General features: G+C 42.2%; 13 protein-coding genes and 1 long non-coding RNA gene across 28 annotated transcripts in view; 3 read left to right on the top strand and 11 right to left on the bottom strand.

Moving 5' to 3' along the window:
* tent5ba (terminal nucleotidyltransferase 5ba) overlaps positions 1-3,753 on the bottom strand; it is a 5,910-nt gene extending 2,157 nt beyond the window's left edge. The window contains exon 1 of the mRNA XM_028981835.1: positions 3,405-3,753. Coding sequence (XP_028837668.1) covers positions 3,405-3,560 — 156 coding nt within the window. The 5' untranslated portion in view covers positions 3,561-3,753. The remainder of the gene's footprint in view (positions 1-3,404) is intronic.
* Positions 3,754-20,549: 16,796 nt separating this feature from the next.
* zdhhc18a (zDHHC palmitoyltransferase 18a) lies at positions 20,550-28,147 on the bottom strand. 4 transcript variants are annotated; one of them, XM_028982158.1, is made up of 11 exons: positions 27,842-28,147; positions 27,469-27,714; positions 27,214-27,374; positions 26,975-27,124; positions 26,752-26,889; positions 25,540-25,591; positions 24,840-24,942; positions 24,638-24,750; positions 22,612-22,714; positions 21,950-22,021; positions 21,419-21,560 (listed from the first exon to the last, which is right to left on the bottom strand). In XM_028982158.1, the coding sequence occupies exons 2-10, from the start codon at positions 27,702-27,704 to the stop codon at positions 21,980-21,982; spliced, it is 1,098 nt and encodes a 365-aa protein (XP_028837991.1). In that variant the 5' UTR covers positions 27,705-27,714; positions 27,842-28,147; the 3' UTR covers positions 21,419-21,560; positions 21,950-21,979. The 4 variants fall into 4 exon arrangements, with proteins under 4 accessions (XP_028837989.1, XP_028837990.1, XP_028837991.1 ...); XM_028982159.1 differs by having other exon boundaries at positions 21,420-21,560; positions 21,934-22,021; XM_028982156.1 differs by lacking the exon at positions 21,950-22,021 and having other exon boundaries at positions 20,550-21,560.
* A 129-nt stretch (positions 28,148-28,276) lies between these two features.
* pigv (phosphatidylinositol glycan anchor biosynthesis, class V) lies at positions 28,277-30,593 on the bottom strand. The gene is made up of 3 exons (XM_028982155.1): positions 30,356-30,593; positions 29,015-30,166; positions 28,277-28,919 (listed from the first exon to the last, which is right to left on the bottom strand). The coding sequence occupies exons 1-3, from the start codon at positions 30,458-30,460 to the stop codon at positions 28,623-28,625; spliced, it is 1,554 nt and encodes a 517-aa protein (XP_028837988.1). The 5' UTR covers positions 30,461-30,593; the 3' UTR covers positions 28,277-28,622.
* Positions 30,594-31,047: 454 nt separating this feature from the next.
* On the bottom strand, positions 31,048-60,082 carry arid1aa (AT-rich interaction domain 1Aa). 2 transcript variants are annotated; one of them, XM_028982153.1, is made up of 20 exons: positions 59,228-60,082; positions 48,123-48,320; positions 47,458-48,036; positions 47,252-47,371; positions 42,295-42,535; positions 42,120-42,209; positions 41,849-42,016; positions 39,634-39,952; positions 38,652-38,794; positions 38,477-38,583; positions 38,077-38,286; positions 37,791-37,995; positions 37,394-37,529; positions 37,104-37,276; positions 36,587-36,728; positions 36,004-36,132; positions 35,831-35,927; positions 34,782-35,667; positions 34,367-34,497; positions 31,048-34,263 (listed from the first exon to the last, which is right to left on the bottom strand). In XM_028982153.1, the coding sequence occupies exons 1-20, from the start codon at positions 60,080-60,082 to the stop codon at positions 32,416-32,418; spliced, it is 6,777 nt and encodes a 2,258-aa protein (XP_028837986.1). In that variant the 3' UTR covers positions 31,048-32,415. The 2 variants fall into 2 exon arrangements, with proteins under 2 accessions (XP_028837986.1, XP_028837987.1); XM_028982154.1 differs by having other exon boundaries at positions 32,416-34,263; positions 37,104-37,270.
* A 2,024-nt stretch (positions 60,083-62,106) lies between these two features.
* On the bottom strand, positions 62,107-66,505 carry LOC114790199 (uncharacterized). The gene is made up of 4 exons (XR_003749778.1): positions 66,390-66,505; positions 64,947-65,042; positions 62,329-62,456; positions 62,107-62,214 (listed from the first exon to the last, which is right to left on the bottom strand). It is a non-coding gene; the product is annotated as an uncharacterized LOC114790199 (long non-coding RNA).
* Positions 65,993-69,682, top strand: LOC114790198 (T-box transcription factor T-A-like). Its single transcript, XM_028980024.1, has 8 exons — positions 65,993-67,950; positions 68,114-68,378; positions 68,463-68,597; positions 68,683-68,744; positions 68,815-68,876; positions 68,953-69,132; positions 69,211-69,313; positions 69,439-69,682. Exons 1-8 carry the CDS (start codon positions 67,769-67,771, stop codon positions 69,662-69,664), a joined length of 1,215 nt encoding a protein of 404 aa, XP_028835857.1. The 5' UTR covers positions 65,993-67,768; the 3' UTR covers positions 69,665-69,682.
* Positions 69,683-70,729: 1,047 nt separating this feature from the next.
* Positions 70,730-72,940, bottom strand: gpn2 (GPN-loop GTPase 2). Of its 3 annotated transcripts, none has more exons than XM_028981038.1 (7): positions 72,921-72,940; positions 72,698-72,818; positions 72,063-72,511; positions 71,834-71,990; positions 71,474-71,634; positions 71,257-71,387; positions 70,730-71,140 (listed from the first exon to the last, which is right to left on the bottom strand). In XM_028981038.1, exons 3-7 carry the CDS (start codon positions 72,471-72,473, stop codon positions 71,068-71,070), a joined length of 933 nt encoding a protein of 310 aa, XP_028836871.1. In that variant the 5' UTR covers positions 72,474-72,511; positions 72,698-72,818; positions 72,921-72,940; the 3' UTR covers positions 70,730-71,067. The 3 variants fall into 3 exon arrangements, with proteins under 3 accessions (XP_028836871.1, XP_028836870.1, XP_028836869.1); XM_028981037.1 differs by having other exon boundaries at positions 72,896-72,930; XM_028981036.1 differs by having other exon boundaries at positions 72,698-72,934.
* A 1,806-nt stretch (positions 72,941-74,746) lies between these two features.
* On the bottom strand, positions 74,747-78,723 carry gpatch3 (G patch domain containing 3). Its single transcript, XM_028981200.1, has 7 exons — positions 78,347-78,723; positions 76,835-77,277; positions 76,375-76,549; positions 75,938-75,997; positions 75,687-75,808; positions 75,463-75,590; positions 74,747-75,081 (listed from the first exon to the last, which is right to left on the bottom strand). Exons 1-7 carry the CDS (start codon positions 78,708-78,710, stop codon positions 74,907-74,909), a joined length of 1,467 nt encoding a protein of 488 aa, XP_028837033.1. The 5' UTR covers positions 78,711-78,723; the 3' UTR covers positions 74,747-74,906.
* Positions 78,724-85,921: 7,198 nt separating this feature from the next.
* On the top strand, positions 85,922-86,755 carry nr0b2a (nuclear receptor subfamily 0, group B, member 2a). Its single transcript, XM_028981410.1, has 2 exons — positions 85,922-86,429; positions 86,514-86,755. The coding sequence occupies exons 1-2, from the start codon at positions 85,922-85,924 to the stop codon at positions 86,753-86,755; spliced, it is 750 nt and encodes a 249-aa protein (XP_028837243.1).
* Positions 86,756-88,886: 2,131 nt separating this feature from the next.
* kdf1a (keratinocyte differentiation factor 1a) lies at positions 88,887-95,165 on the bottom strand. Its single transcript, XM_028980866.1, has 4 exons — positions 94,936-95,165; positions 92,296-93,347; positions 90,449-90,526; positions 88,887-89,526 (listed from the first exon to the last, which is right to left on the bottom strand). The coding sequence occupies exons 2-4, from the start codon at positions 93,326-93,328 to the stop codon at positions 89,444-89,446; spliced, it is 1,194 nt and encodes a 397-aa protein (XP_028836699.1). The 5' UTR covers positions 93,329-93,347; positions 94,936-95,165; the 3' UTR covers positions 88,887-89,443.
* Positions 95,166-96,364: 1,199 nt separating this feature from the next.
* Positions 96,365-97,708, bottom strand: tpbg1a (trophoblast glycoprotein 1a). The gene is made up of 2 exons (XM_028979236.1): positions 97,443-97,708; positions 96,365-97,318 (listed from the first exon to the last, which is right to left on the bottom strand). Exons 1-2 carry the CDS (start codon positions 97,706-97,708, stop codon positions 96,382-96,384), a joined length of 1,203 nt encoding a protein of 400 aa, XP_028835069.1. The 3' UTR covers positions 96,365-96,381.
* Positions 97,709-98,060: 352 nt separating this feature from the next.
* tmem222a (transmembrane protein 222a) lies at positions 98,061-100,914 on the bottom strand. Its single transcript, XM_028980717.1, has 6 exons — positions 100,729-100,914; positions 100,043-100,127; positions 99,877-99,908; positions 99,684-99,780; positions 99,266-99,396; positions 98,061-98,697 (listed from the first exon to the last, which is right to left on the bottom strand). The coding sequence occupies exons 1-6, from the start codon at positions 100,845-100,847 to the stop codon at positions 98,610-98,612; spliced, it is 552 nt and encodes a 183-aa protein (XP_028836550.1). The 5' UTR covers positions 100,848-100,914; the 3' UTR covers positions 98,061-98,609.
* A 3,147-nt stretch (positions 100,915-104,061) lies between these two features.
* wdtc1 (WD and tetratricopeptide repeats 1) lies at positions 104,062-119,232 on the bottom strand. Of its 9 annotated transcripts, none has more exons than XM_028981698.1 (16): positions 118,549-118,803; positions 117,887-117,984; positions 117,266-117,349; positions 117,139-117,185; positions 116,921-117,032; positions 115,143-115,330; positions 114,861-115,043; positions 114,223-114,314; positions 113,887-114,002; positions 112,734-112,809; positions 112,540-112,633; positions 112,237-112,410; positions 110,619-110,854; positions 109,061-109,229; positions 106,205-106,397; positions 104,062-105,546 (listed from the first exon to the last, which is right to left on the bottom strand). In XM_028981698.1, the coding sequence occupies exons 2-16, from the start codon at positions 117,932-117,934 to the stop codon at positions 105,349-105,351; spliced, it is 2,010 nt and encodes a 669-aa protein (XP_028837531.1). In that variant the 5' UTR covers positions 117,935-117,984; positions 118,549-118,803; the 3' UTR covers positions 104,062-105,348. The 9 variants fall into 9 exon arrangements, 7 of the variants coding, with proteins under 7 accessions (XP_028837531.1, XP_028837529.1, XP_028837530.1 ...); XM_028981696.1 differs by lacking the exon at positions 118,549-118,803 and adding an exon at positions 119,153-119,232 and having other exon boundaries at positions 105,349-105,546; XM_028981697.1 differs by lacking the exon at positions 118,549-118,803 and adding an exon at positions 118,898-118,995 and having other exon boundaries at positions 105,349-105,546.
* Positions 119,233-119,266: 34 nt separating this feature from the next.
* On the top strand, positions 119,267-122,152 carry LOC114790822 (tRNA selenocysteine 1-associated protein 1-like). The gene is made up of 7 exons (XM_028981199.1): positions 119,267-119,424; positions 119,873-119,970; positions 120,088-120,187; positions 120,301-120,353; positions 120,792-120,957; positions 121,040-121,076; positions 121,430-122,152. The coding sequence occupies exons 1-7, from the start codon at positions 119,401-119,403 to the stop codon at positions 121,585-121,587; spliced, it is 636 nt and encodes a 211-aa protein (XP_028837032.1). The 5' UTR covers positions 119,267-119,400; the 3' UTR covers positions 121,588-122,152.
* The last annotated feature ends 17,900 nt before the right edge of the window (positions 122,153-140,052 follow it).

Raw genomic sequence — 140,052 nt, 5'->3', positions numbered from 1 at the left:
TGCACGTCTGCTAGTATTTCACAACCGAAGGTGCATGAACCTTTATAAAGATGAGAGGAAAAAAAAAAAAAAAAAAAATCAATATTTGACTGGTTTGGTTTATTCTGTACATTAGAAAACTTGCGTGATCAGTCAGCAGAATGAGGCAGAGACAGAAATGCTTCAGAACTCAACTGAACTCCTGAAAACCTATAGACCATTCAAAGCAGAAAAACTCCCGTTCGATTCGAGCAAGCAGGTTTTGTGACGGGAAACAACTTGTAGACGAGGTTCAGAGTGCAGGCAAGAAGAACCAAAGAGGCTGCCCTTCATCAGACTCAATCAGCACAGAGGATCTCAAAAGCCAAGTCAAAAGTCAATGAGGTTGGCTATCCTTTCTCCATGAAACTTGGCCAACAGTCTAATAATCTAATCCACTGTGGGAAAAAATCTGTATCTCTGAATTTACCATATTTTTTTGTATTAGCGGTGTAAAGGCAGTACATACAAGAGACTGATGTAGGCATAGTCTGCATTGGAATAAAATTCTAAAGTTCTGACAAAACAAGTGCCTTCACACTCAGGCAGCGCAGTAAAAATGACAAGTTGTGATGTCATTATTTACTGCATACCTAATTACTTAGACCTGATGCTAGCTGAACAATCAGTCATGATAATAGTATGGAAAAAGGGGGGAGAGAAAAAGCACCTCAACTTTTTTTGACCACAAATAAAATATAAAAAATGTTTCAATCTGGTTTTAGACAGAACCTGCCTTACATAAAGTATTAAATGACCTTCTTATTTCTTCTGACCAGGACCGTATCTCTGTGCTAGTGCTCTTGGACCTTTCTAATAATCCGGCGTGAAAATACGTGGGACAGCCATCTCCTGGTTCGAAACGTACTTATCGGATCGCTTTCAATTTGTTGGCTTGGGCGGTGATTATTCTGCAAAAACCAGAGTGAAATACGGGGTTCTGGGTACTGGGCCCTTTTCATTGTACATGCTGCCACTCAGGCAGTTAAGACGTAGACATGAGGTACATTTTTTTATGCAAACATCCTAAAATGGAAAATTATCTGAAGGACATCAGAGACAGGATGACAATTTCTCAAATGCTCCACACTGATAAGAGACACATCTCACTGCCATCATAAGGGTGGATTGACAGAATATAGATTAGTGTGTGCTGATTTTTCAACTGTAAAGATTTTAGGAAGTTTCTCTCCACCTCTGCTGCAAAGAAATTAGTTTGTGCATGCATACCATCTAGACTGGATTACTGTAATTCTCTGTTTTCTGATTGCTCTGCTGCTTAGTTGAATCTTAACAGAAACACTGCAAGCATCTTACAGGCACTAAAAGGTATGAACACATTACGCCTGTATTTTCTTCTTCCAGTTAAATTTCTGCTTATCACCTATAAAGCTCTGCACGGTCTTGCACCAGTTTATCTTAGTAACCTACTAGTCCCTCATAACGCGCCCTTCGTTCTCTGGTAGAAGGCTTACTAACTGTCCCCCATGCCCCACATCTTCTGAGAAATGTACAGGATTCAGACAAAGCATCCGTATTTAAATTCAGGCTAACCCAGCTTCAGCCTTAAATCCTGCATGGAGAGTTTCCTGGTTCGGAGTAAGCACGTGACATGGCCGACCTCCATGGACTGTCCTACTTGGCGCACTGCTGACCCCATCTGATAAGTCACCTGCTGGGACTCTAACACACTACCTGGATGCTAAGTGGACGACAATAACCTTTATATGCCAGAAACTTGAGACTTGGTTCCTCTCAAGTTTTTCCATGCCACCTCTGGCTTGCTCACCTGGGGCTTTGAGAACTGCTCTATTTGTTAGGCGCTTTGTGACAAATGTACACTGTAAAATGCTCCATATGAAAAAAGATTGATTGAGAGGCAAATATATATATATATATCCCAATTTGTGTTAATGAAAATAAATCATAATACACATGAGAGAGCAGGGTCCCATCTGCAGGACTGGAACGCCTACAGTGAAGTGCAGGGCCGGGGTTATGCTCAGCAGTGCATGGTATGCACAAAACTGCTCCCCTTGGAATGAAATGTTGGCCCTAAGGCACAGGAGACCATTGCAACACACACATACAGTGCAGTGAGAACAGTTCCAGGTAAAGATAAGTGGAAGTGGAGCATGGCATCTTCCGCCAGTGGCCGTGATCCTGAAGCTGAACTGTGACGTCAAAGCTATTAAATGGTGACTCGTATGTTTGTGCTACTCATGCCTCAGATTAAAAGATCTTCTCCCCCACCCCGGTCTGTCAGATTAGCATCAACCCAATAATCAGAAATCCTTACTCATGCCAATCAGATCATAGGCTGCCTATTTTTATCAACTGGGTCAACAGACTGAAGCGTAAGACGCAACACGCTGGAACAAGCAAGAAAAGTTCCAGTCGTGTATTGTGGGTGAATGGATGGAAGTTTACGATCACACTCTCCATCCAGGTCCTTCCCTCAGCCAGTCAACCAGCTCCTCTGCAGTGCAATTTCCCCTAAAACCAGCGAAATGAGGATGTGTGCAGAGAAACGATAGACTTCAGGTCAAAGGTTACACATGTCTGTCATGGGGCGGGAAACAGAGTGCACCCCCACTGGCTGAGTTTGAACAGGGCCGAACTGTCAAAGCTGATCCACAGAGGCAGGAAACGGTTCAAGTCGGGGCGGTCAATTGCAGTACATGTTAACCGGTCAGAAAAGTACATTTAAAATACCGCATACCCTGAAATTAAAAATATTTCCAAGTACAATTTTACAGGTCGTTTCCCCTCGGGAGAGTGGTGGGAGGTTTATGGGTGTTGAAAACGTCTCCACGATCAAATCTAGAAAAGATGATGGGACCGTGATTATGAACATTCTCCAGACATGTTTGTTTCGGTTTATGTAATGTGCATCCGGACCTTACAAGCTCACTGGTGTTCTCTTACATAATCCTGAATAGAAGGAAGAATAATAGGCTGCAGGACAGGTAGATTTCAGTCTTGAGTAGTAGGTCAGGTCTGTTTTTATTTTATCAGCTAATCCAGAAAACAGCAATATTACAATGTGGAGTGTAGGAGCAGGTGATTCTGGATATTTTCTGGGAAAATGTGAAGTCATTCCAGCGCAGATCGGCTCACTGACTGATTTAAATGCGGAATGGCGACGTCAGCAGAAGTAAAACGAGGAATAAAAGTAAGACGCCTGGAGAGACAGGATCAGCCACGCGTAATGGAAACTTTATTTCGGAAATTAATACGAAAGCTCGCTAAAATGTCCTTAATACAACCCGTTTTCAGGAATCCAGGTTCATTTAACGTACTATCTGCAATAAATAACTTCACGCGCGGGAATAACCATGTAAACTTTATACAGTGTCCAGCTGGAGAGTTCGGTGTTCGGATACCTGTACGATCTGTCGGGGCTGGACGGACAGCGTGGGGAAGTTTCCACGTCCGTGGATCGGCACCGTCTCCCCCAGAATGGAGTCCAGACGCCGCACCTGTTCCCAGGAGAGCACACAGAAGCGCCGACTCTGCTCCGACGCATCACCGGAGGACATGGCGAGGTGACAAGAGGCCAGCGGTCCTTCTTCAGCCCGAGCGTTGGACACCTCCCGTCAGATCCCGCGGCTGCCGCCGGACTTCCGAATTATCAAACGGAGGGATGGAAACCGACGCCCCGAAATTCTGCCTGAAAAGAGCAAAAGGCGCGTAAACGTATGACACCGACACAGCCGTCGTCCGACCCGCAGAACGGAATCTGGACCGCATGCCGGCCCAGTCGGAGCTTTTTACATGGTGCTCATTTGCATACGCCCTACGATTGGCCCGCGATTGCTCATGTATTATGTCCGCGCCTCGGTTCACGCCCACCTCGAGGCGCGGACGCTGCTGGACCAGGAAAAACGAAACTTTCAACAGTTAGATCCAAATTCCCAGGTTCAAAATGTTTTATTGGTCAGGCATTAATGTAATATATGTACGGAAGGTGCGATTTATCCTGCTAATAAATATAAATAGAAACTAGCGCACACTAAATAAGGCAATCAGTTCACCAATGGCCAATCGATTATTCAATCAATTAAGCAAATAAGAAATATTTTTTAGTTGTTCGGAGCTCATATGTATAAGTGTCACATGAATGTGATTCTAAAAAGTATTCTTAAAGAATCAAATCCCACATGAACTCACAGTTCTAAAATCTGGCCTGTACTGCACAGAATTTATTCTTGTGAAATCATTATCAGTAAAAGTGTTAAGTACATCCTTTCATTGTAGTTCAACACACTGCCCTTGTGTTGCTTGTGTTGCACAGCCTTGGTCAGCAGTTTTTGTCTGAAAGTTTGGTGCTTTGGCTGATAAGGGAGAGTTTGCATGATGTCTTGAAATCTCACCACACATGCAAGGTTATTCATTACTGGTCAGTACAGGTGATCCCAGCCAACTTGGCCTGTGTTGCAATTCGATAACCCCTGGGTGGAAAGTCATCCTTCAACATATGTGCACTGGGCTGCTTTTCCACAGCCCCTGATACACTATCACAGACATATTTCCACTCACCGCTGCTTTATTTTGTTTGTGCACTGCTGCAGTTTATCTAAGGACACTGGCCGACTTCCACATGGAGAAAATAAAGCTCTGAACCACTCAAAGCACATTTTAAAAATGTGATGTGATGTCTCCTATCATACAGATCAGTACCTAACCCCCGTACATTTCCTTCTTCCACTTCGTCTTCCTGGCATTTGCAGGTACAGTGGGGCAAAAAAGTATTTAGTCAGCCACCAATTGTGCAAGTTCTCCCACTTAAAAAGATGAGAGAGGCCTGTAATTTTCATCGTAGATATACCTCAACTATGCAAGACAAAATGAGAAAAAAATCCAGTGATTTTTAAATAATGTACTTGCAAATGATGGTGGAAAATTAGTATTTGGTTACTAACAAAACTTCATCTCAATACTTTCTTATATAGCCTTTGTTGGCAATGACGGAGGTCAAACATTTTCTGTAAGTCTTCACAAGGTTTTCACATGCTGTTGCTGGTATTTTGGCCCATTCTTCCATGCAGATCTCCTATAGAGTAGTGATGTTTTGGGGCTGTTGCTGGGTAACACGGACTTTCAACTCCCTCCAAAGATTTTCTATGGGGTTGAGATCTGGAGACTGGCTAGGCCACTCCAGAACCTTGAAATGCTTCTTACGAAGCCACTCCTTTGTTGTCCGGGTGGTGTGTTTGGGATCATTGTCATGCTGAAAGCCACGTCTCATATTCAATGCCCATGCTGATGGAAGGAGGTTTTCACTCAAAATCTCATGATACATGGCCCCATTCATTCTTTCCTTTACACGGATCAGTCGTCCAGGTCCCTTTGCAGAAAAACACCCCCAAAGCATGATGTTTCCAACCCCATACTTTACAGTAGGAATGGTGTTCTTTGGATGCAACTCAGCATTCTTTCTCCTCCAAACATGACAAGTAGAGTTTTTAACAAAAAGTTCAATTTTGGTTTCATCGGACCATGTGACATTCACCCAATCCTCTTCTGGATCATCCAGATGCTCTGTAGCAAACTTCAGACGGGCCCGGACATGTACTGGCTTAAGCAGGGGAACGTGTCTGGCACTGCAGGATTTGAGTCCCTGGCGTAGTGTGTTACTGATGGTTGCCTTTGTTACTTTGGTCACAGCTCTCTGCAGGTCATTCACTAGGCCCCCCCCCCCATGTGGTTCTGGGATTTTGATCACCGTTCTTGTAATCATTTTGACCCCATGGGGTGAGATCTTGAGTGGAGCTCCAGATTAAGGGAGATTAACAGTGGTCTTCTAATAATTGCTCCCACAGTTGATTTCTTCACACCAAGCTGCTTACCTATTGCAGATTCAGTCTTCCCAGCGTTGTGCAGGTCTATAATTTTGTTTCTGGTGTCCTTACACAGCTCTTTGGTCTTGGCCATTGTGGAGTTTGGAGTGTGACTGTGAGGTTGTGGACAGGTGTCTTTTATACTGATAATGAGTTCAAACAGGTGCCATTGATACAGGTAATAAGTGCAGGACAGAGGAGCCTTTTACAGAAGAAGTTATAGGTCTGTGAGAGTCAGAAATCTTGCTTGTTTGTTAGTGACCAAATACTAATTTTCCACCATGATTTGCAAATATATTCTTTAAAAATCAGCGATAAATGTATTACTGAGGCTGCATCTCTGGACACGTCTACACCTTGAGTGAAACTGGAGAGGTGATTTTCCATGCACTGTCTCTAATTCTTTACCATGGTGATGTTGGAGAAGATATGACTGATTTGTCATAAATTCCTGTCCTTCCCTTCACTTCTAGCCACTTCTAAGATGGAAGGGCACCGATTGCCCCACCACTGTGCAGGGGCCGAAAGATGTGATTTCCTGCTTCAGCCTTGAAACGGGGATGTGATGTAGCATGTTGTTCAAAAACATAACTGGATGGAGCTTTTTATTAAACCTCTAACTGGAACCAATATTTCTTACTATGGAAAATTCCCAGAATAGCATTTAAACCCAGTTGGCAGCTGCTTTTCAATTTTTACGCTTTTCTTTTACTGGTGCAAGCTAACCTGTAAGACTGAAACTAACCCCATAAATCATCTTCAGTCCACAACAGATGCATCTATTCTCCCGATTCCCCCACCCACTACACCCCTGCACAGACATAAGCATCCATGCTTTACAAGACCTTTTCTTAAAGCTTCTGCTCATTTATACTAAGCCATTTTAAATGGGACTAGTTTGCATGTTGCTACAGACAACACTCGAATGTTTTAATAGTATTTTGATCACACACCCTTGAAAATGGACATGGCTGTCCATCACCAATGAATGCAGGTTAGAGATGTGATTCTGCTTCGCAGGGCATTTAAATCGCTGCAAATACTACAGGAGAAGATGAGCAAGTGGCAGTGATGGATGACAATAATAAAAAAGAAACACATTCTTTTAACAATGTTTTGTCACCCACAGGGTGCTGTTTTGGCAGTGCAGCTGCACACACTGCTGGAAACTTGGCAAGGGAGCTGATCAGCTTCACAACTGCACAAATTCCCAAACAAAAACCCTGGTAAGAACACTCACTGAACAATAATTGATCATAATTGTTTTTTTTAGAAACATATTAATTTTTTCAGATTAGCTAAAAGGCTCCACTTGTTTACACCATTAATTGCATTTATTGAACATGACGTGAAGATGATATTCCCTAGTGGCTCCCAGAGGGATTTCTAAAAAAAGTGTCCTTTATGCTGCTTTGTACAGTATTACAGTACTTTAAAATCACTTTTTCTGCAATTGTGAGAATTTCTGAAGAACAGAATTAACTTCAGTTCTTTAACCCCTATAACCACATCTTTAACCTCTGACCTGACCTTAAAATAATAAAAGGAAACAATGAGTATGGGTGAAGCCATACAACGCATCTGGAAAGTATTCACAGCGCATCACCTTTTCAGCATTTTGTTATGTTACAGCCGTATTCCAAAACTGATTATATGCCTTTTCCCTCAGAATTTTACATAAAACACCCCATAATGACAGCATGAAAAAAGTTTGCTTGAGGTTTTGGCAAATGTATTAAAAATAGAAAAACCAAGAAATCACATGTACATTCACAGCCTTTGCTCAGTACTTTGTCAATGCACCTTTAGCAGAATTTACAATCTCAAGTCTATTTGAATATGATCCCTGAAGCCACATATATTGGCTGTGTCCTTAGGGTTCTTGCCCTGTTGAAAGATGAACAGTCATGTCAGTCTGAGTGCTCTGGAGCAGGTTTTCATCCAGGATGTACATTGCTGCAGTCATCTTTCCCTCTAACTGAAAAAAATCCCATGCTTCACTGTAGGGATGGTATTGGCCAGGTGATGAGCGGTGCCAGGTATCATCAGACCAGAGAGTTTAATTTCTCATGGTCCTTCAGGTGCCATTTGGCAAACTCCAGTTTGGCTGCCATGAACCTTTTACTAAGGAGTGGCTTCTGTCTGGCCACTCTGGCCTGATTGGCTGATTGCTCAGTTTAGGTGGCCAACCAGCTCAAGTCCTGATGGTTTTGAACTTCATCCTCTTACAGATGATGGAGGCCACTGTGCTCATTGGGACCTTCAAAGCAGCAGAAATTTGCTAAAATCCTTATGAAGTGTTTTGTGTAAAGCTGTACAATAAAAAATTCAAATGTGTTTAGTTCAGTCCAACCACCAGAACCCTTCACAGACTGTGATGTCAACATCTTTCTGTTTTCCCTAGCAACCCAACCCCCTGGTAGATCAGCATCTTCAGCGTGCTGGACGATGCTAGTGGTCCTGTAACAGGTGGCCATGTGGCCCTGCATCATGTACTCATAAATATCCCTGGTGAGGGGAGAGGGGTATCATAGGTGGTGACCCAGGGTTGCTTCGAAAACAGACAGGAAAAACAGGACCAATACTTGACTTTCCCAGGGGAGCAGATGGCCTCATGTTTGCACTTACATTGGATGACGAGTCAAACATGACATTGGCGCACCAAAGGTTCACTCAAGCCAGCCAGGTACAGGCACTTAGGCATGAAAACAAAAGGCAAAAAATGTCACTGAGCTTTTAAAAGGGCTTGAGCTGCTGCCGGTGACGTCTGAAAGGGTGTGTGGCCTGGACTATTTACACTCAGAGCTCAAATCTAAATGCACTGCCTTTAAAAGGGTTTCTTTTAGTCATTATCCCCCAAAAGGATTTGTTTTGAAACTGGTTTTGAAAGGGTGTCAGGTCACCATGGTCTGCTCATAAAAAACATTTTCATTTCTATTTAGCACTCAACACAGGAGCACAGAAAATGAAACACAGGTCATTCTATTGAGCGTCACTCAGCTGTGTAGAATGTCATATGACTGTCGTCATGGTGTGTTAAAAAAAAAACTGTATATACATTACGTAACAGAGCTCTTCCCACTGTGACTCACAAGGTTTAAAGAAGTAACCACATCATTGTTCAGAACTTGACTGTGAAGCATTAAGCATTAATTTCCCTGCCTACCCGTCACACCTTACATGTACGTTACTTACAAAGTAACATGAATACAGGACTCAAGGTTTCCCAACAGAACATTGCTCAAAGCACTTTATTATATGCCTGTCAAGCCATGATATTGAAAACTTTTTGCCATCTTCAATGGTCCAGTTCTGATGCTCATTTTACAGTTGTAAGAGTTTTTTCTGTGGCTGACACAGGTCCATAAGGGCACCCTGACCAGTCACCAAACTATGTGTTCTGACACCTTTCTATAAGAACCAGCATGAACTCTAACAGCAATTTGAGCCACAGTAGCTTAGTTATTTGACAACATAGGCCAGCCTGCACTTCTTATGTGCAGCAGTGAACAGTAGTCTTCACTGCTGCAGACCAGGAAATTCCTACAAGATCTGGTCTTTTGTCAAAGTTGGTCCTGGTCACTTGTTTCCAATGCATCCAATGCCTAATATATCCACTGCTAGGTAACATTTACAGAGATAATGAATGTTCTTTCTTTCACCTGTCATTGGCCATGATGTTCTGAAAGATTGGTGTATTAGTTTTTATATAAACAGAATTTTGTTCAGTGTTGTGAGTCAGGATAAAAGGACAAGATTCGCTTGTCAGTCAACTGTGCATTTTTTAAATATCATTATTACAGGAATAATGCTAATAATATACACTGCATTGAGTCCCCTAACAGGGTGTCATTGCTCAAGCTTCTGTTTGTCAAGTGTTGCGTTTAACAAGTACTTGCAGAAAGGCATACAGGAGTTCCCACCAAACCCAGGGTGTGGCTAGTTTACCTTGTAGCTATGGACGTTGAAACCATGTAACCCCAGAGCCCTGCCACAACAGGAAGTAGTGTAAAGCTTTCGTTTGGTCTCATCCTGATTCCATTGGCTAATCCTCTCCCATGACACCTAAACAGTCAACATACTGCTCTTGCATTTGGTTTCAGTCCTCAAACTGTCCTTTTTGCCTCAGTTCACAGTTAACACCACCCAGGCCCCTAAAGTCCAGTCCCTCCATCCCCCAGAATAACCAGCCGCACAGTGTTTATTGTAGGCAGGATATTGTCCTCTAGGGGATGGAACAGGGTTACTAATATTTATCAGCATTGACCTAGTGCAGCCTGGGTATCCCAGGATCTGCTTCAGAGAGAAGGTGCAATATAACCCATTAGGGCCCTTATCAACTGTCTGGTCGATCTACGCATCATGGGTACGTAAGAAGAGGCATGGGAGTGACGTCTGGGTGAGACTACACTATCGGGAATCACTGAACACAGGAGAAGAGGGAAGCTCTTTGCGTGGAAAAAGCAAACACACAGTGTGACGTAGCTCTCCAACATGTGCTGCAGCTCAAAATTACCCCTCTATAAAGCACAGATATAAAATGCCTCAACAATGTCATTTACGTGCAAATTTATGCCCATATGTATGGATTATCACCATTTTATATGTGTTTAAGATGACTTTAATAGCTCTAAATACATAACATGAGGTGACAATATTTTAGCCTGTGACAATATTTTAGATGTTCACAGAAAAATGGCAGCCAACCAATTAACTTATCAAACTGAAGCAAGGTCCTCAGCCTTTGACGTATGCGCAAACAGAACGTCCCAACCCGTTCCGAAAACATTGTAGGCCATTGACAGGTCTGAAATGGTAATTATCCTCAGAATAATTACCTGCTCCGGCCTGTTTATATTAGGACCTGCGTCATCACCGTCAGGGACGTACCACACTAATTCACAGCCTTTCCGTTATTGTTCACATTCTGCACTGAGCTCAGTCAGAGAAGAGCATAGAGCATAATAAGACAAATTGAAACAGCTCAATTTCTGAAAAATAATTTCTGCAATTTCAAACCTTTTATGAAAATGTAAAATATATTTCTTAGAATGTTCTTAATTTTACTGCTGTTTCATCTTTCATGGTCAATACTACTGGTCCTGATAAACTCTGAGTGTTCTGTAGCTACACAGCAAAATAAGCAGCAAGGGTTTGTTTGCATGTCTGCCTTAAGGTTATCTCACCAATACAGCAGCAGGGTTGGAGGGAGGGGCATCACTGCTGATCAAAGTATGGAGGTCAACTCCAGAGTAGCTTGTGGCATATTTTGTTCTGTATGTGTAAATGGTGGAAGGAAAATAGTTCCCCTAGACACTAATTCAAGCAGCTGAGGTTGATGGTGAGAGATGAGATGATCTGTTTCAATAAGAAAAGCAAACAGAGCTGTGAAAACTTAAAGAATAGACAGGTCGAAAATCAACAGACTTAAATTCATTTTAAATTAACTTGTGCCCTCAATCTATATTGACCTAACTCAAATGTTTGACCTCACCCACCTGGCCCCCATTTACTCCTCCTTTATTGTAATATTATAATGATTAGATTCAATACCTGTTGGGAATGCTGGTGAACAGCCATGTGTGGGGCATCTCAGCACCAATGATGAGCCCAAGCCTTAATAGGAACCTTCCCATTGCTGTTATGTAATGGCCCGTCCCCTTCCATACCACTCATGCAACCCAAAACCATACAGACCCGCCACCCGCCAGTCCTCATCAACTTTCCTATTCACAAACAACCTTTTAGCCTCCTGCTAACTGGATAGACAACCTGCTATCATTTTATTAAGTGGGTAAATATATAAAAAGAAGGAAGATGAAAGGTCAACTTTTGCCAAAAGTGAAATCATCTACAGACCACCAGCATGGGAGCCGTTTCAGGCCTTGCAGCTTCCAGGCTTTTCTGAGCAGGAAGCTACATGTCAGTGAGGCGATAAAATCCTGCCGATCAGCAGACATTGCACCCTGCTATACAGAAACAGGAGCTGAGCCCCTCTCTCCTTCCAGTCTTCTTCTGGTCTCTTCCAGTCCAGTCGGCCAGTTCCCGTTGCTGTTAATGAGTCGGGCACATTTCAGCAGAACCCCCAGATGTCCTTCCCAGAAATCACCCCTGCGGGCTGTCCAAGAAACAGAGGCTGCCATGGAGAACGGTCTGCTGGGAGTCAGCTCTGGATTTGCTGTATTTGGCCAGTGTTAGCATTAGCAGTAAATGCCTGAAAATGTATGAAAGACGAGGTGGAAAACATGAGGTGGCCCCACCAGCATGTAGCATCTTTTGATGCAGTAAACATGAAGTAATCTGCACCTCCAGTACAACACATTCACTTGTCCTTTAAATTTAAGAAAATGAAATCACCAAAATCACTTCTTTCAGGTTTCTGGTTGTGAAGTTGCAGATATTACACATCAACTGGGGCTTATGCATGTATTGTTTTCCATTATTTTATTTCCTATATCACTCTCCAAGTGATAATTAGTTTAGAAGAATCAAACGATGATTTGTCATGCTTTGCAATACGACTCACTGATTAAATGTGAGTAAATGTCAGCAGACGTGCGCCTGCTGACATTGTGCACAGGAGATTATAAGGGGTGGCACTTGCCTAGTGGGTAACACACCCACCAGAAGTCCACAAAGTGCCAGGCTCAAACCCCACTTACTACCACTGTGTCCCTGAGCAAGACCCTTAACCCCCGAGTGTCTCCAGGGGAAGACTGTCCCCGTAACTACTAATTGTAAGATGCTCTGGACAAGGGCGTCTGGTAAACGCTGTAAATGTAAATTATAATGTTATATCAATTATTCAAGCTGGTTGTGAAAGCAAGATGCTCATCAACAGGGAGATTGTGGGTCTCCTGAGTCTTTTAATGGGGATTTTGCCCCGCAGATCAGCTTTATGTTCTGACAGAGTTCTTCTCAAAGCTGGCATGAATGAATTGATTTTCTATGTGCCAGAGCAGAGGCCCTAGTGGAACTCCATGGAAACCTTTGGGCTTGCGCTGCTGCTGACATTGTATGATCACAACGCCAAGATCTTCCATAATGCAAACAAAATTAGTCTTTTATCAAAAAAGTAGTGGGGATGGACAACCTTTTATATAACTTCACAGTAATCACCTCCATCGTGGCAAAAATTAACAATTTGGATTAAAGACTAAATGAATCTGGTATTACCAAGGAAGAATTATTTTAAAGTTCACCCACCAGTATTTATACTGCATACCATCCATAGCCAGTCCATACCATGACACCTTAATATAGCCCTATGTGCTGCACATGGCGGCGTATGACCAGGTCTTGAACCAACGCGAAATGTCGAAGTATTTATGGGTGTGTTTAGGACAGCCCCTGTGAGCTTTTACTGACAGAAGCTGCCCCAATCTGTTTGCAATTTGTGCCTGGGGGAGCCTGCGCATGACAAACAGGCCACATTTCACAGTGACTCAGCGAGAATGACATTTAGTGACAGCTGCGGCCCAGCAGGACAAGCACCAGAGTCTTTTATGATGGGCAGCTTATCAGCGATAGCTTTATTGTTCAGTGCAACTCTGACACACAACTGCGCTTACTGCTTCATAAATCTCTCTGGTGTTTTCTCTGTCTGCTTGGTGTTGTCCTAGAAGTGAAGGAGATCATTGCCACACAATCCGACCTGGCACTGTATCATAGCCAAGCTGTACATTTCTGTTGTTTGCACTCGCTGGTGGCCCTGTTTAACTCAGATCTCTGGCATTTCCTACCATCATTTAGTCTGGTTTTAATGGTGCTGTCTTTTATCTCTCATTAATATTCCAGAAAAAAATATATTCAACACAGGAGGCTCCTTCATGTACTGTAAATTAATCTAATGCTGCATTTTCATGCCCTGCACAGCGCTCAAAAAATTTATAAGCTGAGAGGGCTGGAAAAATAAGAGCGGAGGTGTGTTGTGTTTAACAGTCCATTAGGTAGGGAGTCGGGCAAACACTTAAGTTTGTATCAGGAAAACACAACGATTACTGATAAGCACTGGCCTCACAATGAACCTGGACTTTTCCATGGCATACAGTCAGGTTTCCAAGGGAGACACTTTCTAAATTGGGACAAACAACTTTCCCACCTCCATTATGCTGCCCTTGTCCCAGTAAATTAGCTCTTATTTCCTCGAGCTGCTGTGCTGATGGCATTGTCATGACGTGGCCACCTGACCCTTCAGGTGAACAGCCAGAAGAGTTTAAATTGGACTTTAACATGCCAGAGCAGAACAAACCCACTTTAATCGCACAGAACTATGTTGGCTTCAGTCTACTGAGAACAAGGTCAGCTGCTTTGGCCTTTAGTCTTCACATCAGTTGTAGAGACATGAATGTTTTTCTGCCCCTGATTCTGAACAGACATGCAACATGGAAACATTGCCATTTCAGTTTCATCTTTCTTCGGAGACAGAACAATTTGAACCTAATTGCTTTTTCAGGCAATGTCTTCTTTAATTGCAGAGAACTTCATTTCTTTGAGGAACTGGCATGTGCTTCCCCAAATCTGCTCTGTTGGTGGCACAAGAGCTTAGCAGGTGACTCAGACTGACCTTGGCAGAGAGCAAATACCAAAATTCAACAACAAAGGCAGTACGATGGAAAAGCAAAAGGCTTAAGGATGGGTCAGAAGATTTGGTGATGCTGCAAAATTGTGTAAAACATCAGTAACTATACCCCATTAGCATATTCTAACCTTTCTAACCTTTCTTCAAACTTCAATTAAGGTAATGCCAATAAACACAGTCAGAATCTGCTCCATACAGACTGTCTAATCTGTTCTGCACATACTCAAAGAAAGCAGAATGTACAGGAAAAGGAAAACCATTCATCATCCAGTAATAAACACTTACAAGTGTGAAAAGAACAGGGCCTGATATTTAAATATTTACAATTTATACATTTTGTGTCTTCTGAAGTAAATCACATTAGGAAAGTGTTTAGAAACTGAAGTGGTTCTTCATTCCTTATGCACAAAACGCATTACTTCAATGAGTGGGTGAAACCGATAGATCCACAAATCTGCATTATATTAGGAGTGTGGTTGTCCCAACCCACTTTTATGTTTTAACTGGCACACCATGACATCAAATTCATAACAAATGCATGCAAGAACATTAGCATGCTGACAAAATCCCTACATGCTAATATGAACACACTGTAAACATTTCAATTTGAAGTGAAGCAGTTCTTATGGAAACAGATGCAGGTTAAGGTAACTCTTCCATCCACTCAGCTCGTTATTAAACTGGAGCATTCAGGCAAAGCAGAACAAGCAGTGCACAGTTACCTAAGGCTCCACATAATCCTTTTCCTACCAGGCGGCTGATCCAATTACAAATGAACAGCAACTTAATGGAAAGCTGTGAGCCTCACTCACTCGCATCCACCCGGAGCTGGAGCTTAGCACTGGCCCACATCCGCTCCCATTCACTGGCCCAACCAGATGTTCCCCAGGCCCCAGGGCTCAGCTCCTTTCCTACAGTGGAGCAGTGCGGAAGCTTTTATCCCTGAATATAAATCTGGGGACCGAAAAGAGAAAGATTCCGCCTGGGATCAAATCGATGTCTCGCTGAGTTCATTTTGGACATTTATGTTTATGAGCACACTTTCAGAAAGAATAAATATTGTTAATATTGTATTGATGTTCTTGTCTTTTTCTGAACATTGGAATGAACTTTTATTCCTTTTTCACATGGCACCTTCCACACTGACAGATATTGCTTTTCATTACATTCTATGGCTGTGGATGCAAAAAAACGACCCGGTTATAAAATGGAAGGAAATACCATTGCTTCACTCAGCGTTTATCTCTTTCGCATGTTTGAGGGACGTCCTTTTTTTCACATGGCAGCATTATGGAATGATATGTCTGGTCGAGATGTTAATTTTTGTTATTTCACTTGTAGCATTTTCAAGGACTGCACAGCACAGGCGAGACACTGGGAGTAACATTAAAAGTTTATTACGAGCGACATTAAAAGCTGATTATGTGGACCGCCACTCTCAAGGTTCCTGGCACAAACAAGAAGTGGCCCAGATTTATCACAGAACTAAGCCTCGGCATAACCACCACCAATTTGTGTAAGTCAGAGAGCGAAACTGACATCCGGGCATGTTCCCAACAAACAAATTCTTCAAGAATCATGATACTTTGAGGTTACACAATGACACCTAGGATCATATGACAAAATGCAAAGAAATATGGATATTATCAGTGGAAGCAACAAACATTATTGAAGTATACCGGTGACTATACCGGTGACAGATGAGTTTGGTTTAAATCATTTTGCAGAAACCCAAATACAGTTTTGCAATGGGGTCCAAGAGGCATGACAGCAGAACCGTGACTCCCAGCCACCCTCAAAGTAGTGAGGAAGGTGTGAGCGGCTATAAACGCTGCTCTAAAAATGCATGACCTGTGTCCAAATCAATCTGTTCCCCTCATAGGTTCGCCCACCAGTGCTCCAGCAGCAGCAGAAGCCTTTGAAGCTTCACCCCCACCCTGCAGGTAGCTCTTCAGGTTGGTGCTGAGCTCCATCTGAGAGCCATTATGAGCTGGTGCACCCTATCACTGAATCTGACATCTGCTTGTAAAGGGTCTCCTCCTGTTCCCTCTAATCCTGATCATACTGTATCTGCATCATATCTTCTGTAGACTGTAGTGTCTGGTGCTTGGTGTCTGGCATGGTTAACCAAAGAGATCCAGAACTAAAGAAAGCAAAAGTTCCCACCAGTAGAGAGCTGACTGGGACCGGTTTACGTGAATGTATGTCACCTGCCAAAGACTGACACAAATGAACATATAACCTGGAGTTAATGATTGTCACACCATTAGTCAGGCCACCGTTTTCACTTTATGAGCAGCATTGCTCTGCACTGGCGTGTCACGCAGTCCTGTCAAGATTGGAGCCAGATGCCAGAGGCGTGACCACATCTTTTCGTGAAGCTCCGAGATCAGCCAGTGACGGCCTCGGCTTTTGAAGTCCAGGTAAGAAATATGCATTGTAATGTTTATGAACTGCCGCCAGTGGGGCTTTTGAAGTGCAGCATAATAAAACATAAAATATTTACAAGGGAGGCCATTAATCTCAGATTTCCAACTCTGGCTTACTGCACTTAAACCTCAGACGCTGCTCAGCATAGAGATCTGTCTTTTCAGGATACATTTTCACAAAGGTATTTTACATTTAGTTTTTACACCAAGCATACAATACATTTTAATCCATTATGCAATGCATGCAATGTATACTATACATTATGCAATATTACATCATTACGTAATATATACAAAGGAAAAATAAACTCAGTTATCTGTAAATTTAAAAAGATAACATAGCAGGTTTAGCCATAAATAATCATGGATATAAATAGTTACAGCAAAGATACTTTTGATCTGAGTAAAATCGGTTCTTTTATGTAATGTGTAAAGTAAAACCGCTGATGACAACTCACCATTATTTATTAACAACCTATCCAAACCATAGATATTCATAAATTATGTGTAATACAGAGGGGGAGTATTCTACACAGGATGAAAGGAAGGTGCAAAAAGAGATGGAAATTATCCTGGCTGAAAATAATCAACAATTTGAATGTTAATCAATAATTAATCATTACCAAATAGTCACATAATAATTATTTCTTGATGGATAAACCCAAAAAGCGTTTTCAGGACATTTGTAATATTATAGTTGCAATAAATGTAAGTGAAGTGATTGTCATTGTGAAACACTGCAGCACAGCCCACAGTGCCACAACAAAATGTGTCCTCTGCTTTTAACTCATCACCCTTAGTGAGCAGAGGGCAGCCATGACAGGCGCCCAGGGAGCAGTGTGTGGGGACGGTGTTTTGCTCAGTGGCACCTCAGTGGCACCTTGGCGGCTCTGGATTCTGATTACGGGGCTGCTTCCTTAACCGCTAGGCCACCACTGGCCCTCTGATGTCATTAGTTACAGAAGAATTTCTAAACAACTGGAGGTTCCACTGTGTTGGGGCCACAATCTGTAAGGTTCCAGGCCCTCCTCACAAGACTTCAGACAGAGGAGTGAAAAGAAATATCAGACAAGTTGTCCACGGGCAAAGGACCACTTGTGGAGAGCTTCACAAAGACCTGGAAAACGAGTACTGCACTTAACCACCATGGCCTGTATCCGTACTCACCACACAGGACTCCATTGTTGAAGTAATCACACAGTAAAATACTGGAAGAATTTAGTCTGGTTAGATGAGACCAAAATGGATTTGTTTGGATGCCAATTTACACACAATGCTTTGGAGGTCAAAGGGCACTCCCAAAACACCATACCCACAGTGAAGTTGGTATGGAGGTGTGAACATCATGGTTTGGGGCTGTTTTTTAGCACTGCCACGCTTTATATAATTGATACATGGATTAATGTAAAATGTAAAGAGACATTTTTGATAAAAAAATCTGCTTCCATCTACCAGGATGAAGAAGGTTGAATGATGGTGGATCAATGATCCCATGAAAGACAATGATCCCAAACTCAGAGCCAAGGAAGTTAGTCTCAGAGAAAATAAAGAAAATAAAGCTGCTCAATTTTCTTGAACCACATGTGTGGTTTAGTTTGGTGGGAATTTCATCAATAGCACCTTAAGAAAAACATTTAGAAAAATATTAAATACTTATTTAACTAGCTGTAATTTGCATCTTTTTGTTTTGTAGTATACATTTACATTTTACGTTTACAGCATTTATCAGGCTCTTATCCAGAGCGACTTACAATCAGTAGTTACAGGGATAGTCCCCCTGTGTCTTTCTCAGGGACACAATGCTAGAAAGTGGGGTTTGAATCTGAAGTATGACACTGTAACAATGTATATACTGCTCCACAAATGCACTTAGCTTACAACAATCTGGTATCACTGCAACAAAAAAGTATGCAACAGTAACTTTCAGGTCTGCAGTTAAACTGCGGCCATCCAAGATTCTTCATGAACCGTTCGGTAGAACTGTTTATGTGCTTTGGATCATTTTCATGCTGCATTTCCCAGCCATGATGGAATTTAGATACTGAGCAGAACTTCTTCCTTCAGTGATCAGCCAGCCCGTGATTCTGCCAAGAATTCCAGCAAGAATTCATACCACCTCCAAGCTGATGGACCACCGGTATTGGGTAATGGTCCTCTTCACCAGGACAGAATCATATGGCCCATCATAAAGCAATTTATTCATCCAGAATATGCTTGCAGAATCAGGTTTGGTAATCACTTCTCTATTCTCTGTATAAATGATGATTCTGGACCTGACCCTGCTTGTTGTCATGCATATGCAGCAGCATCTCTGATTTGACTAGTTTGAAGTTACCATGTTACATGAAAAGACATGAATTGGGTAATTTTCAATATTTATTACAAATGTTACATATTCATGCTCATTATTATCTTTGAACACCAAAATAAAGCTTTTTTATATGAACACCAAAATAAAGCTTTTCATCTTTGCCTCTCAGTATATGATGAAGTTTAATCTAAAAACCATGCACAGAATGTAGGTTATGCGAGACCAGGATGATATTCCTTCATGGAAAAGTATCTATCCCTTCTCTGATCCCAAAGCTTTGCACACATGGCCACCAGACTCTGTCATTATTTCCATATGCAAGCTGTCCCATGGGTAAACATAATTTACAACAGTGTGGCAAGAAAAGCTATCTGGGAAAGTCTGCCACTACCTATTTAAAAAGACGACTTGTCAATTAAAATCTGACGGATTGAGAGCACATCAGTTATTTAAGCAAGCACATTGAAAGCAGGATACTGGCCAGTGACCCCTGGACACAAGTGATACAAAGGTTGAATTGTATCTAGGGTTTCCAGAGTATTTTCCCCACAGCACATGTACATTCTACTTTTAAAACAATGCATATAGATTTAAATACATATATCATTGTATTTTCTTCTGTGAGTGATACTGAAATATTGCATATTTTTGGAACCAAACAAACTTGTCAACTAAGCAAGACCATGATAAATCAAGACCACAACAGCTCGTGATGATTCAACAGAAAAGCAGCCTCAAGAAGAATGATTAACTACTTAAAACTATCATCTCATTAAATGTTGATTACAAATAATATTTCAAAAACAGTTCAGGCAAAAAGTTTTTTATATTCAGTGAAAATGTTCATTGTTCTTTGAACTCCTGATAACAAATATCAGGTCATGAAGCCTGTAAGGGTCTCAGTGGTCACCCTGAGCTAGAAGCAGCTCAGCTGGCATCTTTTTCAAAAACCAGTCCAGACGCAACAGAGGCATGTGCCCCCTGGTGGCTCAACGTAGTTCTGGTCACTCAGCTGTCACTTAACAAGGCATTTTAGACGATGGTCCCTCCAGGAGGTGTGGGATTTCTTGGCACAGCCAAAGGTCACTTAAAAAGAAATCTGACAAGCTCTGCCAGGGCAGCTGTTCGTCTTGCATTTCCAGAACATTTGTGAAAGATAAGGTGATCGGGTTCCGAAGCGCCATTACTGGATGAGCCCATTTTATCCTTATTTGAGATGCTCACAACTGATAATTTTATGTAAAACTGCTGTGAGTTGCAGGAGGTGTAAATGCTAGAATGCAGCATGTGACACGAATAAACGTCAGTTCAACCAACAGCAGCAACATTTCTGAAGAAAAAAAAAAAAAAACAGAAGTGGACATGGAGACTTTACGTTCGTCTTTTTAATTAAAAATGCAACCTTGACATAGGAAACTGCAGTGCACAATAAGAACCTTAACAATTTAAAGTATAACAAAACACGCCACCTTTATAAACATCAAACGAATGCTGCAGTTACCTTGTCAATGAAAAAAAAAATATATATATATATATACCATAATACTTGACAATCTGAGATTAACTTGACAAAAATAAGCAACTAATACCGTTGCGTGGAGTACAGTAGTTCCCAAAAAAAAAAAAAAGCAGCATAAAAACACAGTAAGTCCATGATGAACACAGGAAAAAAACAACTGGAATTCCTCAGTGACAATGTCCTGACCCTGTGGCAGTCCAAGGTCCAACATGGGCTGATCTGGTGCACAACATGTGAAGATTGGATGGGTCAGCCATTGAAATGGCAATGTGAGGTGCAAGGACAGGTTTTTGGAAGAGGTGGCGGCAGTGCTGAAGCAGTTGTAGGAGCATGACTGGACTCTTTAAGTCCACCTCTAGGTCTAAACATGAAAGAATTGTGCTTGAAGTGTCATGAGTGGTCAAAGTACTCAACAATTACATCCAAAACATGAAAATCTGATATTTATTGATATGGCATATATGTAGATCCTGAGTGGTTTATACGTTCCATGTCTTTAAATAGTCCTGCAGCATGTGTCTGCGTTACCAGTTGTCCAGCTTTTGAATCAGTGAAGTGGGATGTAGCTCGGCTCCGGTGCATCGCCGAGGGCAGACAGGTAGGTAGACCCGTCCAGCCTGAAGGCAGTGTTAGAGGCGCGCAGTGTCCCACGCTGGGGGCAGGGGGTGGCTGCAGGGTGGTGAGCCTGGCCCCCTGAACAGGTAGAGGAGGGCGGCGGCCTACGAGCAGGGCTCAGGAGAGTGGACACAGTCAGGTCTGGAGTCGCTGGGGCCGTTTTCAGGGCTCCTGGAGAGCACTGGCTCTGGAACAGAGGCGACTGATCCACATTCTCAAACAGCTCCTTAGTGCCCTCTGAGCACTGGGTGGGACAGGGTTAGGAAAACAAAAAAAGCAAAGCCATTTAACAAGAGCAATAGAACATATGTAGTAAACAGAAGTGGTGAGACTGGCAAGTTTTGGGAGGATTCCCTACGAAAAACAGCATCTGATTTCTCTGCAGCCATGAAAGATGAAAGCAATGCCACATATCAGTAAGGTTATGTTACAATGATCACACGGTGCTAGGAGGAAAAAAGATTAGTAAAGCTGGGGTGGTAAAATGAATTTCATAAACCAAATATAATTTTTGTAATTAAAGATGATTAATATTGGTGCTAATATGACAAGGAGCGTAATGGCAGGAGAATGGCAGAGCGGCATGCAGATCTGGAACGAGGGCGCACAATACCCACATCATTCACGTCTTACCATCCTAAACCCCGGGCCAGCATTTTCCCATTAGCCAGTGCAGGACACTGCAAAGTCCTGACAGGTCTCCTCCTATAGTGTTACACAACAAATACTATGAGCACAGGTCTTAAAACCGGAACAGCGTTGAAGCAGAGAAACACACAAACCACAGGACCATACTCCAGAGATTCACTGGGATTGAAAACTTGAACAAAACTATATTTATTTAAAACTGCTTTAAAATGCTTGGCAAAAATATTGTGAGATGGAAAAATAAAACTGCAAGTTGTCCACCAGAAGACTCCACAATGAGCAAGAATTAAGGTGCAGATATAAAAGTATACAACAGAACACAAATCCACCCTTGTGCTGTGCAAATTCAACAGACAATAAACTACCCCAACAGTGTGCAGATTTAAAACACTAGAAAAAGGTACACATATGAACACAGAGACATCACATTTAATGTTTAGACCGGATATGCTGAATATGGCACAAGCTAAAAATTAATCTCAAACTGCTCATTCTAAAGTGGCTCTGTGTACACGACATCCAGTACATTAATATTACAGGAAATGCACCAAAGACCCAGGAGGGGAAATTTTAGTCAAGTATAAATGGCAAGTCTCGGTTGTGGGTCAGTGACTGTTCTTCCTGTAAGCACTAGGGAGCGCTCCTACCATGTTCCCATCATTTTTATCCATGAAAGGAGGCAGCGCTGTCTCAGTGCTGGCAGTTGGTGGCACGTCCTCTGGTGGCAGGAAACCCCTCCTGTCAATCAAACTGGGAAAACCAGGAGAAGATGCAGATTAATTAATCCAAGCAGTCTAAGGTGGAGGGTTGTTACAGCCTAAAATGCCTGGTTTTGTTGCAGTTTTCATGCGTTTTTTTTGTGAAATCTGCTCCCTTCAGAATAACACTATTACAATCAAAATACATTGTACATATACTTTTTATGTGTAATCTTTATCAAATTAGGCTTTTTTAGGTAAAAATGTAGCAAAAAGGAATAAAAATGAACTGTTGCTTCCACTAACATGCGATCACGTCTGTGTGCAAACAGCATAGCAATTCACGCTGTCAGCAGAATTCTGGTAAAAGCAGCAGCCACAGACAAGACGTTCCTGTAGCTTTACATCTAAGAAGACAGAATTCACAGGGACGGACTGAAAAGGGAACATTTATGGAATCAGATTTGTGCCAGTTTTGAAACAACTTTCCTAATATCAAACGAAAATACGACGTTGAAATGTAAAATAAGAGGTTGGAATTTTGAGAGCAGACTCTTGTGGCATCAGTAGCCTCATATTTTAGCCTTACCTGTCATATGAATGCTTTGTGTTGAGGCTCTCTGAGAAGAGCAGAGATTCCCATCACTAGTTCGGAGGAAGGGAGTGGTCACTGAAATACTGGCCGTTTTCATGGGAAGCGCAGCTAGATTCACCCACCGAAGGCGCCCGGGGAGCAGTGTGTGGTAATCCCTATAACTGCTAGATACGCGCACACAGCAGTAACAGCCATTTGCGATCATATATAGAATGACATTTGTGCACACAATCAACTCCACCATTAACCAATAGGAAGTACTGATTAAATACGCTGATTATGATGTGATCCATATATATCCATATATAGCGGAGGCTACTTTGTGTGTTCTTGAAGACCATATTCTGGTAGACCTGGTAGAGTTCTGGGGAACGGAGCAGTCACTCAAATACCTGCTGGCCAATGAGGCAAAGCCCTGACCACACGTGAACACTGTGCCAAAAGTCCAACCTAGACTCAGGCACTGTAACTGTAAAACAGGCCGGAGCAACTGAAAAGACAGCAATGAAACTGTAAAAACGAGCAGCTAACTGAAGTCGCACAAGCAAAAATGAAAAAGAGTGAGACGTAAACAAAAATGTACAGTACAGGCCAAAAGTTTGGACACACCTTCTCATTCAATGTGTTTTCTTTATTTTCATGACCATTTACATTGGTAGATTCTTACTGAAGGCATCAAAACTATGAATGAACACATGGAGTTATGTACTTAACAAAAAGTGGAGACCTGGTCTCCACAGTCACCAGACCTGAACCCAATCAAGATGGTTTGGGACCTCTGGACCGCAGAGTGAAGGCAAAGGGGCCAACAAGTGCTAAACACCTCTGGGAACTCCTTCAAGAGTGTTGGAAAACCATTTCAGGTGAAATCTTGAAGCTCATTGAGAGAATGCCAAGAGTGTGCAAACCAGTAATCAGAGCAAAGAAACTAGAATATAAAATGTTTTCAGTTATTTCACCTTTTTTTGTTAAGTACATAACTCCACGTGTTCATTCATAGTTTTGATGCCTTCAGTGAGAATCTACCAATGTAAATGGTCATGAAAATAAAGAAAACACATTGAATGAGAAGGTGTGTCCAAACTTTTGGCCTGTACTGTAGTCAAAATTCCAACCTCTTATTTTCGTTTGATCTTAGGAAAGTTTTGTTTAAACCTAAGCCTTGAACTGAGTTTTGTAGAACTGAGGGTGGTAGTAGCCTAGTGGTTAACACTCTCCTATGAACCAGAAGACCCAGGTTCAAATCCCACTTGGTACCATTGTGTCCCTGAGCAAAACACTTAACCAAGTTGCTCCAGGGGGGGACTGTTGTCCCTGTAACTACTAGTTGTAAGTCAGATAAGGGCATCTGAAAAATGCTGTAAATGTAAGTGCACCAACCTTGGAGGCATAGGCCCACACAGTACCACGCAACAATTAGTAACAATGCTGTTATAGCTGTAGGGATTTCCAGAATCCTCCGCTCCTCTTTTACCAGACCAAGAACCCTTTATCTGCAGAAGAAAATCATACTCATATCAAAACACCTAAAAACAAGCATGCTGAATATTCTGCTACAGACTAGCAGACATTTAACACTCACATCTTCATTAGTGGTAAGGTTGGACGCAACCAAATAAGTATGGAACCCTGAAAGGCCCAAAATTGACCAAATAGAAAAGAAGCAGACGACCAGCTCCACAACAGTGCAAGAGGAAAAGTTAAGAATTGAACACGTATATTGCACAATATTACCACAAACATGTACAGACAAACACAGGCGAAACTTGTGCAGTAACTACGTATGCCAACTCATGTCAAGTTTTAATCACTGCTCTAAATTCATAACATGCCGGACCCGGGGAATCCTATTTCAGGAAGACCAAGCTACATAATCAAGAAGGCGTGTTAGAGAGGATCCAGTGTGTTGCTACGGTGTGTGTTAAATCCATGTAACACGCTTAGTCAAAAGTGATGCAGCCTGTTAAACAATGAAAACCTGCACAACATTGTCCACATGCTTTAAACTGATTCTAAGAAAGCTAGAACAAAAAGCTGCTCGTCTCTCCTTTCAACTTATCAGTGAAGCACCTTCAGGGTGCAGTTGCTCTGCTATAGACCAGAAGCATACAACCAATGATCAGCCTCCGAACATCATTGGGACCAACAAAAACATACATAAATATTTATCTATTTAGGTGTGTGTCTATAGGGTGAATGGATCCAGACAAAAAAAAAAAAAAAAGAAATAATCATTAGTGACGAAGCGGGTGTGAGAGGAACGGAAACAGTTGAAAGGATATCTGGCAGGACTTTGTTGAAGGGCTGAAACCAGGCCTTTTCCTCCTTGAGCTCCTGTAATAAAAGGGGATGAAAATGCTTTGATCAGTGATGAAATGTTATAAAATGCACTTAATATACATAAATTCAAGACAAGCTAATGAAAGTAAGTTTCTGTGCTGTCCATCTACTCTTTCTGACATGAACATCACAAAGATGACAGCACTGACTGACACCAAAACCATTCCGGTGTGCTGCTTCAAACAAAAGACCAAAAAAACAAGTCTTGCAGCAAAAGAAAAAGCAATGGAAAACAATTAACAAATTGTGTCGATTGTGCACTAATTTTGCAGTTAACAGTTCAAGAAGCCCATACTCCTCCAGCACTGCCTCCTTCTATAGAACGTCATGGAAACCACAATCATTATTTACTTTATTTAGCAGACGCTTTTATCCAAAGCGACTTACAAGAGGCAGACACTAGCAATTCTCATTCGACTTCTATAGAATTTTGAGTTTACAAAACTAAGAGCCTTGATAAAACCAGTTAATGGCACAGACAGATTAGACGGATATCTGTATAAAATAAAACAGAGGTCCACCCAATCATATATTCAATTTACTAAATCCAGATACACGCACGCATGACACTGCTCCATCAATATTGCTATTTAAACAAGCTTTAATCCAAACCCCACCATCTGGCCAGCATCTGCCACAGTTTCCCAATAAGCCAGTTCCCTCAATCAGGATTAAGTCATTAACACATCCAGTTCTGTGCAAATGACTTTTAAAACAGTATTTATTCCTCATTAAAATTCATTACATAACGTGTCGTGTACAGGCACGCTGCCATACGTCATTCGCCTAGCTTCCTTTTAAAATTACAATTAACCTTATAGGGGAGTCACCGCATGGCAGGATGCTGCAGCTGGTTTGAAAAAGTATGAATCTATAATTCGTAGTCAGTGCTAGTCCTGTCTCAATTATTACATAAGTGGTTCTCAATTGGCTATAATTTTCTTGTCCAGAATTGTTGGAATGTTTTCTATTTAACTGATAAAGATAGAGAGAAATTCAATGTAATTGTTTTTGCGTAGTTAGAGAAGGAAGTGTTTGCCTTGTATTATAAAATTACCGAGTTTCCATTTGAGAATATGAACCAAGAGAAGAGCTTAGAAAACGGATTTCATCACCGTAGGCAGGTTTCAGACCATGAGTCGGAGGGAACGTACGCAACGTGAGGTGGGTGATGACGCAGCCAAAAATGAAGGAAGTCAAGAACGAGAGAGACACGATGAAGGTGTAGAAGAAGCGGTAGTTGCGTTTGCCCACACAGTTTCCAACCCAGGGGCAGTGGTGGTCGAATCTCTCTGGAGGAAAGAGACAAGAGAGTCGAATACACTACGGAATGGAATGACTCTCCGGAAGCGCTAGAGAAATGGTCTGGCGTCCTACCCACACAGTTGTCACACAGGCTGCAGTGCGAGGTGCGCGGCGGCCGGAACATCTTGCAGGTGAAGCAGTACTTGAGCTTGACCACCTGATCGTTGATCACAATCTCCTTCGTGCGAGGAGGAGGACGGTAGGTGTGGGAACCACAACTGTCTGTAGGGGGGAGAAGCAGCGAAGCCACACATTCATACCAACAAATAGAACCGCACACACGTACACGGCGGCCAGGGAGCGGATCTTACCGATCTGCCTCTCCACGTCCGCGGCTTCATCAGGAAAAGCCCGGGGCAGGATGCCGGGGTCAGTGAAGCTGGTGTGGAGCAGGGAGAGAACCACGAAGAAAAAGAGCAGGCCAGCGATGACAGGGATGCAGACGGTGAGGTGGGTCACCAAGAACGGGCAGCTGCGGGAGGGGAGGAGAAGAGGAGAAGAGACAAGTCAAGTTCCAGGCGCGGCGCGGCGCTGGACGGTACCGACCGCCGGACACCGACACTTACTCGAACATGAAGAACAGTCCGCTGGTGAGCAGTATGAGGCCGAGTGTGAGGGGCAGAACTCCGCACTGGCGGGCCACGATGATACGTCCATCGCAGTAGAAGCGGTTCTTTCCGGGAAACACTTCCCACTTTCTCCGCGACCCCGGCGCCGGTTCCCCCGCGAACCGCAGCGTGGACGTCGGCGTCGGCGCACTGAGCGCCCGCGGGTCGATTTGTTGGTATTCGCAGCTTTTCATGGTCTGAAAGCTAGAAGGGCGAATTCGTGTAAAAACGTGCTAACAAGCGGGGAAGTTAGGCCATCGGGTCAGAAGCGGAGCGTTAGCATTTCATCCTGAAACAACTAGCACACCGCCGCTCATTAGCAGCTACTTACCGACTTTTTTACCGGCAGCGAGGAACGGCGCCATGCTAACAAGCTAACCCGGTCCCGGTCCGGCGCTGGGGGGAGAACATCTGATAGTTTCAGGCTTCGGAACGATCTGAGCCGGTTCGCTGTTCAGAGTTCTCGTGTTCCAACTCCGAGCACAGCAGGTCCTGGAACCGGAGGAGGAGGAAGATGACGACGATGACGTCGAATCCCGGTTACCTCTCACGTGCCGGTCGAGAACTTCATTTCTGCACAAAGCTTCATGTATTATCTGCACGGAGATCTAAAAAAACTCTTTCATTATGTTACCTCTCAATTTTGAGTTTCATAAAAATTCGGCTCTCATTAATGGACCTGAATCTTTGTAAAATTGTGGAGACTTATTTTTTTAGTTAATTAGTTTGAATGAATCTGACAGAAAAGTGTAGTGAGTCTTGCAGGGAAGTGAATAGTCCTTATTTCTTTTAATAAAAAAAAAAAAACATCTATCAGGAGTTTTCCTGCTTAGTCATGCACATTTCAGCAGTTCATGGTCTCTTTTGAGGAGCTTTCTGATGTGCCACAGTGTCTCAACACAAAACTCATTCATAGATTTGGGGGGAAAAAAAACAGATGTACAATTATTGCATAGGAGCAGAAACTGCACAACATACATATAGATAATATCACTCATTTATATGAGATAAATATATTACATATATTTCTGAAAATATGCTGTAAGAAACAGGATAATGCTGCTTTAACCATCACGCTCATGAATACATTGACAATTATTCGAGTTTCCAGGTTAAGTCCATGGAAGGAAGTTACAGTGTAATGCCAGGCCCAGCAACCAATAGGAAAGGAAATATCCCAGAATGCAGCGGGTGAGAATTGAGGTTGCCCACCACTGGTTTAGTAATTCTGAGACAGGGTTGTGCTGGAAGGGTCCCCAGCTTGGACCCGGGAGGTCTCTGTGGGACTTCAGTTCTCTGTTGTGAGACTCTGGTTGGTCCACCTGTAGCAAAGGCTCATGTGATAAAAGTAAATGAGCGCTGATCCAGAAAAGCACGGGTGAGGAGGAGGCCAGAAATCTGGTGAGAACCTGAAAGAAAAAGGTTTACTGTACATAAAATGCATTAGAACTGGCCGAAATGCATTAGAACTGAAACAGGCCGATCATGCAGATACGCTGCTTACCTGAACATGCATGCAAAAAGTGCCGAAGACGAGTAATGCAGCAGCGTGCACCACGTACACAAAAAGTTTTGGGCTGTAGAATCCCACTGGTTGCTTTTCCCGTTTCTTCTGCCAGAGACCAAGCCACAGGCACAGGCCAGGGTCCGCCGTGAAGAACGTGCAGGCGGCAATGCCCCCGAGAATTACTACTGGCGATGCTAGCAGGAAATTGGGCAGCTGCTTGAGCTGGAAATATCGCAGGAATCCCACATCCCAGTACACATCTTGAATGTAGGAGTACAACAAGGGGATTGGTTTCAGGCACCAAACCGGTACGGAAGCATTTTCATCGGGCAGTCTATACTTCTTCATCACGGCCAACTTGTAGAGCGGAGGAGACACCTGGTCCACAGTTCCAGATGGATTACAGAAGGTCTGATAGCCATAGTACTGAAATATAACAAATGGCAAGAAGGTAACACAAGCCCCTGCCGTGGTGGTGAATATAAAGCGAGCAGCAATCCATGCATACTGAAGAACGCGCGCTTGCTTTCCCACAATGCTGAGGGCCCTGGACTTCTGAAGAGCTCTCTGGAGGGCCAGGTAAAGCAGAAAGCCCGCATTGACCAGTCCATTAGCCCGGGCACCAGTGGCCAGGCCAAACAGCAGGCAAGCTCTGCACGTGAAGCCCATCTCCAGAAGCAACAGACCCCCGAAGGTGAGAGAACAAAAGAGGCTTTCCGAGTAGCCGGCCATCATGAAGACGTGTGCGGGGCTCACACAGTACAGCAGGGCGGAGGAAAAGGCCAAGCGGCGTTCCTGCAGCACCAACCGGCCCAGTCTATACAACAGCAGCGCACCGACCACAAAAAAGCCACTGTTCAACACGGACGCTGCCACCAAGAGCCGCCCTCGCAGCGAGAGCCAGCCGCTCGCTGGCCACAGCACGACAGCTGCAAACGACCGCAGAGCGAGTGGGAAGAGAGGAAAGAATGCAAAGTTGTGTTCGAACACATAGCCGCGCTCTGCTATGAACAGGAAGTGCTCCGCATCCCAGCGCCCCAGTCCGCCCAACAGAAGATCGACAGCGGGGTCCAGGAGCAGCGGTTCCTCGGCCCGGGGAGGACTGAAGGCATCTGCGCCATGGTCCGGGATCACGGCATTCAACACCGCCTTGGTAGGAAGGAGAACGAGTTTATAGAAGTGACCACAAGGTGGCGCGCCTGTCACATGAGGGCATCAACAAGCATCATTTAGACCAAATTAAGCACGTAGCGTAAAGATAATACCCACCATACACCGGAAAAGTACTTAGACTACACTACATTACACGGAAATAATTTCCGACTTAAAACGTCGTACCTGCAGAATTAAAGACAGCAGCCTGGTTGCGGCGGCGAAGCCCACAACTCGCGCCTCGTCCATGCCGTTACCGTCGCCATCGGAGCATGCAAATAAACTCCTCATTCATTCTACGCCTGACCTGCTCACTGCTGCTATTCTGGGTCAAACAAGAATTAGCTTAATATAATTTTTTACAATACATCGGTAACGCGCGGAAAACGCGAACATGACGTGTTTGTTCCATATAATTTCCGGTTCATACCTGTACGGTTGCCTTTCTGCTGAAATCATTTCCGTGTTCAACACATCGAACTGGTTGTCAAAATAAAAGACCCTCCATCTACCGTTCTAGCATTAAACTACACGTGACTACGAAGTAAACTACGTAAAGCGATTTGTATGTACATTTAAGTTTTGAACACCCTGTATATTGTACCCCTGTTAGTATTTATTGTCTCATTTTCCTTTATCAATAAAGGATGACAAAAAGACCACAACACACTCTATAAATTACCAAACGGTAATAAAACTCAGAATATTAAACCAACATGAGAGTTGTGACGTGCGAAAAAGTAGACTTTTTCAGATTTTAACTGGCACTTAATGTCTTGAACTTGGACACCATTTTAGCAACCATGTGTCCCAAGAACAAAGCGATACAATTTACCAAGAAATATGCAGATGTCCAAATAAAAACAATCACAAACATCTTACGAAGATTTAATGTACATTTATTCTTACCACATGGAACATATAGTATAAAGATTTCATACTGAATAAATGATATTCATTGAGCCAAAAGGGGGGAAAAAAATAAGAGGAATTTACATTAAGATTTTAGCTACATAGTTTGAAATACAAATATGCAGAATCCATTTCACTGGAGAGAAAGAGAGAGAGAGAGCGAGAGAGAGAAATTTTGAGTTGTGTTTCTTCATCTAGAGTTTATTTTGTACCACAAGATGAAATTAAAATATTTCAGCTGCGTATGCTGTATTAAAGAGGAGCAGTTGTGAGTGGCCAGAGGAGGGTCTGCTAACATACCTATACAGTTTATGATGCAATGAACCCAACTCAAGCATGGACTTCCATTCTTCATAAATTTCAAATAAAATAAAAAATAAAAATAAAAAAGTGAGAAGCATCTTAAGAAGAGGTGACTAAGAGGGGGATAGAGAGGAGAGAAGAGAAAGTGTAAATGTACAACATCTTATATACACCACAGCCGATGCTGCATCTTAAGTTGAAAATCAGTCCAAAGAGGTGATTTCATTTCATAAGGGTGGATTCATACAATCAAGGGTTTAAGAGAGGAGGTAAGGGTGTTGTAGGTTCTCAATACTTTGGGGAGAAAGCCTTTTAACATCTTCACTGTTGAACTAAAAACATCTTCCTGTTTTTTTTAAAAACTATTCTGGAGCGTCAGCTTTGAAACCTCTATGCAAAACAGTGTTATAGTACAGGTTCAGCTGTTCAAAGTACTGTACAGAAAACGACTACAATCTTCCCGCAGGGCGTCCGACCGTCTCTTGGGGTCTGTCCACAACCAGAGCTTTGTTCTCAAAGGGCGCACGCTTACCCCCCAAACTCACTGTAAACGAGACAGCAACTTTGGTTACAGTTTTTCCCAACTATTTATCTGATTTATTTATTATATATTAAAAAGACAGTACATCCCCCACCAACCCTTGGGCAGCACAGAAAACCAGGGGTCCCAGTCACTGTTCTTTTGTCGGCATCAAAAGTTTGTCAGTTAAATTAGCAGAAGCCTCTGGTTCAGCATCAACAGCTACTTCATGACATCCCTTCCCGTGTACGATGAAGCGATGCAGCGAAAAGGTAAAAGGTCGAATTGCAGAATGGCTGCGGGCAGAAGATTTGCATAAATTAAAAAGTTATTTTCCTCCTTACTTTTTATCTTTTTTTTTTTTTCTTTTTTTTTTTTCTTTTTTTCTTTTTTTACACAGCACCAGTGCACCTTGGGAAGAGGAGGGATTGGGAATTTAGGAGAGGGAGCGAGAAAAAAAAAAACGGAAAAAGAAAACAGAAGAGGTGGAGCTTGCTGCTCTCCCCAGCTGTCATGACTGGCCAATCAGAAAAAGTACATCACAGATGACATGTGACACCACTGAGTTCATGAGTGGTGACACAGACAGGTCCAGCAGCCGTGACTCGTACAGTGTGAACTCTGAGTGGTTCTCCTCCACCTTGGCCATGGCATGCAGCGCCCGAGCCGCCCGCCGCATCATGTCCACGCTAGTGGGCTCGAAGGGCGTCCCCTGCATGTGCAGCAGCGAGCCCTGGTTCTGGTGAAACTGTGTGGCAGCAAGGCTGTCCTCCAGGAAGCCCAACAGGTTACCCACGCTGCCTTTCTGCACCGCGATTGCGCGAGCCGCCAGACTGTCTCCCTGTGCCAGGTTGGCCAACAGGACCACAGCCATCTCGCGACAGACAGGCACCTTGCGCTCGCCAACCAGCCGCACCAAGTTCCCAAAGAGCTTTTCCAGCCGGGTGAAGGGGGGCGTCGCCAGGATGAGGTCCACGTTATTATCCTGTATGCTGAGCTTGCTCAGGGTCTCTAGGACCAGTCTCTGGGGGGACAGAGTTCCATTAAGGCCCAGTGTGGGGAAGGGGTCCTGGGCCTCGGCAGAAGGACACACTGCCCAGTGGAGCAGACCGTCCAGCAGTGGCAAGCAGATGCTCTCAGTGTAGATGGACAGGTCCAGCTGGCCAGAGATGTTGGCCAGGGTGACCAGGCAGTTTTCCCGCAGCAGTTCCAGACAGTCCCACCACCACTCGTCCCGGTTCTGGCCCAGTCTCTCATCCACCTCTTCCTCCTTCTCGTAAGTGAGGGGGGCCTGCTTGCGTTCAGGGTGCTTGTGATGAAGAAGCACTAGACGTCCGAGCAGAAGCAGCAGTCCTGGATGCTTGGACATCTCCAGGTCATTACCAGGCACGAACGACAGGCTGCGAATGATGTTGGACACGCAGATGCAGCGGCGGGCGAGCGAGTCCTGCCAGTCAGAGAGCGTAACCAGCGGTGCTTCATCTTTGCTGTGAGGTTCATCTTCCAGGACATTAAAGGTACGTTGAGAAACGCTTGCAAGCTGAAGCAAACCTTCGCTGGTGGAGCTGCAGCTGTTCTCCTGGCCGTTCGTTAGCCACTCCGTCCCTTCCGAAATTCGCTCCAAGAGCATGTCAGAAGATGTAGAAATGACCTCACTGGAGATGGAACTTGATGACAATTGTTGGGAAGGTTTCTGGTCCACCTCTTTCTCTTCAACACTATTGGGACTGGAAAGCGACTCCTGTTTGACCTGGTCTCGCTCTCTCTGGACTGTTTTCCTCCTGCTGGAGGTCAAGTTGAGGGGCAGTCGTTGGCGAGATGGCAACAGCTCCATCTTGCTCTCAAAGTGGGTCTGGATGTGTTCTGTAGTATCTCCTCCACCCACGCTCCAGTGTATCAGGCCACTGTCAAACTCAGTCACCCGGCCCAGTTTACTGGAGCAGTCCACCACAAATGGATCCTTCCTGCGCACCACCTTCACGGGCAGCTTATCAAATTTGCTGGCCTGTTTGGGCTTCTCCTGGACATATTCAGAAGATACAGACACTTCCTGGGAAGAAGCTCCAGTCTCTTCATCCTTGGCATCTCCAGCTTCACCAGACTTGACCGATACACGCTTCTCTGTCTGTGATCTGGGTGGCTGCTGTGGATCCTCCTCGTCATCGTCATCTTCCTCCTCCACCTCCATCTCTTCCATGAGATGCTCCTCCTCCAGGGTATTCTCTTCTTTGCTGAGTGTGTTGGGATCCAGCAGCGTCCGCTGACCCGGGTCCCCCACTTCATACTCCTTCAGAATTCCAAAGATCTCGATGAGACAACGTCGGAAAAACTCGACGATTAGCTCCAAGAATCCAGGGAGCTGCAGAGGAAACGGAGGAGGAAAACAATCAAATAAACCACCAGAGCATTAGGGAGACGGACTATTGTAACTCTTCAGTCTCTGTACAAAACAATTTACTCACCTGGCAAAGGTTAAAGGTGGAAATACTGTTGTCATCATACAGCAAGATATTGATTGTGTCTAAAGCCCAGGTACTCTCAGCCAGCAAACCTGACTTGAGGGACATCATGACTCTCCAGGCCTCAGGGGTGCCTGTGAAGAAACACATAGGTCAGGTCTGTATTACACATAAAATAAATAATTGTGCTTAAATATTATCAGATTTAATTTGTGACACTTTTAGCAGAGTTCTTACACTGTAGCTCTCAAATCAAAGCTTAAAAATTCATTTGAAATTTTGTATTCAATACATCATGATTTATGTTAATAATCTCTATTGCATTTTTCATGTAGATGACGTCAGGAAATGCTGAGGAAGAAGTCTCATGACAGGGCTTTTACATCAAGTTATGAACCACTCGTCCAGTTCCACATACCGATATCTTTCATGGTGAGCCGCCGCCGTGGTTTGAGGAGGGGCTGTGTGGCCTCCACAGATCCAGAAGGGAAAGGAAGATCCCTCCGCATAAGCGGCGGCTGCACAGGAGGTGGAACGATGTGTGATGCCGGCACGGGAGGTCCAGCTTTCTGCATCTTGATGTTGCTGTGCATATAGGGTGACTTGCTGGGGGACGTCCTGCTCTCCATGGGCCGTGGCATAGGCGTAGGGCTTGACACTTGTGGAATGTGGTTCTGCATGGATTGTGGTGACTGATAGCTTGATTGTAGGGGTCTGTTCATGGGCGGCCCAGACACCGCAGGTCCATATGGGGGCTGCCTTGGCCCCATCTGGCCTGGCCACTGACCATCGTGGGTCATACGCTGCTCAGAGGACATCATTTCATCAGGCCGGTTCATCCCGTGGTACCCAGGTCCTTGTGCGGGCCCTCCAGGAGGGCCTGGCCGGTTTGGATAGCCTGGGTAACCCATTTCTCTGCCTTGCCACATCCCAGACTGAGGGCCCTCAGGACCTGACTGCATGGGGCTACCCATCATCTGTGGAGGCATGGAGGCCTGAGAGTTGGGGCCCGAGCCAGGCTGCATGCGGTCACGGTTGTAGGGAAAGGGGAATTGGCCCTGGGGTCCAGGACCTGGAGGTCGCCGCTCAGGACCAGGGTAACCTCCACTGTACTGGTTGTACATGTCCTGCTGGGATGGGGTGGGACCTGAGGCAGCTGGCGGCTGCTGGGAAGGCGGTGGCTGTTGCTGGGGCACGGCTGGCTGCTGTGGCTGCTGCTGCTGAGAAGTAAAGGGGCCACTGTACATCTCCCCTTCATGGCGCTTTGCTGGAGGATAACCCCCTTCTACAGGTCGTTTATAGTTCTGCAAAATACAGAAGAAAGTATGAATTAACGGCTAAATGGAATTTGATGAAAAAATAAAATAAAAGTACATTACGTGGGGAAAAAAACAAAGAATATAGATTTCACACAAGCAATTGTAGACACACCTTGTGAAAGTATAATAGCATAAATAAATCTTTGACCTGTTGCTGCTGATTGTACATTCCAGGTTGTTGATTCGGGTACGGGCCACCAGGGGGCGCACCTTGTCCAGGATACTGATTACCATAGGAATCATGCCTATGGAAAGAAACAAATTTCAGCATTTCTAGAACTTAACCAATGAAATGGTCTCCTGAAAATCTATTGAATCTACCGTGACTGTTGCGGAGGGTAGCGGCTTGGTGAATACATCCCATCAGTGTTGGAAGGCATCATGTTTGCTTGTGGTGCTCCTGGACCACCTGGACCTATACTGCCTTCAGGGCCCATTCCAGCCTCAGGTCTACGGAGCAGAAGAGGGATATCTGCATATCCAGCTAAATTCCTTTCACGGCTTTATAAAAGTGAAAGTGACTAGCACGTGACACCACAGCACACAACACAGTATCAAAACTGATAGAGCTCATCAATACTGAAAATCAATTTGATTATCTTTCCACAGTATGGTGGAAATTATGTGAATACGACTTTTTATTTGTACCATACCCACCACCCACTACAGTGCTGCTTAGGAATAAACATTTCCGCATATCCATAGGATCACCTGAGTGCAGATGTCATTATTGCAGGAAAAATGTCACTGCAGTCCAAACCTCTACCGGTATATATTTATAGCCCTCCCGACGGTTTACTCCACCATTCTGAGTAAACCGGTTAACTCACCATTATTCTATTAACATAATTAACACACCATTGATTACAAGTCTGGCTGAGGACACCTTAGGTCACCTTCTTACCTCCTCTCGTAACCTGGACCATACGGATACTGCTGCCTCTGGCCCATCTGCATGTTGCCCATTGGTCCTTGTGGAGCGCGGTTGTACTGCTCACCCATGCCACTGCTGGGACCTTGGCCAGTGGGTATGAACTGTTCTCCAACTGCAGCAGAAGAGATAAACAAGGTTAGGGTTGGTCATGTATACCAGGCATAGACTGACTTCATTTCCAAGTAATGGCAACTATACACAATACTGTGTGTACTGAAGTTGGTGGGCAAATGACAAAATGGCAGCCATTTTCTGTTGTAAGACCACTCTTCACCAATATAGTAAATCAAATAGCAAATAGAGTGTGAGGGCAAGAACACAACTTTCATGACATGACTGCAACTGATATTTCTGGATTAAATCAAATCCGGAGATGGTCACAAAAGCAATGAAGATCCTGCTTCCAAAGCTAATTTCCAATCTTTGCAAAGTGACTAACCAACACAAAATTACAGAGCAACACACACGCTGCATTCTAGTTTCTTACCCTTTCTCATGCCACCAAACGGGTCTTTGTTAGGCTCATATGGGCCCATGCGGCCAGCCATCTCCGGAGTGCCCATCCCAGACTGGTAGGCAGAGTTCGGGGTCATGGCGTTTCTTCTGGAGAAAGCAGGATCACTGCCCTCTGCAAATGGGTCCTGTAGGCTTACACTGCTCCTATGAGACAGAGGAGTAAGGCACCGCCGGAGGCAAAAGAGACACTCACAAAACCTACTCAATCAGACATTAGTCTGTAAATGTGGGCTCCAAAAAGATCAAGCAGGTCAGACTCACCTGTTACCAGGTGGCATCGGTGGCATCTGGCTATGAGGGGTGGAGGCAGGAGTCGGGGGCTTTAGGTCCCCACCCTCAGCCATGGAGCTGCTGGTAGACTGGGGTGTCTGTGGACCCTGCAGGGAACCAGATCCAGCTACAAAAGAAACAAAGAAAGACCAAATGAGTGAAGGTCTGTAAAACGACACTTAATAAATACAAAAATTATACATTTACAGCATTTATCAGACGCCCTTATCCAGAGTGACTTAAGTGTCTTGCTCAGGTGGTAGTAAGTGGGATTTGAACCTGGGTTTTCTGGTTCATAAGCGAGTGTGTTACCCACTAGGCTACTACCACCCTGGGACAGAGAAAGGGACAGAGAAAACATGTTTGCCCTTCTTGCTAAGAGCCTCACCCGGTGAAGGCGGCTGGATCTTGGGCTGGCTCTTCTTGTTATCAGTAGTGAAGAAGTCCGGTGGTGGATCCTCGCCCCGCTCGATTTTGCACTCGAAAGCATAGAGACACTGGATGTACTGCTTCTTGAGAGAGCTGGCAGCACTGCTGGACGTGCCCACGTTCAGGCTGGTGGCCAGCTCGCGCCACTTCTTATTCTTATTCACCTGTGACCACACAGACAGATGTGAATCCATGCATGCAGATTTAATAGCGATTATAGGGGCGAGCGAACCTACGCTACGAACCTGCGTGAGACCTCCTATCTCCTTAACAGACATATACAAGCGAAAGAGATCAAGAGGCTTGCGGCCAACAGCGGGAAGGTTGTTCATGCCCATGGCTTTCTCCTCGATGAATGCCAGATACCGGTCCACCCACATCTTCCTCTCTGGCTCAGGGCCCAACTCATACAGACGAGTGATTTTCTCATTGGTCGTCGTTGAGGAGCTTGACTTCTGAGACGAGTGCCATTCGGCCAAAAAAAAAACAACAGAAGTTCAGAGAGACATAAATAATGCCACCCAAACAGCAAGATACTCTTAGGGTACTAAAGACAGATCAGCATATAAAATGGAAAATGTTTACTGAAACAAAGGAGGTAAAAATGATAGTGGTATGATTTCCCCAAAAGTGCCCAAAACACACCTTGGATTTTGACTCCGTTTTTGGGGTTCCTTCCACCTTGTTGTTAATTTTCTGGGCCTGGTTCATTTGTTTCCCATCAAGGCCAAACTCAGGACTTGGGGCCATTCCTAAGAATAATAGCAAATGATGAAGTTCTGAAATCTGGGCTGTAAGAGCAATTACAAACAACACCCACCACCAGAACTGTTAGCCATGCCCCCACCCATGGGGTACGGAGGGCCTTGGGTGTTCATCATGCCTGGCATGTTGTTCATGGAGGGTCCATAAGGTGGGCCAGATCCGATCATACCTGGCGACATGTTTGGGTAACCTGGCATCCTGATTTAGAAAATAAGAACATCATCATCAGATTATGTCACAGATTAAAGCCACAGACTGAAGAAAGAAAAAAAGGGTGCACAGTAAAACTGAGGCCCTACACACATGAGAACGGGTTTTTGGGTTAAAAAAAAACTGCATCCGATGGTGAAATGTTTTCCACACGGACACACAGAGAAGGGCCTGAACACTGTAACTCTCCGCTGTCACCCAAAGTGCTCTCCTTGTTGTGTTGATCTCCAGTCTTGTCTTTTCATTAGAAATGCACAAGAGAGAGGATTTCTTCTGGTTGCAGTACAACCACAAACGTGTTATCCACCATTGTTGTATGTAGCTTTGCTGTCCACAAGGATACGTGGAAAAGAGAAATTCACTCTGAACCCGTTTTAGAAAATGGATCGTTCTGGGCCCCTGAAATGGCATGTCTATGTGGACAGAGCCTGAATTTTTCATTACAGTCTGTGTTCCCATAAAGTATGATAAACTGTGTGTTTGCTTGGTTATTTTTCCATCCAAATAAAATATGTTATCCTTTTCTGAAGCAAAAAAAGATTCAGGTGAACAAAAGTTTCCGCATGGATTCACTTTCAAACCCTGGACCTACAGACTGAAAGAGCTATTAAGAGTCCTCCTGAACATGCCTTGCCTCTACTGTCTTAAATGCAACAGCTGAGAGACAGAAAGAGGATGGGGTGTCATTTATTAAAAACACAGGATGGGTGATCTGCTGCACACACATGTGCATCTGCAGGGTGGCATGTAACTAAATAATTAATCAGATCTAAATTGTGCAGAAGTGTGAGCTGTGGTTCTAATAGAGAAGTTCTAGGTGGGCTTACCTGTTGTGTATGGAATTGGAAGCAACATGTTGCATGGACGCTGCTGCCTCTGGGGGCTTCCTGTTGAGAATGGGAGGCGGGCACATTCCGGAGCCCACTTGAGTAGGCATGCTGCCCATGTTCGGTCCCATGTTGGGGCCCATATTGGGGCCATATGGGGGTCGGACCCCCATCTGCCCTGGTGGCATCCTCCCAGTGGGCATGCCTGCATATGGCGGCCCCCCTCCTTGTCCAGGCATGGGGTTGATAGACCCACCCATGCCAGGCCCAGGGTAGTTTGCATTCGGCATGCCACTGTATCCAGGTTGACGTGGGTAACCTGAGAGGAGGAAGAGCAGAAACTCCTTAACCTGTTGCTGGCACAGCGGCCACTCATGCATAAGATAAAAGCTCCAATCAGTGTGAGTAGACACTACCATAAAAGTGACAACACTGCCACACCACCTTCAAAAGGTGAAACCATGAAACGATTTAATGCCCTTGACTTATAAAATCAGATTTATGGAAGCAACTGTTTCAGGTCATCAGAAATGATGTTGAACTGGGCTCATCTTCTCATGAACTAGGCATTCAGGGCAGGCCAGTTCATTCGCCAAACAAGAACAATACATGGCATATTATTAATTTTAAAATGTATTTCACACACCACCTCATCATGTTAATGATTTAATTAAGGTCAGTTCTGAAAAGAGGGTATGGCTTAGAGAGAGGCGATGAATGGGAACTGTGCACAGGGTCCAAAAATATATATCGTTTCATCTGGTGAATGGCTGGTAAAGTGTATCTGTCACAATCTTCAGGAAGTCAGCACATTTATAAGATAAATGTAGATACTATATTAAAAACCCAACGCAAATTTCAAACAATGCAGTCCGCATTCAGAATATATACATGATGTGAGGGACGCTACATAAGCACTGAACAAAAAAATTAATGAAATCATTATTTACAGACTGCAATGAGCCCAAAACCTGAATTCTGAGCCAATTTATCCAACACAACATCACTGGAAGTGGACGAACATTCTCCTCCCTGGCAGAGGCTAGCACTGCTAGCGCAGCCAGTCACACTGGCAGGCAAGCTGACGTGAGCGGCGCTACCGCCCTCCACCAAAACTAAAAATAGTCCGACTCTCAGAGGGAGAAAGCAGGAAGAGCTGTCATGCGCTCAAAACAAAGACACTTATGCTCAATTTTATTCACATTCAAATTATGTAAGGAAAAACGAAGCTGCTCAGGAATGTCAGATTCAGTTCTTCACCAATCAAAATTCTTTAATAAAAGTTCTGATAATCTATCTGTATGTTTGGTTTGGTAGTGGCACTGAGCAATCAAATTCTTCTTCATGTGTATAGGCGTGGTAGTAAAATAATTCCATCTTACTTACCGGTATATTAAGCTTACTAAAATATACTAGCTTTAATGACTATGTTCAGACATGAAACAAAATAGTCACGGTTCTGTTGAAAAGGGAAAGTAAAATACAAGCAGAGCTCATTAAAATCCGCCCAGTCCCAGTGCAGCGTATAAAAAGTAAAGTTAATCACACAGTGCAGGTTGATAACATAAGGTGCAGTTCACATCTACATTTACAGCATTTACCTTATCCAGAGCCACTTACAGGGTAGTGACAGGGACAGTCCCCCTGTAGACACTCAGGGTTAAGTGTCTTGCTCAGGGACATGATGGTAGTAAGTGGGGTTTGAACCTGTGACTGTGACGAGTGTCTTACCCACTAGGCTACTATCACATATCTTTTGTAGGAAAACTAACAAAAACAGTGGCCAAAAAACTGAGGAACAGACTTTACCGTACCGTACTGCGGGATGCACCCGTGGCACCCCTAGTTTCCATAAATCCTACACAATCTGCTAAGAAAAAAGAACATTAAATGATCTCATCTGTAGATGTTGGTCTCTTGGTGTAACTTTGCTGATATTTTAGAAGCCCAAAGTAACAGCAGAAAATATAATCACAGCGGGAACCGTATGAACTGGGAAACAGTCAATGGTAAAAGCGCTCTGTCACAAACATCCCAGTAAGTGAGAAATGTACTATATACAGTTGTGTAAAAGACACCTGGTAAAACCTGAATATGCACCAGCAGCAAAACGAGCAAACAATTACTTCCTTAGATCCTACCACCAACCTAAAAAGAACCACAACTGAAACCACATGGTACACCAACAGCAGTACTTCCAAAATGCAGTTCCCACCTTGAGTTCCATACTGTCCACTCTGTGAACCATAATTCCCCATGGAGTTATTCTGCTGGTAGGGACCCATCCCAGCATGCATCTGACCTCCAGAGGACTGGCGGGGTGATAAGGCAGAGCCTGGCTGAGGCGAGCCATATGGCATCTGAGGGTTCCGCTGCATGAAGCCTAGGTTACATAAACACAGTATGAAATATTTAGCAAATAAAGACAGATCATATACAATTGAACAGTCCCAAAGGGCATTTTGATGCAGTTTAAGTGAGTTCACCTCGTTCCTGGCCTATCCCAGACTGGTTCATGGAGGGGTGCAAGATCCCATCCGACTGCACACTGGGGGGGCGAGGGGGCATCTGGGTGCCTAAAAAGCCCAAAAGTCAGCGGCCTGTTTGTGGAGAAATGTTCTAGACAAAGTCCATTTCAATGCTGCCTATAAATCCACTCACCTGGCATGGTGGCAGGGGACAGGGGTCCAGATCGAGATGGGGTGGCGCTGGCAGGTGAGCCCACTGGTGAAGGAGAGGGCCCACGGATGCCTGGCAGGTGCGGGGAGGTATGGGGAGAGAAGGGCGACTGTGCTGGATTACTTTGTTCACCCTGGCTGCTGGACACGCCTGAAGTGCTGACTCCGGGGCTCAGGGCACTCTCTGTACCAGTGGGCAAGTCGTCAATGGACCCGGACAGATCCTACAAGCATTAGAGAAAACAGATGCATACTTTCCCATATCAAACAATTTGATTTCTATCACAAAATTTTCTGATATTGCCAGACCAGTGATAAATTATTTAAGATTTATTCAAGTCCACTATCGCTGCTGCCTTCTGCTCAGTTTCCAGCATTTTTGCTCTTTAATAGCTTTACACAGGTAATTGTGTGTTAACTTTGGCATTGGAGAAGTTAAATAAAAGGCTGTGATTCCCAAAGCTGAGCAGAGATCAAGCTAAACTTTACATCGTGATCATCAGTCACGATCATATAAATTGCCACACCCTTAAATAATCTGGGATGAAAGGAAAATCTTTCCTGACACACTCATGTCATTCAACAGAAATCAAACACTCTTCAAAACCTTTACCCACCAGGGCTGCAGACATTCTTATAAATCAGATGTACACTCACAAAGCAAAAACCTACTTCCTGCAGAATAATACAGTTCAAATAATGCTCACAAGGGTACGATAGTAGTGTGTTCCAGCAGACAGAGGTGGTTGTACGGAAATCAAGAGAAGTTGGGACACGTGTAGGAAGTGGCAGGCTTGGCAGATTTAAATTGTTAACCCACTTCTTGCTCCCTGGAAACAGGCCTTTTTGCATAATTATAATTTATTTTACATAGGCTGTTCACAACTTTCCCATCAAGTAGAAACTCCCAATCTCGCTGTAATAGCCATTGTTTGGATATAGGCTATGTGATACTAGTACTTAAATGAATAAACTGTATTACACTGGGGTTACATTTAAGGTGTTGTTTTAACTGGTCAGAGTATGTGTGTATATTATATGTATCACCTCGTGGTCTTTGGCATAATGGTTCTGTCCATACTTACATTAAGTGTGTTATATAACTCAATAGATTGGATATCAATAACCATTTTTTGATCAGTGAAACCAATCCAGTTATTTTTGAACAATATGAAACAGTCAAATCTCTTCAATAAAAAAAAAAAATCTTCAAGTTGCATATTTTGGAACATGGCAGTGAGCTGAAGGAAATGTTTGTATATTTTTTACATGCTGCAGGTCATGTGGTGCACAAATTGATAGAAATAAATAAATCGTCCAAGAGAAGAAACATGTGTTAGTGAACAGCCACAAAATTCTCCACAGACATGAATAGAAACAGTTCACAATATTATACAAGGGCCTTAATAGTGAAAGAAAAGAATCAGAGTATCTCCCCGACAAACAGCACATGCTCACAGCAGGGGACAGACACTGGAACCTCCCCACAATGTCACAAGCCCCCAGGCACCAAACATGCAAAGTGCAGCATGTAGCCAGCATTTACTACAGAGAAACAATAAATAAATAAACAAACAAATAAATAATCATTAAAATCAGTACTATACTTATCAGCTGAAATGAAAGTTTCACCGAAATTGATTCACTACTTGACAAATAAATAACTCAGCTCTCTCCACTTCCTGTTGGGCTGTATACACACACACACACACACACACGCACGCGCACACACACACACACACACACCCCCAGAGGTTCCTGTTCCTATTTATCTCATTCAACAGGGAGGGGGGAGCACAAGCCAAACATGTTGCCATGGTTACAGTGGCCGAGCTGCACGTGTGCTGATTCAGCAGTCGAGACTCCCCATCTGTCTCGCTCTGACTCACAGGTCACACACACACACACACACACACACACACACACACAGAGCCATGTAAAAATAACACAGCACTGCAATATTTTATTATATATATATATAAAACAATTCCTTGATTGGTGCAGTCAGCCCAGAAGACAGGATACAAGGATACTTTCCAATAGCAAATTTACCTAAAATACCTCCTACATGAGCCATTTTGTATTGTTTTTAAATTAAATTAGTAGGGATGATAATCACAAAGAATGCAATGGCTCGATAAAGCATTGATATGTCCATGGGACATGGGTGGCCCAGCAGCTAAGAAAGCGGAAGCGTAATCAGAAGGAGGTGCCCCTGATGGCTGCCCACTGCTCCCTCAAGGGACAGGTTAAAAGCAGAAGACTCATTTCACTGTGTGCACCAGGTGCTGTGCTGGGTCAAATTGCATTCAATTTTGCAATACTTAATTAATTTTGACAGTCTACAAATGGGTATCTGTACATTATTCTGTACTTTTTGGAGGGGAAAAAAAAATCTTAAAAATAGAATGAACATGTATATAATAAAAGCAAGTCAACAGCAGCAACCTGCTTCAAATCGGTAAGATAAACGCAAATGGACCTTGTGTGTTTTTATGGATCTTCTTGCAGACATTCAATACTACTACAGGTCCAGGTTATCATCTTTGTACCTTAACAACAAAAATAGTTATTTTTAAAAATATTACTCAACTTACAAAGCAGAACATGATTGCTGAAAAATCTGAAAATAAAACCAAAATCAACTGCCTTCAGACACTCTTTTTGTCACATCCCCCCCTTTTAAATGAAATGTATTTGAAGCCAAACAATACAATTTGCATTTACCAGACGCCCTTATTCAGAGCGACTTACAATCAGTAGTTCCAGGGACAGTCCCCACCTGGAGACACTCCGGGTTCAGTGTCTTGCTCAGGTACACAATGGTAGTAGTAAGTGTGGTTTGAACCTGGGTCTTCTGGTTCATAGGCGAGTGTGTTACCCACTAGGCTACTACCACCCTATTTAATAATTCATTCAACACAATATTTGAAAGAACACAACTCTGACCACACAGATGTTGTAATGCTGAGTGCAACATTCAGGTGCAATAAGAGCGCTTTAGTATAGAGATACATTTGTGTCAATAGTTGTTGTGAGTACATCTTAGTGCTTAGGCTTTTTTCACGAGTGCGATCTTTGTTTGGGAAATTCTAATTTTACTTTTTTTCCATATTACAATTACATTTACTGTTTATGCATTTACGGTTCCAGTTCTGGATTTACGAATCATAGGTCATATGGAAGTTTGACACAGGAATTGCAGCATTGGTCAAGTTAAATTAAGTGTCCAGCTAATGTAGAGCTCCAGAGAGGTAAATGAATCATGCAGAAGTTTATCGTTAAACTGCTTCAGACCAGGCGTCTTAATTTTCTTGAGCGGATTTCTGGGGTCAACTGTATTAATCTATACAACCTGAGAGATTCTAAATAAAATGTTATTTATGATGTTATTTTATGATTACTTCAACCCACTCCAATTATTTGCAATTGTAATTATTACAAATAAATACATATATACAGTTTTTTCATAAACATGTAATGAAGAATGTGGACACGTTAACGCTTATAAATAAATGTAAATATGGCTCTCAAATGAAATTGTGGTAGCATAGCAGCATTTTAATGTGTTTCCTAGTGAGCTGAAGAACCTAATTAATGTAGTAATATAACATAAATCTTTCACAATCACCCCTATCTCAAAACAGGCAGTGGTCCAATATCTCATCCATTGTCACTGAACCCCTCTTCAGGGATCGTAAAGACTAAGGTGCTGTGGTCCTTGCAGAATATTTACATCAAAAGATCTAGGACCACAACTGCCAGGATCATTAAGGATTTCTGCAACCTGGCAAGAGACTGAGAAGAATCATGGCACCAGAACTGAGAGACCAATCAATCAATGTCTAATTATTGCACAGAGCAATATATTTTTATATAAATCTGAACTGAGGAAATTCTGTGAGTTTTTTTTTAACAGTATATATTGTTGCCACTTGGACCATATGTATTTCCCAATGCCTTCATTGTTTGGCCTAGCGAAGAAAGCAGACCCGTAATCTGAAGGTTGTGGGTTGGAATCCCGAACAGGCAAGGTGCCACTGAGATCTCCTTGTTCAGGGTACCGTCCCAACACACTGCTCCCCAGGAGCCTTTCACAATGGCAGTGCATCACAATGACAATCACTTTCATTGAAATGTGGATGCAATTTCTTCCCCTAACCACACACTACAAATTAAAGGAACTCTTTGAAAACTAAGTTCTCAACGGGAAAAAACATGCTGGAGTAGGATGATATAGAATGGGAAATGAGTTAGGAAAAAAGGAAATAATCAACCTGCAGAAGTCTGAATCCAAAGATACCCCAAAAACTGGTGAGACTAGTCAATTTTTCATTGTTTTACTCATAAAATGAAAACCTGTAAACCTACACTGTGGGACATGTATGCATAACTTAAATATTTTATTAGTTATTGTTACAAAATATTGTACAAATCACATTTAGGATTTTTTTATTACACACTTACTTTTGACACAAATATATCTCCATACTTTAGAGGCTAGTCAGGCTAGTAAGCATTATAATGATTATTTAGAGCGAGTGGGAAAGTCAGAGACTGCATATGGCAGAATACTGACTGCCTTAGTTAGGGGTTAGGGGCAGTGGTGGCCTAGCGGAAGGAAGGAAGCGGCCCCATAATCAGAAGGTTGTCGGTTTGAATCCCGATTCACTAAGGTGCCACTGAGGTGCCACTGAGCAAAGCTCCGTCCCCACACACTGCTCCCCGGGCACCTGTCATGGCTGCAATTGCTCACTCAGGGTGATGGGTTAAATGCAGAGGACAAAAATTTACTGTGTGCACCGTGTGCTGTGCATCACATGTGACAATCACTTCACTTCACTTCTGTATAATGCATGATACTCAACAATACATGATTGTGAATGATACGGATTAACTAATCCCATGGGCCTTTGGACAGTCTGGACCAAAAGACTCACAGGAAGGCTGGAGGGTCGTCCCTGCATGCTGGAGTCCTCAGAGGTGCTTTTGCTGGAACTCAGAGGTTGGCTGGAGGGAGGCGCACTGGACTGGGAACTAAATGGCTCCTGAGCAAGCTCCTGCAGGAGGTTACCAAACTAACATTAGACTCACACACAGACCATTTCGATGTGGCATTAACAAACAGGGAGGTGGCCACTTGTACCTGGGGAGGAGGCTGGAACCTTTGATAGGGTGACTGCTGCTGCGGAGTGGGGGCGTTCTGGGAGTATGGTGTTGAGGGCCCGTGACCAGAAGCCTGTTGGGATGTTGGCGTGGAGCTCTGGCTGGATGGCTGCTGTGAGGGGGCCTGTTGAGGACCCTGTTGGGGTGGATAGGTGGGCTGTGTCTGTGAGACTGGAGGAGCCTGGGAGCTCGCTGGAGGTGGAGGCTGGCTGGGTGGCCTCTGCTGTGGGTATGGGGACTGGCTGGCCTGGGGAGGGGGTGGGCCTTGTTGAGAGTATGGTGGCTGCGGCTGCGACGGGCCTTGGGTAGGGCCAGGCATTGGACCCTGGGATTGTGGAGGCATGTGAGGCTGCTGGTACGAGGGTCCACCTGGGCCATGAGAGGAGGGGGTCTGTGTCGGATGTGGTTGCTGGGGGTAGGGTGTCTGTCCACCTGGTTGGGATGGAGGATAGGGAGATGGCTGCGGTCCCGTATGAGCTGACTGGCCCTGCTGACCATAGTAGGGTTGCGGACCCTGGCCTCCAAAACCGGCTGGTCCCTGCTGTCCATAAGAAGCCATCTACAGACAGACGATTATGAATTCAACACGCATGACGCATCATGACGCATGAAGCACAGCTTAAATATCAGACGACTACTACTAACCTGCTGTCCATACTGCATGCGCACCTGCATGCCCATGGGGTACCGCTGTGGCCCTGGGGGTCCAAACCCCTGGCCTGGATATGGGGTGCCCTGTTGGGGGCCAGGTGGGGGACCCTGGTGGGGCTGCTGGGAGTAAGGGCTGCCTCCTCCATATGGCTGGCCACGCATCTTACCCATCTGATCCATGGAACCGGACGTCTGCACAGGGAAATGGGAAGTCAGAAGCTCGGTGAAACTAGCCATTTCACATCTCCAATAACAGCACAGAACACCACATTACAGAGAGAAATGTACACGAAATGCAACGTATCTGGTGATATGAACCAAGTGGATCTTCATTGAAGATCAGGGGGAGCAAGGAAGTGGGGGATAAAAATCAAGTCAAAAGCCTGACTAGAGAAAAATGAGTCCGCACAAGAGACACGAGGATGGGGGAGGGGAAGAAAGGAGGGGGGAAAAAATCTCTTCTTTTTCCCACGCTCATAACCTGAATGTTACCTCACGCAAGCTTAGTTAAGGAAGTCCACTGAGCTATAAATAACTCAGCTGAAATACAGAGCAGCCTGCCGAAGGTTTAACACGTCTCCAGTTTGAACCCATGCCAGGCCAGCTTTCTCTTTTTAAAAATAAAGAAATATATATATATAAAAGTGCAATCTTGGCAGGGAATGAATGAATGATACTGGCCACAGAGGGATTAGAGACCCTGCGATAAGAAGACAACATGCTGCTCCCACCCTCACTTTTTACACGTTGCTCCCAGGTTCAAGCACCTCGGCAGTCGTCCGCCTCAATTTACAATAAGAGCACCCAAAAATAATGTGCAATAAAAAGGTGATTCTGCCCGAAAAACTCGGTCATCACAGGTAAACAAAACATCTGCATTGTGTTTATTAATCATCAATTATCAATGAACAACTTTGCATATTTAAGTAAACTGCTATCGACATGAGGAGATTCATTTTATGCTCCAACAATAATAACTACAGAAGGAACAATACAGACATACTAGTTGTGTGTGATGTGCAGTGTTTACAATAATATTGTAATTGCTGTAATATTTATATAATACAAGATTAAATTAGTTCTATTTCATTTGAGTTGTACAGAAACAAACCAGAAAACACACACTGGGTTCGTTCACTAATGCAACAGTATAATCCTCGCCAGACAGTCTAAATCATTTACCAAATCACAAACAGCCAGGATGGGAAAGAAGAATGCAGTAATGCACGTCCCGACCTCCCCGCTCCGGCCAATGGCCAGTTGCACCAAAACTCTTTCTAGTTGAAACCTGAAGCGTTAACTACCGCTCTGAACACAAACAGACTCACTCGAATGCAATTTACAGCTAAAACACCGAAGATAGGACTTTTTTTGTAATTGCTTTGTTGTTCTGCTGCTTATTGCTGTTTGTTTGTGTGCATGGTGTTGGAATAGTGTTTTGTGTGGAAATGCAACATGTATAGATCTGTTAAGCAGGGGATTAAATCACTTAAAACAAGCTGTTTCAGAGGGTTTGGGATCAAGAGGATGCAATATAATGTGGACTTATTGTTCTCGTCTAAAATTTTATGTTGTAAAGGTCACACTTGATTCATCCACACTGGCTCGAACATGTGCATCTTTCCATGTCTTCTTACCCTAATTCCCCAGTGATCCCGTCCCATATCACATAGGTCCCTATGTCCCTCAGTCTCATACATCCAACATGCTTAAGTTGCAAAACAGCACATATCTGAATTAAAAGCCTGCCTGGTTTCCCAGTTACACAGAGGAAAAAATCTGAATAACAACCAGAGGTGTGATTATAACTGATAAATGTAAAAGAGACATATAAAATAAACACTGTATGTGTGTTAATTCAGAAAAACAGATTTTTCCTTTAGTGAATAATTAAACGTTGGACATATAAATCATATCTAGTTTAAATTATAATTGTAATTTAGAAATGTCCTTTTTGATAATAAAATAGTTTGGTGCATTAAAAAATATATATCCAATGGGTCAAAGCTGGTAAATGCAGGAAATGGCTACATACATGTAGAGAGGAATTTTACACATGTTCATTAATTATTATGCTTAATTTTCTATGAACATTTGAACGGATTAAGAAAAATAAAAAAAAATAAAATGGTATACATACTATCTAGTACAACAGAAGATTTGGGTTCGACTATTTTATTCAAACGTATTTTATGTTGATCTGCCATGGAATAATATAGCCAATTCTAAATTACCCAAATCTTTTGAACCGTAGTGTATGTAGACCAACCAATAAGATAAAAAGGTAAAATGACAGAATGACCCTGAAGGAGTACAATTACTATGCAATTAACCAACAGAAAGGAGCTTTAATAACATCCAAATGGAACCCCAAACTCAATGGAAAAGGAAACTCCACTCAAATCTGTTTACTCTAATGCCCAGACACCGTTTTCACAGCAATTATGAAACTGGGTTAGTTTGACTGATATATAAGAACAGCCTTTGCAACATGGGAAAAAGATCACAGTAATTTCAGGGTGCAGAAAATGCAAGTGCATCACACTTCCAGACAGATAACTGACTACCTCATTGAAAAAGTGTCCTCATAATCTCCCTCTTCAACAATTTCAGCATTTTGAAAACAGAGGGGGAAAAAAATTATGAATCCATAGTTAGGCAAATTCAGAGGAGCTGGACCAACATGAGGATCTACTACAATCTGAGAAAAAAAAAAAAAAAGCAGTCATTAACAAAAAATATTAAAATATACAAAATGCCTGAATATTCACACAGGACACATTTTCATTTGGAGATTCGTGTTACATGCAAGGATTCCAACATTCCCCAGACCTAATAAAGCATACAAGCAACAAGGTCCAACTATAGATCCCTGCAGAGCAAGGATTGGGTCAGGTTCAGAGTCTGGCTTCTATGTTTCTACATGGGTTCGGCCTTTAAATGAGCAGTCAGATTATGGCATTTCGACTATTGCAACAACGATGCGAAAATGGGGTGGTAGTAGCCTAGTGGGTAACACACTCGCCTATGAACCAGAAGACCCGGGTTCAAATCCCACTTACTACCATTGTGTCCCTGAGCAAGACACTTAACCCTAAATTGCTCCAGGGAGACTGTCCCTGTAACTACTGATTGTAAGTCGCTCTGGATAAGGGCGTCTGATAAATGCTGTAAATGTAAATGTAAATGTAAAATGGAGGTGACTGAGGCGAGACTCACCAGCAATTTTTGCACCAGCAATGAACACAAAGACCAAGGTTATTATTTATTTTATTTTTTTTTACCATTACAAAATGAAAATGTTTAATATCTCACTCTTGATGAAAAGCAAAAGATCTGTCCGTGCACACATTTGAATAATGCGGCAAATAAACGGGGAGGAAAAAAATCCACGGACCTCAGCAGGGGTTGAGAATAAACTGACTGCAGACATGATGGACAATTTTTTTCTTGTGGATGTTTTCCCTGAATAGACATTTTATTTGAATAATATTATGGATTCTTTATATTTATACATTTCATTTTGTGTCATTGTGATTTCTGAAAGCCTAACAGTTTTGCTACAATAAAGCACTTTATTTAAAATCTTCAGCCAATAAGCACAAAGTTGTGTTGTTACTGAGGAGGTCCCCTATTTGTGCAGCCAGGCAAGAACACAACACAAACACTGTCTAATGTAGTCTTTGTGCACCATGTGATACGGTGAAGTGTGATCACAGGTTCAAACCTCACTTACTACCAAGACACTTAACCCTGAGTGTCTCCTGGGGGGCTGTCCATGTAACTACTGATTGCAAGTCGCTCTGGCCATCTGATAAATGCTGTAAGTGTATATGTAGAAAAGTGAAGTGATACACAGCAGCGCAGCACTGCACACAATGCACACAGTGAAATTTGTCCTCTGCATTTAACCCATCACCCTGAGTGAGCAGTGGGCACCACTACACCACAGAAATGATGATGACTGGATCATGAGGGTGGTGCACAGAGATGGCGTTAACTAGGGCTGCACGATTTGGGGAAAAAGACATATTGCAATTATTGAGATCAATATTGCGAGATGCGATATGATAAAGGGCACTTGCTTGTATATCAATGAAAAGTCACATACAAATTAATAATAGTGAAATGTGAAATTTAATTTCAAAGTGAAACATACAAACTACTTATAACAACTTGAAATGCCCAGTGCTTTCAAAATACAATACAATACTAAATTAAATAATCACTTTACTTTAAAAAACATTACTGTCGAACGACAAACCCTGGTAAGGCTAAACAACTGTTTTGATTATATTTGGCCTTTATAAAATCCCATATTATAGTTCTTACGTTTAACCAAAAAGTTGTTTGGAGGCTGACTTGAACACAGGGATGCATAACTTTGCTAGCTTAGCTGAGGTTAAGATTTGTAAACTGAGGTGAATTTTTTTTTAGGAATCCTTCAAAGTTTGAAAAAAGTTAACTAAACAGCTAAGAACAGTCTAAATCATTAATGAGTACGTTTAGCCAAAACGTTGTTTGGAGGCTGACTTGAACACAGGAATGCATAGCTTCGCTAGCCTAGCTTAGCTAAGGTTAAGACTAATAAAACGGGATTTTATAATGGCCAAATATATTCAAAACAATTGTCCAGCCTTACCTATGAAATGTAATCCCCGGGATCTGGTTTGGAGCATACAGCGGTTTGTACAGCCCAAGAGTGAGGCATTTTTATGCACTTCTCTCCATAGACATGTATTTGCTTCACACCACAGCACAGCCTATCGCAATATGGCGGCGACGTTGACGTACGTGTACCCATATGTCTATGTGAGTCACGAATCTGAGGTCTCCATTGAACCGAATCGAAAGTCATGTGACCAAACATGTCACATTTAAATCGCAGCATTTTGCATGTAATCGCAAAGACTGACATTGCGATTACGATTAGATTAATTGTGCAGCACTAGCGTTAACCATGCCCCACATCAGAAGAATCAAAATCAGCTTTATTGCCAGATATGTTTACACATACAAACCCTAGTTTTAGTGACAGAACTCTACAGTGTAACAGAATGACAGTGACAAGACAAGACACAGGTAATAAAAAGTTCTACACAGACATACAAAAATAAAGACTGGCACTTTTACTTTTACCCCAATACCATTGAGTTCGTCACGTTTGACATTTTAATGTAATGCAACACATTTTATATTTAGTATATAATCAATAGTATAAGAACAGTAGACAGACAGATAATGTGAGTGAATTTTTTATTTTCTGCAAAGTCTGTTCAGAATTCACTATTCTATTTGTATTAAAAACTGTAGCATAACTGAAATATTGAATTATGAACTGCACTGTAAGCAACAAACCACGCGTTGAGGGTCCTTGCTCATGCTTAAGTGGGCATGGCTTTAACCCCCACATAACACAAATCTCAACATGCAACTTTCAACTATTTACATCCAACCCGCTCGTTTCCTATCCCTCTTAGTGCTGGTAGTGCTGGCAAAGCAAAGCCTGCATCGCCACAATAATGTCTGGCCTTAAAGGCCCCCTATAATGATACGAGTTCCCCTAGCCGCTCTATGGTCCTGCAGTGGCTAGAAATGGCAGCTCAGTGGGACGGAAGTGAAGCGAAAGAAAGTGAAGTGATTGTCATTGTGATACACAGCACATGGTACCCACAACCAAATGTGTCCTCTGCTTGGTTACCATGAAAGGCGCCCGGGGAGCAGTGTGTGGGGACAGTTCTTTTCTCAGTGCCACCTTGGCGGTTCGGGATTCGAACCAGTAACCTTCAGAGTATGGGCCCGCTTATCTAACCGCTGGCCACTTACTGCCCTGAATTTTTTCCTCTTATAACATGTATTTTTAGTTCAGTCACGCGAGGCTCAGAAGGACCTGTGGGTTAATATTATAATTTCTAGAAAAATGTTGACACTACTGCTCCAAACATTGTGGTTGGTGAATGGTGTTTGTCACATCACATTCACCAAGACTGAATTTTGGAAAGAGACTTCAGATTCAGTATTTGGGGACCAACAAGACTGATATAAAAGCAAAAACAAATTCATGTCAGAGGACCTTTAAAAAGGTAGGCCTGAATACAGCTCTAATAAGGCTGGTAGTAGGGCTGCTTGATTTTTGGGGAAAATGGCATATTGTCATTACTGAGAAAACAACTGGATTTAATAAATGGCACCTAGCAATAAAAAAAAAAAAAAAATTTTAAAAAAATTACTAAATCTTTACATCACTGCAAATGTTTCCCCCCCCCAATACTGCAGCTTTATACAATGTATACTAAATGAAATAAGAATTTCTCTCAAAAACAGGTAAATTTTAAGAAACATGTACTACACATAGTGGTACATATTCATGGGATGTTTTAGGTACGAACGTCATGTTGCACAGTCATCGATTCCATGTCCATTCCCACCTGGGCTGTCGATGTGATGTCACACTACTTGTAAAATGTGCGTGTTGCTTTAAGAGAGCAGTGCTGTTGTACGGGGTGGGTGTGGCTTTGAACGGTGAACAAAGAGGGAGCTGAGGTGTGGTGTTCAGATAAAACCCTGTGAAAAGTAATAAGCCTCTATTTATTTGGCTCTCCAACTGCAGGAGTTTTATACGTGCTGTATACGCGGTGTTTCGGACAGTGGTCTTCGGCCTTGGAGCAGCAAGTCTCCCCTGCATTAGAGCCTGGCTTTCTTTGCGTGTGATACAAGTGCTAGACTAAGAGGGAAAGGATTTTCGCATCGGTCTCGGGATAATTTGGTCACTTGACCACACTGGCCGTGATATGCTAATCAAATTAACATGCTATTTAAAATTACAATTTAATACATCTAATTTACTACTCTCAACACACTTCACCAGTCACTGCAACAAATTTTACAAGCAGCAAACTAGAAGAATTGAATAGGTACTATAGACCGGAAGTTAAATGTTTGCGGACCGATCGTTCACTGCACAAGTTAACATACTGAAGTGAGACTGAGCAGTGGGTCTCTCTTTAGTCAGTTGGGAAACACTCAAGTGAATGAAACATAATAAATTCTTGCTTCAGTCCAGGTACTCATAATAGGGGTGTGTATTGGCAAGGACCTCACGATACGATACGCATTACGATATAATTATACTGAATACTGAAAATGTAAAACATTGCTGATATACAAGATGCTGTGTACGATCTGTGTGGATCAATTAGATTAATAATTCAGCCAGAACATAACACACAACTGTATTTTGGACAAAAATTTGTATACAAAAATATCAATGTCCGCCTATCGATACAATATCACCACGTAAAATAATATATAGCTGTATCAATATTTTCTAACACCCCTAACACTTAATATAAATCCCACAATCTGACATCACAATTGCTAATGTTGATTAGATTTATTGTGCAGCCATAGCTGGTGATATCATGAAAAATAACCATTACTAACATTCTAAGTCCGTAAAACTCGATAGATGGAATAGACCAGGTTCATGAGCAAACTAAAAATAAAATAAAATAAAAGGATCAAACTGGTGACATTCAATAGGCCTTCTGTTCTCAGTGGCTTTGAAAGATGATCTGAGAAGATAAGCACACCGGATGCAGTGCAACCAGCAGGTCTAGAATTAGCAGACTTAATGATAATTTTACATTTTTTAAAAAGCAACAAAAGGAAAAAATGCCAAGCAAAACATGCTCAGCGCTGAGCGATAGTCCAGCCTCACAGAGACGATGGAAACATGAGGCCACAGGAAAGGCCTTCTGTGGCATTTGGCAACTTCCAAATAATGAAATCAGTAAGAGCAGTCACATGGCTAATCTGCATAAGATAAAGTGAAGGCACTCTTGGCAGCAGAGAAGCTGCTGGTCATGCTCTCTGATTGGACACTGAGGGGCGGAGAGGAGAAGGGGAGGAGGGGTGAAAATATGAAGCGAGTTGAGATGATTCCTCAGGATCTCAGACACACAAATGCACTATAATAATAAACATTGGATACATGTCTACCATAATCTAAATATATTCTAGATTTATATTTTTAAAAATTACTGACCTAATGGAAAGCCACCACTGTAATTCTAAGGGTTAATCAATTAGAATTAATCAATGACTGAAAACCTCATTTTTCATAGTTTTTCCACAGAGCGTATAAAACAGTCATACAGCAACTTTCTACCTCCAGCATTATGAACATTTAAATTTTGCATAATATATAAATGCTGGAAAGAGGTGAACATCTCGGAAAACTGAATAGAAAACTAGCAGCACAGGGAACACTGAGGTTGTCATAAAATACTGAGAAACCCATTTAAGACCACCAGTAACTGTAAATACATTTGAGAAATTGTGACATGTTATACAGGCAATAATATTCTAATTAAATAAAGCAAAAATTTAATATAATCATTTCTGATTAACAATTAAACTCTTTCTGGAGTGTTTTGCAGCCATCGCATACAAACAGGACTCCTGCCCACTAGGGGTCCCTGTTTGTTCCCTACAGCAAAATATGCTAAACTTTTTTTTTTTAAATCAAGATTTGCAACAGTGTCTCCACATCTGATCAATGTCAGCACTTCCTGAGCCGGTATAAAAATCAAGCAAATTAATCCCATTTATTCAATGCCCATTTAAAAAAGTACTTGTGTTAAATAAAAAAATGAGGCTTACTAACTCTTCCAATAAAATAATTCATTTAGATTTGCCACATAGAGCATGTTAAACACTGTGCTGTTTAAATATAGCATACGCCAAACTAAAATTAGTCAAAACATCCTCTATTCTTTTATTCCCAGCTCTAGAAATGTGACCCTCAGTCATCTTAAGCAATCAGCCGCAATATCTTCTAGTTGATAAATGGCACATTGTCCCCCGAGCTGCTTAAAAAGATGCTAGTGTTGCATATCCATTATATAATGATCCTGTATTAATTGCCTATTTAATTCTGAAGATGGGGTGGGAGTCCTCTGGCTGCTGACCATTAGCTGCTGATGTCAGACTCATTAGAAGTTTTTTTAAAAGGATGGAATTACATTTACATCATTTACATTTACAGCATTTATCAGACGCCCTTATCCAGAGCGACTTACAATCAGTAGTTACAGGGACAGTCCCCCTGGAGCAACTTAGGGTTAAGTGTCTTGCTCAGGGACACAATGGTAGTAAGTGGGATTTTAACCTGGTTCTTAGGCGAGTGTGTTACCCACTAGGCTACTACCACCCTACACCTGTAGACACGTCTCACCAGGAAACAGGGGTTTATGAAAAGATCGCAGGAAACTACCTTTTATTTCAGATAAACTGGACGAAATGGAAAAGAATTATGGGAATTAGAGACAAGATGTTGGCACTGAATGCCCCAAGTGTAGTAAAATTAGGTGGGACTGAGAGGTCTTTGGATTAGTGTGTGTGTTGTGTAGTCATGGGTGGTGTGGATATGTTTGTAGGCATGTTTGAAGGAGTATTCACTGGAAGTGTGCGTGTGTGTGCAGACTTGCAGGGAGATGGGAAGTCAGGACTACAGGTGGCATGTCTGGCAGATAAATCTCTCTGGTAATAAGCAGTTAAGACAATCACACCGTCCAAACAGTCACATACCTGCAACCCACCTTCCTCTACCAGAGACCAATCACACACACTCTCTCACACACACACACACACACACACACACACAGAGCCCAGAGCACATTCCTAATGAAGTCAACAAAAGTTAGAATTATTAGGATTAGGATATGACCAACAAACTTCACTTTTAATGGACCAGACATGCTTTCCTTTATTCATGGTTAGAAGATGTAAATATATTTTTTTAAATATGTAAATATGTTTAAAAAGTGCATTAAGTTATCAGTCTGTTTAGAAAACATTTAAAGTCTCTAAACTCTCTGAATAAGAAAATGTCAAGAAGTCAAAAGAGCAAGAAAACTAAAACAATACAAAAAATGTTGTGTATTAGTGTCACTGTAATTCTGTAACTAACTTGTTATTCAGCAATGAATTTCAGTCAGAATCAATCATGACACCAAAAGTGTCAGTCAGCTTCAAAATCAAAGAACAAGGGTCATTATACTATATAAGTGTTTAAAAAAAACTGTAATTCCTACAGAGCAGTGCATATGATTTAATAAATAAGAACAATAAAGATTTCCTTACATTTCAGAGACCTCAAGCCCTTTCAATAACTGCATCAAGTGATAAGCTATCAAAAAAATAGGGATGCCACCTAAGCCCCTCTGGTGACATTCAAATTATTCAGCACATCATACGAATCCTTGTATTTACATTGTAATAATAAAATAAATATTTCAACTTCGGAAGCTGCAGCAGGCATTCGTCATAAAAAGTTCCCATGGCATGTATTCCACGTCTGGGTCCATCAGCGACATTACGCTTCATTTTAATCGCAATCATTATAAAAAGCACACTCCACCTGCTGCACCACCCTCACTACCGTACCAGCACCCCCACACACACACACTAAAACGTTATACTGATGGAGATCTTACCATGTAGTTATAAAAATAAAATACATGGTGTGTATGGATGCAGGAAAACTGGGCGTGATGAAGCAGGGTGCGCTCTCTCTCTCTCTCTCCCTGTGTGTGTGTGTGTGTGTGTGTGTGTGTGAGCTGCATTATATCGCCTGTAATTATAAATGGCCAGGCGCGCTACGCGGAGAGCCAATCAGATCACAGGCAGCCTGTCAAGCCGAGACCAACTGTCTCCTGCCTCTGACAGAAGCATTTTACCTCCACAATTCAAATCCCTCAGCAGGCCGATCTGCACTTCCACCCGGCCGCGGTTTACATCTCCGCTGCTCGCTCCTCCGATTCCGCACAAGTTAAAGTAAACTCGCCGCGCTGCCGGGTGGAAATCGGCGCCCTTATCGGTCACTTCGCGTCATTTTACACCAGTTTCGCAGCTCGACTCGACGCCAACTTCCCAGTTCGGCCCCGCGGCCGCATTATTCCCAGAACCGCAGACTAAAACCCGCTCGCCGCTGCGATAATTTTACGGAAAAACCCCCCAGAAGGAGGCAGGCAGCCATTTTAGAGCGAGTGTTAGACAATGGCTGTCCCGAGACGCGTGGAACGGCGGCGCGGTACCTGGTTCCTGGCCAGCGGTTGCCCCGTGCTGCCCGGGCTCATCCTCTGCTGCCAGCCCGGGTACTCGGACGGCCCCTTACTCCCGCCGTCCTGGCTGCTGTAGTCGCCGGGCGGGTAGCCGGGGTATCCCCGCGCCGAGCTGGGTGAGGTGAGCAGCTGGTTGAGGGTCGGCGTGGCCGTGGGCTGCTGGCTGCCCATGTTGTACCGCGGTGTGTTGTAGGCCGCGGATCCTCCCGGGGGCGGCTGCTGCTGCTTGGCCGGCTGCCCCCCTGCCGCCTGGGCCGGCGCGCTCCGCGTGGAGTTCATGCCGTAGCCCGGGGCCGGGTAGGGCGTTCGGCTGGGGAACGGGCCGTAGTTGTTGAACTGGTGGTTGGGGAAGCTGTGGTCGTGTGAGTTGGGCTGGTACGGGTCCATCATGGTGCTCGGCGGCGCGGCTGGCCCCGCTGCAGCTGCCATGCCAGGGCTTTGTTGTCCGCCATGTTGATGAAAAGGGGCCCGGCCGTAGTGCTGGCTGTAGCCGTAGGAAGGTGGCGGAAAGGCGGACGCGTGGTGGTGGACCATGCCGGGGTGGCTGTTCCCGTCGGCTCCAGCGGAATCGTTCTGGTTATTATTGACCCGAGACGGGTTCCCGTTCCCGTTCTTCATCTCCGACTCTCCTCCTCCCCCTGCATTTCCAATGTCGGCCCCGTCCTGCAGTTCCCCCCTGCCCGGAGATCCGCTCTCTAATCCCGGCTCCTTATTTTCCTGCTGCTTCTCTCCCGGTACCGACTCCTCCTTTGGGTCCCGGTCCGGCTTTTTCAGTTCGGAAGGCGGGTTGGTGTTGAGCGCGGCGGCGCTGGCGACCTGAGCGGCCATGATACCCCTCTCCCTCTCGGCGACTCGGTCACAATCAAACGCGAAACATTGAATATAAATACGCGCACTTTTTACCACAATTCGCCCGCGTCCCGACTCATTCCTGCCCCATGCGCCGGACCCGATCCGGGCGCCGCTCCCGACTCCGCTTCGACCGCAATCGTCCAGGCACTTTCCCAGTTCCAGAAAAGATTTTACCGACACGAAATTAGTGGGGGTTCTATTACAGGACCAGACTCCAGCCGAGGAACGGATCAGACCAACACGAGGCTCAGCCAGATACAGCCATTTTACCGAGGCGCGGCGGCGCGGAAAACGCGGCGCGGAGCCGATTTCGGAGCGGAGCGGATTCACTTGGGGGGACTTCGCGTTGCATAACGAAGCGGGGGGAGTGCATGGGGGGTTTTATAACGTTGTAACGTCAATTTCTCAAAAATACATATATATATTCCATGTTTGACCAGTGAAGAGTCCCCAGAAACTGTTATTATATGAATTTTCTTCATGTTTCTATAAACTGGCCAGTCTACTGATGTGAAATGTATAATAATGATAATAACAAATCTTCTATTCTGCCAAATAAAATTGGCAGCGTTCGGTGGTGAAGTGGGTCTAGCTGCACTTTAAAAGTAAATGGACGGAGGCTCATTTGTGTAAGTGCACAGTGACATTAGTAATGTGGGCTCTGGCTCAGAGGCCACCAGCAGCAGTGAGACTGGTGTGAGAGGGCAGGCATAGAACAGAAGAACCAAGACAGAGAGAGAGAGAGAAGGGAGGCTGAAGGGCTGAGTCGGAACAAGCAGGAAGTGAAAATGAAAAAAATAAAAAGAAACATAGAGAGGAAAATCAGATAAACCACAGCGAGCAGCTACACAGCAGAATACATTATCCTCTCCAAAACAATCCACTTTAGCTGCCTCTAGCGGGTGAAAAGTCGAACTAATGCCGCCTCAAAACAGAGCAGAATGATTTGGCTGTTGAGAAATAAGGCACCTTCAGCGCCCTCCCTTCTCTCTCTGGCTTGCTGCGAGTGTCTCCCCACCCCCAGCTCTGTCTGTCTCTCCCTGCCTGCCTGCCTGCCTCGCTCTGGTTGCAAGAGCAGCACAACTCCAGTTTCTGTGTGTGGGGGATGGGCAGACAGCGCAGCAGCTACAGCCCTAATGCAATGCAGAGCAGATCTGAGCCGAGTCGAGCTGAGAGCAGCAGGCCAACCCTGACCTTGCGCCGAGCAGTGGGGAGATTCCCCTGTAATATTAAACATTTGCTTTGCCTTGTATTTATAGGCCGCTCTGTTTCATCTTGTGGTTTTAATGCTTTATGCCGATATGCCTTTAAAACAGTTCTGATTACAATGGTGGTGGTGTTTTTTTTTCCCCCTCACAAATAGAAATTCAAATGAGACTTTATTGTAGTGGAAAGGTAGTAAAACACCAACAGCAGGGGAGAACACCTTTCTTTAGAATATTTACAATGTAACATTTGTGTTTTCTTAGGAGAAACAATCTTTTAATAATGCTCTGCAAAAAAATCCACTTTGAGGAATAAATAAAAGGGATCTGCATGCCTGTATGTATTTTTTACAGACCTTAAATCTGGATCATGTCACATATACAAATATATAATTTCTGACAATCCATCCAGAAATGGATTAACTTGTTACTGTGGTGTCTTCGGAATTCTAAATGCAAAATCAATATTACAGAATAATTATTTAACTCTTATTATATAACATATTAAACTAATAAAAGCATATGAATAACTATGAATAACTAACCCTAACTATGGAAACTGAATAAGAATAGTTGGTGTCTTCTCCTTGTAAGTGACTTTGGATAAAAGCGTCTGCCAAGTAAAGTAAATCACCATATTATATGTTTTAGGTATTAAAAGGTTTATAAGCTGATATTTTCAATTTGTGCATACACAGCATTCTATTATCATTTTCTAACAATTAAGTCAATTTACTGAAAAAATGAAAAAAGTTGTTCTTTAATTCTAATTTTAATTTATGTCTTTTTTAATTTCCATATCTTTTGTTCGTTCATCACACCCTTTGGGAGAAGTTTGGAGCTGTGCTGACTTTAGCTCAAGTAATAATTTCCACACTTTTAAATGCAAGCATTCAGTGGATACTGTGAACAAAGAAAAAAAACAAGTAGATATATTAAGACATTCTTCTGCTGCATTTTATGCTTTCCCCCATGTGCATTCAGACCTTCACTGGGTTTGATGGTCCAGACACACACCTTTCATCACACCTCCACACAGTTCCTCTTTCAAGACCCACCCCACGCAGGTGAAATGTACAATGGCCATAAGGCAAGGTAATTGGGCATCCTCTGGCTGGCCACACGTGAAGTCCATGCTCCGGAGCCTGGCGAGGAAGGAGACTATATTGAAGCATAGATTGTAGGCAGACAGATATACAAGCATTTTATACAGGGGTAGACATAGACCCATACATGCACCCATGCACAGTGATGCACAGAAATGCTGTTCCACTCTGGAATGAGGCTCTGTTGAAAGATGCAACACTTGCAATAAACAGAATGCACCTCTTATTTAAATGTCTGAAAACATCAAGTGCAACGGTAACTGGCTAGCAAGATGATATTTTCCTAGAACATTTTCATAAAACATTTAAATAACATTTTTTGCATATTTTGTAAAAAAATGCAATGAATTTACTGTGGATAAAACAGAGAGAAGGTGGATAGAGCAGACATCTGTTGCTGAGCGCAGGTTACACGGACATGTCACATTCAAAGGGAAAATCTGATAGACAACACACAGTGGCTCCACTTCTCTGGTTTGAACAAGGCCTTTGAAAAGTCCTTCAATTTGATTCTGAGCACACAAGGAGAAAAAAAAAGCTTCTCTTTAGTGTCTCTTTACTGAAGGGGAAAATGAAGGAAGGAGTGGAAAAAGAAGGGCTACACGAATGTTCTTGAGAGAAGCGGGGAGAAAGTGGAAGGCAGCGCAGGAGAAGGGAGGGAGCTGCACATAAGGCCGCTTATGCAGAAACAGATTTAACATTGCATGCTCCCCTCTCCCTGCCAGACTCCTGTTTTTATCCCATAGGCTATGTACAAAATCTGGGATGGATCACGGATCAGGCGCTGGATCCCAGCTCAGTTCCTAGTTAAGTGGACTGATTAATGATCTACCACATGATTTAAATCTGAAATCTAGATGAGGCACGGCTTTATAAAACTTAATTACATTATTACATAATTTAGTTGTTGCCCCATGCAGCATGCTGTATTTATATTTATAAAAAACAAAGGACAGAATGCAGACTGTACTTTCACATGGTGCCAGTAATGTCTAGTGCATTCTGTAAGCTGATTCTGTCACATCAGTCTCACAAAGGCCATAAAGGACTGAATATAAAATGATCATCAAGTAAAGCGACTCGGGTTATCTTAAACAACGATACCGTGATGTGATTGTCACTTGTGATACACAGCAGCACAGTACACAAAGTGAAATTTGTCCTCTGCATTTAACCCATCACCCTTGGTAAGCAGTGGCCAGCCATGACAGGCACCCAGTGAGCAGTGTGTGGGGACGGTGCTTTGCTCAGTGGCACCTCAATGGCACCTTGGTGGATTGCAATTCGAACCGGCAACCTTCTGATTACATAGCCGCTTCCTTAACCGCTAGGCCACCACTACTGAATACCATGACATCTACATTACCAGTGAAGAATGGAGTATCTGTGAAGCACAATGATGTTCCATGACGAATACACAATAAACATGTAATTTTCTCCTCCTGTACAAATAGAACGCACAGTCTGTACAGTTAAACACACATTTGTCATATTTCAAAACACATTTACCGCATAACTGAAAAAAGAGTGATTGTTGCATTGATGTAAAGGTTCTACCTCTTTACAGTTATATAATGGAAGCATCTGTTATGAGTGAAGAAAAAAAACTCTTAACAAATATAATTGCAGAAATGTAATACAATCCTTAATGAATCTGTAAAATTGCTCGTTATAACTTGGTGTTAAGTAGAAGAATTGCTTGGTAAACAGCTTGGTGTAGAACAGGCAGAAATATCCATTCCGTGTATCCGCTCCGTGTTTTAGGCTCCGTCGTGCAGAGTGCGCTAAGAAGCGAAGCGCACACAGTCAACGTTACAGATCGTTCCGCGTTTCACATAAGTGTGTGAAGGTGATTATAGTTCCCCAAAACTCTCCTATTTCACACATGCAGGCAGATAAATTAATATTTAATGTCAGCAAGGACATGAAGTGATTTTCACATTTTATTCCCTTTCTTACGGCTCCGAAACAGGTATGTTGTGCCAAAAGGTTTGGGACTATATCGCATAGCTGTCATCTCTCTCTCACACGTACAATGCATTCCTGTGTTAATCCGCCTGTGATGGGGCCGCTGCTGTTCCTGCCAACTCCCTTCTATGATGTAGGCTTCAGCCTGGGATGAGATGAGAAGGTGCTTTTAAAGTTTAACCTCTCATACAATGCGTATTTTAATATTTCACCCAGGCATCATTATTTATAATGTGCTAAACATCTACAGAGTATTAAAGAAAATACTACACATCCACAGACCTATAAAATAAAAACATTCAAAGAACATACAGAAGGCCGTTCAGACCATTTTAATTATGCAGTTGTATAATAGAATATTTTACATATAAATACTACTGAATCAGTGTTGAATATGCTTCTAAGGATCCAGAGTACATTCAACATGCATATTTCTGGTATTCATCTGTATTAGTATAAAATTATATAAAATGTAGCCATTAATGCAAGTGAAAGTGTAAGTATTCATAAATGTAAGTGAATTCTGGGAAAAATGATTGCAATATTGGAAAATATCTCTACCTGTAGGGGGAGTCCACATTTCACATTTTGTTAAATCACCAGCAGGAACTTGTCTCGACGCTGAAAAGCAGAGTTGATCCTTACACCAATCTGCATCTATGTACACACACACACACACACACACACACACACACACACATATATCGATATTGAAAAATGTAAATTCTGATTTCTTCAAAGCTGTGTGTCCTGTTGTTTTGAAGTCATTTGGTGGTTTATTTCTCATGCTGGGCCAGAAAAATGAGCTAAATTGCGCCATCTGTAGATTATCTGTAGAATCTCTGGTATGGATTTGTAAAACATATTTGAAACTTCCCAGGAATAAATGTGATATATTTCCAGCCGCTGTTGGCAAATATTAATGCCTGTATTTGCACGACGTGTGAAACCGTATGGACAGATGTGAGTCTCTGTGCTTTGCATTAGAGACTACCGGAGGAATGCATGCTGGCATCTGTTAGACTAAAAGGGTGACAAAATATCAGACTATGTTTGCAAACAGTATTAAAAAGTGTCTTCTTTCACATTAAAATATGACAGTCACACATAGAGCAGTCACACATGCATCCTGATACATATTGCAGTCAGTATTTTATAAACAGGAAACAGAAGCAATGATGATGGGAAGGAGAGACAGGGAGAAATAAAGATGAAGGGAAATGCAGGGGGGGTACGGAGTGGAAATGGTAATGAAGTGAGAGAGAAGGCAGAAGACAATGGCCACACAGGCAGAAGGTGCGTCACCGTGTAAACTGTTTCCTGTGAGACAACGTTAGACCTCTTACTTTTACTGGCGTTCACCACCTGAGGATTCTCTTTTTGTGGGGGGTATGTGGCTGCATGGCGGAGGAAGGCTCGTTCAACCAGGAGTCACCACTGGCCTTTTTCACGCCACCATGTTTTCTGACCTCATCCACATCCATCTTAAAGGAAAAAACCCTGCATGCCACTGAATGTAGTATCAGCTCGTCTATTAAAAGTTATCTCACAAAAACAATCATTTGTGTGCTAATGATTCGCAGATTCAGTCCATTTTTTCTGTTCTATCAACAAAGTTAGTTTTAATAAACTAGCATCATGGAATAATGCAATTCCTTTCAGAAATAAAATTCCGAAATGAAAGTGAAGCGCTCTGAGCTCTTTTTCAGTAAAACTAATGCTCCCTGAGCGTGAAGTAGAAAATAGAAATAGTGTGAAAGATGCATGTGTTTTAAATATACATGTGTGAGGAAACAGGAAGGAGGAAAGGAGGAGGGTGAGACATGAATGTGTGTGCGTGTGTGTGTGTGTGGATACATCAACAAGTGTTGCTGTTGACAACTCATCCTCTGGCTGCTTTTTAACCCTGGCACCATTCATATTCATGTGTACTCCTGCAAGTTGAGTAGTTTAGCATTAGGCAACAGCAGAGGTTTATGCCTAAAAAGAACAAAACTTGCTTACCTCTCTCATGCCGCCTTAAGTCACGACGGTGCTGAGAAGCAATGTCTGATCTCTGCTGCCATGTCGCGGCTCTGATCTGATCCCTTTCCATCAGCCCAGGTCTCGCTGACCCGTCTCTCTTCTGGGAAATATGTAACATCTCAGAACTGTGGCTCTTTGTGAGATGCCACACCTCTGTCATATTTCACACCTGGGTGACTGTATGCCGGTGGCTGCACATCGTGCTGGACTGGCCAGATGAAGCATACATTTCAGAAGTGAGCCTTCAAGAGGAAATTCAATCTGTTTGTCTGTTGAGGATAAGCAAGGCCCTGCTGAGGCCTGTGGACCCTGCTTATTCTTTCAAATAAAATGACAGCAAAATGTATTATAGTCATAGAATTCAACAACAGAAAACATCCATCGGAACTGGTACAGCACGTCCTGTTAACCACAAAAAGAAAGAGTTTTCTTGCCATTTCATACATGTGATACATGTTGGGGCCGGACCAGTGGGGACCACTTTTATGAAAGAGTTCCTAATATTAATGAATTTCACATTGTGTTTAGTAGGGGTATGTATTGGCAATTATATCATGATGCGATACGTAATACATGGGACACGATACGATTATATCATGACATATCGTGATACTGAAAATATTGCAATTTACAACAGTTCACTGAAAATGTAAAAACAAAGCGATCTGTGTGGATCACATTACATTAATAATTCAGCCAGAACAACATAACTCAGAACTGAATTTTGGAATAAATTTGTATACAAAAATATCGATACACTATCACCATACAAAAACCCACAATATATTGCTATATTGAAATTTTCTAACACCCTTAGTGTTGAGGGACATACCCAAATGTTATATTTGCAATACAATTTTCAGAAAATGCAAAAAAAAAAACAAAAAAACGAACTTCTGCCCAATTTAAATCTTGAAGGTCCTTGAGGAGATCACTTCCCACTCCACAGAGAGATTTCATTGTCATAAAAGGAATCTCAGCTTTATATATAAACAGCAATAATTCATTTAATTTAGTCCAATTAAAAAATAAAGTTTTCGATGTAAAATTATGAATGTTGTGAAGACTTCTCTGTCATACTTTATACGGTGGTTTTCTCCTTATTGTCCTGTGACCGAACCAGTATGGGCATACATGGCTGTAAAAAAGCCACCTCATCTGCAGGAAGACACTGATGAAAGTTCTGCGCATATCAACTAACATTACGATAACTGTAATATTTAACAGCAAGAAGAATGATTGGACTGCAATATTGGGGGAATTATTTAGATGAAGTTGGGTGTAGCCGACGGGGCCGATGACGTCACCGCGCCGCGCCTTTTTAAGGGTCCGAGCCGGGGTCCGGGCACACCGCGAAGATGAGCTGCAGCCCGGAGCGGCGCCTGGATCACCTGCTGAGCGCCGTGGAGAGCGAGCTCCAGAAGGGCAGCGAGAAAGGAGATGTCACCGAGAGGGACGTCCGGGTGGCCCTGGAGGACGCAGAGCTGTGGATGAACTTTAAAGAGCTCACCAACGAAATGATCGTCACCAAAACTGGGAGGTCAGGATTCATTTAAAAAAATCATTCATATTCAACTGGCTAAAAGAAAATACGAAACAAATGAAATGAATCCCATTTTTAATACAAATACAGACAAGCCCGATTTTGAGATATGAGTTATTTTATTGGTATTGATTCGAACCGTTATTGATTGATGATGCAGACGGATGTTCCCAGTCCTCCGGGTGAGTGTCTCTGGTTTGGACCCGAATGCCATGTACTCCGTCCTCCTGGACTTCGTGGCTGCGGACAGTAACCGCTGGAAGTACGTTAACGGCGAGTGGCTCCCAGGGGGCAAGCCGGAGCCCCAGAGTCCCAGCTGTGTCTACATTCACGCCGACTCGCCCAACTTCGGGGCGCACTGGATGAAGGCGCCCGTGTCCTTCAGCAAAGTCAAGCTGTCCAATAAAGTCAGTGGGGGAGGCCAGGTACTCACACCTACACGCCACGGCATTTACCGTGTCCTGGAATAATCTCAGCATCACTCGACTGACCACACAATGCTTTTCCAGATCATGCTGAACTCGTTACACAAATACGAACCTCGCATCCACATTGTGAAAGTGGGCGGAGTTCAGAAGATGATCAGCAGTCAGTCCTTCCCGGAGACTCAGTTCATTGCGGTGACCGCTTACCAGAATGAGGAGGTGGGGACGATTAAGTACTCACCGTGTACTGTGACTGACAGGACGTCTCTGTTGGACAAAGATTTCTTCCTTTCTTCTGTTTCAGGTCACGGCATTAAAGATCAAACACAACCCCTTTGCTAAAGCCTTCCTTGATGCCAAAGAGAGGTACGTCAACACACTGAGCACAATACGTAAAGCCTTTTTCTTTCAGCTGATTTGGGTTTTCGTTGTGCAGGAGTGACCACAAAGACATTGTGGAACATTCTGGAGGAAACCAGCAGACTGGTTATGCACAGAGTAAGATGTTTGGTTCTGCCTGGCCAATCAGTCCACCAGGCCATACAATGCGAATTTCACTTCCCTTTTTTTGCAGTTGGCAGCTGGATTTTGGCCAACAACAGCCCTGTGTGTTCCAGCAGCAGCAGCAGCTCACCTCAGTTTGGCGGGGGCTACAGCCACGTTCCCGACTCCTACTGCGACAGATACTCCTCCCCGAGAAGCCACCGGGCTACCCCCTACTCCACACACTACCAACACCACACCCCGAGCACCAGTAGGCCACGCTCACCTTTCACGCTTTCTTTCTCATCGATGCAGTAGAAATGTTGGCCTTTCATCACTCTTTCATCAGGCAGCTACATGGATTCACATGAGAGCTGGTCCAGTCTACAGATCCCCAGTCCTGGTAACATGGGGTCCGTCCCACACACGCCCAGCCACGCCACCAGCCACAGGTACACACACACACTAAACCCAACAATAAATGGGACTGATTTGAAAGTTTCTGATTTGGAATTGTGATTTGGATCGTACGATGCTGATGAATGTCAGACTTGACACCACACTTGTCCTCTTTCAGCCAATATCCGGGTCTATGGTCAGTCACAGGCTCCACCCTCTCCACCACAGCTCCTCCGGCCGGGTCACTGGGAGGTGGTGGGCTGACGTCCCATGTGTCCTACACCAGCCTGAGCTCCTCATCCTCAGCTTACGACGCAGGGCTGCCTGAGGGCGACTCGCAGCTTGAATGCTCCATATCCCGCCTCACTGCCTCCTGGACGACCCCCATGGCCCAGAGCTACTGACCATCCAGCTTCCACTACTCACTCTATACCTCTGTTCTGCTGAGAATTCCTACATCCTAAGCTGCATGTAATTTACTTATTTACAGCCCAATAGTCTTTCTATAACTCAAATATAGGCTACTGAAAGGTAGGGATTTGAGTTTTTATCTCAGCATGTCTGGGTTAAACCCGGAAATTGTTTCAGTTTGCTGCATTTATGATTAAAAACACTTTATTCTATATTTGTGCCTTGGAAACTGACATTGTAAATATGGATTGTTTTTCTCTTCACAACTGACTTTGTGACATTAATTTATGTTATTTTTTAAATAAATGTAGCATCTTTCATAAATATGTATTGAAATACTTTTCATTTCTCAGGAACCACAACAGAATTGTAGGTATTTATTATGATAGAAAGATGCATTTCCATCTGGGCACAATAAAAAGAAAACACCTAGAGAACTAAAGAAGAGTGGTGCCTGAGCCAACAAATGCTGGAATCACAAAACATTATTAAAGGCGGAGTCTGGAACAAACGAGAGATTAAAGCAACATTTAACAACTGAATCATTTAAGAATATGTAGGCGTGGTAGCTGTTGGAGGGTGCAGTCACCATATTGCTTTTACTGGCAAAATAAAGCAAATGATTTACCAAACAGAGCTCATTTCACCAATTCTCTAAACTTTTCAAATATAGAAATATATGAGGCTTCCTGGAAGGACCAAGAACTTAATGCGCATTGGGTTCATTAAATTGCTTTTATCCAGACTCACACTGCCAACGTTCTGTAGTAAATCTGGCCCACTAGGGGACCATTATTATCATCAGAAGGGCCGTTCATCTAATCATTCATCTGATATCAAGATATGACCTCTTCATGAAGTGCCATACTGATATACGTGCAGAGATTGGAATCTCACTGTGACTTCAAAATTGGTGGCCAAAGAGTTTCGGAAAAATACAAGGAGCGTTTAAATGCAGCATATGAAGTTCAACTTCTTCAAATTATTGTGAGAATGGGGGTATTATTCAGTATGTCAGAAGATACAAGAGGACTGAAAGGAGTTGTGCAAACATCATATAACTTCAAAGATGTGGTATTTTATTTGATTTTACATTCTGAAACAGAGAAGAGAGGACATCAGTCGTGTTTGTAGAGCAATCATCCCCCTCTATACCCAATCCTGTCACCTCTGATGTCTGGCAGCTTCATTTTCAGACCCTGGTGTGAGATGACCAACCCCCTCTCTCCCAAAGACAGACAAATGATATCAGGGAAAGAAATCCCTACTTTTAAAAATGTGTTTTTTTGTGTTTTGGTATAAGGGAGCATCCTGGATCTTTTTGTTTTCCATTCCAGCAACTAGGGCCTTCGACAGAAAGTCCTTCTGGTGGAGCAAGATCATCTACAACACAGGCCTAAAGGTCCATGACCTCCTCCTCAACCGTGCCCTTGTTTGGCTCTGTGTACTTTTCCTGTATCCCCATCGTGCTGGAATGGACAGTTAAGGATGAAAATTGATATGTCAGATTTTGTTCTTAAAACTATTAAATCATATAATAAAAATATTATAAAATACAAAAGGATTAACAAAAAAACAAGGATACAAGTCAAAGTGGAAGTCAGCTCCTGTTGCTGCTGACATCATGGCCTGCAGATTCCTCTCCTCAAGGTCACCGAAGCAGTAGCCATTGGCTCTGTCCACTGTCCTCAGAACCTGCGCCATACTCTCTCTGTCCTGCAGCCGAATGGTGGTTTGCTCATGTGAAGAACTGCATCAGATGGTCAAACCCTGCACTGTGTGTGTAGACTGAGAGGTGATACCTGCACATTGAGAGGAACAAAGGACACCAGGCTGTAGTCCTGGATAACCTCTGCCAGCTTTTCATTCAAATGAAGAAACTTCTTGAAGAAAGGGTCAGCTGCAAGATGCTCAAGCAGGAAGGACAGGTCTAGTACCTCTGTGTAGAAGTCGAGATTAAATGCTGTATAGAAAGAAAACAGTAATAAGCCACTTCATCTGTAACTTTACTGATCACAGCTCACATGAGGTCTGATTCTCACTGCTGTCAATAGAAAACCAGGACTGAGGGGGAATTTTTACTGCAAAATCACACATCAGAATGACTGAATTAAATTGGTAATAAAATAAAATGTGCCAGCTTGCAGACAAGAGCTGCTCACCTAACTTCCCATATTGCTCTATCAGGTCCATCTTGGACAGGACATTGACATGGGAAAGCTCCACATGCAGCATGGTGGATAGAGAGGTGCAGAGCACGGATATGAACTTCGCTGGATCGGCACAGTAATGAGAGTCCACAAGGTGCACCGCAGTCAGCTGAAAAGAACAGAAGAAATTATTTGCCTCCTGCATCTAACATGAATGGGAAATCAGCACTGACCTACCCACCCTGAAATTCCACTTGGACAACTGAGCAAAAATGTTCTTCACAGAGTTATGATGAGTATAAAGTTCCACTTGTCCAGGACAGTCAAAAAGAAAATAAGAGCTTTGGTACTGCCTCAGTTTGGCCTCCAGCCAGTCCAGGTTGCTTTCTAAATACTCCATGCAGTAGATTAAGCCACCATTCGGTCCCAGCTTCAGACCCTCCATGACGTCGCCAAGCGTCACCAGCTCAGAAATGTCCACGCTGCAGGAATACGGCAGGCCGTCGTTGGCTGGATCAAGATTCACCACGACCAGTTTGCGGCCGAGGTTGCTCAGGAATTCCTGCATGCCACGACAGTATGTGGTTTTCCCTGAACCGGGGGGCCCGATCACCACTTGGCCGAAATGTAAAGATGGTGTAGACGTGGACATGGTAGGTCATCAGGAGAAAACAACCATGAAGGGATGGACTGGGTGGAAAAAGTTTCAGAAGTGAGGATTATAAGATGTGATGGTCCTTTATTCATGCCACAAGTGGGAAACTGACATTGTCACGCAGAAAGTGGACAGAACAAGATAAAAGCAGCCAAAAAACAACAGCATAGACAATATGGCGACTGTTAAATGTAAAACTTGTATATTTATAATATACATACGCTCTATAATGTAATTCTGCAGGCCACCGACTGCAGCTCAGCTGCCTGGAACGATGCCGCCACACGACAGACTGCAACTGTACCCCACCGGGACGGAAAATTCTCGGTTTAAGTGCCTGTCCTGATTTGGAGATATAAAAATTAATAAAGCGTACAACAGTTTAATAAAGCGCCGCTAATACACGATGAAACACAAACCGCCTCAGAACCAGCGCCATCTTACTTCCGCTGCGTCACTTTTACTGCGCCGGAAGCGAAAAGGTTTACTTCCGGATCGAATCGACGTTTCACCATTAAAGGTCGCCATGAACCTGCCTCTGTTCCCTCTGTTCCCTGTGCTGTAACATCATGGAATAACCTTATTAAAGGCTGCCATGAACCTGCCTGTTCCCTCTGCTGTAACATCATGGAATAACCATATTAAAAGTCGCAGTGAACCTGCCTCTGTTCCCTGTGCTGTAACATCATGGAATAACCATATTAAAAGTCACTGTGAACCTGTCTGTGTTCCCTGTGCTGTAACATCATGGAATAACCATATTAAAGGCTGCCATGAACCTGCCTCTGTTCCCAGTGCTGTAACATCATGGAATAACCTTATTGAAGGCTGCCATGAACCTGCCTGTTCCCTCTGCTGTAACATCATGGAATAACCTTATTGAAGGTTGCCATGAACCTGCCTGTTCCCTATGCTGTAACATCATGGAATAACCATATTAAAAGTCGCAGTGAACCTGCCTCTGTTCCCTGTGCTGTAACATCATGGAATAACCATATTAAAAGTCACTGTGAACCTGTCTGTGGTCCCTGTGCTGTAACATCATGGAATAACCATATTAAAGGCTGCCATGAACCTGCCTCTGTTCCCAGTGTTGTAACATAATGGAATTACCATATAAAAGGCCGCTGTGAACCTGCCTCTGGTCCCTGTGCTGTAACATCATGGAATAACCATATTAAAGGCTGCCATGAACCTGCCTCTGTTCCCTCTGTTCCCTGTGCTGTAACATCATGGAATTACCATATAAAAGGCTGCCATGAACCTGCCTCTGTTCCCTCTGTTCCCTGTGCTGTAACATCATGGAATAACCATATTAAAGGTTGCCATGAACCTGCCTTGTTCCCTCTGTTCCCTGTGCTGTAACATCATGGAATAACCATATTAAAGGTTGCCATGAACCTGCCTTGTTCCCTCTGTTCCCTGTGCTGTAACATCATGGAATTACCATATAAAAGGCTGCCATGAACCTGCCTCTGTTCCCTCTATTTCTTGTGTTGTAACATCATGGAATAACCATATTAAAGGGCTGAAGTGGGAATGGATTTGGAGTATTCCCAACTAATTTATTTTGAGAAACAAAGTCATGGAAATTTAAAATAAAATAGTATTTAGGAATTACGCTACAAAAGTATATCTAACTAATTTTAAACTGGATATAGAAGTTGCATGCATATTTTGTGGATGACCCCCTGAAGATTTGTGCCATTTGTTTTGAAAATGTGTTTATGTTAAAAAGTTCTAGTCCGACCTGTGTCCATTAATAAAAAACATAAGCAAATTAGCTTTTACATTTTGTTTAGAATATAAATATATATTTATACAAATATTGACTCGTCTTTTGTGCTGAACCTATTTATAGTTTTTTTATTCATATATGTATGTATAGTGAGAAAAAACCTTTTTGGCAGATTTAAAATATTACCTTGGTACTATTACTGGTTCTTCCAACCGGAAGGCTACAAAACCATACACATTTTGAATCTCTCTGTTTAACTGATATTTCTTCCTTTTGAGTCTTTTTTTTAATTAGTTTATATGCTGCCGCTATGTGCCCCCGACTTCTTACTTTTTATTTAGTTATTTGTTGTTAATGTTTGTTTTTGTTATTAATATCTGTATATTGTTCTCTAAAAATTTAATTAAAAAAAATGAAATGAAGGCCACCATTGTACATGTTTGTTCCATAAATAACATCAGAGTTTTTCATAACTGGGCATGTGAAACAAACCAGTCTTTACAAAATATTTCGGCATTTAAAACTATGCAAATCAACTACACACATTGCTTTTATTATTCGTCAAAATAACGCACAACTGAAGTCAGTGGGAAAAGGGGTGAACAGTTTTACTTTATGTCGCTTAGGAAAGATAAAAAATGAAATATATGCAATGATGAAGTCCATTTCACTCGACTAAAAGAGCCAGGACGTCATCTGCTGCCCCCTGGCTGCCAGTGTCTGTACTTCATGGAAGTGCTGGGCTGCCGCCTTAGCAGGGTGTCACCCAGATCAATGTCTTTGGGCTTATCGTACACAGTGGATATGAGAAAATCCTTTTTGGGCTTTTTGGCAGGAAGAAAAGATCTTAGCTTCTCTCCGTGGTAACTGCAAAAAAAAAAAAAAGAAAAAAAAGAATTACATTTATTAAAATGTGAATTCATGCCTATTCACATGAAGTAGAATCAGAATGTCTTTATTGTCATTGTAACAAGTACATCTTTAAAGTAGACATATACTAATATAATACAAAATATAACATTTCAATAAAGTGTCAGGTAGAAACCTTACTGCACATGAAAAAACCTTATTGCATATGGAAAAGAAATTGAGTTGGAGGTGGATTAAATGACATTAAGTGCCCTTATGGCAACAGAGTAGAAGCTGTGTTTGTCCTAGATTTAATGTCCCTGTATCTCTTGCCTGATGGCAGCAGTTGGTACAGGTCATGATCGGGATGTGAGGATGTTTATGTTAATTTATACTTACCCAAACCCACGCTTGCAGTTTGGATGCTGTCCTTCATTTTCCAGAGCTTCTGCCATCCCTGTTTGACTGTGGCCCAGACCCTCACCTTCCTTCCAGCCCTGCTTCTCCATTACACGCCTGCCGACTCCCTGTCAGGAACAAGTAGAAATGCACAAGAAAAATTGAAACAACACAACACAATGATTTAAATGTATACGTCATTAAGCTCTTCAGTCTTTACTGACCTTGGTAAACTTCTCAAAGCTGCCAATTTTATTCAGATTATAAGAGGGTTCCTGAAGTCCCTCCCTTAGCCTCCTTTCACGGCGCATATCCACATAATCCCGGGCATCCATGTCACCACCATCTGTGTCCAGACACGAAAAATGACAATCAGATAAATAAAGAGTTTTTTACACACTAAACAATAATAATAAATTATAGAATGTAGAAATAATCCCAATTTTATCAAGTTAGTTTCAAAACTAAAAATTACCTTTGTCATAATAAACCCCCATGTCCACGTCCCAGTCATCTGCAGTTTGCTCATCGAAATCTAAATAAAGAAAAATAAACAGCACAGTTTGTTATTGACACACTACACAGTTTCAAAAGATAGCATGCATCACACCCGGGCAGCGTGGAACCCTGGACACACATCTGGGCAAAACAGCCCAGGACGTCCCTCTGACCTGTAACAGACTCGGCCTGAATTCTGTGCTTACTCCTGTGCTAGCTGGTGTACACTTTTAGGACATTTATTGCTGTGGTTTAATGGACTGAGAAGTCTGCTAATGCAACTTCAAGTCTGTCCTCAGGATAGTCAGAACAATCCAATCAAACAAGAAAGGGCTGCTCGTCCTTCGTTCGCGTCACAGAAAAATTATTATAAGATAAATCTCAGAGAAAAAAAAAGTCAACAGCTGGTAGTACCTCCTTCTTCCTCCTGCCAGTACTGTGCATCTGTATAAAAAACAAGGCCAGAGCCACCCTTCTCCCACTTGAGCTCAATCTCCTCCTCATACAGCCTCTCTTTGGTGCGCTCCTGACTGGTCACGTCTTCATGCAAAGCCTCGTGCCTCTCCCACTCCTCGCAGCGGTCATCATCCTGTGCACACACACACATGAGGGAAGAGAAAACATGTTACAATCTAGATCCAGCCTGTAGGCTTGTGAACAGATTATCAGTCAGAGCTGACCACACCAACACAGAAGTGCCATTAAGGTGGGAGTCAGGAGTGAATTCCGGCTCAGAACCAGTGGCTTCTGCTCCTGATGAGACTGAAGATTATAAAAGTCATATTTTGCTTGAGAATTATGTTAAACGGACACAGGTTTATCACAATATATGCTTTTGGTTCATTTTTTTTGTGCTCAATTTGTGACATCTTACATCATCAGTGTCTGACATCTCTTCAGGATCGGGCAGCTCGTGCGTTTCCTCTTCCTCTGGAGCTTTGCTAGGGCCCTGTCCAGCCTGTGGGCATGGCACAGCATCCGGTCCCCAGATCTCATGCCCCCGGGCCGTGAAGACGCTCTCCTCCGTGGGGGCGATGACGCTGGTATTGCAATACTGGTAGGGCACGTTGCCGTAGCGACGGCTGGAGCCAGTCTTGGGAAAGGTGAGGCCCAGTTTGCGGATGAGTCGGGGGGGCAGGCGGCACGACTGAATGAGCTGCAGGAAAACGCTGACGGGGGTCCCCACGTTTCCCGCAGGCATTAGAGAAGGCGGGTTGAGCTCAGGCAGGGCCTTCAGGTCGGACTCAGTGAAACACTCAGACAGAGACATGCGGCGCCGCTGCTCAGCCTTCGTCTTGTATGGGAATGCCTGTTCATCTTGGGAAATAAAAGGCAAAATTGTTATCGCTCTTTAACAGGTTTTTTTACATTTACAGCATTTACCAGACGCCCTTATCCAGAGTGACTTACAATCAGTAGTGACAGGGACAGTCCCCCCCTGGAGCAACTTAGGGTTAAGTGTCTTGCTCAGGGACACGATGGTAGTGAGTGGGATTTGAACCTGGGTCTTCTGGTTCATAGGCGAGTGTGTTAACCACTAGGCTACTACCACCCATTTTTAATCTCCAGGGACAGTCCCCCTGGAGACACTCAGGGTTAAGTGTCTTGATGATGGTAGTAAGTGGGGTTTGAACCTGTAACAGTCCCCCTGGCAAGTTGGAAGCAACTTCACACCATGCATGTAGCAATAGGCAAATGAAGTAGGAATCAGTGTTCCATGGTATTAAAGTGAAGTGATTGTCGCATGTGCATATGGTGCACACAGTGAAATTTGTCCTTTGCATTTAACCCATCACCCTGTGTGAGCAGTGGGCAGCCACGACAGGCGCCCGGGGAGCAGTGTGTGGGGACCTTTATACTGTGATGATACAGGTATTTCAGGAATATACTGCAATAGATTCAGCTAAAATACAGATCAAAATGTGTGTATATAAAGAACACAAGTTTATTGACATATTTTAATATTATCATTGACTAATAACCATATATATTTGTATTAATTTACTCTCTCACCATAAATAACATTACGAATCAGATTATGGTTTCTTTATATAAATTTAATATGGTAAATGAATATGATGTTATTTTAGGCAATTTCTTGTAGAAATCAAACATTCTGCCAAATGCACCAGGTGATGTTACATGTCCAGAAACACACGCTCATTTCTTCTGATCACAACTGGGAATTCTCGCCAGGGTAATTCTACAGATGTGATAAAGCTTTCTGAGTCTGACACTCACCTCTTCTGATCACTACTGGGAAATGTTCTCTTAAGGGGAATTCTACAGATATAATCAAGCTTTCTGAGTCTGACACCCACTTCTCTGATCACTACTGGGAAATGTTCTCGACAGGGGAATTCTACAGATGTGATAAAGCTCTCACCTCTCTGATCCGACACCCTGACTCTCCTGACCACGCATCGCCACGGCAGCCAGTCTCCTCGGGCATCGATCCACTGGTTCCCGCTGTACATCTTAACAAAGCGGTCCGCCCCGAGCGAGCGAACCGACACCACGCAGCAGCACGACCGCCTCTCTGACGAGGAGGAGCCCGGGCCGCCGTCCCTGCAGTCCGCAGCTGGCTTCGCCGGCGCCTCCTTCACGATCTCCGGTCGGTGTCGGTAATGGAAGCAGCTGAAGCCCCCGCTTTCTATGAACTGGCTGAAATAGTGTCGGAGGTCCACAGAACGAAAATGAGGGGGTATGTTACTCACGGCGAAAAACACGACGCCCTCACAGTCCGCCATACTTGTTTACGATGACGTCACTTCCGGCGACGATGCGTTCCCGATCACGTACTCACTTAGACACTCTCTCACTCACTTACTTACTTTTTAACCGCTTCGCACTTCTACTCAGGATCGTGTATTAAAAATATGATTGCGATGTCTTTGCACATTAAATGGTACATTAATTGTTGTTGTCTCCTTTCAACTTCTCCCGTTAGGGGGCGCCACAGTGGGACAACCAGTCTGTCTGTCCGCACAATCGACGGTGGATGAGCTGAAATGGGCAGAATGAGTTGTGGAATAATAGAGATGTTGTTTGGGTTGTTTAATTCACGAATTAATAAGAAACCGTGAGCACGTTCACCAATTGCTGATATGAATGAATAACACAGTATGGTTTTAATATGCGTATGGTGGTTGATTTGAAATGCGAAGAGGATATTCTGTGTAGGACTGCAGTCAACTCGGGCGACATTCGCTTTTCCGTCTTCAAATTGGGCCGACACCAAATTTCACAATGCACACATACGCAGATACGTACGGTAATTGCAACGATCTAGAACGTTCTAAAATACAAGGCTTATGCGTATATATGCATACAGTACAGGCCAAAGATCTGGACACACCTTCTCATTCAATGTGTTTTCTTTATTTTCATGGCCATTTACATTGGTATATTCTCACTGAAGGTATCAAACAAAAAGTGGAGACCTGACCACCACAGTCACCGGACCTGAACCCAATCGAGATGGTTTGGGGTGAGCTGGACCGCAGAGTGAAGGCAAAGGGGCCAACAGCACCTCTGGGAACTCCTTCAAGACTGTTGGGAAACCATTTCAGACGACCTCTTGAAGCTCATTGAGAGAATGCCAAGAGTGTGCAAAGCAGTAATCAGAGCAAAGGGTGGCTATTTTGAAGAACTAGAATATAAAACATGTTTTCAGTTATTTCACCTTTTTAAAAGTACATAACTCCACATGTGTTCATTCATAGTTTTGATGCCTTCAGTGAGAATCTACCAATGTAAATGGTCATGAAAATAAAGAAAACGCATTTAATGAGAAGTTGTGTCCAAACTTTTGGCCTGTACTGTATCAATATATATTAGACACACACACACACAAACATATATGTGTGTGCATTAAACCCAGTCTTAGATTTAAAATTTAGTCTGGGACTAGTCTTTATCCATGAACGGGAAGCTGACCATATATCACAAAAAATGAGTGAATTCACTGTCTTATGCTACTTATTTTAATATTTTAACAAGCTTATTTATGAAAGACTATAAATTCCACTGTAGCCACAATTACTGCTGCAACTGTCGACTAGCTATGAACTATAATCAATTAGCCTAGTCTATTAGACTAGTTGAATTAAAAGTTGCATATTTATAAAATGACTCCTATTTAGCTACAGGTTTTTACATTTAGCATAAGTTTTTTTTTTTAATTGTGTAGCAATTAATAAAGACCAGAAAGGTACTTCGCTGTATTAACGTATTTTAAAACACATTTTAATAAATTTTTGCCCAGGACATTAAAAAATTTGTGTCAAAAAAGTGTCAAGCATTTCAAGGTAGTCTCCAGTCAGTCAGAGAGGAAATGGTACAGTTTTATTCAAAATGGTGTTCAGTGTGTGAGTGAAATTTACTCGTTATTAACGTTTTAGGTCAGTCTGTCCTGGATAGTTGCAGTGCAATTACCATAAATGTCTGATTACAGGCGCAATACTAAATTTAGTGTCTGCAGATTTGAGACTGAGAAGCAAATGTCGGCTGCCATTTAGCATGTTTAAAAATCAAGACATATTATATATGGGTAGAATTATTCTTTCTTCCGACACTGGACATCATTATTCTTGAGAACACTTATTAAGCACAGTATCCTCCTCTCCCTTTTAGAGTCCATTCTCAGTATCACTTTCTCTGTTCTCTCCAACTCCCACGGTTTGTCCCATGGCTATATTTTCCATTTGAAAAATATAGCGCCACCTATTCTATTACCCATCACATACAGTTAAAACTCTCCATAGCCATGCCTTCTCCTACTCCACCATCACAATCCTTTACCTTCCTTTACCCTCCTAACCTTCGTTCTGGCAATGTCAACTTTCTACATCCATCTGTCAGGACAAAGCACCGAACCTGGGGTGACAACCAAGCCTCTGTAACTGCACCCTCCCTATGGAATTCCATATAACAACAACAGATCTCTTTAAATCTGCAGGTGTCACATACCTGCATATGTTCTGTTATCTGGTTTTACTCCTGTTGTGTCCTTATGTTTAATTATCATTATGCAACGCTTCACTACGATTCCACATTATAAAAAAGTCAAGTGGTTGACAGAGTTCCTTGAAGTTCTCTTTGATGAAACAGTTACTACAGTTCAGCAACCAGTCGACAACCAGTTCACCTTTTTCTCGTCCTTCAACTCTTTGTGACTTTTATATTGGCAGCAATAAAGAGAAAACAACTCAGGAAGGTGGCACAGACTAGCACCAGGACACAGATTTCACTTAGCAAGCATTTTGAGGACTGGAGATCATTTGACAAACATCTGTTGAAAATGCACATAATGGTCAATTTGGAAGAGAGCTCTTATTGAAATTGAAATATTTGTCTAGACTGTAGTGACCAATTGAATTTGGTCTGACAAAGTCTCACATTTGGAGCAAAGACAGAATTTACACTAGTTGGCTGGATGGTGAAGTTTGTACATTGATTCAGTAGCTCAGCATTAGACGAACCTCACGTCCTCTGATACGCTGTGTTGGGTCAAGGCCACGGGGGGCCATGTCTAAGGCGGTCTATGTGGAAGGGACAGTGCACTCGCTGAGTGAGACAAAGGGTTCATCGACCTAGGGGTTGAGTAACATGAGTGCAGGGTGAACATTACTATGTCACATGAAGAGGTTCATCTTACATATTTCATATAGTCAAGCATATTTATTAATAAAAGTGTCCATTTTGATTCTTTATCAATATACTATCAATATACTAAAATATGTTTTACAGGTAATTTTTTTTCTGAACATTTTTCTGAACTAAGTAATAAAAATCTATGAAAAATATTTGCATTTGCATTTATTTATCCACAAACACATACATTTAATCATGATTTGATTTATTGCAATTTGCTGCACAGGTACTGCACAAGTAGGTCTACTGTAAATGGGAAAAAATCATAATATAGAAATATTACTGTTTGTGAGGTAAAAGTCTTACATCATTGTAGTCCTGGAGTATTTTAATTCTTTCGATGACTGATGGTGAACCTTGTCATAAGTGCAGAATGAAGGCCAGGGTTTCATTTTTACTACTGTGATGGTGATAAGCAGCTGTCCTCTGTGTCTGTCTCAGAGCGCTCCTCACTCAATAAAGCGTCTCCTTATCATGCCCCCTTATTACCCACTACCTGCCAGGTGTGTAAATATATACACTCGAAGCCAGAACATCTAACATCAACATTTTCTGTTAAAGAGGTGAACTACAAGAACTGTCTCTCCCCGTGCACCCCATGGTTGTAAAAAGGGTGGGTACATTGTGCTCTAACAAGGCAATAAAATGGACAGTAACCCAAAATGACTATAGTTTGTTTATACATTGTCTAAATTTCAGCTCTACCAAACTCTGAATTAGAAATACATATTTGAAGTTCTGGCAGCATTAATTTCATATCTATATATCATTTCACTCATTTTTTGTTTGTGAATTATATAAAAAAAGTTTAAACAAATACTTTTGTTGAAATAGACTAAACATGCTACATAACATATTTACAGTTCTTACACATCAACCACAATCTTTTAGAACAAAAACTGCAACAGTGAATTAAAAGTGAGATCATGTACAAACAAATTAGGGTTACAAGCCTGCAAATACTTTCCAAAAATGATGTTCTCTCCATTACAAACATTTCGTAAATGATACTCAAACAATCTTATAAGGTGTATGGGAAGGGCTAGACCCAGTACAGAACATCAAAAGTGTATGGGGAACGAGAGAACCAAAGATTTATGTATATCCTGCCAGAAATTATGAAGTACTTGACAATCCCAAAAAACATGGTAATGGTTTGCATTTTTCACCTCAATTCCTCCAGCATACTGAAAAACTTTACATTACATTTTTCCAACAGAACTCTCTCCAGACATTAGAATGAGTTGATTCAAACTGAGCAGTGCATACGTTTTCCCATAATGTCTCCGATATTTGTAGTTTTCTTTCCTGTTCCCATTTTTTTTTGTATAAAATGATGACTCGGTCTTCTGCAAGAGAGCATTGTAGAATTTGGATACAACTTTATAACATCCATGAGATGTATAAGCCAAAACATGAGAAACGGGAGGTAACCTTTCCCCTGTGATGACATAAGGGGACAAATTCCAGATCCGACCGTCTGAGCTGCCACTCTCTGAACGGTGAAGCAGAATGACCAAAACACTCTTTACACCTATCACCATTTCTAGCCACAGCATGACTATAGACAGGCTAAGGGAACTTGTATTAATGTTAAATAATCGTACAAACTGAAACTTTCATTATAGGGGACATTTAAATGTTATATCCAGTACTGTATTAACACGTTCATTCATCATCTAGAACCGGCCTCTCCAAAGCCCAGCACAGCTTAGTTCTTTCCATGTTCTACCATTCAGTGCAAGAACTGGGTGGTTTAATCAGGCATATGCTGAATGAGGTTTAAACTCGTCCTCCAGGACAAGGGTTTCTGACCCATGACCTAGAGACACATTTGGTGTTCTCGTCGAGCAGCAGATGGTTATGTGTTTTGCTGAAGGACACCATGTTTGTATCACGATTTGTAGTAATGGGGCTCATGCTGACTGTGAGTTGGTTGATTACAGAGTTCATTGACCGCTAGGCTGTTACTCTACAGTGCTATTCCTGCACATTGATTACAGAGTTTATATCAACAAGCTGCAATGAGAGAAAGAAGAACATTTTTTTCCATTATGGTTATGAAGCGGACAGTGGTTTTGTAAAGCAGATTGCAAATGAAAGAGGTACAAATGTCCTGCAGTCACACTATTGAGTGATGTCACCAGAAACCAGCGCCCATAATCACTTTATTGACCTCATTTATCACCCATGCTGACCTTGAGCGCCCACAGCAGGAAGTCTGTGTTTCGATCCCAGTTGACTTTTACAGAAAATGGTCTCACTGACTACAGACTTCACGTAATCATGTCATGATTTATACACAATTAATCTTATAATTTTAAGACTGTGATATTTGTTATAAAACAAATAATAACGTGGTGTGAAACTAGCTAAACCAGTCAGCAAATCCTGGTTTCCACAATAAACCACAAATATAGTCTGGGTCTTGAAAAGGTAGTGTTACTAAAAAATAAGAGAATTGCTCTTCATTTATACATTTAGTTATGTCTAAATTTTGTCTATATATTCATGTTTAAAATTGTATGCATATACACAATATATATAAAGAAAGGACCACCATTAAAAAAAACTAAGAAAAATAAGAAACTAAGAAACTAAAAAAAACAAGAATCTTAAATGATTTGGGCTTTTGTGGACTTTTTTTTTTTTTTTGCTACCTGTTGATTTGTTTCTGCTCAATAAAACAATTTCCTTATCTTTCTGAAGCCTCTGTGCTAGGCACAACCAAGATAACAAACTAGTTCAACATTGCATCATAAATTCCTAAATGCTATTTACATACTATTTATATCTGAGACATCAATAATTAATGTCATATACTGTCATTAAATCATTGTGTGTATATATAGTGTTAATTTAGAAATGCTCATACATTTTGTGTACTTAAAGACTTTCTAAAAACAACAAGCTAAAACTGAAATTAGTTATAAGAATCAATGTAAAAATTCAAAATTATGATGTTTAGATTTCAGTCATAAGAAGCACACATACACCTTGAAATTCCATCCTTTTTCCATTCTAAGGTGCTGGATAAGACACTTGCTCTTCCTTCCTTCGCCTTCTCCAGTCAAAGGTCTCCACAGCGGATGAGCCAGTCCGATTTTCCAGACGAAGACTTCGCAAAGGTTTTACAGTGTATGGCCTTCCTGACACAACACTCCACAATATACCTGGGCTTGGGACCGACACCAGGAAATCAGTTGCTAAACCAACTGAACCAAAATCACCCAAAAAAAATCACTGCATTAAAAAAGTTGATAAAACATCAAATTGGCTTCGAAAGATTCAGTTTCTTCAACTTCATCCCCATGTAGTTGTGGCATAGGTGTGAAGGTGAGAAAACTTAAAAAAGCTTCACAACCAGTTGCATAAAAGTCTTCCCAATGTTTATTTATTTATTTTTATTTTTTTACAGTGTAAATTCATAGTTTATGCACTGGTGTGTATCTCTGCTTTCCCGGATATATCAGAAATATTTATTTTTCATTATTGCTTATCTGTCTAACACAGGATGGGTTCAGTTTCCCATTCATGGATTGAGCCTAGAACTAAATAAAAATATTTTTTTAAATGGAAGATAACTTATTTGAAGTTATCTTTCAGTCTAGGACAAGGTTTAATCCATGAATGGATTAATATATGTAATATATTTTAAAAAGCTAATTGTTTTCTATTACCAAAAACAGAATATACAAATTCTTTAAAATGGAAAAAAACAAACAAAAATTTTTATATATGTATTATTGTATATATGTATATAAAAAATTACAATACAATTTTTATATATATAAATTTGTTTTGTAATTTTTTTCTGTGTGTTTCTCAGCAAGTTGACAAAACAGGTCATGCTATATTTGTGTGCTGTAAAGTGGGTATTCTTGAGAGATAATTATGTGGTTAACATGGCCTTGACAAGATATTGCACAGAACTCAATAGGTGTGATTTGGCTATGACTGGGCTGATATAAAATATCAGCTTAATTATCCTTGGTGGCTTGGTACCACTTGGGTTAATGACATGAGTGGACAGATATCTCTCTCTCTCTCTCTCTCTACCAGCCACACCGTTGGCTTCCATTGAGAAAACCTTATCGCTGTTACATTGAACACAGCCAATGGTGAAAGAGTGCAACTTGTTTTTCACACAACGAGGACTGTTTGAAGAACAGGTCAAGGTTCACCCGTCCAGCCATATAAAATGCTTCTGCAAACAGTTCCACAGCAGTTGGTGGCAGGTGTCTTATACTCACGATCACCAGGGAAAAAAAAAAACAAGTGTTTCAGATATTTGTCACCTTAGAACATGGATTACAAATGCCACTGCTCACTTAATGACAACATGCAGTCAAATGCTATTCTCTACAACATCCTCAGCCGTGCAGATGGAGACAGCTTCACCCCGCACAGGTGCCACTGTGAGATACGTCGGACCGTGTGCCTGAAGACACCGAATGCTACTTGCCAAGTGGCTTCTGACGTGTTGGTGAAAACAATCCATTTCATGAAGAGCTTGCCGGCCTTCCAGCAGCTTCCTCCCAAGGACCAGCTGGCGCTCCTTGGTAGCTGCTGGGCACCGTTATTCATTCTGGGACTGGCCCAGGAAAGGGTGAGCTTCGAGGTGGCCGACAGCCCTGCAGCGAGCATGCTGAAGCGCATCCTCCTGAACTGTCACCAGGACACTGAGGCCCGAAGAGAACAGCCCACCCTGGTCGGGGTTCACAAACTCAAATCCTGCCTCCAAAAGTTCTGGAGTTTGGATTTAAGCCCTAAGGAATATGCCTACCTCAAAGGCACCATGATCTTCAATCCTGGTAAGAGTCTTTCAAGAATCTACCATTTCAATATTCTACTATCATTTAGATGAATAAACTCACCTTTTCAACTTTGTTGCACAGATGTTCCTGACCTGAAGGCAGCTCTGTTCATTGAGGGGCTGCAGCGTGAAGCTCAGCACGCCCTCAGGGAGGTGCTACTGCCCCTCCACCCCAATGACAGGGGACGCTTCGCACGGATCCTGTTGACCGCTTCGTTTCTTAAGACCATCACCTCCAACCTCATCACTGAACTCTTCTTCCGCCCAGTCATCGGCCAGGCTGACCTCCAGGAGCTCTTGGCAGAGATGCTGTTCAGCAGATAAAGACTGTGGTCTGTGAGCCAGCTGAGCCAAGCTGCCCTCGGCCACGCACACATCACAATGTTGACGTTCAGTTGACGCTGGAACTGGAAGAAATCTCTGAAGACAATAAGAACAACAGAGAACAGTGCATATGAAAAATGTTTACAGTAGAAAACAGCAGCTTTTAATAGTTTGATTTATTTACCGTGTTACAAAAGAAAAGCAGTCATATTTGTAAAAAGCTGTAGATAAAATGTAAATATTGTCTTGTTTAGCCTACTAAATATTTCAAAATAAAATATATTTTTATATACATTTTACAAAATCTGTCATCTTACATAATAAACACAAGTTAATACATTTATAATTTTACTGAGCAGCAGTTGAGTGGATCCACATTCACAGGGCAGTGGTGGCCTAGCAGTTAAGGAAGCGGTTAAGGCCCCGTAATCAGAGGTTTGAATACGGATCCGCTGAGGTGCCTCTGAGCAAAGCACTGTCCCCACACACTGCTCCCTGGGTACCTGTCATGGCTGCCCACTGCTCACCAAGGGTGATGGGTTAAAAGCAGAGGACACATTATGTTGTGTGTCACTGTGCGCTGTGCTCCAGTGTTTCACAATGACAATCACTTCACTTTCACTTCACCTGGTAACCCTGCCCAAATTCAAACCCGTAACACATCAGTACCACCAACCAAAACATGATGTAAATGCATGACAGACCAGTTACATCAGAATTCTGTTGAGGAAATACTCAAGTAGGCACTCATTCTCTTGACTTTAGAATATTTAAAATGCCTTTAATGCCACAATAAAAATCATATTTATTACTTATAACACTGTGAGAGTAGAGGATTGCAGGGGCTTTTACTGGGACATAATTTCTGTAGACAATATAATTTCCTTTTTTATTATTTTGAGGCCTGTTCCTGTGATGGGCCACTGGACAAGAGGACATGGCATTAGGCTAAAGCCCCAAGCACTGATGTGATAAACCATGTGTCCCATATTCAGGCCAAGGACAACCTGTTGAAACCAAAAAAAAAAAAATCACTCTAGAGCTCTGTTTGTCATCAGTTCTATACATATAATTAATAAAACCAAAATTGGTGAGTGTCACATTGCCAGTTGCCTCAAGGTAGCGTGACCTCAAGACAGCACAACACGTTCAGAAAATTGACTTTCCCAACCAATGTTCAGCAGATGTCAATTTCTCCTGGTTAACCTTTTACCTACATTCACTTATCTGTCACAATGTCAGAAAGTACAGAGAGCTCTGCCTCCCCCTTCCGCTGAAATGCAGCAGAACACGCACATGGTCCAGCTAGGCTCTCATTTTTCACATTACATGCATCTTATCCAGAGTATGATTACAGGGACAGTCCCCCTGGAGAGACTCAAAGTAAAGTGTCTTGCTCAGGGAAACAATGGTAGTAAGTGAGGTTTGAACCTGTGACTTTGTGCTCTTCTGGTTCAGAGGCAAGGCTACTACCACCATTTCAGTTCAAGAGATCATCGCTGCAGGCAGCTTCACGGATTACCTGGAGATAGTTGTGAAACAGCAAATGCTGATTTGACGGATCATACAGGTAAAACTGGAACAGATGAGCTGAGTGGCTGAGAGCCAAGGGAAACATTAAAAACAGACAACCATACCAATCTTTAAAAAAAATCTTAAAGACAGCTTTACACAATGCAATTTTGCAGTTGTCACCATATCATGAACCCCCCCCCAAAAAAAAAAAAAAAAAAAATCACACACATACACACACAAACACACACGTGCTGCAGGATATGTACAGGAGTTCCCCTCCTCCACAAAATGCTTCTCAGACAAACACTCAGATTTGATTTCCTTTCTTCTGCCAAACCTGCCAAACAAGATCATGACACAGTGACCTCAGGGTAGAGAGCGAGGCGGCTGACACCATTACAGGACCTGACTGGGATTTTAAAAAGCTTCTCCAAGTGAAAATTGACCTACTTACAATGGCCCCATATTAATAAGAGGCCCAGATATTGCAAGCTTATAGAATTTCAGACCGTTCTAGTCACTGCTTGCAGCTAAACACACATTTTGGGAAATCAGCCAGTGGACAAATAATGAGAACTTTTACTATAACCGGAGTTAGTCTACAAGTGGAAAAAAACACAATGCAAGGGGTCTTCCCTTCTTTATTCTGATAAAACATAAAAACTATACATTAAGTCACTTTTCATTCAATTTCCCAGAGGAGAATAAAAAGATACTGAGAGCTCCCAAGAAGCAACGTTAAACAGCAAAAATGTAACATTCAAGCACAAATGTGGAGGGAATGAAAAAAATACTTGAGAATAAATCCATGGACACATAACAAAGGAAGTCCACCAATGTGGCTTGTACCTTACAGTGGACAAAATGGTTTTCTGTAAAGCAAACAAACCATTAGTCAATTGCAATAACTTAGAACAATTACAATTTGGCAAGAAATAATATTGCTTTTGTAATAATAAAAAAAAAAAATGGCAGCGGTAGGCATATTTCACTGTCCATTACCACATGGGTGGAAATGAATGTTGACTAGTTTGTCATGTTGCATTGCATTCATGAGATAAATACCTCTCATGAATGAAAAAACATCTGATGTCTGTAGCAGCAACAGCACCCAAACACCACCCCAACTGTCCAGATTTGACCAAAAACACATCCACCTTAAAGGTAGACCAGTCAGCGATAGTACAACAATGGAACCCCCGAGGAGTCTGTGTCATGCGATGGCAAGTACACGGTTGCAGAGCCAGATGAGAAAGCTGCAAACACAAAAACACAATACAGTCATGGATTAGATAAAAACCCATGTCAGCTCTGGCCTGTTAATCAGCCACAAACCTGATATCAGCTGTGGAATTTTTACATGCTAATTATAATAAGTGCTATAATTCACAAACTCATTTCTACAGGTATCAGCGAGAAATGTAACTCAAGACCATGTTGTGAAAAAACCATGCCTAGTATCGGAGGAGCTCTAATTGCATTGTGGTCACCTAGAACATTGCTTGGAGGAGAGTGGAGGTGGAGCAGGTGGAAAAAGAGTGCAGCCAGACACAATGTGTGTTTAATGTTACTCAATGCTGCTGGAGGGCACGAGATGGAGAGAATGGGAAGAAAATGCAGAAGTGTTCTATTGCAGAGGGAAAGATTAAACGAAGAGAGAAGGTGAGAAAAGACATGAACCTGGTGTAGCTACAATGGGGTATTGATGGATAGAACCCTGGAGTCTCCATAAGTGATTAATACAGTACCCAACACTTTCATAGGTAACAATATTACACAATGATCGGTTTAATATCTGGCAACAACAAATCAATGAATTAACACTTTACAGCAAAATTAAAAGCTGTCAAATTAGCCAGCAACATGAAGAAGGTCACTGACTTCTGGCAGAAGAAAATATGGTTTGCTACTCAAAACCTAATGTTGTATGTTGAAAAAAAAATATATATATATATATATATATATATATATATATATATATAAAATGTCCTCATCAATGACAGTAGGCACTACTAGTAGTAGGCACTAATAGCTTCTTCACTATTAAAGTAAGAATTCTATATTAATCAAAAAGATCTTTAAAGTTTAATTCACTTGAGCAGTCCATTCATAAAAAAATCGAAAATGTATAAAATGTATAAACAAAAACAAATCAGAGTTTCTACAAGCGACACTTACTTCTCTCACTGGACAGCCTCATGTCTCGAGCAAGCTTATCTGATGATGTCTGTTCAGACACTTTCACCTCAGGCTCAACTAGAACAGGAATGAAAGGGTGAAAAACATTAGAACCAATGTCAGAAATATATCAAATTTGTTAAAATTTCCTGACACTGAACACATGTAAACAGTTTCCAAATCTCATTCTGTCATGAAATTAGTATAAAAAAAAAAAATAAAAAAAGAATTAAACAAGTGAAATCAATAAATGACTATGGACGATTTTGAAACTGGCACTAAAGAAAAGAGAAACTCTTTAATCAATGTGAGGTCATGTGCTATACTGAACGAGGAAGTAGTGTACATGAAAGCAGTCAATCATTGGGCTGCGCTGAGTGGCATCACAAAACTACGGTCACATAAGGACATTAACACTTTGTCTCTTCCACAGCTTTTCCAAAAAACTGAATTTCTCAATTACCTAGAGTAGGTTCAAACTGAAATCATGATTAACCAATAGGAATGCTCCTTACCTAAATTCTTATTGGACTTTTATCAGGACTCCTGTCTTACGTTAACCCAGCAATTTGATACATTTTGTTACAAGCAGTTGTCAAGCATCCTTCACATGTAGCAACTGGTGATCAAGATAAACTGCTGACTTGCCTCCACGTTTGGGTGACATCCACCAGTGACCTCAAAATAATTAAGAACTAGGATTAAAATGACCTTGATCACCTGTGAACTAGATTACAGTGTACACAGAAAGTATTATTGAGTAAGTATTATTGAGTCTCTCCAGGGGGACTGTCCCTGTAATCATTAAAAGTAAATCACTTTTCTCACATTGTTACGTTGCGGCTGTATTCCAAAATGGATTAAATGAAAATTTCCCCTCAGAATTGTACACACAACAACCCATAATGTGAAAAAAGTTTACTTGAGCAAATTTATAATAAAAAAAAACAGTGAAAGCACATGTACATAAGGCTGACACAGCATGATGCTGCCACCACCATGCTTCACTGTAGGGATGCATTGGCCTGTTGATGAGGGGTGCCTGGTTTCCTCCAAACATGACACCTACTGTTCACACTAAGCGTTCAATATTTTGTCTCGTCAAGTTTTGTTTCTCATGGTCTCAAGAGTCCATTGAGTTCTTGGTCACCTTCCTGACTTAAGCCCTTGTTCCCCAGCCTCTCAGTTTAGGAGGCTGGCCAGCTCTAGGAAGAGTCCTGGTGATATTGAACTTCTTCTACTTATGGATAATGGTGGCCAAAGCAGCAGAAATTTTCTGTAACCTTCCCCAGATTTGTGCCTTAAGAGCCCTGTCTCGGAGGTCTAGACAATTCTTTTAACTTCATGCTTGGTTTGTGCTCTGACATGAACTGTCTACTGTGGGACCTTATATAGAAGGTGTGTGTCTTTCCAAAATCACGTCCAATCACAGCTGGACTCCAATTAAGCTGCAGAAACGTCTCAAGGATGATCTGGGGAACCAGGATTCACCTCAGATTCATGGCAGAAGCTGTGTATACTTACGTACATGTGCATGTCAGTATTTTATTTGTAATAAATTAGCCAAAACCAAGTAAACTTCTTTCACTTTGTCATTATGGAGTGTTCTAAGGAATTTAATCAATTTTGGAACAAGGCTGTAACATAACACAATACAGAAAAAGGGATGTGTTGTGAATACTTTCCGGATGCACTGTACATCCATCTCGGTTTTTGTATTATTGATCCCAAGCAAAAATGAGAACATTTGTAATCTGAGAGATAATAATAATATTAATTATGCAATCTGTAAAACCCAACTCATATTGCACTCCAAAAAACTGCATTTCTGTACGTAGACATCTTACTTTCACTGAAGGTCATAGTCTCATTGCCGCTGTCGGGCAGAGTTCCATCCCTCCTCCCATTAGGGGCCAGTGCTTCCTGGGAGATGTAGTAGTTGCCCTTGGTGCAATCCCGGTTCTTGCCCTTGCTTTTGCGGGTACTAATGCGAATGACCCCGTGCACCAGCCGGCTCTCCGCCTCCTGCTCCTCCAGGTTGTAATCCTGAGCGATGCTATAGATCAGGTCGCTGATCTCATTGGTTTTGCGTGAGAAAGATGAGTCGGACGTGCACTTGGCCAGCTGGTCAATCTGGTGCAGTTTATAGAGCTCCAGCAGCTTCTTACGGATGAGGGAATCAATGTCTGTCCCACTGTCGTCCAAGTCATCCAGATCCAGTGTCTCTCTGGAGTATACGCTGGTGTTGCTGATGGGTCTCTCTTTATGGCTGTCGGTCTTCATATCTGTCCGACTACGTTTAGGAGGCCCTGAAAAGTTGCTGGGGTAGACGACCTCTTTCCCACCAATGCGAAGATCAGGGTACCGGAAACTGTCGGAGTGACAGGGGGGCTGTCTGTGGGGTTCCATGGGGATATTGCAAGTGGGGTTGAGCAAAGCCATGCCATTAGACGCGGACCGGGTCTCTGAATCAGTGGATTTGGTAGGTTCATCTGTGGAACTCTCATTGGCGGGCAGGCATGGCTCTGGCGTGCTGTAAAAACCGCACGTGAGGATGCAGCAGAGCAATGCCCTGCAGCCACTCCAGCTCCAGGAGCCACAAGCACTGGTTCCCTGAGGGCCGTCCGCTGAGCCAGGGATGAAGCCGATGGTCTCCGAACCCCGGGCATTGAAGTGGCGTGGGTGGGCTCTGTGGTTGTCGTTGTGGCTTTGGTGGGGTTGTCGGCGGACGGCATCGTGGTGGTCACGTGCTGACTCTTGGCTGCTTCCACTCTCATGTGAACAAGTCCGGCTTGACCGGTAACCGTCGGCCCTGGAGCGTGGCATGTGGTGTGATTGTGTGCGGGGTTTATGGTTCCCCCCTGTGCTTTGACCAGGCATGCCTCACCACGTCCAGGGCCTGAGGAGGAAGAAGTACAGCAGCGTTTAGAACAGGAACAAGGTAACAAGGCGATAACACGTCACATACAGAGAGCGGTGGGATATTTTCATGCATTTCAAGAAAGTAGTGTGATTGATGTATTTTTCTATGGCAAATTCATTCCTTTGCCAATCAGAATTCATAACTGCTCTGATAATCTATTTGCATGTTTGTTGGCCATGGTGCAGAGATGTTCAGCAGCCTCTCCAGCAGCCTCTTCAATATTCAGATCAGGGAAATCCAGAAATGCTGAGAACTCACTGAAGTCATGTTCTCTAGAACTTCCCCAATTTCACACAGCTTGACTGAATTGTTCTATTCTTCTTGTGACTTGTGACGTTCTGGAATTAGGCCATGAGAAGCAGGTGTTGAAGCATGGTGTTCACATGTCTGATTTCTGTTCACACCTGTTCTTGCAGGTGCATATTTTTACATGAAACTGGAGCGCTGATTCCTTTTGTCCAAAAAGACAAAAGGCTCGGAGCAGAGGGTTAAGGGAGAGGATTAATTCAACTGTGGATCAAGCATTAAGATGGAGAGCTGTTGACCATAGGTCCCTTCTACAAACTCTACCCAAAAAAAGAGAAGCAACAATGGATAACGACAAGGACAAGTCCAAAATTCAGGCCAAGACTAAGATGGGTCCGCAGAGAGCAAATCAGATGTTCGGAAACGGCACACAAACTCCAGCCTTGTTCCTGTAAACAGAAATGACCTTCTCTGGTGTAAAATATGCGAGGTACTAAGTCCTACTGAACTTAAAGATTGGTAGGGTGGTAGTAGCCTAGTGGTATCACAATCGCCTATGAACCAGAAGATCCCAGGTTCAAATCCCACTTACTACCATTGTGTGCCTGAGCAAAGACAGTTAACCCTAAATTGCTCCAGGGGGACTGTCCCTGTAACTACTGATTGTAAGTCGCTCTGGATAAGGGCGTCTGGTAAATGCTGTAAATGTAAAACTTATTCATTTAATATTCAGTACAACGAATTAATTAATTCAGTATAATGAAAACATAACTGCGTATTTATAATGTCCTCCCCGATTGAGAAAAGTAAATATCTATAAAACAGAAATGAGACTAAAAATATCTTGATTATTTAAAAAAAAAAAATCACCAACCAGCATTTCCACCGCCTGTAAATTCAATTAACACATTTATTACATTATTGCATAGGGATCCGAGACAAATAATACTTATAAGATACAAAGAATATTTCAAAAATGATAATTAAATGGACTGTTTTGAAAGCTTAAAATTAAACCGTGCACACAAGAATGAAGAAACAGTAAACAGATCGCTCATATTTCTCCTGATGAAAAATAATTCATTATCAACTGTTGCTCAGGTCGGGCACTTCGTTGCGGTTTGATAGACGTACAAGGATCACAACTTCTGCTCCAACTCCTGTAAACTGGTTTATCCAGCCCATGTTCCTGTGTTAAACACACTACAGTCTAATATATCCCGAATATCTGTCTATACATATACATATACATATACATATATATATATATATATATATATATATACACACACACACACACATTCACTCACTCACTCACCGCATAAGACGCAGTCCTCTCGCCCGTTTTCGGCGTTGAGCACCACGGAAGTGGAAATAAAAGTCGGCCTCGTGTCGACGTCTCGTTTCCTGACGGTTCGGACAGGACGCGGACTGAAGACTCTCCGCGTGAGCGCCCATCCACCGACACTCGCGGGCTGGCCCAGCGTCTATCAATTCCTGCTTGTTGTGCTCGCTGCTCCGCCGTATTTTACCTGCGGCTACAGGTAATCAAGGCCCCGCCCACTCGCAGGTACTGCGTGACGTCACGCGGCAGGACGGATAGAAGGACCTGGCTCGAGCGCGATTACGCAACTTTTTCTGACTTCAGTCATTTTTAACTTCAACTCAAGCGCCTCTTGTGTATGTATGAAGGTGGTTCTGAACATTTATTCATGTTTTTCGCATTTCATTCACTTTCATAATATAGTATTAATATTAACATTGGTTATTACGAAATAGTTTAATCACCATTTACCTCCCTAAAATGATCTGGAAGACCAAGATATTAATTTTAGGTTCTATAGTATGTTTAAGATATAATTTTAAGACAAGCTGTGTGTGTCTGTGAGTTTAATGCCTATAGCTCTAAGACTGTTGAACCACTTTTGGTAACATGACACCGACAAAAAGAATAAACATTTTCATCCACTCAGCTGACAGATTCATGCACACACATTGTGTAACTAGGGTGCAAAATGTATTGCAAGTGGTAAGGTGGCATTCCCATCTGAATTAATTAGAGTGATATTGCAGTTCTATATGACACTGAGACACAAGCAGCAATACATCATGAGGACGTCTCTTTACTGGGTAAAATATATTGCAGAATAAAAAGAAATGACAAATGAAATTAGCTTTCAACTTTAATAAGCAAACAGACAGAAAAAAGCATGGGCAACGCCTGCCTAATAGTTTTATGTTGACAAAGCCAAGCATAGAGTAACAAGAGCAAACACTGTGGGTCTCCTGAATATAATACAGTCTTAAGTGAAAGACTGTAGCACAGCACACGGTGACCTGCATTTAACCAATCACCCATTCCCATGTGTGGGGACTGTAGGTCTCCTGGTAGGCCACCACTGACCCATACATGACACAACCAACAATGCCAAAGGTTAAGTTTTCCTCTTGCCTGCTCCTGCTATTCACAGAACATATGGACCCAATGTTCAATATTATCCAACACTTGCTTGCATGCATGCACATGCCAGAACTCAGTATCTCGCCACATTAACTATCAAGTTGTGATGGAAAGGGTGACACATGGAAGCAGAGCAGAGGACAGATACACTACAACAATGAGCACAAACTCACGAATCGATTACAGAGAACAACTACAGATCTGCACATGCTGGTACATGCGGTTCATAAGTGGTCCACACACTGCTTTTTTTATTTGCAGTCTAGGTTGAAGTATTTTAAGTCGGCCAATATGAAGGAGCTGTTATAATGAGATTGTCGTAGGGATCTGGTTAGTACTGACGTCTGCTGGACTTTGTTGTTGATGGTTGGATTTGGATATTCGTCCCTGCTGACTGTTTGTTCCAACGTGTCTGATTCTGGGATCAGAATCAATCTCATACCGATACTGGTAGCCTTCAAGAATGTCTCTGCAGGCCTCCCGTATATCTGTAATATACTTATTTATACCTTTTCGGTTGAGGTAGAGTACCAACAGGAAGACCATGCCGACTAAGCCACAGACCAATCCTAGGAACACATAGGATGTGTGAAGACCCATCTCTCCCACCTCTGAAAGTATGTTTCCATGACAGCCCAGGACACTGGCAGTAAGGGAGCGTACAGTGATGTGATTCATCTGAGGGGGAGAGGCACAAAGCAGCCCATCCAGATCTCCAACCCGCACCCTGGAGCTGTTCACCCAGGCAGCAAATTGCTCCATCCCACACGTGCACAGGTACGGGTTGCGTCCCAGCAACAGCCGAGCTCTGGCCAGCCGCTCCAGCTGATGGAGCCCCTCGGTGCTGAAAGAAGTGAACGTGTTGCCGGTCAGGTCCAGCAGCTCCAACCGTTCCACTCCAGAGAATGTGCTGTTGTACACAGCAACCAAGGAGTTGTTGGCGAGGCAGAGCTGCCTCAGGTTCGGGAGTGGGGAGAACAGCCCTGGTGGCAAAAGCAAAATGTGGTTCCCAGAGAGGTCCAGGTGAAGGAGGTTCCCCAAGCCGCCCCAACGCAAAGCCGTGATGAGATCCATGAGCGAGGTGTGGTTATAAAGGGAACCGCTGAGGTGCAAGTCCTGTATGGGGCTCCCGGGCACCCAGAATGCCTCAGGGTGGATAAGCACCAGCTGGTTGCCATCCAGATTGAGTGAACGCAGCATGGTGAGAGAGGAGAATGTGTGGGAAGACAACTCAGTGATCCTAAACAGGGACAAAGGGGGTTCAGATGATTCCATCATTATTTTCTTCTCATTATAAATGTAAGAATTTATTACTGAAAAAAATTCTGCTTTAAATCATTCTTTTTATTCCTACTGAATCTTACCCGTTATTGCTCAACACCAAACTGGTGACATTATCCAGCCCCACGAACGACTCCGGCCTGATTTTACGCACAGTATTTCCCACGAAGAAGAGATTGGTGGCGTATCCCGGGATGGCGTGTGGAACGGCGCTCAGTCCCCGCGACGCGCACCGGACGGTCCGGGATGGCGGGAAACACTGGCAGCCGGACGGACACCGCGCGTAAAAACCGAGGGAGGAAGACGATGCGCACAGCGCGCCACAGAACCAGAGGAGGAAGACGCGCATCGTGCTTCACCCCGACGTTGCTTCAGCGCTCTGGAAAACTTTTATTTGTTCCTTTTTATTTCTTCTGCATATTCCACCGGCTACATTCTGCCGTCAGGTTGGAAAAAAGTAAGAATTTATTTCCCGTCTTGCTGTTCATGTTCATTAAAATCGCCTTTTCAGAGGAAAATGAGTAAAACATGCGTAGCACGATCGAAGGATGGAGGCTCTTATGAAACGTGAAATCGCATCGACGGGCGAATATAACGGGCAGGGGCGACAAATCTCCAGGGGCTTTTCCCCTTAAAGGAGCACTACAGAACCCTTCATTCATTCACACACATTGAAGCAAATTATTAACACGAACAGGAAATAAAAAAAAATAGTTGGAGATTTTATTGACAATCTGAATTACTGAACATGAAAAAGAATTGTATTTGTCAATATTTACAATATGTGGATAATGTACTTATGCTCTCATACACTTTACTACCATTCATGTAATGAAATAAAAAAAACATGGATAAAAGATATAATTTCATTTATATAAAAATCCCTGTAAATCATTCTTTAATCCTTCAAGTGTAAAGTGGTTATTAATTTGTGATTTTATTGGTGACGTCCCTGGGAAAAGCAGGTATTCCTACATACATTTCACAGAGAACACCGACTGCTGAAATACAGGGACGACTGGCTTTGTCTCAGTCTGAGGCGAAGAACAGAAACAGCCACTCTGAACCTGATGAACCTGTTTTGGAGACTGGAAGGTTTAAGCAAGAGTCTTGATCTCTCAGCAGCTTTAAATGCAACAATGAGGTCCTCCAGCAAATAGGAAAGAAGGTGGAAGCATTGGGGCATTTTTTCCTGTCGTTGTGTTCTTACATCATGCAAATGGACTTCTCGTCTCTCGCACCCTGTTCCATTACTGCATGTTGAAAGCCAGGGAGATGGTAACTACCACCCCACACAGCATGAGGAAGGGCAGCCAAGTCTTCAGGAATGCAACAAAGCTGAGACAGAGTGAGAACAGAGATTAAGGGGACAGAGAGACAAACATGAAAGGATGTAGGGAGTGTACCACACCCCACTATTTAAAAAAAAAAAAGCAACACTGCAGACATATAAGGACACAAACAGGATGGATGGAGCTCCTTAAACCCTATAACCTCTGTGAGGGGAAATAACATCCCTCCTGGCACAACACAGGTCACCCACACCCCTGCTAGCGTGTCCTTATGTCTGCACGTCGTCCTCTACCACAACCTGGAACTCCCGCTGTGTGATGACACGTGAAGATGGATCACATGGGTCTACTCTGATTACTCACATTTAAGGACAGCATGGTGTAGCAAATTAGCTATAAAGTAACACAATGAATGCAATTCCTCAGCAGAATTTCACTCACTCTGCATGTCATATCAGGAAGAATAAGGACACTAAATTGTGATTTTCAAATTTTTTGTGAATTTTTTTTTTCAATGTTAACATGTTATTGCTTGCGATCAATCTTGGAAGGAAAAAAAAATAAAACAGGGATGAGAGACTCTGATTAAAATTGACGTTTAGGGAAGCTCTTACCTGACGTGCTTGCTGTAGATGAGGGTGAACAGGCAGAGATTGACCATATTCCAGGAGGAGCTGTTGTCATATCGCATTAGGTTCAGGGCCATGGCCACATGAGAGTGACAGTTATCACAGCAGAGGTTGTGCTGTCAGGGAAATATAATTAAAACAAGAACATACATTTACTTTAAATTTGGTTTCTAGACAATGATTAATGGGTGTACATTACATGGTTTTTACATTTCTGTATCTAACTTTGAGATGTTTCTAGAGTAGTACTGAGACTTCAAGTGTAAACTGTGGTACAAATAAAATATATTAGTAATATTATTATAAAGGCTGCAAAAAGCCAAATGCAACATCTCAACCTAAGATAACAGCTGAGAGAATGACTATAAATCTTAGTTTCACAACATGCTTTTTTTTTTTTTACCATTCTGTTTTTGTATTCCTCCGAAGCATCATGCACTGCCTTGTCCCAAGTGTTGGCATTACTGGTGAACACCTTATTAACATCCAGTTTCCAGTACCTGTGCACAATGGTCATTATAATTCTCATAATGACACCGGTAACACCCAAAACAAAAGTGAATGGCATTTAAGATCTGCTAAGAGAATGGTCATACTTTGTGGGTCGTCCAAATGCCATATTGTCCTCCTGGGGTAGAAGAAACATTTTCATTTGATGAGAGAAAGTGCAAGTGACAGAACAGAACAAAATTTTAATTTAATTTAGTTTGAAATTCCTTCATAACATATCAGAGTATGTTCTGGTGCAGTCCACAAACTTACAGACACAAAATACGGTCCAGCAAAATCCCTGATCACCCCCGTTGATGTACAAATGCCCATGTGACCAATGAAAGGCAGGAGCCACCTACACACACACACACACACACACACAAACTCATTAGCCACGAAACAAAAAAGGAGATCATTGCAGTCAATGCAAGAACAATCGATTTCATTAAATATATTTAATCAAGTTCAGGATAATTATAGCCATTTCGTTACTGTACAACACATGATGAAACAGCTCAGCTCATTGACTGAATAAAAGTGCATTTACAATCACCATATTCAGCGCAGTATGTAAAGAAGAATGGGGAATAGCAACTCATTTCTTCCAAAAATCGCGGTGCTTTATTACACGTTCAAGCCACTCAGGTTGATAAAATTGTAAAAGTCGTGACGATGAAATGAAGTAATGCATGACCATGGAGAGGAAGGCGACGTAACCAGAAGCGCAGCGTAGCACAGATGAGAAAGGCGAGCGCTTTATCCGAAATGAAATACTGTGCGTGTATGCGTAGGCGTGCGCGCATGTGTATGCGTGTGTGTGTATGCGTGCGAGTGTGTGTGCGTGCGTGAGTGTGTGTGTGTGGGTGGGTGGTGTTACTGAAAGTCAGCCACTGCGTTTCCTTGCTGCCCCTTTTTTTTGGTAATGACATCACTGCACAGCAAACGCGCCAACTCACGACAGCACGGGGATGGGCGTCCAAACGATGCAGTAGGGATATCGGCTCAGTTCCCGGTCAATTTTCTCGAAGCCTCCGTGGAAATTCTTCATGGCGTCCACTCCAGGGATATCCGCCATCACAATTTGACAGCGGTTGACGTATTTGGTGCGTCCTGGTACAGCAGGCGCCCGTCAAAATGCGCAGGCGCAGATCTCCAGAACACGCGGATTTCCGCGCTGCTCCGAGCAGCGCAGATCTCCAGAACACGCGGATTTCCGCGCTGCTTCGAGCAGCGCAGATCTCCAGAACACGCGGATTTCACATATTTGGAGGTTTTCGGTAAAAAAAAGTTAGCATTCTTATATTATGGTTTTAAGGCTAAATATAATATGAACATGGTGAAATAATATGCTAAATAAATGCCTGATGTATACTAACCACAGGATGAGCAGATTTTTATTATATATAAATAAATACTATTGAGGTCAGAGATTTGAAATATGAACTGTTTATTTTTTTACAGGCTATAATGATTATTACTGAAGATATTGGGTTGTGATGCCACAACTTAAACTATTTCTATCAGCGTCACTGTAAGTTATACATTATTACTGAGAGGGTGCTATAGATAAGACTTTTATTCTGGTCAGATGAGACCCAGTTGTGTGCCCACAGTAACAAGAGAAATGTTTGGAGGAGTGAAGGTGAGGCTTTCAAAATGTCGACATGAACATGGGAGCATCCTGTTTGTCAAATCAAATTAAACCATTTATATTTTATTATCAACCCTTATTCAGAGCGCATTACATTCAGTAGTGACAAAATCAGATCAATTAGTCATCATTTTCTACATATGTGTGAACACTAGTGAAAACTAAGATCCTTCTCAAGACATAGTCCCAGCTTGCCTTTCTTTTAGTCCACATTATGGTTTGCCGAACTTGTGCATTCTGAATACAAAGCGTTTACTCCAGAGCTCCAGAGGAAGCATTATTCAAAAAGGACGAAGCCCAGAAGCAGTCTGTTTCATATGAATTCACAGTGTGACCCGAGTTTCTTTTCTTTTTGTCCACATTTTAGACCACATCTAGTGGACTGAGTATGGTCTCTTTAAAGTGAAAGCATACTAAACATGAATCATTCTTTGAATGGTTTTAGTCCAGACCAGGGTTATAGTGGCAACAGCTTCAGCTCCATACTGGACAATCCAGAGCAGGAAGAAACAATCCCTGTAGCATGTCCTGCTGCCCTGGGTTTGCCCAGTGCTCTCCAACCAGTTCCAAGAGAAAGTTCCCAGGGGAATTTGAATTCAGAGAGGCTGTGGTTTCACTCACCACCTCTCCCTGATTCATAAGGTGTAGAGAATGTAGGGACTACACACCCATCCATCAACCACGCTTAATCTAATATTAATATTAACATATTGTATCCTCATTTTTTATGCTGCTGATGTTTCCCCTATTTCCCCTGCAAAGTGCAGTTAATTTAATCTGATGACTGCATGGCCCTTTTCCTTCTAGCACCTCAGGTAAACCCATCATATTAAGGCTCATGTGGTCATTAATGATCTAGGATTATCATTGCAGATTTAAAGCAGCGTGAGCTGGACTCGTTCCTGGTCTTGCTTCATTTTATGAGAGGAACAGAGGTTGTGACATGCTTGAAAAGCATGTTTTCACTTTGTAAAGCTTGTGTAAAGGAGATCTTGCATGGAGCTTCTGAAATCAGCTAGCTACCTTATGTTAGTGGTACATGATCCCACAGGACTGCATAAAAATACCACCTCACTTTGAGGACATTTTGTGTGTCATTAATAACAGCCAATTGGTCCCCTTGGACCTCTACTGTGAACAAATTAAATTTTACTTTATGAAAGTTAGTGTTTAGGGTAACGCCTAAATGGTGGGTAATGATATATATTAAAAAAAGTTATTCAGATGCCTTTTGGTGAGACCAAGATTTAAAAACCTTGATAAAACCCTGCTCAAAAAAAAATAAAGGGAACTCTTAAACAACATAATGTAACTCCAAGTCAATCACAGGTCTGTGAAATCAAATGGACTGACAATGACTTTCACATGCTGTTGTGCAAATGGAATAGACAACAGGTAACAAGAAGGAACAGGAGGAGCACTGCCAGAGCCCTCCAGCAGGCCACAAATGTGTCTGTCTGATCAAACGGTCAGAAGGAGACTCCATGAGAACTTGATGTCCACAGGTGGGGGTTGTGCTTTCAGTCAAACACCGTGCAGCATGCTTGGCATTTGCCTGAAAACACCAAGATTGACAAAATCACCACTGGCGCCCTGTGCTCTTCAGAGATGAAAGCAGGTTCACACTGAAACCAGGCGGTCTTTATTTTTGTGTGTCCCTTTATTTTTTGAGCAGTGTATAATAGTTAAATTTTGCAGTCATTGGTTTTGGGACACTCGTTTAAGTATCAGCATCGTGCTGAATAGTGTCATTAAAGCTTAGGTAAGACCAAAGAGTAAGAAGATATGAATAAAGAAATTTGAATTAAATGTATAGCTCAAAATGTTATGAAAATGTTTTAATGAAAAATATAATTTGCATGTTTTTCATGGTTCACATTCCGTTACCAGTGATGTTTGAGTGCAAGGGCCATGCTGTGTTCCCATCCCCCCCCTCCTGGCCTGCTTCTGTTCTGGAGCACCATGCAGGTACCTTCATCATGACTGGTGCTCCACTCTATCTGGCTGAGCTCCAGGTGGTCCAACCAACTAAAAGTGGAGCACAGGTGGAGTCTCCGGGCAGAACGCCAGTCCACAGGCCGCAGCGGGAGAGGAAGTAAAAGATTGGGAACAGGAGGTGTAAAAGGGGGGGTAAAGGATAAAGGTGACATTTACATGTCTTAGTCACCAACACGGTAATGAACTTAACCTCTTTTCCCCACACACACCCCATTTTTAACCACATATATGTAACCTATATGCAAGTCTCTCTCTGGCTCACATCATCATTAGGCATGTGGGCCAGATGGCTTTGGGACGGTCTGGGTAGCCACTTTCCTCTCCTCACCCTCTGGCTAAGCATGACAGGTGATGGATCACACACATGCTGGAAAACAAACTATTCAGCAAAAATAGAGGCGGTGAAAAATGAACTTAGGGCCATATGGACACAGCGAGTTCATCATGCTGGAGCCAGGGGAATTTTGGGGGGTAACCACAATCTTCCATCAGCCCAAAGCAAGAACATGTGAGAGAAGCAAGGGCATGCAAAAGGAAAGAGGACAATGCTGTGCTGCCTGTTCTTTTTGCTTTTTAAATGTTCACATGTAGCATTGCAAATGTATATCATCCAGCATGACAAATAAACAGCAGTCTTCAACAATGTTCATCCATTTTATTCTTCTCTTGCAGCAAATTTGAATGAAGATCTCAAAAACATTAATAATAAAAATATAATCTTACCAGTGGAATACAGATGGAAGCCTAGTGTTCAGTACAATTCAGTCATTCTCTTTGCAGCAACACTTCAGGAACCTACAGCCCCACTCTGAATAGAAGCGACCTACATCCTGAATGACTGTGTAGTCATCACGCAAACATATTGTAGGACAGTTACAGCGCAAAGCGCCTGGAGGCAGAAAAAAAGTGAAAGAAGACAATAAATTACCCGAACCAGCAAACGGAAAGTGCTCTCAAGTCATGTTGCTGCAGCCATATCTGTGATATATCTTATAGTGTGTATGTAAATACACACACACACACACACACACACACACACACACACACACACAAATGTCTTTTCACCAACTCTTTAGAAAAACAACATAACACAATCTGGACACAGAATGACTCCTAGTAAGTTCACCCAATTACACACACTTGCTGATGCAACAGTTTTATGCCACACTGCAGTGTGTTGGACAAATTTACTGTGACTCCCCCAACCCAGACACAAGATCACTCCTAGATAACACTTCAGTCCGTAACAAAATAAGATGACTTCTTGCATTCAACATACTCCCACCTCAAGTGTTTGGAAGTTAAAACAAAAGCAGCTGCGTGGCCAAACCTTACAATTATTAAAAAAAAAACACAAAAAAAAAAAAAAACGGAACCTATCAGGTTTTTGCAGAAAAATATTTGCAAAATGCAAAGTACCACGACAAAACAATAAAAGAAAGCTACAAGTTCCGGTCACCTTCACCCAATTTACAGAGAAGAAGAAGCTGTGACTAGAACAAAGCTTCGACCTGATGTCTGGATAAAAGTGTTTTACATTGTGTATCAAGTGCAAAACTCTCCAGATGAAAATTTTTATCCACATGTGCTTGGTTCCAGTCATCCGAGATGGAGGGTTGCAGAGGTGAAACCTCGCAAGTCTCTTTTCAAGGGGTGAAGGGTGGGCTTGGTGCATAGTGCTGAATGCAGGACTTCGTTACGCTCTCAGTTTGGAGTGGGGAAGAGAAGCAGGCAAAAAAAAAAGCAAACACAAAACACTGAGGTAAAAAAAACATCAGTGCTTATGTTATTATTAATATTTTTTATTCGCCCCCCCCCACACACAGGGAATTTACTGCAGGGGGTGGAGTCATAGCTGGTGGGTGCCTTGCCTCAGAGTGAGTGCTGATGGGGTGGGGAGCTGATGGAAGCTAGAGAATTTGCAATCCTAGCTGGGCCGACACTGCACTTGTCCCTCAGAATTGTCCTCTTCGTCCGAGCCCTCGGGCCCCCGGCTGCCCAGACCACTGATGCGGTATCCCATGTTCAGCAGCATGACCTCCAGGGGGTCAGCATTCATGCGCCGCTGGTTGGCCTGAGCCGCTCCATCCATGTCCTCCACCACCCGCCCATTCTCCAGCTCTGTCTGGAATTAACCACATAAACGAAGATGAAGATGATAAATTGTGGAATAAATATGTGTATATAAAATTTTTATTCTATTTAAAAATACAAAATGTGCTTTGTTGAGTCTTTAGCTTAGCATATCATAATTTATATATAAAACCAAAGAAATGGTAATCAGCAGCTAAATTCCAGATACCTGGCTAATACATATAATTTCTTCTTTAGAATTATATTAAAACACACAGAAAAAAGGGCACTGTTTTTGAACAGACACTAAGCGCAGCACTACATGCTAAGTGTAAGGTCAAAGGTGTCAGGTGGCTATTTATATCTTGACCCCAGTTCTCACCCAGAACACAACTTTTTTCATCATAATTTTCTAGAGAAAATTAAAAATGGGAGGTGCCTGAATAAACAGCAGCCCTCACATGATTAAATTATGATTAAAACCCATTCTTGTTTTAGCTAGGTTTCATGTAAATTCCGAGGAACATGTAGTGCCAGCTTAAATATCATCCATAGTGTACTAGACTGCCATAAAAGGAGGGCCAGTTTAAGATTCAACAATTTTTGCAGCTAAAAGAGCCTCGTCATCCAGGAACAACTTCATAAATATGTCTATCATTGCATACACAAATGTTAATATCATTGTTCAATCACACATTGGTTAGACATACCTCAGGCCTGGGGTTCCAGAGGCGCACAACAGGGTCAATGCCACTGGTGGCCAGGAAACAGTAACTGGGGTGGGGCTGGAGGCAGTTGACTATAGACTCGTCACCCTGCAGGATCCGCACCAGGTTGGTGGTCTCTTTCTCCCAGATGAAGAATGAGCCGTCGTCTGAGCCGCTCACTATATACTGTCCTTTACTGTTGGGGAGGAGGGGCATATGAACAGACAGCAGAAAAATGGACTGCTGATTGGATACATCTCACTCTGCAGGTGGGGGAAGCACAGCAGACAGTGCTGTGGTTAATCTGGGCTTTATCAATTGGTCCTCAGATGGTATGTCGAAGAAGCCCTCCCACATTCCACACAGCATGCCTGTCTTAATGAAAAAAAAAAACTTGAATATTTATTTAGATCGCCTTAGCCTTGATTACAGCAGGCATTCGCTGTGGCATTGGACATTAAGGCTGTACCTTGGTGTTCATCTGAACAATAAACTGGACTGGACTAACAACTCTGATGCCCTCTACAGGAAAGGGCAGAGCAGGTTGTACCTGCTGTGGAGGCTCATGTCTTTTGGGGTGAAGGACCCACTCTTGAAGACCTTTTATGACTCTGTGGTGGCCTCAGCCATCATTTATGGTGTGGTCTGCTTGGGAGGTAGCATCTCTGCTGGGGTCAGGAAGAGACTGAACAAGCTGATCCGGAAGACTCTGTTCTAGGATACCCTCTGGACCCAGTGGAGGTGGAGAGTGACTAAGCTATCATCCCTGCTGGACAACATCTCCCACCCCATGCAGGACAATTTGTGACACCCACGATGTGGGATGGAGAGATTCAGAAGGTCTTTCCTGCCAACCGCTGTCAGGCTGTACACACATCCAGTCCAAATGCCTTAAATGTCCACCATCTCCACTTTTCTTACACTCTGTACATCTTACAGATATATCTTATATATATTTACATATATTTATTTATTTTTACAACTCATGTTCACTGTTTTATTTTACTATTCTAGGACTATTAATTTGCTTATTTGTACAGTGAACTTTTATATTATACAGTCGACAGTGTCTGTGCTATTGTCTTTTGCTGCTCTTATCTTGTACTGTCCACTTCCTGCCGTGACAATGTCAATTTTCCACTTGTGGGACTAATAAAGGATCATCTTATCTTATCATTTCAATGAGATTCTGCAATGTCACAACATTTATATCCATACACAGTTGCATTCATTTTTCACCAAGATCACATAGAGATGATGGGACAGTTAGACCGCTGCTCCAATTCTTCTCAACCTGCACTCTGTGGTGCCCAGTCTCATGATCCCTGAACTTTTTCAAGCGAGCTTTCACTTTCACCTCATGTACCTAATGCATTGTCATATTGGAATATGCCCATCCCACCAGGGAATAAAAAATTCACTGGAACAACCTGGTCATATTCAGTAGCTTCAGGTAGTCAGCTGACCTCATTGTCTCTGGTAAGAGAATGTGATGAACCTCGATTTGTACAGTAGGAACTGGGCATGATGACTGAATCACTTTGTTAAAGTGAAGTGATTGTCATTGTGAAACACTTCAGCACATGGTGACACAACAAAATGTGTCCTCTGCTTTTAACCCATGAGCAGTGGGCAGCCATGACAGGCGCCCGGGGAGCAGTGTGTGGGGACGGTGCTTTGCTCAGTGGCACCTCAGTGGCAACTTGGCGGTTTGGGATTCAGCAACCTTCTGATTACGGGGCCGCTTCCTTAACCACTAGGCCACCACTGCCCCTTCATGCACCATTACCCTGAATCAGGGTCAATCTGGACTCATCCAACCACATGACCATCTTCCATTGATCCACAGTTCAATCTTTATGCTGCCTAGCAAATGTAATCCTTTTATCTGATTAGTCTGACGGACCAGTGATACAGATACACAACAGTTGAGTTCTCTTCATGTTGCTCATACTGTCACTGTTGAATATAGCCATGAGAACTTTTTACGATTAGATTTCACCAAATGTTTCAGTGATCGATGATCATGATGATCACTCAATATATTTTTTAACCACATTCCATCTGTGAAGGTGATGATTCCCCACTATCCTTCCAGTTTACATTAAAGTGTTAGACAGTTCTTAATCCAATTTTAATAGTTTCGGCAATCTCCTTAGATGTTTTCTTTGTTTGATGCATGCCAATAATTTCTGAAAATGATTAACATCTGTTTCTTCCAACATACCTGTTTAAGAACTGAGAATCTACTCCCTGAAGTTAAGGTAAATTATCTTGTTGTGAACTGAAACATCCATGCACTAATTATCCAATGGGAGGAGCTTACCTATTTGCTTTGTGAAATTCAGGTGGTGTAATTGTCATTGTCCAATGGACTCCTGCTTGAATGTTTCAACAGTTTGTAAAAGGGCTTGATGAGTTGCTGATCAGTTCAGTTCATTACTGCTGGAGGCACTGGTTAAGGGGTAGATTTGCCATATTGGTGTGACCACTCATGGTCCTCAAGGGCAAAGGCCCTGCAGATTTAAAAGGCAAAGGTCCTGTAGATCTGATTTAATCACGGATGAGCTCAAATAAATAATATGTGATTTTAAACTGTTGAAACAAACAATTGCAGGACAATAGTTTAGTACTGAACACATGAAAAGTATATATTTTACAATCCTGTGCTATTTGTACAAATTATACACTAGCAGGAATTCTCACTGAAAAAGTAATAGAATAATATTGATTTAGACTTGAAATAATTACATACAATGCTACAGAAGGTAAATTTACTATAATTTCATTATACAGAACCAGACCAAGACAGTGACTCAGCAGGGAGGCACTGACAGAAAAGCAAGCAAACACACTGACCTGCCAAAGAAGTTGGCCTCTTTAATATCAGTGGTGGTGTTACAGTGGCCACAGTAGCGGTGCTTGTAGTCCAAGCTTCTCTCCCTCAGGACCAGCTCATCTTCAGGCAAAGATTCCTTTCGGTTGAAGTTGTGAAAACGGATTGAGCTATTGCCTTTCTTGTCATCCGCTGAGTTTAAGAAAAATGCATTTGTGAGATACTCTTTGTGCAGACATAGGATGCTAACACTGTCGTTAGGGATGCACCGATCAATCGGCAAGGGACCGAAATGGGTCAATCAAACAGATCACTTATTTATGATCCCCTGCACACAGCCATGCACAGACCCACAGGTGACTGTGCATTAATGTTGTAAAAAAATATTCTTAGATACTAATTGGTCCAAAAATGCAGTATTGATTTTGATATAATTTAACACTGGTATCAATAATTAAATTCCAGTTTTGCATCGGCTGGAAATTTCTAACAGACAAACAATTTCAACAGGCATCTGGTTCCCTGGAGGACCCAATGTGGGTAAAAGCAGCCCCACCATTAATTATGTAGCACAAAGCTTGCTAGAAAATGTCAAAAGCAAGAGCACAGTCTGGAAGTATGTCGGATTTCAACCAGATGAACGGGGAAAACCAAAAGATGTGGACAAGTCTGTTTGCAAGAAGTGCTTTAAAGTTGTCGCTATAACAGCGAGCAGCTGGACAAATTTAGCAAAGCATTTGAAAGACTATCACTCTGAAATTGCTGCTTAAACGTATAATATGAATATTTAGTTGTCAAACAATACTGTTGAAATGTGTTAACTGTAAGAATGACTGTGTCTCTGCCTGTTTTTTACAATTATGTAATCGCGAGGAGTAGCTCAAAAACATTAATATAATTTTTTTTTCCATTTATCCATCCATTTTTTTGTAGTAGTATTTATCTATGGTGTCCTAATATCTAAACAAAAATATTCTTTATTTATTAAAAAATGATTTTAAAAGTCCTCCTGTAGTATCGAAATGGTGCAGCAAAAGTTCACTTTTCAGGTGCTCACGCCAGAGAAAACAAGGGGTTTCTGAGCACTGCGCCACCCTTGCTGCGTTCAGTCTGCAGCTAGATCAGAAGCTGGACAATGTCTCTCGAACACTTACAGTATTCAACCACTTGCACGCTTACTCTCCCTAGCACCAAATTCTAATTCAACCAGAAAGTGGTCATTAGTTTTAATCATGGTGATTAATCATTACGGAATGAGCAGCTCATCCTTTTTGTGAATTCAATTCTGCTTCTTGTCTTACCACATCTATTTATTTTTTTAAAGTTATTATTTATTTGTTCTGTTTTTTTTCAACAATATTGTTGAATACTGTTCTCAGAAAGAAAACTGGTATCAGCAAATACGTCAGTCAATTACACCCATGAAAAATATTCTACATTTGAAATGTCCTAGAAAATTGCAGTCGGTGCATCCCCAATTATCATGCAGATTAAATGATAAATTCTGTGATCATGATTTACATAATCAATAGTTCATATGAAAGGTGGTAAAAGATAATGTGAGCAGATTCTGTAACTTACAGCAGTCTCCTTTAGAGAAGAGTGCAGCCTTAATGTCCTTGTCTAGAGCATCACATGCACTGCTGTGGGCCTGTTCTGGAAACTTCCCCTTGAAGTCATCAAGACACTCCAGTGCCTCGGCCACATATTTAAGCTCAAAAAGGCAACGGGCCAGTCGGAAGTGGGCCTTGAGGTGAGCAGGGTTCAGGGACAAGGCCTTCAAACAGTCCCTTAGGGCATCATAATGATCTCCATCCCTGCAGAGGCATGAACATATTTAGAAACATTCATTATATTTCTATTTCTATTAAATACAATAAATAAAAAAAATGACAATGAACACTGTAGTTTATGTGGGTAACTGAGTTAACCTGGCGTTCCCTTACAGTGGACTTGATACAGCACAAGAATTATATACACAAGCCTCGCCCCGTGGAACAAAAACAGATGAAAAGTTGAAGGGAAAAAAAGAGTTCCTTGAGGTGGCAGTAAGCACTAGCTTTGAGAGTTCAGTAGCCACCGGAGAGGAAACCACTTCTGAGCGATAAATAGGCACAAAAGCATGTGGCAAAGCCCAAGTGGCCTCTGCACTGATGTCCCCCATTGACACACCATTAAAAAAAACACCTGTAAGGTGGAGCTTCAGTAGAGTGTGCCCTAACCACCTTGGGTGGGTCCAGTCCCCTGCTGTTGTCATCCAAGGAGATGGCTTCCACAATCCAACTTGACAAGACGCTGCTTTGTCAGAGGTTGTCCTCGTGCTGGCTTTTGCTCACATGAACAGTGTGTTGCACATATGGCCGAAATGGGTGGAACAGCTGAAGGTCTCTCTCCACATCCGAGAAAGGGAGAATCCAGATTTGGCTGCAGTGTAACCTGGCTGAAGCCACAGCCAGCTGCAGTGCAGATTTATAAGAACTTCATAGGAAATATTCACCAACTCATGGGCACAAAAGGAGCTTCACATAAAGCATCCAGAACCACTGTGGGCCAACCTCTGCACACCCTCCAGAAATCATTTGGTAAGGCATCAATAAAGTGAAACAGGGAAAGTGATACACTGACACAATAAAATGCGTCCTCTGCTTTTAACCATCACCCTTGGTGAGCAGCCATGACAGGCGCCCGGAGAGCAGTGTGTGGGGTACTGTGCTTTGCTCAGTGGCACCTCAGTGTCACCGTGGCAAACCGGGATTCGAACCGGCAACCTTCTGATTACGGGGCCGCTCCCTTAACTGCTAGGCAACCACTGCCCCTAATAACAACATGACAAGCTGAAATATTACAGTTGAAAACAAGCAACCTCACTCCAACAGGTCCTGCAGAAAGATTAGAATGACCCCATTGGAACAGAGGAAGGGGTACTGGACTTTACCCGGACACCAGAGCTCAAAATCCATTTAGAAGCATATAAAGGTCCCTGATGAACTAGCATTAGCAGGCAAACCTTTAACAGCAGGTAGGTATGAAGGCACCACAGCCTTGGACGAGCGAGTCAAGTGCCATTCAACCGTCACCTGTCTGATCTGGCTACAAAACTCACACAATTCTTCTGGATAGGGATGGACAGTGGACTTCAGTCGACATTGTCAAAATAGAGTCTCTCCAAAACTGAAAGAGACTTTCTCCAAAACCGTACCACTTGCGCTTCATGTAAGCTGCTGCCCGGTTGCCGTAGAGCATGGCGTTGTGGCTGGCCTTGTGTATCCCCAGGCTGTAGAGCTGGATGGCCCGAGTCCACTGCTGATGTGCAAATGCATCGTTAGCTTGCTGCTTTATCTGCTCAAGATGAGGAGGCAGTTCATTTGAGGCGCTGCAGAAAAGAAAAAAAAGGGGTCAGAAATAATTTCAATAGAAGTAGAACAAATACTGGGAATCCAATGAAAATGAAGGACTATGCTGACAGAGCATGTTTCAGGATCAAAAACATGTTTCTGGTTACTTGGCAGACAACTTGTGATGAGGAAATCGGAGCCGACTTGCTGGTAAGTGGATTCCATTAGAGACACCATTGGTGGTCTTTCCATTCTGTACCTCTAAGGGAAGAATTAATTAAATAGCTTCACCATATGGACATGGCTGCAATTTTGCAAAGTGCGGATGTCCCTTTAAGTCCCCCACATATTAAGCTGATACCTGAAGAAGAGTGGCATTTTTTAGGCAGCAGGACTGTGTATGGCCTCTGTTTGAAGGTCAGGTCAAATAAATACACCTGCAGACAGAGGAAAATATGAACACTAGTACATTTGTTACACAGTGTCTTCAAATCTCAAAGAACTGGAATTATGCAAGCTCCAAAACATTAACATGACTTTTTGGTTGATCAAGACATTTTCAGGAATCAATCCTTTGTGTTAAAATATTTCATCTCATTTGTGCAGGTCATCGAGCAACTGTAAAACATGGCATGAGTAATATCAATATTTTGTATATAATTTTAGTCCACCGGGTGGTGCTGTTGAACGTTTTGGTCAGAGAGGTCAGCAAAGGTGAGAGTCAGCAGGGAACTACAAGCTCCACACCTGTAGATGGCGCTGTACGCCGAGGTGCTTAACGCTTGCAATTCCTGGCAGAGTGCAACTGCGAAACATGAAAGATCCAGTGGTTGCCATAATACCAACACATGTGAAAATAATAGCGGAATAAGCAGCATTTTCAAATGCAGCACTACAGCTAGCCATAGGCCCAAAAACAAAAGTTTCTGAACTTGCCTCATTTTGTATCCAAGTTTATTTTTAAAGTATAGTGAATGTTTGAGTTTAGTTTATTTACATATATTTTTTATTTTGGACAGAGTGACTGATGGAGTGTCTGAGTGCATTTGTTTTAACATTTGTTTACATTTCAGCTCAGTCCTCTACAAGCACCATACCAGCCTTAGAAAACTGACTGGGCACTTTCATTTCCTACTTTCAATCTTACGAAATCTTAACAAAGTTATGTTGTTTTGGCTGAATTATTAATGTATTAATGATTCAGCCAGATTGTACACAGCAACTTGCATTAGTGCTCTGTTTTTACATTTTCAGTAAATGGTAGAATATCGCAATATATCACAAAATAAGATATAATCACATCATGATCCATGTGTCAAGATACATATCGTATCGTGAGGTCCTTGACAATTCCCAAGTCTAGTTCATATATTCATTATTTAACAAGTTAATATAATACACTGCATTTTAAATAGCTATTAAAAAATGTCAAAACAAAATTCAGTTAATACACTTTAGAATGAACGCTCGGTGCACTGGCTTAACGGAAAAGAAAATGAAAGAATAGATGTTACCTGTTCTCCCCCCATGTTGACCAGCAACTCTGTACCATCAGGGCTGAATGTGACATACGTGGCCACCAGCACCCTGAGACGGTTAGTGTAGTCCGGTATTTTCACAGGAAGGTGACCTGTGGGCAGACCAAGAGTTTGTCACATCTTATTAACCTGCAGGCTTACTGAACTACAGGGTTATTTTCCACCCATGATAGTGCTGCATATTTCAAGTGATAAAATAACAACAGCAATCCCATATTTTAGATGGCCCTGAAAGGAATACAACTGAAATAAAACCACTCTAGTGAATTATTATTTTGTTGTCAAAATGGAACAGCAGTCAAAGTCAGAGACCTGCAACATAGTATTGCCCTGCTCCATCTGGAATGGGTTTCTGCGGCTCACAGAAGGTGTGGACAGCTGAGGACTTCTGAGTCATGGTTTTCCTGAAGGGGAGAGACGCTTATAAGATAAAAAAAAAACATCATAACGAACATCTATACAGTTAGTTTATTTTTATAGAACCACTAATAGACAACTGTAGGCTGACACCCATAAATCCTGTGATATTGGTTGCTAGTGAACACTCCAGGCTCTAGTCACTTTAAAGTCAAAAGTAAACCACACACTCCATGGTAGGAAACTGGCTGTATCACCTCTTCATCTTGTATATAACCATTACCCTGAGGGTTAAATTTCTTCATTTCATAATTCATGTTTTGAACTAGCTAGAGAAGATACAATATTCCAACTACAAAAGCTCTGACCCTATAAGGCAAACATAGAAGTATAAATGAAAGACCTTTTAAAGAAATCGTGGAGATGATAAAAAAGAGAGTTAGAGAATTTATTGGCCATTTAAATTATAGATGGGTTTCAAGTAAAAGTGACAGGAGGGAGAATTGTTAATAAAATAACTGTACACTCAGTACATCTTATGTTCCGTAAACCTCTTTCAACAATGAACGTCATTCCCATCAATCAAGTCTCACCTATGGTTGTGGATCATGCGGATATCATAAAGGCGGACAAAAGGCCCACTGGCCCCCACAGCCAGGTAGTTGTTGTCCCGTGGGTTTACTGCCAGGCACTTGGCCTCCACCAGCTGGCCACAGTACTCGGTCAGGTCGATGAGGACCTCTGATCGCTTGCTGCTCTCTCTCAGGTCGTACTGCCTGAGAGAAAAGCAGGAGTCAGAGAAGAAGTCATGTCGGGGGCAAGAGAGAGTGGAGGAACTATTGATGAACTATTGATGAGACATGAGCAACAAAAACCTGATAATTCCATCCTCTGCTGCGCTCCAGAAATTGCTGGGCCACATGGGCGCCGTGGCTATACGTTTGACACGGTTAGTGTGATCTGAGAACATGTGGATCGTCTCCTTGGCAGTTACATCGTGCACATGGACTTTGGTGTCAGCAGCCCCCGTAACAAGGATGCGGTCACCAGAATGAGGCAGGAACTATACATACACAAACATTAGCAACATGATCTATATTTCAAGAATAATTTCTGTGTTATTACACACTTACAATCGCATGAAAAAGAAGAGCAGAAAAATCTAACACATAGCACATATTGCAGCTAAACCAAATAACCTTTGAAATAAGTATGGAAGAAAGCAACTTCTGATTATGTCACCCATTACAAATAATAAAACCATGTGGTAACAATCAATAACTTTTTAAAATAGGGATGCTCATATTGACCGTTTAACCGTTAACCGAAAGAATGAATTTTGACCATTTACAGCATTTATCAGACGGCCTTATCCAGAGCGACTTATCCAAAGCAACCAATTATTACCATCAGTTAAATGGTTTGTATATTTTTAATTATTATTATTATTAGTAGTAGTAGTATAAAGTTTTGCGGCATAAATATGCTACACATATGCTATTTATTATCTCACTCGGCGTTATCATGTGCAACCACACATGCCTTCAGACATATTTTGCCGGGCAAGCAAAATAAAGGGAGCTAAAACAAGTACTGTGTGGGACTATTTTGACAGAAAGGCAGATGAAGTTATATGCAAAATATGCTACGCGGTATTAAAATACACCAGTAGTACAAGTATGATCCCAATTTCACTTGCGAAGCAAACATCCACAAGCATTGTGCAATGAAGGACACTGTGCATTGCCCTCAGTGTTATCAGGGAGAAGATGTGATGCACGGTGATCTGAAGAGGTAACTCAGAGAATCTGCTCAATGACAGTTCAGGACATTATCAGCGTTGTCTGTGGTTTCGAAAGTAAATAAGCCTAATTACGATGTCCCATCAAGACCTACTATAACCTGTAGAATTGAAGCCTGTTTTGATGAGAAGAAAAAAAACGCTTAAAACAAAACTCAATTGCACAAAGTTTGTGGCCCTTATGACTGACTGCTGGATGGCACTTACAACGGAAAGCTATATAACAATAACTTGCCACTACATAGATGAGAACTGCAAGTAAATTGAGCTGTAGACACACAGCTGAGAACCTCGCAGCTAAACCTTTTCGTTTTGTAATCTTAATTTGTTATTTAAGTAAAAAATATTTAGTGCAGGCCTATTTATTTTATTCTTTTTATTTATATCAATTTGTTGTTGTCTGTTGTCAGAAACGCTGCAGGTGCGTGAAAAAGTGTGAATCCAGATTCTGTTCTTGATATGTTCTGTGTGCTGCTTTTCGCACGTTAAAATAAAACTGAAAAGAAAAATGTTGACATATTTAATCAGACACTCTTCAGTTATATTTTCATTCCATTCTAATTTAATATTTGTCAACATGCGAGTTTGGGACTTGCAGACATGCAAGTGCGTCACTTCTGCTCACTTCCTCTTCCGGGTCGCTGTCTCCCTGGCTGATATTGCTCCCTCTGGTGGGCTGGAGGTGGTATGTTGACTGTGACAATATTCTAATCTGATCAATTAATGGTTAATGTTCGGTTAACGAACAGCGGATGTCGATTGGGAAAATTAATTGAAATGAGCATCCCTAATTTAAACAATAAGAATGAATAAAAATATTAGAAATTGTCAGTGATATAAACTTAATTTTACCTTCACAGAGAAGATGTTTGCTGCATGGCCAGTATGCATGGTAATGAGCTTCTTATGTCTGAATGGATCCCATACTATAGCATGCTGGTCATCAGAACCTGACACCAGAAGACTAACAGGAAAACAGACACTTCTGTTAATTTCACAGCTGTGAATTTGTAAATGTCACAGCATTGGACCAATATGTTTTAAAGCAATCGAAGGAAGGCAGGACTCACTCGCCACGATCATTCCATTCCAGACAATTAACACAACCAGAGTGGCCCTGACGAGACAGAGTGTTTCATTTCCATCTGTAATAAATCACTCAAACGAACGTGGCCTGGTTGGTCCGTGTCTGATTACCTGCAGCTCAGCTTCCAGTCCCAGCCTCTTGATAAAAGGGTCTGTTACATGGTAATGCCTCTGGAAGCCCAATGCTCTCTTATCCTGGAATAAAAAAAGTGAAAAGTGGCACCTCAGTGGCAGCTTCCGATTACAGGGCCGCTTCCGTAACCGCTAGGCCACCACTGCCCCCGTAAGTCCGATTTCAGATAAGAACAAATAAGCTACAACTAAATAACCATATACAAGTATAGCATATACAAATACAATACTTTTTAATGAATTAGTGGTTCTCGTTGTGGGTGGTAGTAGCCTAGCGGCTAACACACCTGCTTATTAACCAGAAGGCCACAAAGTCCCAGGTTCAAACGTTGCTTACTACCATCGTGTCCCTGAGCAAGAGGCTTAACCCTGAGTGTCTGCAGCAGGACTGTCCCTGTAACTACGGATTGTAAGGCGCTGTGGATAAGGGCATCTGATAAAAATGTACATTTATTTATATTAGTATCCTGCAGCCATGGCATGGCACATTTTTACAATCATCTATATGAATATTTGTCTAGTCCACATGCAATTGGAGGTTTTCCAGATCACATTCCTGAAACTAGCATCTTATTCCCAAAGAAGTGTTAAGTCACTCACCCTGATCTGCCTGTGCAGGAGGTCACTGGTTATGTTCATGCCTGCCATGGCCTCACAGATGTGGAGCTGGGTGTCAGCACAAACCAGGCATCTGCTTTCTAGCACGACGGAAAAAAACAGTTCATTGCAGCAAACCATACGACCCATCTGATCTATGCCTGTACATTCATGTACAGGCATGTACATTTTAAAAGCAATTTCTGTGAACATTTCCATGTGTGTCTCTAAATCAACCAATATCCAATACAGAGACTCACAGATGAACAGCCTCATGCTAAATGATCTCTTGCAATTACTCCAACGTGATTAAATCTTGCTTATTATTCACGATTTGGGTTACATAAGTTTCTGATGTTTCTCGATGTATGAACGCCTGCACTGCCTGGCCGCGACAGTGACAATGACAACGACAGGATCGCGTATTATAATAAAGCCACATCTAGTTGTTGTTGTGCCTCTACTTCAAGTTACAAATAAGCTAAGCTAACCAGGATTTGCCTGGGGATAGCTCAGCTGGCTAACTACGACGTTAGATCGCGACGTCACTTTAATCGGTGCCCTGCAGAGTTGCTGCTACTGCTGTAATCTGTAGAAAGTAAGTACAGTTTACCTCTTATGACACACGTTAGCCAAAAACGTCAGCTAGCGTGGCTCGTACTTACCTGTGCGCCTGGCCTGAACGTAAGTAATGTAGCTGCAGCGGGGCTAATGTTAACCCTACGCCAAATGTCTGCACTGTTTCAGAGGAGTTCGGCTTTTCAAACTAGACACAAGCGCGAACGCCATTAGCGACCGAGTCTCGGCGAAAGCGGCACTTCGCCATATTTCACGCCTGTCCACCTATTTCCCTCTGAAGCAGAATCCGCCCCTCGAACTAGCACCTGTGGGGCTGGTAGACACTTGCGCAGCAAATCGTGCGCAATCGGCTACGTGAATTCCGCGCCGAGTTTTGTTTTTGTCAAGACATGTCAGTGCAGCAGAGAGCCAATAAAAATTCAGGCTGAGACCTACGTTCGTACAACGGTGCCGGTGCATGGTGGAGTTCAGGAAACCAGAATTTGTCTGGATCTGTCTGCAGTTTTTTTTCATGTAATCTGGCTATGACCCAGTTTACATGGTCTATGTGAACCTTAAGACAGCATTAATCAAATGTTGCAGAGCTCACTGTTAATCGTAAATCGTACAAGGTTTTGTTTATTTTATTTTTAGCGATATCATGAATTGTTGAAGTGATTTTTAATATCATTAATCATGCTTTGAACTCACTGATTCATCTGCAAACCACCCAGTAAAACGTTCCAAAACCGCATACGCCGCCTGGCCAGCGCTGCTTCCGCTTTGGAAGATGTGCATCCACGCCGACAGGGGGCGCTACTCGATGTTGCTGACGCTACCAGTTGGAAACAAAAAGCGTGTTCGGAGGATTTCAAAGTTTCCGTCGTTATGCTATCAAGCTTCGATCGAAATACAACACACGCTGTTTGTTTTATCCCGGAAGGTCTACTGTTGGCGAAATGACTTGTTTATGGATGGGTAATGTAAGTGCCATTCCTGTCTGCAGTTGTTCCCACCGGCGACACGTGTGAAAACGACGCGTTGGTCGCGGTGCATGATGAAAGATGATTGCTAAAGCTAGCTAGCTAACTAAGTTTGCTGCTGTTGTCGGTAAACACAACAGCCCAAACATTTTATTTTACTTTTATTTAGTTTTATATGCACGAAATATGGTTATATGGGAGAATTCGAACTGTATTTTTTTGTTGGAATGCGGGTCATTCTTTAACCTTGAAAAACACTAAGCAAGATGAATCGGTACGCTGGACCTAATTCACAACGTTGTGTAAAGAGTGTATAAACAAAATCCGTTTCTTATTAATGTATTGGTTTTCAGTGTCCATTAAATGTGATCATATAATCTGATCATGTAAAACAGCATGACGTGATTTTAATTGTCCTTTTCTTGTTTTCTTCTCTATCGTCGTACAGCTGGAGCCTTATATGGATGAGAAATTCGTCTCTCGTGCTTTTGCTACCATGGGTGAACTGGTGGTGAGCGTGAGGATCATCCGCAACAAAGTTAACAGGTACTTTACTTATAATGCTTTTGCTTGTGCAAGTCACTTCTGTTCATGCATATAATAACATTTTCGGAGCACGTTTTGTTTGACTATGCTAATCTGTGCTGTTTGTGTTTGCTTTAGCAATGCAGCAGGGTACTGTTTTGTTGAGGTAGCCGATGACGCCACAGTGGAGCGCTGCATCAGAAAGGTCAATGGAAAGCCAATTCCTGGGGCAACACCGGTACAGCAAGCTTGCCATTGTTATATACTCATACACACACATACACAGCGTTCAGTCTTCAGAAAACACTAGGTTCAGCAGTTTAAGTCATTTGTCTTTTGTTTGTGTTTAAGCCAAGAAGATTCAAGTTAAACCGGGCTGCCTATGGAAGGCCTCCAGACAACAAGTATGCAAATTCTTATGTTCTTAACACCGATTTCACACAATTTCACACCAAAGAATAATGTGTTATTTTCCTTCACGTTTGGTGCAGAGTCTGGGGAGAATGTTTAAACTGCATCTCTTTGAAACATGAGGTGCCCAGCACAGGTGATTTCCCCCCCCCCTGGTGCACGTCAGCAATGCACTTTGAGGATTTTGTCTTTAAACTCTTTCAGACACGTGCATTTCAGAAATCAACTTAAAGACATGAAAGCCTTTTTCATTTTGTCGTCCAACTTGCTTGTATCAGACGGTATTCCATGAGAAACTGAAACACCTGTCATTGTTTTGTAAGGGTACGTCTACAACACTTGACGCGTGACACATCTTTCTTCTTTCAACCAGTGGCTTTCGTTGAGTAACTGTGACCCGTGTATCTTTCCTCCCCTCCATTCGCTTTCAGGAACCGCACAGGCTATTCAGACAACAGACAGTACACTCAGCCGTACTCTTACAGCCAAAGCCAGTACTACCAGCAGTACCCCAATTACTACGCAAACTGGGGTTATGATCAGAATGCAGGAAATTATGCAGGCTATGACTACAGTCAGTATGACTACAGTAACCAGGTCTGTTTTCTGTTAGATATTTCTTTTTACATGCCATTTCATGCCATGTAAATGTGTAATAGTCTTCATTTGTATAATACAGGGTTATGAAGAGGTAGTGGAGGATGATGGCCTTGAGGGTAAGACACTTCAAATTTGGACACATTTATTAGACCTAACCTGTATCCCTAGGTATGAAGGCACTTCAGCACTCTGTATTTCTATAGTTTTCATTGGTCACTGATGCGCATATGAATATAAAGGTGATTGGTACATTGATCTGTGTGTGCACAACTTAGGGTTCGCTAATGCTTAGTCCTTTGCCTTACTCTGCTGATGTAGGCTCCAGCTTTCAAACAGTCAGAATGGTCTGACATGGCCTTAGATCGAAAGGAAGCATAAATGGATCAGTAACATTTCCCTCAGCAGTTGTCATTAAATGTGTTTGTGGTGCAATTCTGACCACTGATGGCCTTTTTCTTTCTACTTAAAGATCCTTCGGTGGAGCTTGATGTAGTTGAAGCTAACCGAGTGTTTATGGAGGAGAGTGAGGAGCTTTACGATGCCCTGATAGACTGCCACTGGCCAGCACTGAATTCACCAGACCCTCCCATTGTCCATGATTCAGGATTGTTCCCTGAGTATGACTGAACTGCAGTTTCTGGATTGTCATGTAGTTCCGTTGAACTTTTTTTGGCGGAAAGACATGCTTAAAGCTGTGCTACACTGAAGCGGTGGAGAGTACACTCAGGACACCACACAGCCAGCTGCTGGAACCAGGGACTGCATTTGAGTGCAAAAAAAAATCCTTTTACCCTTTTTTTTTTTTTTTTTTTCCCCCTCTCAATGTCTGTTTATTTTAGCATTGAACCAACAGTTTGTTACTCTGATATTTGGTTTGCTTAAACAAGTTCTGTTCTTTAATGCTTCTTTATTGTATTATCACAAACCAAAACTTTGTTGCGCCATGGAAGTGTTTTCCCATAATTTAACATGATCAGTAATTGAAGATGAATAATCTAAAGTTGGCCAAGCATTTTATTCCAACAATGTTATGTTTGTGATTTACCAAATCTCTCAGTAAAATTAGTTCTGGAAGCTTTATACCAGTTTCACAAATCTGGTAGCTTCTCCCATGCTCATGGTGTTTTCGGCTTATTTTCTTCTATAAATGTTTGCTGTAAGATTTTTTGTGAAAATAAATTTTAAAAATATGGTTTTGGTATGTTTTTCACTTGTTGAGGAATCTAGATCTGCAACTAGATCCTCTCTGAGAAATTAATCCCGATCCGCCAAGGTGCCACTGAGGTGAGCAAAGCACGGTCTCCACACACTGCTGTCCAGGTGCCTGTCATGGCTGTCCACTGCTCACTAAGGGTGATTGTTAAAAGCAGTGGACACATTTTACTGTGTGTTGTGCTGCAGTGTTTCACAATAACAATCACTTTCATTCATTACCAATAACAATCACTTTAATTCATTACCAAGTACAGTTAGTAACTTGCATTTAGATTTGCTTGTTTTCTGGTCCTTCTCAAGTTAATGCTATTTTGTGTGGTGAGGGAAGGTCTCCATCAGTGTTGGGAAGAGTACTTTAGAAATGTAATTTGTTAAAATATTTGTGAAAGCAGTAGTGTAACTACGACTGTGCAATATGGGTAAAAATCTTACCACAATGTTTTATTTTTAATATAAGTTGATTTCTAACAGAGACGTGAGATAAATGTAATGTAGGACTAATAAAAGCAAATATCCAGTGTAGATCTGCAACTATTGAATATTTTTGGAATCGAGTATTCTGTCGATTTTTTTTTCATTGATTAATTGCATAAATCATACTTTAGTGTTTTTAAACAACTATCAATAGTGTGTTATGCAACATGAAAATCCTCTTAAAATGAGCAAGCAATTAGCTGTTATTCCTCACAAAAAAGATTATTCAAACTCAATATTTTTATTAGATTACTATTAGGTTACTGGCTTCAGATCTAAGCCCATTTAATCAATCTTTCTGTGAAACATTCTTTACTTTACTTTACTTTACTTTATTTGGCAGACGCTTTTATCCAAAGCGACTTACAATGGGAAGACACCAGCAATTCTCGTTCGATTTCTATAGAATATCAAGTATACAAACTAAGAGCCCTGATAAGGCTTAGACTTGTCATTGAAGAACATGCTCGGAGAGTGTTGGGTGCTAGACTAAGAAAAATTATAATGTATTTATACATTTTGTATTTGTTTGTTAAATGTGTATGCATGTGTATGTGTTAAATTTGTCTGTAATATTTTTGGAATAAGAGGGTTTTCACCTTCTTCTTAAAAGTGGTGATAGTCTCGGCTAGTCGTGTGGAGGAGGGCAGGTTGTTCCACCAGCCAGGGACAACAACGGAGAACAGACATGATTGGAATCGGAGACCCCGTGAAGAAGGAATTTTTAGTCTCCTTTCGTTTGCCGATCTGAGAGAGCGTGTAGGAGTGTATCTAGGTAGTAGTGTGTTGATGTAGGAGGGCGCAGTTCCATTTACAGCCCTGTAGGCAAGCATCAAGGATTTGAACTCAATGCGAGCAGCTACCGGGAGCCAGTGGAGGGAGGTAAGAAGAGGTGTAACATGGGTGTATTTTGGCTGATTGAAGATGAGGCGGGCTGCCATATTTTGGACCATCTGGAGTGGTTTTATGGTGACTGCAGAGGCTCCAGCCAGGAGAGAGTTACAGTAGTCGAGTTTGGAGATGACCATTGCCTGGACGAGGAGCTGCGTAGCCTGTTGTGAGAGAAAAGGCCGAATCTTGCGAATGTTGTAGAGAGTGAACCTGCAGGATCTGGAGATTGCAGCAACATGATGGTTCAAACTCAGTTTGTTATCTATCCAAACCCCAAGGCTTTTTGCAGATGCCGTGGGTGTTAACAATAGCGATCCAATTTGAATTGAAAGGTTTTGCTGAGGAGAATTGTTGCCCGGAAAGATCAGAATCTCGGTTTTGGATAGGTTGAGTTGGAGGTGTCGCTCAGACATCCATGCCGATATGTCTGAGAGGCAGGCCGAAATTTTTGTTGCTATAGTAGCATCTTCTGGTGGGAATGACAGATAGAGCTGGGTGTCATCAGCATAGGAGTGATGTACATGGAAAAAAAAAAAAAGAAACATAGGTTAGCCTATTTGTCCTTAGTTTTATTTTAATAATAAAAAAAAGGAAAAAGGGTGTACCCCCTGCTATAGCCCATCTGAGAATAAAGAGAAAAAAGTATAAAGGTCCAAAACAGTAAAAAGAGAATATAAATAAACAATTCAAGTATTACTAATAATCCAACTTAAACAATACAGTTCAGTTTCCAGTTGTATCCAGATGAAGTAAGTAGGTAGAATGTTTGTCTTTGTGCAATGTTATGTGCAAAATAGAGAGAGAGAGAGAGAGAGAATTTGTCTTAGTGCATGTGTGCAATGCATTTGCAAGCCTGCGCCGCTGTGATGTACAAATGCTATAAACTCGCCCAAAAGTAAATCTATATTTGTCCATCTTACGTATGGGGAATGCGTGTTTTGAGATGTAACCTGTGTGTGTATGTGTGTGTCGAGTGAGGGAGAGATGAATTACATGAGTGAGATCTCATGCCTTATCATGCCTCGTCACTATCGTCTCATAACACAAATAATGTACATTCTGAGAAGCGCTAATATTAGTTAGCAATCATAAAAAAATTCGATACCTTGTAGAAGCTCCGAGTCCGCTTGGAGAAGGTAAGGTGCTGTGGTTTTGACAATGTACCTTTATGGTAAGCCAGGTCCGTTTTACAGTGTATACACCGCACTTCATTGTCCACCTTACGCAGCGTAAAATGGTCCCACACTTCAGACATTTTATGCATTTTACGCACACCGGTATCTTCATTGTCCGCCAATAAATCACGCCTCCTCAAATCTTTGAAATGCGTGTCAGTTAAAACAGTCCGTGTAGAACGATAATACCGGAGCTGCGCAGCTCCGCGGGCGTGATACGATAATAGATGGACTTTGGTGGCTAATTAAATGAAGCTTCAAGGCAAGAATATTCCTTGAACATTTTTTGTAATCGAATCATTCAAGTTATTCGAATAATCGTTTCAGATAATCCAGTGCACCTTATAAGCAATATTTACAGGGACAGTCCCCCCCTGGAGACACTCAGGGTTAAGTGTCTTGCTCAGGGACACAATGGTAGTAAGTGGGATTTGAACCTGGGTCTTCTGGTTCATAGACGAGTGTCTTACCCACTCGTCTACTAGCACCCTAGGTAGGGTGCTGGTAACAAGGGTTAATCATGTTAATCTGTCACTTAAAAAATCTATCTATCTATCACTTGAACAAATAGGAAGCTAGAGAAGACCGTCAATGTGATTTCAGTTGTATGATCCAAATCAAAATGGAGAGTAGAGAAGTGATTGGGTGACATCCCACTACATAAACCCCATCTCCCCAACTCTCCTATATATAATGTGTTGGTCTGAAACTCAACTCCAGCAAAACAACAACATTTATTTCTTATATAGCCCATAATCACATACTGTATGTCTCAAGGCCCTACAGTTGACACTTCCCACACTTGACCCTTCTGCACACAAGGAAAAACTCCACACAAAAAAACTCTAGGAGAGAGGAAAAAATAAAGGAAGAAACCTTGGGAAAGAGTGAGCCTGGTGTCAGTGCAGGGTTTGTGATGATTTGTTCAATAAGAAAAAAAAAGTCCTACAGTTGTAGGGATGGAGAAGTCCAGAGTTCTGGTTCATTTCATGCTGAGTCATCATTTAGCAGTTGTCAGGAACCAGGATTTATCTGCTGATCTCTTCACTGGGGTCTGCCAGTAGTCTGCGCGCTTGATTCAGTGTCTTGGAGAAAAAAACAGAAGCAGTAGCAGACGGTGGCACTGTACGACTGATACTGAAATATGTTGTTATAGTGGTATATTGGTACTACAGTGGCCTGTTATCCTAACTAGGACAGCCTAACTAGGGTGAATTTAACACTGTCTGCGTCTAACAGGGTGACTGTGTGATAAAGTGGATTTTATAATTGACGCTGTGTCGAAGTGAAATGAGTGTCTGGGCCTTTAACAGAAGGCCAGAGAAAACAAATCGGTTTTCAGTTTGGATTTAAACACTGAGACTGTGTCTGAGTCCTGGACACTGACTGGCAAGCTGTTCCACAACTGCATAGCTATTTATGAGAAGGATCTGCTCCCAGCTGGGACATTCTGTACTTTGGGTACCAGTAGTGACCCCTCACCCGTTGATCGAAGGGGCGTGGCAGAATTAAAAGTTCACTCAGGTACTGCAGGGCGAGACCATTTAGAGCTTTATAGGTCAAAAGTAGGATTTTGTAGTCAATCCTAAATTTTATGGGTTACCAGTGCAGTGATTGTAAGACTGGGGTGATGTGGTCAAATTTCTAGTTAGAACTCTGGCTGCAGCATTCTGAACTAGCTGGAGTTTACTCATGCACCTACTAGAGCATCCAGACAGTAATGCATTGCAGTAATCTAACCTTGATGTAATAAAGGCATGGACCAACTTTTCTGCATCGTGCATTGAAATTATATTTCTAATTTTTGCAATATTTCTAAGGTGAATATAATGCTATCCTAGTCACATTATCTACATGCGAATCGAATGAGAGACCTGCATCAATGATGAGACCTAGATCCTTTACTTGGTGAAATAGAAAGGCTATCCAGAGTTATGATGTAGTCAGCCAGTTTATGTCTGGCTGCTTGAGACCCAATTACGAGAGCTTCCGTCTTATCAGGGTTTAACAGAAGAAATTTGGTTAGCATCCGGAAATCGATGTGGTCGATTTGTTAAGTAGTCCGTAATGAGGCAGACGCCCCACTGGTAGCTTGGATTATGGACTACTTAACAAATCAACCACAGGATGTCTGGCTGAAGAGATGCCGCTCGGACAACATCTTGAGCAGCACGGGGGCGCCGCAAGGGACTGTACTATCACCTTTCCTCTTCACCCTCTACACGTCTGACTTCGTCTGACTTCGTCTGACTTTGTCTGAAGTCTCAGTCATGTCACCTGCAGAAATTCTCTGATGATTCTGCCATTGTGGGCTGTATCAGAGACGGACAGGAGGAGGAATACAGGAAGGTGGTGGACAGCTTTGTTGAGTCGTGTGAGCTAAACCATCTACATCTTACAGTTTTTCTCAGTCGCTTTGGTGCGTTTCTTAGAACACTATTAACATTTGCATAGCAGTTAGTGCATTTCTCAAAACAATTAGTGCAAACTGCAAAACCTAGTGTATAGCCTGCACGTCACATGCTCAAAATTGATAATCCATTCCTCAAAAGCAAGTATTCATGTCAATGAAACTGTGCCATCAAAATGAAAAGTCTTGACACCATCTTTATGAACAAGATAGTCAAATGGCTTTGTCATGTTTTCACTATGACAGTTTATAATTTCTGTGTTTTCCATTGCAAAAATATTCAAGTGCTCAAGACAGCACTATGCCCTACTTGTACAGCCATTTGAAATGTGCAGTAAAGTTACTGTAGATGTTATGGGAGTTTTGGGAGTAACTGAGACACTGAATACGTACGTTGTACATTTTTACTGTATAGAAGTGTTTGTAATTCTACAGCATTGTGCAAAGGAAAAATATGCTACAGTCACTTGTTTACTGTAGAATACATGTAAACATAAAATCACCCTTATGGTAGAGCTGTGCACAAATGTGAACAATATACAGTACATGTAACAGTACATACTGTATTGTACAGTACTGTAACATACAGGTACAGTAAATCATTCTGGCACATCCAGACGTTCCTGTCTGTCTGGCAACATATTTTCATCTACATCACAACAGATGTTATCCCTTGCAATGCAGCGAGGAAAGTATCTCCTGGAGTGGCGAATCCATCCTCTGCAGGACTCTGCTGTGATGTTGTCACATGCTGCATCCATGGCTGCTAGGGCCATTTGCTCATGTGGATGCCGGTTATAAACTTTCCACCTCCAGGCAGAGAAAAAATCCTCTATTGGATTAAGGAATGGGGAATATGGAGGGAGATATTCAACCAGCATTCTTTCATGTGCTGCAAACCACTCTCTGACCAGATGGGAGTGGTGAAAACGGACATTATCCCAGACAACAACATACTTGCTGAGTTGGCCTCCACCCCTCTCATTCTCAGGGACTAGAGTGTCTAAAAATGTCAGGAGATGTTGGGTATTGTATGGACCAAGAAGGGGGATATGGGTGAGGACGCCGTTGTCTGAGATTGTTGAAAGTGAAACAGATTCAATATTGCCAAATACCGTGTTATTCTTTATGACAGAGCTTTGTATTTCTGTCAACTTTATTGCATTGTTTGCAATGACCATTGCACAAATGGCTTCCTCTTGCTGTGGGGTAAAAAGGGGTCCTCTTCCACCTCCCCGAGGTTCTTTCAATCCTATGTGGTGCAGAGTAAAATTACAGTAAAATTACAAGTACAGTACAGTAACATGAGATATATATGAGATTGTACAGTACAGTACAGTAAATTACTGTATGCATACCTGTTTTCCCTACGGAATGTTTGAATGATTGAACTGACAGTAGTTCTTCCAATATTGGGTTGCACCCTTCGACCAGCCTCCTCCATGGTGAGGCTGTGATTGACAACATGGTCCACAATTGTAGCCCTAATTTCATTAGGAATTTGCCTATATCTGCCTCTTCTCCCTCTTCCCCTTCCTCCCTGCATCCTCACCCCTCTTCCATGATGCTGACCTACCATTTTGTGTCACAGAAGTGTAGAAATGGTACACACTAGCTCCTGCTCAGTTCATATATGCTTGCCAATTGAGGATTCACAGGATTCATCAATGATTGACAGTGAACAAGTTGTTTGTCATTGGTTACAACTAAAATTTCACACACCTCCTCATGAGTGACAGCTGAAAATTTAGATAAATTTAGGAGACATTTCCAGGAAAAAATGATAAAGAAAGGTATAGAATTCTCTTGACAGCTGACTAATATTTGACATTTGATAACTAGTTCAAAAATTTTGTGTATAATGACTCAAGCAATGAAAGTAAGACTATTAGTTTTATTGAGAACGACTATTCAGCATCCATAAGTATAATAAATTTTGACCGACATGACAAAAGCAAATGGAAATGTCAAAAAACAGCAGAGAAATGTATGGAAGCAACTGATACATGTCCAAAATCATTTGCAGTTTGTTCAGAGAAAGGAGAAATTGCTACGATGATGTGCACAAATGACTAAATGTTGTGGAGGTTGAACTAATAGTTATGAGAAATTTAATTCTGATCTGAGAAACGCACCAAAGCGACTGAGAAAAACTGTAACATCAAAAAAACAAAGGAGATGATCATGGAGTTTAGGAAGCATGCTCCTCCTTCCACCCCTGTCACAATCAGAGGATCTGACGTGGATTTAGTAGAAGACTACCGGTACCTGGGGGTACACATCGACTGCAAACTGGATTGGTCCAAAAACACCAACACGGTTTTCAAGAAAGGGCAGAGTCGGCTTTTCCTACTGAGGAGGCTCAGGTCTTTCAATGTTAGTAGGAAAATGCTGACCATGTTCTATCACTCTGTGGTAGAGAGTGCTTTACAGCTGTGTGCTGGGGAAGTGGGGTGAAGACAGCTGATGCAAATCGGCTGAACAAGCTGATTAAAAAGGCTAGTTCTGTCCTGGGTGTCAGACTGGAGACCCTGACGGAAGAATGCTGAAAAAGCTTCTCGGTATCATAGACAATCCCTCTCACCCCATGCATGCCTCCATGATGGCCCATCGGAGCACAAGAAGCAAAAGACTCATAGCTGCTAAATGCAGAACCGACTGCTATAGGAAATCCTTCCTACCTGGAGCTATCAGATTGTATAACTCGTCCTTGCTCTGTAGGTGATTTTTTCAGGGCTATTCAAACACAAATGTTTTTTCACTCAGATGTGCAATACAACTCACCTGTATGTCTTTGAATGTTTGTTTTACCCCCCTGCACACGCTGCTGCTGCTACCCCCTCTTCCTTTTACCCATGGCATAATCATTATGTCACTTAGCATTATCTCGGGCATTTCACTGGATATAGTAATATCATTATTGTTATTGAGTCTTAAGCTATTTTTGATATTTGCTCTACACAAACTGATATCTGTGTCCACAAACTGATACCGATCGGTCAGATATGATCTGAACCATACAAGGGCTGTAACCATACAAGGGCTGTAACCACTTTAACCAGCGCTGTCTTAGTGCTATGATGAGGTCTAATCCTGCTGATCTACAACTTTTTCTAAGATTTTTGATATAAAAGGAAAGTTGGATATCGGTCTATAATTTGAAAGCTGACTGCGATCGAGATCAGGCTTTTTAATCAGGGGTCTGATGACAGCTACCTTGAACAAACTTGGTATGTGGTCGGTGTTAAGCGACGAGTTAATAATTATGAGCATAGGATTTATAATATCGGGTACTACTTGTTTAAGGAACCTTGTAGGAAGAGGATCAAAAGCGCAAGTACATTGATTTGACAATGAGATTAGTTTAATTAGTTCATGCTCTTTAATAAGGTTGAATTGGTGGTCTGCTATTTGAAGATTATTTTCCATAGTAATATCGACAGAGCTGTTTGTTGTGCTTTTAATCTTATATCTATTCGTAACTATTTTAGTATTAAAGAAATTCATAAAATCGTCACTATTATGATGATATTGAGTGGTCGTGTCCATTTCTGTCTTATTCCTGGTTATCTTGGCTATAGTTTTAAACAGGTATCTGGGATTATTTTGTTTTTGTCTATTAGCAAGGACAGATACGTTGATTGAGCTGCGCTAAGAGCCTTCTTATAGTTAAGTAGGCTCTCCTTCCACGCTACTCGGAATATGTTTAATTTCCTTCGACGCCATTTACGTTCTAATTTCCGGGTGGTCTTCTTAAGCGAGCGCATGTGATCATTTTACCAAGGAATTAAGTTTTTATCTCTTACTATCTTCCTTTTGAGGGGAGCGACATTATCTAACGTACTACGCAGTGTTAATTCTAGACATTTGGTCGATTGGTCGAGTTCAGCAGTATTAAACCTCTGCAATGTTCTTGATGTAATTGTCTGTTTGTCTCTATAACGAAGGGAGTTCAGTTTATTGTGTCGAAGACATATTTTAAAAGCGACGAGGAAATGATCGAAGATAATTTCAGATTGCGGAAGAGTGACTATGTCTTCTACATTTAAACTGAAGGTCAGTACAAGATCGAGCGTGTGACCACCTTCATGAGTAGGTCCTGTTATATTTTGGTTGACTCCAACTGAGTCTAGTATAGACAGGAATGCTGTTCTTAGCATCACAGTAGACGTTAAAGTCGCCGACAATTAGGTCTTTATCCACAGATACAACCAGGTTGGAAACAAAATCTGTAAATTCACTAAGAAACTCGGAGTAAGGTCCAGGGGGTATGTAAATAATAATCAATGGAATTAACTTATGATTTTTATTTTATGAAGCTACATGGGTTATGTTGGTATAGAGAATCTCAAAAGAGTTAAATCCATGTCCGGGTTTATGTGTAATATATTTTTCTAAGATTTAGGGTGGGTAACACACTTGCCTACGAACCAGAAGACCCAGGTTCAAATCCCGCTTACAACCATTGTGTCCCTGAGCAAGACACTTAACCCTAAGTTGCTCCAGGGGGACTGTCCCTGTAACTACTGATTGTAAGTCGCTCTGGAAAAGGGCGTCTGGTAAATGCTGTAAATGTAAATGTAATACCGAGGTTACTACGACGCCACCTACTCTTCCAGTTAAGTGAGGTTGGTGTACATAGCTGTATCCAGGAGGACTAGACTCATTTAATGATACAAATTCATTTTGTTTTAACCAAGTTTCGGTCAGGCACAGCACATCACCCTGAGCTGCTCCATGGGGATTGTCCCTGTCACTACTGACTGTAAGGCACTCTGGATAAGGCCGTCTGATAAATGCTGGAACCTGTTCGGTGTTCTAGGTTATGTGCATTCTAGATCATTTTCTGTTTATCTAGTGTTCACACATACAGGACATTCACATGCTCACTTTTAAACTACATAGCATGATGTATCACTTGATTATTTTTCTCTTCTGATCATTCAGATTAAATCAACCTGTCTTTAGATGAGTCTCAAACATTAATAAACTTTTCAAAATCTGCTAGTGTTTAACATAAAATACTACTAAAATCATCTTAGAATTCATATATGGCAACCTTAAAATAAAACTGGAATTGCTGTGTAGGATACACATTAGCCAATTGTGAGCATGTGACTGTACTTTTATATTCTATTAATTGTGTCCAGGCCGTGGTCCTAAAGTCCTGTACTTAAAGTTGGTGCTCTTAGTGTGTGACTGTGGGGTGGTTTACATAAATTATGCTAGAACCAAAAGGAGTATCTACATTCTGGGAACATAAAGTATCAGTAATCTGATTACGGGCCTGAGTAAGAGTCTCCATTACTGGGCTCCTAGTTAGAACTACACCCGGTGGTCATGGATGGGACTGGATAACAGCACCGTGCCCACACACACCTCCTCGGGCGCCTGACATAACTGCCCACTGCTCCCTCAGGGGGTGGGTTAAATGCAGAGACCACATTTCACTATGTGCACTGGGTGCTGTGCTGTGGTCTGTCACGTGTGTCAACTATTCTGTGCTTCAGTGTCATCAGAATTTCTTTGTATTGAAAAAACAAGTATCTACTTAATGTAATGTGTGTTTTTATTTAAACCGGCGAAAAAATCTTTTTTTTCCTGAGCATGTTGAATTATAGTTAAAGGAAGGGCATTTTTGGAGAACACCACTTTCACACTTTAAGAGTTCAATTAAGCAACGGGATGGTAGTAGCCTAGTGGGTAACACACTTGCCTATGAACCAGAAGACTACAGAGTCACAGGTTCAAACCCCACTTAATACCATTGTTTCCCTGAGCAAGACACTTAACCCTAAGTTGCTCCAGGGGGACTGTCCCTGTAACTACTGATTGTAAGTCGCTCTGGATAAGAGCGTCTGATAAATGCCGTAAATGTAAATGTAAGCAAAGCTAAAGAATTTTATGCATTAAAAAGCACATTCACGCCTTTTGACACATATATGTCAATAGATATATTCAGATAGATTTAACTTTAACTTTATATTTCTGAAACAGATACCAGTGATATGAAGATGACAGACACCACAAGGGAACACGTCACTCCAATGGCTCTCTAGTACACCCTGCATGGGTATATATATATCCCTCCACCAGATTGTGAAATCAGCGCAGATGTGATCTGGAGGTGATTCTGTTTGCATGTTGATGCTCATGCAGCACGGCAGGTATATGAAAGATTTCAGTAGCAGGCAGCGGCACGCACCAGAAACAGGTGGAAAAGAGTAGCAAGCATCTGGTTACTGAGGTGATGTGCAGGCTGATGTGTGCTCTGCAGCTGGAGATGGGTAAGGAGACCAGTTGTGTGCCACACACAACTTGTCTTAGGTGCCATATTAGGTGCCACAGCTACAAATAGAAAAAGAGGCATAAAACTTTTTTGCTTAGTTTCATTTATTTTTCAAGAGGCATTCATCCTCCATTCATATTTAATATTACTAAAGCATAAAAAACACAAAAGAATGTGGATGTCTTATTTCAGTATTAGGTACATAACTCCACTTGTGTTCATTCATAGTTTTGATGCCTTCAGTGAGAATCTACCAATGTAAATGGTCATGAAAATAAAGAAAACACATTGAATGAGAAGGTGTGTCCAAACTTTTGGCCTGTACTGTATGTGAAGTTATGACTGGAATGTCTGGATTTCTACATTCTACATAAATGTTAATCACAAAACATTTGTGGGTTTATTTTATAGCAGATTACAGTGGCCCAGATTCTCATAAATCCAATATGAAGAAATGTTGAACTGGAAGACCAAGGGTTTATTCTGGGCAGAAGCAGCAGCAAACAAAGACTTTTATTTCATGTTTCTGCTCCCTTTCTGGGAAATTTATTTGGTTGTCTCAGCCAGCTTCTGCTGAACTTCCAGAAAAATTTGTTTTTCATGAAGAGGATCAGTGATGAGGGTCGAGCAAACAGAATAATCTCCTGCATAAGTGAGACAGACAGACAAGTGCACAAGATCAAGTGTAATGTTTAGGTGTGCGTTTTCTGTATAAACACAGAGGGTGTAGAGCCATGGTGACCACTAGGGGGCGGTGTTGGTGTCGACTCTCGCAAAGTTTTCTTAAATAAAGGAATGCCCGAACAAATGAGCAGCACTGATGTCTTTCATCTGTTTCTGTAACGGTCCTGACACAAATGCACTGAGATCTTTAAGGAAGAATCAGAAGAAGATACACTGCTTTGTTCATCTTAGCATCCAGGAGTTCTTTGCTGCTATGTCTTTAACTCTGACATGAACAAAGACCTTGAAGCCCTGGAAACATTTCTCACAGGATAGACTAACGTCTTTCTTAGTGACTTACATCTGGATCTTTTCCTCTGCTTCCTTTTAGGAATCTGATTGCATTCTAACCAGAAAGTCCTACAAGGTCTTCTGCCAGGTACAGAGATCAGCTTCCAGAGAACAAGCCAGTACATCAAAAGGAGCAAAGTGAAGGAAAGTGCATTGAGAGGGGCATGAATCTTTTACTTTGCCTGCTTGATATGAAAGACACCTTGATGCATGAGGAGATGGAAGGACACTTGAAAGCAGTAAAGGAAGTAAAAACTGGGTTTCACAGGCAAATTTAATCTAGGTATGTGACTGGGATCCATGTACTAATGACCGCTGCTGACAGGGTGGCCTTGATAGTGGACAAGAAGCTGTCGTAGGCCTCACGAACAACATGGACCATGCGGTTCTTCAGGAGGTTCTTGGCCAGAGTAGGTTTAGATCTAAAGCAAGTTTTAAAAGTTTCTGACCATTTTCTTTTCATGGATTTTCTCTTCAGTGTCATCAGAATTTACATTTTTTCCATTTACATTTATGAAGAAGAATTTACTTTTTATGAAGAATAATATTAATAATCAAATTATGATTTTTATCCTTCAGGGAATACTGAAAACAATATCCTTTAAGGAGAAATCAGGAGGTTTTGGTAATAACCAATAATGAATGTCAATCCAGAAGGCCTTACTATAATGGTACTCATACAATAAACAATCTGTTGTTTCTAGATGAGTTTCACAAAAAGAACAACTTGAGCTAAACTGACCTATCGGGCGGAGCCTTGGTGAGACAGGTAAAGAAGATCACTGTGGCTGAGCTCCAGAGATGCAGTCAGGAGATTCGAGAAAGTTGTAGAAAGTCAAGCATTACTGCAGCACTCCACCAGTCGGGACTTTATGGCAGAGTGGCCTGACAGAAGCTTCTCCTCAGTGCAAGACACATGAAATGCTCCATGGGGTTTGTTGAGACCAAGACAGAACATTTGGCCTTAAATCTAAGAGGTATGTGTGGAGAAAACCAGGCACTGTCCAATCGAGTCCCAACAGTGAAGCATGGTGGTGGCAGCATCATGCTGTGGGCGGTTTTGCCCCTGAAGGGGCATGACGACTGGTTGCAATCAAGGGAAAGAGGAATGCAGGGATACAGGGATATCCTGGACAAAAAAACCTTCTCCAGAGTGCTCAGAAATGCAGATAGGGGGCCAACGGTTTTTGTCTTGTTAAAAACCAGGCACTGCTCATCACCTGCCCAATCCAGTCCCAACTGTGAAGCATGGTGGTTGCAGCATTCTAACAAGACCATGACCCTGAGAACACAGCTAAAATAATGAAGGAGTGGCTTCACAACAACTCTGTGACTGTTCTTGAATGGTCCAGCCAGAGCGCTGACTTAAACCCAATTGAGCATCTCTGGAGAAGTGGAGCCAGAAGTGGAGAGGATCTGCAAGAAGGAATGGCAGGGTCGCTATACTTCCTCCATTCTCCTGAAGTCCTTGAAGAGCTGAAATACGTGCAGTCAGAAGGTTCAGAAAAAGCACTGGACTCCCTGGCAATCGTCCAGGTTTCCGTTATACATAAAAAATCCAACCTTTTTGGTGTGAAGAAATTCTTCAAAATCAATGTTCAATTATCTAGCAATCTGGAAAATACAAGAGCCATCCTGGCATGAGCTGGGGCCAGGATCTTAGCCGTCGATGAAGCTCTAGCAAGTGGGCGCAGGCTGTGATGGCCCTTCAGTTTAACCAGCACACCACTACAGTTCACCCGCCGATTGCGCTTTCCATGCACAGGTAAACCAGAAAAGCAGCAGACGATTGACGTATATTACAGAGGAATGGGGGTGAAAAGTTTTCTGTCCATCCTGTCCAAACTGGACCAGATTGGCAAAAGAAGGCCGGACAGACCTGGCCTCCACAGTCCCTGGACCTGAACACAATCAAGATGGTTTGGTGTGAGCTGGACCTCAGAGTGAAGGCAAAGAGGCCAACAAGTACTAAACACCTCTGGGAACTCCTTCAAGACTATTGGAAAACCATTTCAGGTGACGACCTCTTGCCAAGAGTGTGCAAAGCAGTAATCAGAGTAAAGGGTGGCTATTTTGAAGTAACTAGAATATAAAACATGTTTTCAGATATTTATCCTTTTTTTGGTTAAGCACGTAAGTCCATGTGTTCATTTTGATGCCTTCAGTGAGAATCTACCAACGTAAATGGTCATGAAAATAAAGGAAACACATTGAATGAGAAGGTTTCTTCCTTTCTTTTTTTCTCTGTCTGAGTTTTTTTTCTGTGTGGAGTTTTTCCTTGTGTGCATAAGGGTCAAGTGTGGGGGGTGTTAACTGTAAGGCTTGTCAAAGCTCATTGAGACATACTGTATGTGATTATGGGCTATATAAGAAATAAATGTTGTTGTTGTTGTTCCATTGTGTAATGGTTAGTACTCTGTACTTTGAATGATGTGAGTTCAACTCTTGGTGGAAACTACCTCACCTGGACTATACAAGTGATCTTTCTCAATTCTTATACAGGAACATTTAATGAAAGGATCTGAAAATGTATTTATTATGATCTACTCTCAAATATATTTTTCATCTTAGTATACAGTTTGTGGGAACTGCCCTCTTCACCAAGTGAATGGGCAGTTACTGAAACGCCAAGAGTTGTCCCAATCGGATGAGGTGGGTGAGTCCAAGAGGGTCTCTTGGTGCAAATTCAAGCCCTGCTTGCTTTTTTTGCATTTAAAAGCTGTGATGACAGAGTGGTTAAGGTGTTGGACTTGAAATCTAATGAAATCTGCGCAGGTTCAAACCCTGCTCGCAGTGGAGAAAGTAATTACTTTTTCATTATCTAAAAAACTAGCAACTGATGCCAATTGGAATCGTTCACATAACTTCAATGTATGTACCAGCTGCTAATATATTTAAATGAACTCCTTTCTGAAAGAATCAATAACTAAACAGTTGCACTTTTGTCTCTCCTTTGTTTTTGATGTCTTCGTGCTTAGGGAGTCTGCCTTTTAAACCAATGGGATCTCCTCCTCATTAATATAGTGGTGAGTATCCCCGCCTGTCACGCGGGAACCGGGGTTTGATTCCCCGACGGGGAGGAGATGCGCTTTCTTTTTTGGGGCAATGGTGGCCTAGTGGTTAAGGAAGCAGCCCCGTAATCAGAAGGTTGCCAGTTCGAATCCCGATCTGCCAAGGTGCCACCGTCCCAACACACTGCTCCCCGGGCGCATGTCATGGCTGCCCACTGCTCACTCAGGGTGATGCGTTAAATGCAAAGGACAAATTTCACTGTGTGCCCCGTGTTCGGTGCTGCGCTGCTGTGTATCACATGTGACAATCACTTCACTTTCACTTCACTTATCACTTGTGTATGTTCAAAGCCTGTTAACATACTTGTTCTTCTTGAGTTCATGGGAAAAGGCTGAATGTGGCCTGGATTTTCTTACTGAGCAGATCTTTTTGTTGGTGAAATGGTAAGTCACCTCATTAAGTAAAACGTCATGGGGTTCCATGCTACGATGGTTAGCGCTCTGAATCCAAGGACTTGAGTTGTGTGGCCTTACCCTGAAGTTTGTTGTTGGACGCTTAAGCAAGAAATGTATTCTAGACATGCTTGTGTTCCCAGCATGTTTAGCAGCCATTTGATGCAATTCACAGCTGTAAGAAGACATTCAGTTTAGGTTCACAACCAATGTGCAACTGCAAGGTACTGTCCCCTCACACTGTTCACCGGAAGCCTTTCATGGCTGCCCAACACTGAAAAAAGCGATGCTGAACATTTGTATACATGACATAAATTAACTCTGTGACATTAACAATAACAATCATTGTTTGTATCTGTACATAAAAAATAATCATTTGAAATTGATATGCATTTGTTCAAACTACAATATATTGTGTGATTTTTCATTTACAAGTGTTTTTAGGTTATCCCAGTCGATCTTCGCAAGTTCAAACACTCATCAAACATAAAGCTTGTTTATTTAATTTCATATTTTACGATGTTCTGTACTTGCGCCACCTGATGCATTCTGGGTCTTGCATGGGAAACACGAGTGCCACATTCCCGCAGGCTGCACGTGTGCTGGAGTTCACGGATGTTTAAAGTTTTCCAATAAGCGTCTATGTGAGATAGTGTTGTCTTTTTCAGCTTTAATAATGTTTTATGTAGTGTTTTTTCATGCTCTGGCTCGGGACGCCCGCCAACAGAACTTCCAAAAATGACACGCAGCCCGATATTAACGCATTGAATTTCATGAAGAGCATAACTATTTTTGAAAAAAGGAAGGTGTAGCTTGTCTTTTTTAACGTGGTTTCATGTAACTAGGGACATTTTTCATCTATTAACAAGCTAATTTCTTCGAATAACCGTCAGTTAAGTAACAGCTGAATGCCAGAGATTTCCCGAACAGAAGATCCGGGGGCCTTTTACTTTTTGTAGCCCATAAAACCTGTACAGTCTCCCACATGAATTGAAAAAAAAAAAAAAAAACATCCACAAATAATTTAAAACAAGAGAAAGAAATCTACCACAACTTTTAAGTAGAGACCAGATGTGCGCTGTTCAAGCATAGAGATCACCTGTCTTTCTCATTTAGCTATTGACAAACAAATATGTCTTTCTGCATGAATGAAAACAAGTTTTCTTTTAAAGTAATGCTGCTTGTGCACCACTGTTATGCATGTTTTTTTATTTGAACTTTGTAGTTCATTTTTTTTTATTTCATTTGAAGTATCATAGACCTGCTGCTGCTGTGTTTGTAATCTACTGCAGTCTACATCTAGGCCTCTGAATTCCTCATAGCCTGGTCTGTAAATCCATAATTTATTCCAACCTGAAAGTTTGCTTCTGAATGTTCTGCAGAAAATATAGAAGTAACACTACAAAAATTATAAATGTGGAAGACGTTTAATGATGATATTTAGGTCAAATCTGTAAAGTTGAGTCGCTAGTTGTCATGGATTTTGGATGTTTTATTATAGTGTGGTTTTGGTTGATTGCCATGGTCAGTAACTATGACTTTTCTTTATCAGATGTCTCTAAACTGGATGAACATATTCTACCAGGTGACTTTACGGATTAAGGTTTGTATAGTTGTAGTATTGAGGCAAAAATAAGTTTGTTTACTCTTGTTTACTTTTGGGGCGGGGCCAGCAAAAGGTCAATCATATGCCCAAATTAAGCTGTAAAGCAAAAATATGTTCACTCCATCATATGTGAGCACAAATAAGCTCAATGCTTAGCTCATGAAGCTCTGAGAATAAAGTCTAAACTTATCTGATTAACACTGGTGGGGAAATGAACAATATATTTACCAGATAGGGCTTTTAGAATGAATGCTATTCTCACCTAATTACCTGTGGATAATTTTGCAGTATTCTAACATCACTTATCAAGTAAATCTTGCTTTCAGAACTGTCAGGATACCATGTTTCTGTGTCTCATTCTGTTTCTCTTGCCCATGTTTGTCTGTAATTCTTTTATTTTTGTGTGTATCTCATGTTTCTACATCTCCATGTTTCTCTCCTGGTCTCTCAGATAGAGGAGGAATTCGGCAGGATCACACTGAAGCCACTGCAATCCACATTCTTGGGCATGTTGGACCAATACACTCCCAAGCTGTTGAGCCTGTACAGGAGGA

The sequence above is a fragment of the Denticeps clupeoides genome, chromosome 5 (genome assembly GCF_900700375.1).
Source record: "Denticeps clupeoides chromosome 5, fDenClu1.1, whole genome shotgun sequence".
NCBI classification, from domain to species: Eukaryota; Metazoa; Chordata; class Actinopteri; order Clupeiformes; family Denticipitidae; genus Denticeps; species Denticeps clupeoides.
The sequence above is the reverse complement of the archived record's forward strand: the minus strand, read 5'-3'. Positions and strand labels throughout refer to the sequence as shown.

What these genes read in the sequence shown, in the direction of transcription:
- gpatch3 (XM_028981200.1), bottom strand. Translation starts at nt 78,710, where the DNA reads ATGGCGGACTGTGAGGGCGTCGTGTTTTTCGCCGTGAGTAACATACCC. An exon ending in CAGGGTGTCGGATCAGAGAG is followed by an intron (nt 77,278 to 78,346) that starts GTGAGAGCTTTA and finishes TTATTTCCCAAG; the next exon opens with ATGAACAGGCATTCCCATAC. An exon ending in AGATGTCAGACACTGATGAT is followed by an intron (nt 76,550 to 76,834) that starts GTAAGATGTCAC and finishes GTGTGTGCACAG; the next exon opens with GATGATGACCGCTGCGAGGA.
- nr0b2a (XM_028981410.1), top strand. Translation starts at nt 85,922, where the DNA reads ATGGATTACAAATGCCACTGCTCACTTAATGACAACATGCAGTCAAAT. An exon ending in CACCATGATCTTCAATCCTG is followed by an intron (nt 86,430 to 86,513) that starts GTAAGAGTCTTT and finishes TTTGTTGCACAG; the next exon opens with ATGTTCCTGACCTGAAGGCA.
- pigv (XM_028982155.1), bottom strand. Translation starts at nt 30,460, where the DNA reads ATGAGGAGTTTATTTGCATGCTCCGATGGCGACGGTAACGGCATGGAC. An exon ending in TGCTGTCTTTAATTCTGCAG is followed by an intron (nt 30,167 to 30,355) that starts GTACGACGTTTT and finishes CTTCCTACCAAG; the next exon opens with GCGGTGTTGAATGCCGTGAT. An exon ending in CTTTTTGCATGCATGTTCAG is followed by an intron (nt 28,920 to 29,014) that starts GTAAGCAGCGTA and finishes TTTTTCTTTCAG; the next exon opens with GTTCTCACCAGATTTCTGGC.
- wdtc1 (XM_028981696.1), bottom strand. Translation starts at nt 117,934, where the DNA reads ATGGCAGGCATGAACATAACCAGTGACCTCCTGCACAGGCAGATCAGG. An exon ending in GAATGGAATGATCGTGGCGA is followed by an intron (nt 117,033 to 117,138) that starts GTGAGTCCTGCC and finishes TTTTCCTGTTAG; the next exon opens with TCTTCTGGTGTCAGGTTCTG. An exon ending in CTTCTCTAAAGGAGACTGCT is followed by an intron (nt 109,230 to 110,618) that starts GTAAGTTACAGA and finishes TCTTAAACTCAG; the next exon opens with CGGATGACAAGAAAGGCAAT.
- LOC114790198 (XM_028980024.1), top strand. Translation starts at nt 67,769, where the DNA reads ATGAGCTGCAGCCCGGAGCGGCGCCTGGATCACCTGCTGAGCGCCGTG. An exon ending in TTCCTTGATGCCAAAGAGAG is followed by an intron (nt 68,745 to 68,814) that starts GTACGTCAACAC and finishes TTCGTTGTGCAG; the next exon opens with GAGTGACCACAAAGACATTG. An exon ending in ACACCACACCCCGAGCACCA is followed by an intron (nt 69,133 to 69,210) that starts GTAGGCCACGCT and finishes CTCTTTCATCAG; the next exon opens with GCAGCTACATGGATTCACAT.
- arid1aa (XM_028982153.1), bottom strand. Translation starts at nt 60,082, where the DNA reads ATGGCCGCTCAGGTCGCCAGCGCCGCCGCGCTCAACACCAACCCGCCT. An exon ending in GTCCCCTGCCACCATGCCAG is followed by an intron (nt 42,210 to 42,294) that starts GTGAGTGGATTT and finishes TGGGCTTTTTAG; the next exon opens with GCACCCAGATGCCCCCTCGC. An exon ending in GCTCACCATGAAAGATATCG is followed by an intron (nt 34,498 to 34,781) that starts GTATGTGGAACT and finishes GTTTCTTCACAG; the next exon opens with GCACCCCTGAGGCCTGGAGA.
- zdhhc18a (XM_028982156.1), bottom strand. Translation starts at nt 27,704, where the DNA reads ATGAAAAGCTGCGAATACCAACAAATCGACCCGCGGGCGCTCAGTGCG. An exon ending in CTTCAACAAAGTCCTGCCAG is followed by an intron (nt 24,943 to 25,539) that starts ATATCCTTTCAA and finishes TTCCTCTTGCAC; the next exon opens with TGTTGTGGAGCTGGTCGTCT. An exon ending in ATAAAAATGATGGGAACATG is followed by an intron (nt 21,561 to 22,611) that starts GTAGGAGCGCTC and finishes TGTCCCACCCAG; the next exon opens with TGCTCAGAGGGCACTAAGGA.
- tpbg1a (XM_028979236.1), bottom strand. Translation starts at nt 97,708, where the DNA reads ATGCGCGTCTTCCTCCTCTGGTTCTGTGGCGCGCTGTGCGCATCGTCT. An exon ending in TTGGTGTTGAGCAATAACGG is followed by an intron (nt 97,319 to 97,442) that starts GTAAGATTCAGT and finishes GTCCCTGTTTAG; the next exon opens with GATCACTGAGTTGTCTTCCC.
- gpn2 (XM_028981038.1), bottom strand. Translation starts at nt 72,473, where the DNA reads ATGTCCACGTCTACACCATCTTTACATTTCGGCCAAGTGGTGATCGGG. An exon ending in AGAGCAATATGGGAAGTTAG is followed by an intron (nt 71,635 to 71,833) that starts GTGAGCAGCTCT and finishes CTTTCTATACAG; the next exon opens with CATTTAATCTCGACTTCTAC. An exon ending in GCTGACTTCCACTTTGACTT is followed by an intron (nt 71,141 to 71,256) that starts GTATCCTTGTTT and finishes TGTCCATTCCAG; the next exon opens with CACGATGGGGATACAGGAAA.
- tmem222a (XM_028980717.1), bottom strand. Translation starts at nt 100,847, where the DNA reads ATGGCGGATATCCCTGGAGTGGACGCCATGAAGAATTTCCACGGAGGC. An exon ending in CTGGACCGTATTTTGTGTCT is followed by an intron (nt 99,909 to 100,042) that starts GTAAGTTTGTGG and finishes CTTCTACCCCAG; the next exon opens with GAGGACAATATGGCATTTGG. An exon ending in ATCTACAGCAAGCACGTCAG is followed by an intron (nt 98,698 to 99,265) that starts GTAAGAGCTTCC and finishes ACTCTGTCTCAG; the next exon opens with CTTTGTTGCATTCCTGAAGA.
- LOC114790822 (XM_028981199.1), top strand. Translation starts at nt 119,401, where the DNA reads ATGACTTGTTTATGGATGGGTAAT. An exon ending in CTTGTTTATGGATGGGTAAT is followed by an intron (nt 119,425 to 119,872) that starts GTAAGTGCCATT and finishes ATCGTCGTACAG; the next exon opens with CTGGAGCCTTATATGGATGA. An exon ending in AGTATGACTACAGTAACCAG is followed by an intron (nt 120,958 to 121,039) that starts GTCTGTTTTCTG and finishes TGTATAATACAG; the next exon opens with GGTTATGAAGAGGTAGTGGA.
- kdf1a (XM_028980866.1), bottom strand. Translation starts at nt 93,328, where the DNA reads ATGCCTGGTCAAAGCACAGGGGGGAACCATAAACCCCGCACACAATCA. An exon ending in GACTATGACCTTCAGTGAAA is followed by an intron (nt 90,527 to 92,295) that starts GTAAGATGTCTA and finishes TTCCTGTTCTAG; the next exon opens with TTGAGCCTGAGGTGAAAGTG. An exon ending in GAGGCTGTCCAGTGAGAGAA is followed by an intron (nt 89,527 to 90,448) that starts GTAAGTGTCGCT and finishes TTGTGTTTGCAG; the next exon opens with CTTTCTCATCTGGCTCTGCA.